The 125,438-nt window shown below is 37.2% G+C and overlaps 1 protein-coding gene across 3 annotated transcripts; it reads left to right on the top strand.

Moving 5' to 3' along the window:
- The first annotated feature begins 9,739 nt into the window (after positions 1–9,739).
- Positions 9,740–118,571, top strand: LOC150091543 (RWD domain-containing protein 4). Of its 3 annotated transcripts, none has more exons than XM_090384490.1 (7): positions 9,740–9,976; positions 31,140–31,190; positions 47,980–48,060; positions 56,983–57,101; positions 75,987–76,032; positions 90,630–90,785; positions 118,197–118,571. In XM_090384490.1, exons 2-7 carry the CDS (start codon positions 31,167–31,169, stop codon positions 118,389–118,391), a joined length of 621 nt encoding a protein of 206 aa, XP_090240616.1. In that variant the 5' UTR covers positions 9,740–9,976; positions 31,140–31,166; the 3' UTR covers positions 118,392–118,571. The 3 variants fall into 3 exon arrangements, with proteins under 3 accessions (XP_090240616.1, XP_090240622.1, XP_090240612.1); XM_090384496.1 differs by having other exon boundaries at positions 9,740–10,241; positions 56,983–57,092; XM_090384486.1 differs by having other exon boundaries at positions 9,740–10,241.
- Positions 118,572–125,438: the final 6,867 nt, after the last annotated feature.

Genomic DNA, 125,438 nt, shown 5'->3' with positions numbered 1-125,438 from the left:
AATCACCACAATTGTCTTTCAAATTAAAATAAATCAAAAGTTCACTTTTTATTAATTCCACTGAATATTTGTTTCTGTCATCTCGCCACTTTGCATTCATTACACTGAAAATTCTTTCACAATATTCTGATGTTCCAGGAATACAAAGCATAGGACACCACTTTGAAAATATTTCAATCATTTTAAAATTCTCCACTACTTCTATAAAAGCTTCATATTTTGGACATTCATTCATTCATTCTCTCTCTCTCGTGGTAACTCGAGAATTTTTTTTTTTTTTTTTTTTTTTGGCTGGTGCAGCATAAGCCTCAGGTCTCCTTTTACCATACGGCTAATATTAATAATAACTATAGCTTCCGCTTTCGTTCTGCCACGAGATAATTTAGTTGCCAATGTTGAATCATAAAAAAGTTTGGAGTTTAATTTCATACTAGAATCTAATGAATTATAAGAATGGTGATGCTCAACTGCATGATATATTTGAGGTATTTCTGCAGCAATTAAGTAAATCTTGTTCAGTGCTATTTTTTCTCGCTAGGAAATTACCAATTAAATTTGATGAGTTCGCTACTCTTTGAACCGATTTATGAGCTTCACAGTTTGTATGTTGCCTTAAAGCTAAAATGTCCATATAGCCAATCTTAAAGGGAGTTCTACATAATATACATTTTCTTTCATGTGGATCATTGTGCCAACCAATCATTATTTATTTCCTAACTGTTGTTATATGAGCAAATCCTCTTTATCTTTTTCTTTTGGGGTTTCATTTCTTGTGGGCTATAAATGAAAAAAAAAAAAAAAATCAATCATGTAAAGTTTGTATATATATATACAGTACATACTGTGCTCTCACTTTATTAGTAACACCCCCGCTGTGCACACAAATGGTTTGTCCCACAAAGTTGCAGGTCACATGAGCACAGTTGTGGATATAAATGCAGCAGAACAAACTTTCTAGTATCAGTTAAGCGTACAAACCGTAGCAAGAATGGGGAAAGGGAGTGATCTAACGGACTTCGAATGTGACATGGTAGTAGGTGCAAGACGTGCTGTACAGAGCACCTCTGAAACGGCAGTTCTCCTAAATTTCTCACGCACCACAGTTTCAAGGGTGTATCGAGAATGGTGCAACGAACAGAAAACATCCTCTCAACGACACTCCTGTGTATCTAGAAAAACATTCTGGCCATCCTCCTCTGACCTCTGTTGATGACAGAGGTCAAAGGAGGATGGCCAGAATTGTGCAAACAAACAGACGGGCCACAATGACGCACATCACGTCAGAATACAACCATGGTGCGCAGAACAAAATATCGCAACGGACCACTAGTCGCAGTTTGTCGCGAATGGGCTACAACAGCAGACGGCCACATTGCGTACTTTTGTTATCAATGAAGAACAAGAGACCACGCCTCCTGCGGGCACAGCAACACCAGCACTGGACTATCGAGGATTGGAAAACAGTTGTTTGGGCTGACGAGTTGAAGTTCCTGGTGCATCGTGTAGACGGATCGCTCAGAATTTGACGAAAACAACATGAATCCATGGACCCGTCATGTCTGACGAGGTGTGCAAGGTGGTGGGGCAGTGTTATGGTGTGGGGAATATTTTCTTAGGGTCCATTGATACCCATAGATTCATGTCTGAATGCCACATTGTACCTAAACATCGCTGCTGACCAAGTGCATCCATTCATGTTGACATTTTATCCTCAGTCAGATGGTTAATTCCAGCAGGATAATGCGCCAGTGCACAAAGCCCAAATCACTATGGAATAGTTCCAGGAACATGACAATGACTTTTCTTTGCTGCAGTGGCCCGCTCAGTTTCCCAGGTCTCAATCCTATTGAACATCTTTGGGATGTTCAATAGGAAAGGGCTGTTTGCTGCAGGCCTACACCTCCGTCGAATCTCTAGGAACTATAAGGTAAGGTATGTTCGTGTCAGACGGCACCTGGGATTTCGCCCATCTCCGCGTGTGTTTCACTGTATCGAGAACAGTACACAGTCCAGCCAGAGACTTGAAAGTGTGTGGGCCGTGTCTGTGCAGTGTGATATGTTGTGCCTTGTTTATCCAGCTTACTGGCCGCCAGGCCCCTACTGGGGCCCGACGTTGCCCATATCCTGCCACGTGGGGGCTAGCCGGGTGTATTCAGTATCACAACAAATTGCTCTGGCAGGTCCTGCCACCTAGTTTCCTAGGATTTCAGTGGCTAGGACCTATTTAAAAAAAATTGCGTTTGACATTAATACTTAATGGGATTGCTGTTAGGAAATCGCTGGTTGGGGTTGAACGCTAAAGAGATGTATTAAAGGCCAAAAAGGTCGGGTAAAATTTTGATGTTATTAAATTTAGACATGTGAGGCTATACGCTAGATAAAAGCTAATAGTGTTAGTTGTCTTAGAGATTTACAGGAAACCGGTAGAATTTAGACGTTGATTAGAATTTGGCGGCATTGTTAAGGGTGTACTCGGTCGATTTAGTGAGAGAGGGGAGGGAGACTGAAGACTAGGGGGAAAACAGATAGAAGAATAGGGTAGGCATCCCTAAAGAGGTCAGTGGAGACGAGCCCCGCCAGGCGAAGTATCGGGGGTAGGTAGGTAGGTAGGGAGGAGAGGAGACAGAGATCCGTCTCCTCCCTCCCCTGCCTGGGGGATAGGCTTTTAAAGGGAACCAGGTTAGAGTACCCAGTTCAGATCGCCAATGGCGCGTTGGCAGCAAAACCGCAGAATGTCTTCGTCGGTGTCATGTCCAAGGAGTGTCGAATCCGGTATGAAGGTTAAGCTGCCCATCCCGCTCCGGGGTTGGGATATGTTAACTGGCAGTGGGAAACCCATCAGGCGAGGGGGGGAGAGAGACACACATTTACTTCTTTCATAATCTGCATTCTCACTCTATTTGCATTCTTTTTTTTATTTTACTTTTATTTTTATTTATTTTTTTTTAAATACTTTTTTCTTATTTTATAATTTTTTACAAGTTTTTTATATATATATATATATATATATATATATATTTTTTTTTTTTTTTTTTTTTTTTCACTCAACTCATTCATCTTTTTCTCACACACCAGGAGGGGAGGCAATGATGTGTAGTGTAAATTTAAATACTAATTAAAACTAGGGTTAGTGTGTACTTAACTGTAGTATTTATGGTTTGTGTTCTTTTTCTCACACGCTTACACTTTTATTCATTCTTCTAGCTCTCATCTCATTTATTCGACTCTTACTGCACTGCACTCTCTGGCCACCTCAACTTACTGTTATTCTTCAGTTGTGGTGCAGGCCTAGCCGCAAGTTTTTTTTTTTTTTTTTTTTTGCAGGCCAGGGGAGAATGCAGTGATAGTGTTGATGTGGTTAGTAAATGTTTATTGGTACAGTACAAAGAGTAATGTAAGTTATTTTTAACTTTGTATTCTTTCGGCCAATTACATTTCCTCTTCCACTCATTCCCATTCACTCTCTCTTTCCGTCATGCTAGGTAACTCTTTCTTTCACCAAAACTGCCATTTATTTCCTTTTACCATAATTCCTAGTTCACTCGGTTCCCAGCCTATTCATTGTCTTACATTCTCATTCATTCATCTACATTGCATCCCTTTGCTACTAGCCTACGGATATTTTTCAGCTAATCTGCTCCCCTGGCTGCCTGTACATCTTCCTCCCCTACGTGGTTACTTATTTGGCATGGGGTCCCCAGGTTCCTACACATGGCAGGGTAGTCCTGGGAAGGTTTGTCATGTCAAGTTTCTGTCAGGGTGCAGAATACTGCTATCCTGACAGTTTTTAAGTCATCGTCTGGGCGTGGTGAGAAACTTGGGCAATTTTACTATTGATTATTGTTTAATTGCTGGGGGGGCTGAACTGCCATTCTTTGCATTGCTTATTTGGCATTACTTATTTACTCTGCGCATTGCGAATACTTTCTGTGTGAAAGATGTAATGATGCGAAAGATGAATTGGCTAAATTGCCATTCTTTGCATTGCTCTGCGCATTTCGAATACTTTCTGTGTGAAAGATGAAAGATGTGAAAGAATCTCTAGGAACTGCGTGACACACTCATGTCTGCATGGGACTCCATTCCTGCACAAGGTTTTCAGCATCTTGTTCAATCCATGCCTAGACGAATTCAGGCTGTTTTGAAGGCTCAAAATGCTACTTTATTAGGTAGGTGTACCTAATAAAGCGGCAGCACAGTGTATGTTTAAATGGTTTAATTATCCTAAAAATAAGCTCTCCTTCTAGGTAATTTTAAGGTAAACTATTATAGCTATAAATATTTTAAAATTGCAAAAAATTAATATGAAGGCAGTACTGGTATATATTTCTAATCAATGCAACTAGCCTTTATAGGTAATAGAGTAATGAAAACAATTTTAATTCTAGCAATTTTAATCTTAAGGAATAAAATGATAAAATTGAGCTACTATATCATTCTTGATACAAAAAAAAATAATAATAATAATAATCATCACTGAGATACTTATATTTAACTAATATTTATTTTGTTATATATTAACAGCCTATATATTTGTATAAAAGTTTCAAGTGAAAGATAGGTCCCATTATTTTAGGTGTAGCATATTCTGGTTTGCGCTGTATTAGTATTAGTATTACTAATGGCCGCATGGTGCAAGAAAGCCTATGGCTTATGCTGCACCAGCCAAGAAAAAAAAAAAAAAATCCGAACAAAACAATGATAAAAACAAAAAAATAAATAAATAAATAAATAATAATAATTAATAAAAAAAGGAATTAAATCTATCATCTTATGCGCTTCCCTTACCCGAAAGTACTATCCAGATGACCTTTGAATTTCCCCAAACTGTCGGGCTTCTACCACCCATGAAGGCAATTTATTCCAGTAATTTATAACTCGCTGGCTAAAATAAAACTTCCTGCAGTCCAATCTAAACATTTCACCCCGTAACTTGAATTTATGTCCCCTAGTTCTAGCATCATTTATAATCTTGAAAATTTCGTCCTCATTCATTTTACTGATGCCTCTCAGAGCCTTAAACACCTCAATCAAATCTCCTCTAAGGTGTCTAGTTTCCAAAGTCTGCAACCCACATATTCGAAGTCTTTCTTCATAAGGACGCCCTTTTGCCGATCTCACCAGGCGAGTTACCCGTCTTTGCACCCTTTCAAGAAACTCGGTGTCTTTCTTTAGGTGCGGTCTCTATACTTGAACACAGTATTCCACACTTGGAATACTTGAACACAGTATTCAAGTGTGGTCTAACATAAGCCTTATATAATGGGATTATCACGTCCCTATCTCTACTTGCAAAAGTTCGATAGATCATCGATAGGACACATGGGCCTTCCTTGCAACCTGTTTACAATGCTCAGACAATTTCATGTCTGATCGTATCGTAACACCCAAGTTCCTTTCCTCCAGTACTGGGTTTAGTAGAACTCCACAAAGTGAATAGTTATTTTGGGATTACTGTTTCCCAAGTGTAATACCTTACACTTTGTTGGATTAAAGCATAGCTGCCATTTTTCTGACCATTCCTGAAGTCCATCTGGGTCCTCTCTGAAGAAGCTCAGCTTGACAGTGATCATTAACTACTCTACCTATTTTAACATCATCTGCAAATTTAGACATCACGCTCTTTATCCTTCAACAATGTCGTTTATGAAAATTAAAAACAACAGTGGTCCTAATACTGATCCTTGGGGAATCCCACTTCTTACATCAACCCAATCTGAGGGATAGCCATTTATCACAACCCTCTGCCTCCTGCCCAGAAACCATCCTCCTATCCATCTAAGGATTTTCCCAGTGATTCCAACCTGTTCCAGCTTATAAAGCAACCGCTCATGTAGGACTGAGTCAAAAGCTTTGCTGAAATCTAAATAAACAATGTCGAAATTATTCCCTAAATCCCTAAATCCTTTACAAAACCATGCTGAGTATCTTTTAGAATTTCAATTCGATCCAAATGATCCTGAATTCCACCCTTGATCATTGCCTCCATGATTTTCCCTACTACTGAAGTCAGACTGACAGGTCGATAATTTCACACTTCACTTTTAGAGCCACACTTATGTATGGGAGATACATGTGCACTTTTCCAATCCAAGGGAATCTCCCCAGAGTCTAGTGATGCTCGCATAATTAGCCTCAATGGTTCAATGCACTCGCTTGCCGCCTCCCTTAAGATTATAGGGTATATTCCATCAGCTCCAGGAGCCTTACTGTTCTGTAGACTCGAAAGTTTTTCCATTAAATAATCTTGCGAAATTTCAATATCATGTATTACATATTTTTTAACTTCGCTCCCACAATTTCCCATTGCCACAAAAGGTTTTTCATTTGTAAATATCGATGCAAAATAACTGTTGAGTTCATCTGCAACTGCAGCTGGTGTATTTAATACTATCCCCTTTCCCTTACGTAAAGGTCCGATCTGGTTTGTCCTGCTCTTCTTGGCATTTATATATGTGAAGAATTCTTTATCCCCCCCTCTTTGCTCTGTTTGCTAGTGATATCTCATAAACTGCCTTTGCCTGTCGAACCTTTTCTGTAGCTCTATTACACATCACCTTGTAGCTGTTATAGGCTTCAGTACTTTTTATTGCTCTGTAACCTTTTCATGCCACCTTTTTCTGCTCAAGTAATGTGGCAACTTCACTATTCATCCAACTTGGAACCCTCCTGGTGGAGTATTTTTTTAGTGGTATATACGGATTCAAGGCATCTGTGATTAATGTTTTAAAGCGTACCACAGTTCAAATGTATTCATTTTCTGCACGATATCTAGACAGTTAATAGAGGCCATGTAGTACCTTAAGGCGTCGTAATTGCCTTTTCTGAAATTAAAACCGATTCCTTTGCCTTTTACTTCTGCTACATCTCTTGTCATCATCCACCGTAGAACTCCGTGATCACTTCCTGCTAATGGTTCCTGTACTCTCAGCCCTGTTATGTCATCTGATTCATGCGTGATGAATCAGAGAAAGTACTAGAGAAAAGAATATCTCTGACATGTTGATACAAATAACAGTCATCTAGTTGATTTCAAAATTTTGTTCCCCATGTCCAGTTTCCTTCCTATTTACTCCAATCAATTAGAGGCAAATTGAAATCACCCATAATAAGGTATTGACGCTTACTTGCCCATTTCATTTGCATGTAGAGGCTTTCGTCATAATCTTCACAATCACCTGGTCTGTAGATTACTGCTACTCGCATTATACCTTTGTTTCCAACTATCTCACACCATACAGACTCTTTACTAGCATGTGAAATGTCTGAATCCGGGAAAGCTATCGTCGCACTCAGGCTGCTTCTGATAAGAAGCAATACCCCACCACCTCTTCGATCTACCCTATCCTTCCTAAATACATCATACTAGCCGCACGTAAACTCATCATCCCCAATTTCCGGGTGGTTGGGGATACATTTGCACATCTCCAGTCCGTCGGAACCTCCCCTGAGTCCAAGGATGCTCTCATAATTATGGCTAATGGTTTGCTTACTTGCTTTGCCGCCTCCTTTAATATAACTAGATAGATCCCATCCACCCCAGGTGCCTATCTTATATTTAACTTCAACAATTTCTCCTCCACTTTGCTCTCAGTTATTACAAAATCATTAAGCACCATGCTACAATTTGATAACCTTCTGGCATTTTCAAACCTTAATAACTCCTCATGTGTGAATGTAGATGCAAAATACACATTCAGTTTGTTTGCTATCTGAGCAGGATAATCAATAATTGAACCATCGATATAAAGTCGACCAATCAGATTCATCCCCTTCCTTTTAGAGTTTATATAAGTAAAAAAATCCTTGCTGTTTTTCTTAGCATTCTTTTCCAAAGATTTCTCGTAATCTTCCTTCGCCTGCCGAACCTCCTTTGTGACTTGATTACAGATTTGCATATATCTGACATTGGCTTCTGTGTCGACTGATATGCATCCCATGTTATATGCATCCCATGCATTTTTCTTCTCTGTCCCGAGTCTCATTAGTTCATTTGCCTTTAGCCAGCGGGTGGTTAATTGCTGGAACAAACTTCCATCTTTCGTTGTGGAAGTTGATAGGTTTAATAAATTTAAGGAGGAACTGGACAGGCATTTGGAGGGAATGGTGTGATTTTTTTTTTTTGGCTGATGTTGCATAAGCTCATACATTTGCTTTCTTGCATCACATGCCAATACTACTACTACTACTACTACTACTACTATTTGATAACCATTTAGGCCTAAACCTTGAACAATATTTCTTAATAGGTATGAAAGTTTTAGTAGCTTCCATGATTAATTTCTTGACTGCTTCCCACTTAGAATTTGCTTTTGGTAACATCATCAGTTGATCCCACTGTACAGAATTTAAAAAGTGTTGAGACCACTGTGCTCACCTTTACGGAAGCAAAAACCCTTTCCTTTTCCTCTGATGGTAATTATATGTTTAAGTAAATCCCACTTCTGTACTGTGCGATCACTGCCACCTAGTGGTTCCTTTATCTTCAAATTCTTAATGCACGAATGATTATTGCTGATAGCCAGATCAAGAATATTACCCTCTCTGGTTGCCTCTCGAACATGCTGCGCAGAAAACAATCGTCCAATAAATCCACAAAATTCTTTCTAGTGTGCGAGTGACCAACCACAAGTTCCAGTCAATATCTGGGAAGTTAAAATCCCCCATTATAAGACATTCTGATTTACTAGCCCACTCTATTTCTCTGTACAATTGTTCATTGTACTCATTCGAGTCATTAGACCTATAACACACTCCTACTGTTATTTTTGCTTTTGCAATGCTTTGTCACAACAAACTGACTCAACAGTGCACTGTTCATCTGTATCAACTGCATGCACTTCCTTTGATTTTATGTTTTTCATAATTAACAGCATAACACCTCCTCCCTTTCTATCTTGCGTATCCGTTCTGTAGACATTGTACTCTCCAAATTCGAATTCTGCATTCCTAATATCTGTGTGACACCACGTCTCTGATATATCTACAATATCCGCCTTTGATGTTTTGACCAACACTTCAAATTCATCAAATTTATTTACTATACTTCTAGCATTGGTATACATGCACGTATTCTTATTCTTAGTTACTCTAACACATCCCATATAGCCACCTGTTTCACGATGACTGTCATCAGTCCCTGAAACCTCCAGAACCCCTCGCTCCATGCCGCTGCTTATTCTAAAGAAGTAGTGGAAGAATCATCTTCACCTCTGCCTGCAGCTACTTTTAACCTTTTAGTCTGTGAATCCCCCCAAGCTAGCAGTTTTCCGCTCCCTAACACTGCCTTGTTAGCATTAGCAAATATACTTGCACCCTTTCTATTTAAGTGTATTCCATCCCTGTAGAAGCAGTCTCTCCTGTTAACAAGCACAGACAACCTGAAAGAATTCTACCCCTCGAGCCTTGCACATTCCCTCCAGGGCCGATTTGATTGACAAGGCTCTCATCATGTATTCCCTCCTATCGTGTCTGGGCAGAATTGCAGACACTTTCAAATTTAACTTTCAAATGTGAGCCCCTGGGGTTTAAGAATTACATGAAAAAACATAAATAAAAAGTCAAAGTGTATGTGCGTTGTTGGAGGGGTGAAGTTATTTCTTAAAATTTGTACCACTGATCCCACATTTGTTTAATTGTTACTTGCCAATCGGTAGTAAAAAAAAACAAAAAAAAAAAAAAAAAAAACTGGCAGTTGTGGGAATCATCTGGGAAAAATAAACCGTAAAGTATACCTAGTTTGGGTAGAGGATAAAGGTTCTTCCATATGCTATTATTTAAAAATCAGAAAAGTGAATACGTATATCGTAAATGTGGAACGTATTTTTAAAGTCAGCCAATATTTCCACAGCATTTTTTTCCCCGAGATTTGTACTACAATTTTGTTGAAATTTAGTTGTTGGTCAATAAGTAAAGCTTATTGGTTTCGCGTATTAGCTTGCTAAAGGATGGTGAATATTGCGTTATGCACAGAGAAGTAAGATACTACTCTGTGGCGTTATGTGCTGTGTTGGATAAAAGTTCTTAGTACATGTATACGGTGTGTGTACATGCTTTCGTGATTGATAGAATAGTTGGAACTTAAGTGCGAAGTTCTCTTGTATCGGTAGAATACTGTTGCTATTTCAGAATCAGTAGTATATAGAATTATGGAAGCGTAGGCTTGAAGTATCTTTCGTTTTTAAAATGGCCATTTTCAAATATCAGAGAATCTGAAATACATCTTGTCATTTGATGAAACGGTAAGAAAGCTTGGCAGATATTTTATATTTGATTCCGTCAGTAGTTTATAATTGTTGGCTTGTAAAAGAGGTCCCGAAGTGTGGGTTCCCCCCTGGGGGCGCATTTGTTTTATTTTGCCACTAATGCAGGTATGAAATGATTTGATTTCAGTCTCTGAGGTTAAATACATTGAAAGAAAATAAATGAATTAATTATTAAATAAAAGCAAAATTTTATGTCAGATCTGTTTATTTGCACTTATTGTGGAAAGGGGGGCATACAATTTATGAAATTTTTTACCTGGGTCGAAAAATAAAAGTTTGGGAACCTCTGGTTATAAGTAGTGTTGCCAGATTTCTATGGCTGGATTAAACTAAAATTTGCAAATATTTATAGTCAATATGAAAACTAATTTTTAAACCAAAATCTAAAAAATATAAACAAATTGTTTAATTATTAACTAAAAAATCATTCAATTTTCCTTTTTTGTGGTGGGAGGGGGTGGAGTGAGAGTTAGAGTGGTAGCATTAATTATTTTTGAGTGTTCTTTAACTTAGAATTTAAAATATTTAATGGTAAACCATGGATTTCTATGGGGAAGGATATGGATGATATTTAAGGATAATGAATGATATGGATGATATAAAAAGCATGAATTGATCAAGTTTAGTGCATTAATTGACATCAAGCTAAAGTAATTTTAGGTAGGTGTGAAAAATAGCTAGAAATCATTCACATTGAACATATTTTGAGCAGCCTTAAGAACTATGTTATCATTTTTAATTTTCTCAGAAAAATCTAAACAATTATCTTTAAAATTGAAGTAGATCATTGGTTCGCTTTTTATGAGTGAAAACTGAACATCTATTTTGCTCATCCCTCCACTTCGAGTTCATTACACTAAAAATCCTTTCTGAATTTGCCAAAAACCCCGGCACTGAAAAAATATACGAAATGACCTTGAAAATATTTGAAAGCTTGAAATCAACACTTCAAAATTAAATGCCATTGACTCGAAGTACTCGAACAAATTTTAAATTTTTCAGAGGTTGACACAGTTTCATAATTTTTCAGTACTGAAACTTCATCAAATAAATCATTCATATCCAACTTTAATTTTTCTATTAATTTAAAATATTCTGCTATTTCAACAAATGAATCATAGTTAGGACAACCATTTTTAAAGCTTAATTTGCTGAGTTTCAAAAAAGGGGTATTTTTTGTTAGTGTGGGGTCCAAAGTACTCTTGTCTGGAAATCCGCCACTGCCATTACAAGGCACAGGAATTGAAAAATGAAAATGAAGGACAAATTGTGTCCTTTCTCGTTTCAATAAAGGACAAGGACAGTTTGGCTAAAATAAAGGACATCTGGCAACCCTAGTTATAAGTATCCAATATCTCACCTTTTCTTAAACTGTTGGGTGCAAGCTGTTGGAATTAAAAATAAAAACTCGTTTTTATTACAAACTTTTTTTTATGTGAAAACAGAATATTTTATATTTAAATACACAGTATTTACATTTAAGTATGCTACAATTAATTTTATTTTATGAAATTATTTTCATACTTCATATAGAAATAGTTTAATTTAGTCCCAAAAGACAAACATGTGGGAAATGATGCAGTAGCCCAGTATGGTCAAACTCATGACTGCATGCCTTGGATCAGCAGCAAACAAATCCAAGTATTTGCATGAGAAATAGTCTAATGCCAAATATAAATAAATTATGAGACTAAATGAATTATACTTAATATTTAGAATCAATAATAATTGCATGTTATTGAAAGCAGAATGGTCTGTGTTGAATTTGGCAGGGAAAATAAACTCAGAACAAGTATACTTTAGGTGCACTACAGCCCCAGCAGCTTATGTGCCATTAAACCTCCATAACACACACAAGTATACTTGACATAGCTCATATCAAAAACCATGTCAGAAAAAACTGCTTTCTCATCCTAACCCCCATTACTAAGGAAATTCTAGATTCAGTGCTGATTATGATAACAAAAAATAATTGTTATATTCATTTCCAAGTTGAGTTTAACCTTGAAAAATATCACATTAAGGCTATCAATTATGATGTGTTTGGAAAGTCATTATAGGTATTATATAAAACTTTGAAAGTGTAATATAGTAGCTGTATATAGCTGAGAAAAGAAGATATTCCTTGTATGCAGAGAAAGAGAGAGAGGGTGAAACTTTCTTCACTCGTAGTTATAATATCATGAATATGACTTCATTTTATGGCACTAAAAAAAAAAATAATAATAATAATAACTCGCTCAGACTGCCTTTTAGTGGTGAAACAAACAAAGATGCAATTATCAGAATTCCCTAAAATATAGATTACAAAAGTGATGAAGCAGAGATCTTAAAAAGATGTCGAAGGCAAAAAAAAAAACACTGCTTAATGTATATGTGAAGTTGATAGGTTTATTAGAAATAACTAGTACTCAATTTGAAGTTAAAACAAACACTGGATGACATATGAAAGGATTTACTGGCAGATAGTATTTGTAAAAAAGCCTTACCAAGTGTAAAGAATGACAGCTGATTTGTATTTATTCATATTAAACTTAGTTAGCTGTTTCTAAAAATGGCCCCATTCTTTGTCTGGCTAAAGAAACCTTGCAGAACAGAAGCAACACCAAACAGTGAGAAGACTAATGCTAGTACACTGAGAGATAATTGCTAGTTTGAAATTCCAACAATACGTGTAGAATTCTAGGGCTATGCAAATTTTAAAGTAATATACAAGTTAGTACATTAGCACCAGTTTTGTACATAACTAAAATTGTTTGAAGTAACCAAAATTTGCATAAAAGGCATCATTTCAATATAACTCATATTGTGAACTCCTCCACAGTTGCCTTACTGTTATGAATAAATAACACTTTTCAAATAGTGAAGTATTGTTATTTATGTATCTCCAGTTCATGCCCTAGATATAGCATTAGTAGAGGCATATGATGCAAGAAAGCAAGCTTATATGAGGGCCCCAACATCCGATGGTAATTCTTTCCATTAAATTGAAAATATTGTAAGTTGAAACCAATAATATCTTGAATTCCTGTAATTCGTTCCCCAACAACACAAAATAGATATTTCTTACATGTTATATATTATTTTTACATTACAAATTAGTGTTTTATAAAGAGTGTTGAATCAATAGTCATTAAACATCTTAAAATAAAAAACAAACAATAAATTAGCATTTACCTTATACTTGAAGTGCAGAGCTGATGAAATCAATGGTGGTGTAGTGGTGGTGGGACTGTATCAAGTGTCTTTTCAGTCTTTTGTTGCTACTGGCAAAGAAACTATCCAAAGTGGACTGTTTTTTACGACTTTTTTTTTTTTTTGTAGCTTCCTGACGTAAGAAATGACTTTGTCTTCCATTTTGCACATAATGAGTTCAGTGTTTTCAATATCAGGGTGTTTTTTTACCACTTCTCTTAAACGCTCCCAACAAGAAATGACAGTCTTCAGCTGACACTTTTTGGGTGTCTTTTACTTTCTCTCTAGTATCACTCTGTAATTTTCTCCAACTCTTGTAGCTCCTCTGCTGTTAGTTCATGCCCACGAGTGCCAATAAGGTCCTCCACATCCTCTTTGCCAACCTCTAGACCCATTGATTTACCAAGAGTAACAATATCATTTGTCAAAGCACCATCATCTTCAAATCCATCAACGTTAAAGGCCAGATATTTTTCAAGGCTGAATTTAAGCACCTGGTAGAAATATCATTGCAAGAACTTACAATCAGTCTCACACAATCCAGTATGTTGACCTTTGGCTTCCAAAAATCTTTGAAGGTGACAGCATTTTCACTAGAGGTCGCTGCAAAGAAACTTGTGAACATTTTCATTGTGTAGATTTTCTTGAAGTTTGCAATCACTTGCTGGTGATTGGTTGAAGAAGAGGAGTGGTGTTGCATGGCAAAAATTTGACTTGAAAAAAGTCAAATTGTGCCTCAAGAGATTGAAGGAGGTTAGGATCGGCATGGTGAATTATCCAGCAGGAACATTGCCTTCAGTAGAAGCTTATTTTTCTCAAGATAACTCTTCACTGAAGGACAGAAACTTCAAGCTCCTATTCATTGAAAACATATCCTGTAACCCAGGCCTTCTTGTTACTGCACCGAAACACTCCCAGCATGCCTTTATTGACCTTTTGTTGTTTAAATACTCTGGGGGTGCTAGAGTGATACACAAGCAAAGCCTTCAACTTAAAATCTCAAGAGGCACTGGCACCCAACAGGAGAGTGAGCCTATCTGTCATAAGTTTATGCCCAGGTAAACTAACCTCATCCTTAGTGATGTATGTTCTTCTGGGCATTTGCTTCCAGAAGAGGCCAGTTTCGTCAATGTTAAAAACCTGCTGAGGATGATAACCCTCCTGATCAACAAACTCTTGGAATTCAATTTTAAAGGTATCAGCTGCTTTTTTATCAGCACTGGATGCCTTCCCATGCCTTTCAACACTTTTGATATTCGCCCTTTTTTTTGAAGCGCTTGAACCAGCCCCTGCTGGCTTTAAGGTCTTCAAAGCGCACAGCAGTGCCACTGGTTGATGGAGCTTTAGGTTTCAGATCTATGATGGATCATCATAGATCTGAAACAATCGTATGAGTGATGATCCACGTGCCTTTCATTGAACAGTAAAAAAGACGCTAATTGGTTAAGAACAATGATACGATTGACATTCTGTGCATCACGTGTCTGAAAATTTTCACCCATGTATCGTTCCAGCTATGTTTGGAAAGCCATCAGTACCTCCAAATATCATCGGTCCTTAAAATAAACGATTGTATGGAAGGCATATCGGTTCCTGAGAACATCGGATATCAATGTCATCATAAGTCAAGACCCCACTGTACTGCATCAGCCAAAGGGGAAAAACCTTCCTATTTTGCCCATCTATTCGATACAAAGTTTGTCTAGTTCTGCCTTGAATTTATTTAAGCTGTCAACTTCCACAATGACAGGTGGAAGTTTGTTCCAGCAATCAACCAATAGCTGGCTAAAGGCAAATTTCCACATCTGTTCTACAACTGTCTTTCCTCAATTTGAATTTATGCTGCCTGAGGTGCATAATCAGAGCAAGAGGAAGAATGCCATCAGCATTGAGCTTGCTCAAACCATTCAAAGCCTTATACACCTCAAATAGCAGTGTCCTACATCTGATCACCTCGCACGTGCGAGGTGATCAGATGGAGGACACTGCTATTTGCAGAACTCGACCCATTCTTCGTGAGAGAAACCCTTTGTTTCCCTCACAAGTCTCGTTTCCCTTCTCTGTACTCGTTCCAGCAGCTACATATCCTTCCTAAAATTAGGCCTCCTGACTTGTACGCTGTACTCGAGGTGTTGCCTGATCTTTGCCTTATACAAGGGGATAATCACTACCTTATCCCTGCTAGCAAAATTCCTGTTTATCATTGATAAGACCCCACGACCTGCTCTCTCAGCCTGTCTGCACTGCTCAGAAAACTTCATATATGACTGCACAATTACTCCAGTTCCTTTTCATTCTCCACTACCCTGAGTGTAGTACCACACAGTTTGTAGGATACTTTGGGATTACTGCTACCCATATGCAGTACTTTGCATTTGTCAATGTTAAACTTCAGTTGCCATTTCCAAGCCCATCTGCCCAACTTCTCTAGATCTTGTTGCAATAGCATAATGTCAATAACAACCCTGCCAAAGTTCATATTATCTGCAAAGTTGAACGTTAAGCCTGATATACCTTCATCTATATCAGGAGTGGCCAACTTAATTTGTGGGAAGGAGCAGCAGTGCGTAGCACACGCTTCTTGATTAGACCGGGGTTCGAGCCTGTGATCCACCAAATACGGAGGAGGAAAGGTCAGGGAATGACCACTGCATATCCCTGGAGCAATATGGCCTTAGTTGCTAATGCTCCTAAAAACCAAATAACAACCAACTTAATTTGTGATGCGATCTACTTTTTTCATTCAAAATGTGCCGCGATCTGCCATCTCAAAAATTTCATTGTACAAGGTGCACAAATTGAGGAATGACTGTATATTTAAAATTTGTTGTGATCGACCGAAATTAAATCCGTGATCGACTGGTAGATTGCGATCGACTTGTTGGCCACCTCTGATCTATATCATTGATAAATATAGAAAACAACAATGGGCCTAACATCAAACCCTGAGGGACTCCACTAATAACATTAGTCCATGGAAAGCAGTGTCCCTTGATTACCACTCTTGTCTTTTCCCACTCAACCATCCCTTTATCCATAGCATCAAATTGCCCTTAATGCCATACTGCTCCAATTTGTACAATAGTATTCCATGTGCAAAAGTATCAAAGGTTTTTCTGAAATCCAAGTATATGATATCGAAATTATTTTTTTCATCCAGTTCCTTTGTGACCACATCATAGTACTCAATCAAATTGGTCAAACAGGAATTCCCCTTAACAAACCCATGCTGTGTCTGAACTATAACTGCAGTCTTGTCTAGATGATCCTGCAATGCTTCTTTAAACAGTGACAGTATTATTTTCCCTGGAACGGAAGTTAAACTAATAGGCCTGTAATTACTCATGTCCCTCTTTGATCCCCCTTTGTAAATTGGGGATACATTTGCACATCTCCAGTCCATGAGGACCTTCCCCGAATCCAAGGATGCGCTCAAAATTATGGCTAAGGGTTTGCTTACCTCTTTTGCTGTCCAAAACATAATATAGTCCGAAACATATGCCTCCTACGCCTGTGCGGAAATCTGCCACTACCACTAAGAGGCACAGGCATTAAAAAATGAAAATAAAGGACAAATTGCCTCCCTTCTCATTTCAGTAAAGGACAAGGACAGTTTGGCTGAAATAAAGGATTGTCTTGAAATAAAGGATGTCTGGCAACCCTACTTCCAGTTGTCTTTTTGCTGGCTAAAAGAAGACTTCCTGCAATCCAGTCTAAACTTCTCCTCTCCATAATTTGAATTTATGGCTCTAGTTTTGAAATCTTTATAACAGTGAAAATTTCACCCTCATTCATTTTACTGTCACCTCTTAGTTCCAATCTCTGCAGCCCACATGTTCAAAGGCTTTCCTCATATGGATGCCCTTTTGACAGTCTCACCAGGTGCAAAGCCATCTTTGAACTCTCTCAAGAAGCTTAATGTCTTCTTTTAGGTGCACTCTCTATACACAGAGTGTGGTCTTACAGTTGCCTTATACAGTATACATCCAGGTGCGGTCTTACAGTTGCCTTATACAGTATACATCCAGGTGCGGTCTTACAGTTGCCTTATACAGTGGTATAATGACCTCCCTATCTCTACAAACAAATGTTTGCTAAATCATTAATAGGATGCTATGAGAACTTCATATCCGAATGTATCATAACTCCAAAATCTTTTTTTCTTCCTCTACTGTTTTTAGTTCAACTCTACCAGTGTGGCAGTTATTTTGGGATTACTATTCCTTAAGTGTAAGACCTTGCATTTTTGCTGCATTAAAAGATAGCTGTCATTTTTCTGACCATCTCTGAGGTCTATCTAAAGAAGCTGTGCTTGGCACATCATTAACTACTCTATCTATCTTGATATTATCTACAGGTTTTGTCATCCTCTATCCCTTTGTTGATGTCATTTTAAAAAATCAAAAACAATGGTCCTAGTGCTGAATGAATGAGGAATTCCACTTCACTTATTATGTTAGCCCCGTCTGAAGCATAAGTGTTAATCACAACGTTCTACCTCCTGTCCTGCAGCCATTCTGCAGTCCATCTAAAGATTTTCCATTCAATTCCAACATGTTCCAGCTTATACAGTAATCTGTCGTGCCCTGCTGAAATCAAATTAAACAATGCTGAAATTATTTCCTATATCCCTCAAAATTACTGCTTTTGGTTATATAGGTAATGAGTTATCATCATCATCCATTTTCAATCCACTGCAGGATGAAGGCCTCTCCAACAACTTTCCAGTTCCTTCTGTTTTGTGCAATGGCCATCCATTTACTGCCCATGAACTTGTGAATTTCATCTCTCCATCTCCGCCTTTGTCTTCCAGGTTTTCTTCTAGCTCCTCTTGGGTACCATTCTGTTATTTTCTTAGTCCATCTGTCATCTTTTGATAAGAATGTCCTTTACTTGAGTTTGCTGCCTAATCCATGTGTTTCTCTTCTTATCTAACAGTCTGATTCCCAGTATAATTTGTTCCATTCTTTGCTGTGTAGTTCTCAGCTTCTCTTCCATTCTTTTGGTGAGTGCACAAGTTTCACTTCCATAAGTCATGGTGGGGAGTATACATTGGTTCATTATTTTACGTTTCAGACAAACTGGGATATTGCTCATCAGTATGTGACTATATTTCCTGAATGCTATCCATCCAAAATTTATTCTTCTCTTGACTTCCAGCCATTTATCATTATTACAGCTAATAACTTTTCCCAGATAAGTATATGACTCCACCTTTTCAATTACTGCTCCTTCAATCATTATTTCCCTTTCTTTGGCATACTTGTTCATCATTACTTTTGTTTTAGCCGTATTCATCTTTAGTCCTAAATCCTTACTAACTGTGCATAACTGATTAAGATTTTCCTCTAATTCTTTGGGATCGTGGCTTATGGCCACAATGTCATCTGCAAATCGTAAATGGTTTAGGTACTCTCCGTTCACATTGACTCCTTTCTGCGACCAGTCTAATCTTCTGAAAGCTTCCTCAAGGGCAGCAGTAAACAGCTTCGGAGATATTGTGTCTCCTTGTCGAACTCCTTTCTCAATTTTAAATTTCCTACTGTCTTTGTCTAGTCTAATAAAGGAGGTAGCACTCTCATATATTTTCTTCAAAATCATAATATATGGGGTATCTATGCCTTATCTTTCTAGTGCCTGAAACATTGCCTTATGCTGTATGGAGTCAAATGCCGTTTCATAATCCACAAATGCCAGGCATAATGGTGTTTTATATTCATTTGCTTTCTCCATTAGCTGTGATATTACGTGAAGGTGATCCATAGTTGAGAATCCTGTCCTAAAGCCAGCTTGCTCTTTTGGTTGATTCTCATCAAGTATTCTTTCTAATCTATTAGTAATGACCCTTGTGAACAACTTGTAGATGTGGGATAACAAGCTAATTGGTCTACAATTTCCAATTTCTGATTTATCTCCTTTCTTATGCAGCAAAACTATGATTGCATTATTCCACTGCTTAGGCGGCACACCTTTTCTAATGCACTTTGTGAAGAGCCTTGCCAGTTTTTGTGTTATGTCTCTTCCTCCCAATTTTAACAACTCTACAGTAACTTCATCTTCCCCCGGGGCTTTCTGATTCTTCATTTTCTTCAATGCATGTTCTACCTCATCAGGAAGAATATCGGGTATGTTGTATGTGTTGCTACTTTGCAATCCATCTTCCCCTGGCTGAAACAAGAAGAAGAAATGAATCACTTATAAGTTTATCAAGTGGAAATCTGCTGTACACAAATGGAAACAGTGAAAAGAGTGAAGGTGGAGTTGGCTTTCTGGTCCATAAAGATTTTAAAAACAACATTTTGGAATTCAAAAGTACATCACCAAGGGTGTCAAGACTAATACTCAAGATTTCTAAGTGGTACAAGCTAAAGATTATAATGATTTATGCACCAACATCGAGCCATGATGATGAAGAGGTTGAAGAAATGTACACCGAAATTGAGTCTTCTAGATGAGCAGAAAACCCACTACACTATTATTATGGGGGACTTCAATGCTAAGGTTGGAAAAAGGCAAAACAGCGCAGAAAGAGGAACTATAGGAAATTTTGGAATTGATGAAAGAAATAAGAGGTGAAAGACTTGTGGAATTTGCAGAATCTCAAGGACTGTCAGTAATGAACACTTTTTTCAAGAAAAGGGTGAACAGAAAGTGGACATGGAAGAGTCCAAATGGATTAACAACTAATGAAATCGACTTCATCCTCACTAACAGAAGATATATTGTGAATGATGTTACCATCCTGAATAAGGTAAATGTTGGAAGTGATCACAGAATGGTAAGATGTACACTTGATATAGATGTGGGAAAGGAAAGGAAAAAACTGACTCGAGTAAATAATACAAAGATCTTTGAGATAACAGAGGAGGAGAAAAAGCAGTATGTACTGGAACTTAAGAACAAGTTTGAGCTTCTGCAGACTGCTCAGGACCAAGATATCGATGAGGAATATTATAACTTTCTGAAAGTGATAAAGTCCAAGAAATCTTTAGGGAAAAAGAAATCCAAAGAAGAAAAAATTAGTCAAGAAACACTTGTCATGATGAACCGAAGACAACAAATGAAGAGCAAGAAAAACAGACAGGGAGAAAATTGAGTATACTGAGTTATGCAAAGCCATTAGAAAGAGACTCAGAGAGGACATAAGAAGACTTAACACAAGAAAAGTAGAACAAGCATTAAGGGAAAACAAAGGATTTAAATCAGCAACCATGAGCAGTAATACAGAAAGACAAATGATGAAACTGAAGAATAGCGATGGTGTACTTATAAACAGCAGAGAAGGCATAATTCAAATAGCAGAAGAGTACTATAGAGAATTATGCCAGCAGTGGGTACCATTCTGTTATTTTCTTAGTCCGTCTGTCATCATGTCTTCGAGCTATGTGTCCTGCCCAAAACCATTTTAGTTCTTTAGTTTTGATCAGAATGTCCTTTTCTTGAGTTTGCTGCCTAATCCATGTGTTTCTCTTCTTATCTAACAGTCTGATTCCTAATATAATTCACTCCATTCTTTGCTGTGCAGTTCTCAGCTTCCCTTCCATTCTTTTGGTGAGTGCCCAAGTTTCACTTCCATAAGTTATGGTGGGGAGGTCATGAGTGACTCTGTCAAAATACCTAACCAGGTTAAACATGATTTTCTCTTTACAAACCATGCTGTGTTTCTTTCAGAATTCCACTTCTGTCTAAATGATCCTATAATGCACTTTTTATTATTGCCTTCATGATTTTCCTCTTCGCTGAAGTCAGACTCACTAGTTAGTAGCAACCCACTTCTCTTAGAGTCACCATCTTTATATATTGGTGATATATTGACACCTTTCTAATCCAAGGGAATAACTCCCAAATCTAGTGATAACCTCATAATTAATCTGACTGATTCAGTGCATGAGAGTGCATTGAACCAGTCGGGAAACTTGAAACAGTTCAGTCAGGAAAATTGAACCACTGATTGAACCATGAGATTGTATTGAACCATCAACTCCCAGAGCTTTACTCACCTTTAGACTCAAAAGTTTTTCTAATAAATAATCTTCTGAAGTTTTATTATTACTAATTTCATGATTTCCAGCTTCATACAATTTCTCCTCGCCATGAAGGGTCTTTCTTCTGTAAATATCGATGCAAAATACCCATTCAGTTCATCTGCAACATCAGCAGCGTTGCTATATCTGTATAAATTTCCTGCATCCATTATGCCAGTGTCTGATCCGATTGCTCTTTTCTTCTTAGTATTTGCATATGAGAAAAAAAATCATCATCTCTGTTCTTTGCCCTCTTAGCAGTTCTTCATATTCTGCCTTTGCCAGTCTAACCTTTTCTGAGGTATTGATCAGTTTGTAGCTGTTATAGGTCTCTCCTCTCTCTCAGACAGACAGAGTGTGTTCTTGAATATTGAATTCTTTTGCCACATCTTTTAAAACTCTTTCTCACTCCCCATTCATATATTCCCTCCTAGCTTTGTTTGGATTATGCAGTGTCATTCATAATTTTCTGTTTGTTTTTCATTTGTAAAGCCAGTCGATTTTAGGCATAGGTAGATTTTAAAAATAATTTGTTGTTAAAACTATTTTGTTCAAAGCTTAAAGTACTAATGATAAGAGAAATCATCCAGAACCTAGAAATATTTTCATTATAGTGAAATTTTTGTATTCATTGTTTTTTTTTTTTTTTATGAAAACCCTAAACATGAAACGTATTAGAACCTATAGTACTTAGTACCATGCTTGGGTTGGAGGTTGAGAAGACGAAAGAAGATATTTGTTGACATTAGACTTGAACTTCTGTAGACTGTAATTTTCAGGAAATACGAAGGAAGGTTGTTCCAGAAAATGGCAATTGAATTAATAAACGAGGAAGATGAAAAGTTGGTTCTGTGAGTTTGAAGTTGGACAGTAAATGGATGTTGGCTGGTGGCGGCACGTGTTCGGACTGTTTTGAAAGAGAGAGCGGGACTTATAGAAGCCAATTCAGAAGAACAGTGCCCATGGAAGTATCTGTAGAAGAGGCATGCAGCAGAAACAGTACGTCTATGAGACAGTGAGTGGCGAGACTCTGTTAGAGATGAATCATTAATTAACCTAACTGCCCTCTTCTGAATGGAATCAAGAAGCCTGAGAGAGGTTTTGGGGGCACCACCCCAGATGTGGGAACAATATTCCACGGCAGTGTGGATTTGCGATTTAAACGGAGTGAGCAACTGTTTGGAAGAAAAGTAACACCGAGAGTGAAAGAGAAAACCATGTTTTTTAGATGCAGAGGAAGCAATATTTGTAATGTGCTTGTGCCAAGAGAGATTAGAAATTAAGGTAATCCCCAAAAGAGATATATCATCTTTACCTAGAAATCGGAGTGTCACGAAAGATAAGCATAGGAGCAGAAGAATCCTTTTTGCGAGATATAAGACAAGACTGAGTTTTAGAAGGGTTGAAATCAAACTGGAGTTTGATTTCAACTCCAGCTCCAACTTCAATCTGGTTGAAATCCAGTTTGCCCAACTGGAGGCATTTAAGGAATTGGTAGCAGATTTTCTAGAAGTTGAAACTGATTGAGCAGGTCAAGGTTTCTCAAAATGGAAAGTGGAATGCAATGTGCTATCATCAGCAAAACTATGGATAGGATTTGCAGTCAATGGAAGAAGGTCATTAATATACAAGAGGGAAAAAAATTAACCTTGGGGGACACCAGCATTAGTAAAGAAGTTAGAAGACAGGGAGCCGTCTACCATCACCCTCAGTGAGCGATCAGAGAGAAAACTGGATAACCAATTACAAAAATCAGATAGCAAACCATAAGATGGAAGCTTGTATAGAAGACCTTTATGCCAAACACGATCGAAAGCCTTTGAGATGTCAAGAGGAACTGCTTGTGTTTCACCAAACTTTTCCATTGAATTTGTCCATAAATGGGTAACATAAGCCAGAATATCACCCGTGGATCGACACTGACGGAATCCATACTGGCGATCGTTGATCAGATGGAAGGTTTCTAGGTAGTTTAAGAGTTGGCAGTTAATTGATTTCTCCATTACTTTAGAAAGAATAGAAGTAATTGCAATGGGATGATAATTGGATGGGAAGAATTTGTCACCCTTTTTAGGAACTGGCTGGATATGAGCAAATTTCCAACAGAAAAAAAAACACCTTTGGAATAAGAAAGTGAAAAAAAGCAGCAAAGAACAGGAGTAAGTTCCGGAGAACAGGTTTTGAGAACAAGTGGAGAAATACCATCAGGACCTGGAGCTTTCTTAGCATCAAGATTCGTCAAAATCCTTTTGACATCTTTTTGACGGAAGACCACAGGAGGCATTGAATGGAGAGTGCTAGGAATGGTGGGAGGTGTTTTACCAAGATCATTAATATGCGAGTTGGAAGAGAAATGGGAACTTAGTAGGTCGGTTTTATCCTTGGCTGAAGTAACAACAGAACCATCTGGTTTTGACAGAGGTGGAAGCAGAGATGGGCAAACGTTGCGGCCAAATCTATTGGCAAGCAGCCCCCAAGGCAGAATGCGCTGGTCCCAAAGGAACTAGTAGTTGTTGGTGACTCTATTGTCAGGGAAACGGGAAACATGCTTTGTAAAAGGGATAGGTGGAACAGGACCAGGGTATGTCTGCCAGGAGCAAAGGTTGATGACGTTGTAGAGCGGATATCATCTTTTAAGGGCACAAAAGGTGATAATTGTACACGTTGGCACTAATGATATTAAGAGTAGGAGACCGGCGGAATTACTCAACAATTACAGGTCACTGTTGAAAAAAAGCCGTGAATTAGGGTTGAATTTGCAAGTGTCTGCAATTCTGCCCAGACACGATAGGAGGGAGTATATGACGAGAGCCCTGTCGATCAATTCGGCCCTGGAAGGATTGTGCAAGGCTCAAGGGGTAGAATTTTTTTCAGCCTGGTCTGTACTTGTTAACAGGAGAGACTGCTTCTACAGGGATGGGATACACTTAAATAGAAAGGGTGCAAGAATGTTTGCTGATGCTATCGAGGCAGTGTTAGGTGGGTCGGAAAACTGCTAGATTGGGGGGGATACAAGGACTAATAGATTAACAGTAGCCACTCGCAGAGGTGAAAGTGATTCTTGCACTGCTTCTATTGGAATGAGCTGCAGCCTGGAAAATAAGCTGCAGGATATTTCAGAGACTGCTGGGAATCACTGGGGTACAAATAAACACATAGGTTGTGTTAGGGTAGCTAAGAAAAAGAACAGGTTCATGTATACTTGTGTGTACACCAATGCTAGGATTTTAGTAAATAAATTTGATGAATTTGAGGTATTGCTCAAAACATCAAAGGCAGATATTGTGGGGATTTCAGAGACGTGGTGTCACACAGATATAAGGAATGCAGAACTGGAATTTGGTGAGTACAATGTCTACAGAAAGGATAGACAGGGTAGGAAGGGAGGAGGGGTTATGCTATTAGTTAAGAAATACATAAAATCCAAGGAAGTGAAGCCAGTCGACATCGCTGGACAGTGCAGTGTCGAGTCAGTTTGGTGTGACATAAGCATTGGGAGATCAAAATTGAGAGTAGGAGTGTTCTATAGGCCTAATGATTCTGATGAGTATAATAAGAAACTGTACGGGGAAATAGAGTGGGCCAACAAATCAGAGAGTCTTATAATGGTGGATTTTAATTTCCCAGATATTGACTGGAATTTGGGGGCTTGTCACTCACACACTAGCAAGGCTTTTGTGGATTTATTGGATAATTGTTTTCTACATCAGCATGTTCGGGAGGCAACTAGAGGGAGTAATACTCTTGATTTGATTATCAGTAGTGATTCTTCATGCATTAAGAATCTGCAGGAAAATGAACCACTAGGTGGCAGTGATCACAGTCTGCTGAAGTGGGATTTACTCAAAGAGGTAGTAGTGGCATGTGATGCAAGAAAGCAAATGTATGAGCTTATGCAGCATCAGCCAAAAAAAAAAAAAAAAAAATCACACCATTCCCTCCAAATGCCTGTCCAGTTCCTCCTTAAATTTATTCAACCTATCAACTTCCACAACGACAGATGGAAGTTTGTTCCAGCAATTAACCACCCGCTGGCTAAAGGCAAATTTCCGCACATCTATTCTACGTCTGTCTTTTCTTAATTTGAATTTATGTCTCCTTAGATTCGTAATCTGAACAAGTGGAAGGATCCCATCAGAATTCAGCGTGCTCAACCCATTCAAGGCCTTATACACCTCAATTAGATCACCGCGCAGGTGCCTAGTCTCCAGCCACTGCAATTTGCAGAACTTAAGCCTTTCTTGGTAACCCTTCATTCCCCTCACCAATGCCCTTCTCCGTACAAGCTCAAGCAAAATCTACATCCTTCTGAAAATGAGACCTCTAGACCTGTACGCAGTACTCAAGCTGTGGCCTGACCATTGCCTTATTCAGAGGGATAATCACCTCCTTTTCCCTGCTAGCAAAATTCCTATATATCATTGACAAAACCCCATGACCTGCCCTGGCAGCCTGTCTGCATTGCTCAGAAAACTTCATATCTGACTGCACAATTACTCCCAGGTCTTTTCCATTTTCTACCACCTTAAGTGTTGTACCACACAGTTGGTACGTTTCTCTGGGGTTACTTCTGCCCATATGTAGTACTTTACATTTGTCAAGGTTAAACTTCAGTTGCCACTTCTTAGCCCATATGCCCAAATTATCTAGATCCTTTTGCAGTAGCACACTGCCATTACTGTCATTAACAACCCTGCCAACCTTTGTATCATCTGCAAACTTCGACATTAAGCCTGATATACCTTCATCAGTATCATTGATAAATATACAAAACAACAGTGGACCTAACACCGAACCCTGTGGGACTCCACTAATAACATTAGTCCAAGAAGAGCAGCACCCATTGATTACCACCCTCTGTCTTTTAGCACTTAACCATCCTTTGATCCGTTGTAGCAACTTACCCTTAATACCATTCTGCTCCAATTTGTACAATAGTCTTCCATGTGCAACAGTGTCAAAAGCTTTTCTGAAATCCAAATATATGATATCAAAATTATTTTTCGCATCCAGTTCCTTTGTAACCACATCATAATATCCTATCAAATTTGTCAGACAAGACTTTCCCTTAACAAACCCATGCTGTGTCTGAATTATTGCTGCAGTCTTGTCTAGATGATTCTGCAATGCATCTTTAACCAGCGACTATTATCTTACCCGGAACAGAAGTTAAACCATTAGGTAACTACCATTAGGGGTAAAGGGAAGGGTTATTGCTTTCGTAAAGGTGACTACGATGGACTGAGACAGTATTTAAATTCTATACAGTGGGACCAACTGATGATGTTACCAACAGCAAATTCAAAATGGGAAGCATTCAAAGAACTTATCTTGGAAGCTACTAGACTTTACATACCAACTAAGAAATATTGTTCAAGGTTTAGGCCTAAATGGATAGCTGAACTAATGAGACATATGGCAGAGAAGAAAAATGCATGGGATACATATAAATTAACACATGACACAGAAGCCTGTGACAGATACAAGTTGATCTGTAACCAAGTTACAAAGGAGGTTAGACAGGCGAAGGCAGATTACGAGATATCTTTGGCAAGGGATGCAAAGAAAAACAGCAAAGAGTTCTTTACTTATGTAAACTCTAGAAGGAAGGGGATGAATCAGATTGGTCCACTTGATATCGATAGGTCAACTGTTGATGATCCTGCTAAGGTAGCTAACAAACTAAATGAATATTTTGCATCGACATTCACACATGAGGAGTTATTCAGCGAGGGGAATGCCAGAGGTGTATTCAACTCTGGCAGTAAGCTAGAGAATCTTGTAATAACTGAGAGTAAAGTGGAAGAGAAATTGTTGAAGATAAACAGAAGAAAGGCACCTGGGGTGGATGGGATCTATCCAGTTATATTAAAGGAGGCAGCAAAGGAAGTAAGCAAACCCTTAGCCATAATTATGAGATCTTCCTTGGACTCAGGGGAAGTACCCATGGACTGGAGATGTGCAAATGTGACCGCAATTCACAAAGGAAGATCAAAGGGCGACACAAGTAATTATAGACCTGTTAGTTTAACTTCCGTTCCTGGAAAATTAATGGAGGCACTGGTTAAAGAAGCACTGCAGGATCATCTAGACAAGACTTCAGTTATAGCTCAGACACAGCATGGTTTTGTTAAGGGGAAGTCTTGCCTGACCAATTTGATTGGATACTATGATGCAGTCACAAAAGAACTGGATGCAGGGAATAACTTTGATATTATATACTTGGATCTTAGAAAGGCTTTTGATACTGTTGCACATGGAAGACTGCTGCACAAATTGGAGCAGTGTGGCATTGGAGGCAAATTGCTGCTATGGATAAAGGGGTGGTTGAGGGGGAGAAGACAGAGTAGTAATCAATGGACACTGCTCATTGTGGACTAATGTTATTAGTGGAGTCCCTCAGGGTTCAGTATTGGGTCCATTATTGTTTTCTGTATTTATAAATGATATTGATGATGGTATAGCAAGCTTAATGTCCAAGTTTGCAGATGATACAAAGTTAGCAGGGTTGTCAAGGACACTACTGACACTATGCTACTGCAACAGGATCTGGAAAGGTTGAGCAGATGGGTTGAGAGGTGGCAAATGAAGTTTAACATTGACAAATGTAAAGTACTACATATGGGAAACAGCAACCCCAGAGCAACATATCAACTCTGTGGTACTACACTGACAGTGGTAGAGAATGAAAGGGACCTGGGGGTGGTTGTGCAGGCAGATATGAAGTTTTCTGCTCAGTGCAGAAGGGCTGCAAGAGTAGCTCATTGTGTATTGTCGATGATATATAGGAATTTTTCTAGCAAAGATAGGGAGGTGATTATTCCATTGTACAAGGCAATGGTCAGACCACACCTAACTGTATACAGGTCTGGAGGCCTCATTTCAAGAAGGATGTAGAGATGCTGGAACTTGTACAGAGAAGGGCAACAAGATTAGTGAATGGAACAAAGGGGTGCTCTTACGAAGAATGGCCTAAGTTTTGCAAATTACAGTGTCTGGAGACTAGGCACCGGCGAGGTGATCTGATAGAGGTGTATAAAGCCTTGAATGGTTTGAGCATGCTCAATGCTGATGGGATTCTTCCTCTTGCTCAGAATAATCACCTGAGAGGCCATAAATTCAAATTGAGGAAAGACAGATGTAGGATAGACGTGAGGAAATTTGCCTTTAGCCAGCGGGTGGGTGGTTGGTGGAATAGACTTACATCCCTTGTCGTGGAAGTTGATAGCCTAAATAAGTTTAAGGCTCAGCTGGACAGGTATTTCGAACGAACAGAGGGGTGAAGTGGAAGTGGTTATTTTTTATTTATTTATTTTATTTTTTTATTTATTTATTTATTTTTTTTTTGGCTGATACTGCATAAGCTTGCTTTTTTGCATCAAATGCCTCTACTAATGCTAATGGTTGGCTACCATTAGGGCCAGAAGCAAGTTTTCTACTCGTAGACTGTTCAAAATCTAGTTGGACTGATCAATAACTGCTTTACAATTGTTGCGAGCTTTGGTGTAGGCAGAAAATGAAATTGAAGAATTGGAAACAAGCCAATTACGATATGCAACGTTCTTCTCTTGATGAACAGCCTTATCACATTTATTGAAAAACCAAGGTTTAGATAAAGGACAAGATTTTAGGGTGGAGTGTGGAATAAAGGATTCCATTCATATAAGAATAATTTCACCCACACGATCTGAGCAAACATTGGCATCAGAAATTTTGAAACAGTAGTCCGACCAGGTCATCCCATTTTGGGAGGTCATCCCATTTTGCATTCTTGTAATGCCAAACAATACAAGGTTGGGAATAGCAATGAGATAAAGACTCCATTGGAGAAGAGACAATCACCAAGTTGTGATCTGAGGTACCTAAAGGACCACTCACTTCGACCATGTACTTAGAAGGGTTGTTTGCATGAAAAAGATCAAGTGTGTTGGCTGTATGGTTAGGATTGTCCGGTATTCTTTGTAAGTAAATGAACAATCTGTGCAAGGTCATTAGAAATTGCAACAGCCTCAGCATCTCGACCAGCTGGGTCGGTGTGACTAGAAACGGAAGCCAGCTGGAGTTGTGAACATTAAAATCACCAAGGAAAATTACCTCACTGTTAGAAAGTTGGACTGGAGAAAGTCAAGTTGCAAAGAGAGGAAGTCAAAGAGCTACAAGTGATTAAAGTGATTAGTGGAGTTGGCAGAATGGTAGAGACAACAGATGAATTTGACACAGGGGTAGAGAGATTTTAAGCCAGAGAAGATCAAAGATAGGGGATTCCAAATTGCGAAGTCTCTGACAGGGAATATCAGAATGGACATATGCACAAATACCACCTTTGAGGTGAAAGTAATCATACAGTGAATAATTTGGGCATCTGAGACGAGCAGTAGTTGAGTTAACCGATAACTGAGATTCTGTCAGAAAAAGTATATGGTGGTTGGCAGACTGCGAGTGGAAATGGACTTCGTTGAGATTAGAATTGAAACCACGTATATTTTTGAAATGAACTAGGATGTGTTTGGGAGGTTTAGATCTTTTCGCAGATAAGCTTAGTCTATTAGTTTGACAATTCATGGTGTATTCAATAGTAAGAAAAAGAGGGGGGTGACATGCTGTATGAAGTAATGAAATTTTTGGATATGGCATGCACATGCTAAGAATATACCCAGATCCTTGACATAACGTGGCCTTGACAATGCCCCCCGCATACACACTACTCGGACTCCCTCCAGTCACTATCTGGCAGAGTATAGGTAGCAATATTATACACTAGCTGATCCAGAAGCATCCTAAAGAGTTACCAATATGTTTGGTCTGGTGTGCTAACTAGCAAGTCTTTGCGAACACAGTTTTAGCGCTGTACCCTCGAAATGTTAGGAAGATTGGATCTCGCCATGATATTTATCATAACCTCAAAAGTCTTCAGTCATACTGCATGATGAAAGAGATGGGGAAGGGTTGACCAGAACTTGGCTCTGGGGACTAAACACGGGTTCCACCACTTCAAGCCTTCAATAAGCAAAGTGGTGGTATTGCACCGGTTGATGAGAGTCATCTACCACCTAGTATTGCCTGGTAACACAGCGGGATGGCATTCCTCCATGTGGTGTGGGAACCACATCTCGACCTCTGCTTACGGTGGTTCATACCTGGATGGTCACCCACAGTGTGCTTGTGCATGGAAGTTATACCCAGTATTACTAACAGTCCCACCCTCGTGAAGGTGCAAGCAGAGGATTTGGCTGTCACAGACTGTCCGGACTTCGCCAAAATTGCAACATTCAAAACTTGAATGTTGCCTGAATATTAGTTCCATCAGCGTTTTAGACTCCGAGATAGCCAGTACAGTTTGTCTGGTATATTTGAGAGAATGTCTGTGACATCCTCAAGGACCATTGTAATAAAATTTTACTCTTTTAAAATGATTGCATGAATTTTGCCTAGTATTGGACGACTCAGAGATATGTTCTCGGGTGTGCATTTTTGGTACTTGGTATTTTCTTGGTATTTTCAATACCAAGAAAATTGTGATTTAAAAAAATTAATGAATGAATGAATGTAGGTGTGGTGAAGTGATGTTATTTAAATTCTTGGACTTAAATAATTAATTTGCTAATTATCAATGTATACATAAATATAGATTTTTTTTTTTTTTTTTTTTTTTAAGAGGCTAACTAAAATCCTATGAAGGAAAATGACTTGTAAAGAACTTCAATTGGTAAGTGTGTTTATGTGGATTTTTTGTAATTATTAAAACTTCAAATTAAAATGTTATTATGCACTGTTTTTTTTTTCTTCTCTTTTATGTCATGAACAAGTTTTTTTTTTTTTTTTTTTAATTTCTTTTTCCCTCATTAATAACTACAACAGTACACACTACTTCATGAATAGTTTATTATAAAAATAAAATATTAAATAAGTGTATGCATAAAATAATTTCAGAATTTACTGATTAAAATAGAACTAAAAGCATTAAGGATTTAAAAGCTTTTAAAGGTGACAACCTTCTTTGTCAACACTGAAGTTTAGTGTGATGGCAGGATCATGATTCACTGTCTAGCCAAAGAATCTGTAACTACTGTTGACAAATGGGGTGATCACCTCTGAAAGTCATATAAAACACTGAAAACATTTCAGTGTTTTATTTTGCAAGTTTAATGATGCTTTTAACTCTGTTTTTATCGTTTTAATAAGGTGTGTCTGAAAAGTTTTATGACTGATTTTTTAAAATGATATTACCTGCTCCCATGCAATGGTGACTATCGAAACTATTCACTATCAAGTCTGAATTGATTCTGTGAAGTTTTGCCAGAATTTTGCTGATTAAAAAACTTAAACACAACTTCTGGAAAGTTGTGTTTAAGTTTGCGTAGTAAAACCACATCGTCATGGATTCAAGGACCAAGAAAAGTGTGGCAATAAAATTTTGTTTTAAAGCCAGAGAATATATATCTGGTGAGTACAGCTTATGGACACGAAGCACTATCATGATCCAACATTTTTTGCTTGTATGGGTAGTTTCGTGAAGGGCGGGAAGATATTCAAAGTCGCCTATCCCAGTCCTGCCCAACAATTGAAAACAGCTGTTAATGTAGGATCATTGCTTGTCCCTCTGAATAAAAAAAGCAAAGTGTGCTTGCATTTTGTACTGCATGCATTGACAGTGAACAGAAGGAGGAATGAGGTACTGCATGTTGAGATGGCAGACAGTGATCCAAACTTTTATTAAAAAAAAAAAAAAAAAAAAAAAAAATCATAACTGGTAATGAATTCTGGTGCTTTGCTGTATGAACCCGAAACAAAAAGACAATCAGCGCATAGATTGGAGAAAATTCACTGAGGCTGAAAGAACTCTGAAAATCTAGAATCATAATGATGGTGGCGATTTTTTTTATTATTTTTTTTTTATTGGCAAGGAGTTGTGCACAAAGAATTTGTACTGGAAGGACAGGCAATCAACTCTGAATTTTACAGAAGAGTGATGGACAGACTGTTGAAAAGAATTTGGCATGTTAGGCCAGACATGGGCGAGTCAGGTGAGTGGTTCTTGCTTCACAACAGTGCACCTCCACACAATGTGACCATTGTCAAGCAGTTTCTCACATGGAAGTGCATTACAGTGCTTTGCTATTCCCTGTCTGCACTGGATTTGGCACTGCTGAATTATTTTCTGTTCCCCAAAGTGAAATCCCACCTGAAGGGGCATGATTTTGATAACGTTTGAGATCCAAACCAGTTCCACAGAGCCATCCAGAAGCCGTATGGCCGTGCAAAGAGGTGTATCGAATTACAAAGGATGGACTTTGAAGATTAAATAGTAATAAATTTTTTTTGCTTTGATTTCGATTTTTTATGAAGGTAGTCCTAAAACTTTTCAAACGCACCTGTAGTTTAGGATTTCACTTTGTAATGTTATTTTAAATATACATCTACAGAGTCATCAAAAAAGATGCAATGGTTTTGAGAGCGTATACTTTTTGTTTTATTCCACTGGCACTAAGTTTTAGGTCATTAAAAACATAAAACATGGGTTGAAGTTTAGCATAACTGCAGCCATTGTTTCTTTAATGTATATTTATACTTATGTATTTTTGTTGAGAACAGTTGTATATATGCATGAATCCATTAAAAATCCACAACAAACTAGAACATCCAGAACAAATAAAATGTTCTGAACATTTTTGGGGACAATTGTGTGCTGAGTGAAAACAAAATCTGTCCGTAGATTTTTACATGCACACAATTAGCTCTCAGCTGGCAGCCATACTCTCTGACATCTCTGTCTCACAGCATCATCTAAGGCAGGCAAGCCTATCATCTGCCTTGGACATGCGTTTCAGCAGCTGATTGGAATTCACTTTGGAAAACCCCAAATACAATAAAGTTCTTGTATTCTCTATTTTGCAAATTCCTCTGACCCAAAATTTGGACTTTCTTATTGGTCAGACTATAGTCTGTACAAGAAATAATAAATTTATTCCCACAAAAGGTGATAATCATTATACTGCATATTTCCTGGATCAAAATTAGCAATGTTCCACAACTGATTAGTTCTCTTCTTGAAATATGTGCAGGCATCCATAATTCAGTAATGCGGGCTAGATTTCCTCTGACAGGCACTACAGTAGCTGATGGGCTATTATTGTCACTGTAATTTGATCACAAAGGAGGTTAGGCAAGCGAAGGCTGACTACAAGAAATTCTTGGCAAAGGATGCAAAGAAAAACAACAGAGACTTCTTTACTTATATAAACCCTACAAGGAAGGGAATGAATCAGATTGATCCACTTAATGTTGGCGGTTTGACTGTTGATGATCCTGCTTAGATAGCTGACAAACTGAATGAGCATTTTGCATCTACATTCACACATGAGGAATTCTGTAAGGAAGAGGAGGACAGAACAGGGAGCTAAATGATTTTATAATAATGGAGAGCAAAGTGGAGGAGAAATTGTTGATGTTAAACATAAAAAAGGCCTCTGAAGTGGATGGAATCTGTCCAGTTATATTGAAGGAGGCAGCGAGGGAAGTTAGCTACCCTTAGCCATAATTATGAGAGCATCCTTAGATTCAGGGGAGGTCCCCATGGACTGGAGATGTGCAAATTTATCCCTAATTCACAAAATAGAGGTCAAAGGATGGCACAAATAATTATAGACCTCTTAGTTTAACTTCTGTTCTGGGGAAAATAATGGAGTCATGGTTAAAGAAGTGATGCAGGATCACCTAGACAAGACTGCAGTAATAGTTCAGACAGCATGGGTTTGTTAAGGGGAAGTTGTGTCTGACCAATTTGATTGGATACTATGATGTGGTCACAAAGGAACTGGATGCAAAGAATAATTTTTATATCATACACATGGATCATAGGAAGGCTTTTGATACTGTTGCACATGGAAGACTGCTGTACAAATTGGAGCAGTGTGACATTGGGGGCAAATTGCTGCTATGGATAAAGGGATGGTTGAGTTGGAGACAGCAGAGAGTGGTAATAAATGGACACTGTTCTACTTGGACTAATGTTATTAGTGGAGTCTGCCAGGGTTCAGTGCTGGGCCCATTGTTGTTTTGTGTATTTATCAATGATATTGATGAAGGTATATCAGCAGTGGCGTAGCTACCATGTAGACAGGCAAGGCAATTGCCTTTGGGCCGGTCTTTGGCTGTCTCCTCTTTTTGCAATTTTCATTAATTAAGTAGGGGCCTGAATATGTTCTTTGTCTCCGGGCCCGAAAAAGGGTAGCTACTCTACTGTATATCAGGCTTAATGTCCAAGTTTGTAGATGATACAAAGGTTGACAGGGTTGTTAATGACAGTAAAGACAGTATGCTACTGCAACAGGATCTAGAAAAGGTAGATGGGCTGGGAAGTGGCAACTAAAGTTTAACATTGACAAATGCAAAATACTGCATATGGGGTATCAGTAACCCAAGAGAAATGTACCAACTGTGTGGTACTACACTCAGGGAGTTGGAGAATGAAAAAAGACCTGGGAGTAATTGTGCAGTCAGACATGAAGTTCTCTGAGCAGTGCAGACAGGTTTCAATAGCAGGTCATGGAGTTTTGTCAGTGATATATATAGGAATTTTGCTAGCAGAATTTTGCTAGCAGAGACATGGGGGTGATTATCCCCTTCCCCTTGTATAAGGCAGTGGTCAGACCACACCTTGAGTACTGCATACAGATCTGGAGGCCTAATTTTAGGAAGGATGTAGAGTTGCTAAAACGAGTAGAGAGAAGGGCAACAAGATTGGTGAGAGGAACAAAGGGGGTGCTCTTACAAAGAAAGGCTTAAGTTCTGCAAGTTGCAGCATCTGGAGACTAGGCACCTGCGAGGTGATCTGATTGAGGTATATAAGGCCTTGAATGGTTTGAGCAGGCTTATTGCTGATGGGATACTTCCACTTGCTCAGATTAAGAATCTGAGGGGGGCATAGATTCAAATTGAGAAAAGACAGTTGTAGAATAGATGTGTGGAAGTTTGCCTTTAGCCAGAGGGTAGTTGATTGCTGGAACAGACTTCCATCAATTGTTGTGGAAGTTGATCACTTAAATAAAGTTAAGGCTGAACTAGACAAACATTTGGAGTGACTGGATGTGAAATGGGAAGGTTTTTTTTTTTTTTGGCTGATGCCATATAAGCTTGCTTTCTTGCATCATATGCCTCAACTAATGCTAAAAGTCCAAGAGTAAAAAACTAGTCACAATTTCTGTTCTCTTGCTGAGGCTTTTTTTAAGTCCAATTCTGAATAAGCCTGGCTTTCGTTTTTATCACTTGGACTTTATTAATACTAATACATGGAAATAAACAATAGAATAAGCAGTAAGGTAATGAAAGTAATTCATTTTGAAGAAAAGAGAAATTAGCCAAAAAATTAGCTATTAATAATTTTTCAAAGCCTGTTTTAAGTTACATAACTTCTCATTTTTTAATTAGTAATATGGTCCTGCCCTATCATTGTGGAAATAATAATAATAATAATAAAAAAAAAAAACTTAGGATAACATAATCCATTCAAAGGTAAGTGAGGCAAACTTTAGATAGCATGAGCATCATGGTGGTGCATGAAATGTTGACTTATTTATATCATTAGATTCCATCAACTTCAGGTTATTTTCTTTTAGCTTTAACCACTTCAATCAACCTCAACTTATTTTCTTTTAGCTTTAACAACTTCTCTTCCACTTTATTTTCAGTTGTCACAAAATCATTTAGCTCCTAACTGAGTATATTTCTGGTCTTCCCATCCCTAAAAACTTCTTTGCAAGTGAATATAAATGCAAAATATTTATTTAGTTTGTCAGCAACCTGAACAGGATCATTAAGAGTTATGCCATTCGTATCTAATGGGCCAATGTTATCCATTTTCCTTCTAGTTAACATTAGTAAAGAATTCTCTGCTACTTTTCTTTGTATTCTTAACCAAGGACTTCCATAATTTGTCTTAGTGACTTGATTGAAGACTAGTTTGTACTTACTAAAGAATTCAGTGTTCTCTGCTAATTTATAGTAATCCCATGCATTTTTTTTTTCTCTGCCCTCCATCTGACATCCAATATCTAACAGAGCTATTGCTCAAGGTCTAAATCTTGAGCAATAGCTCTGTTGGTAACGTCTGTGATTACTTTCCTTCCATTTAGAATTTGCAGTTGGTAATGTCATCAATTTGCCCATTGAAAATAATTTAAAAATTGCCTGGAATCACTGTAGTTGCATTTATGAAAGCAAAATCCCTTTACTTTAGCCTTGACAGTAGTTATATCTTTAAGTAAATTCCATATAAATATATTGTGATTATAATATAATCATAATATATTCATGTCATATTACTTCTTTATCCGGGTATTCTTAATGCATGAAGTGTCACGGCTATAATCAAATCAGGAGTACTGCATCTCTAACATGCTGCCATAGAAAACAGTCATTCAACAAATACAGAAACATTTGTGCCATGTATGTGACCAATTCGCAGGTTCCAGTCAGTATCTGGAAAGTCCCCCATTATCAGACATTATTTGGCCTATAATAGACTCTCTCATTTTAGTTTTTTGTGCTTATTTCACACCAGACTGACTCACAGGTGCTTGCTTTTGAGAATAATGTAACTGGGAGCTCCTCAGGGACTCAAGTTTGGCCTCTAGAACAGAATAACCAAGTGCATAGGGACTTGGTTATTCTTTGATTCATAGGGACTCCATTGTCAGGGAAATATTTTTTGTAATAAGGATAGGTGGACTAGAACCACGGTATGTCTGCCAGGAGCAACAATTAATATCAACAGATTGTTAGATTTTAAGGGGGGTAGAAAGAATATTATTATTCATGTGGGAATTAATGATATTAAGCACACACAATCTGATGATTTGTTAGACAAATATAGGGGCCATGCTGATGAAATTCCGCGAGTTAGGTCAGAATGTCTGTGTCTGCAATTCTGCCCAAGCAATGATAGGAGGAATTATATGCTTGAAAGCCTTGTGGATTAACTCAAGGTTTGAAGGACTCTGCAAGGCTTTTGGGGGAAATTTTTTATCAGCTTGGCCTGCACTTGTAGGTAGAAGGAATCTCTTTTGTAGAGACGGGATACGTTTAAACAAAGTTGGTGCACGGGTTTTTGCCAGTATCATTGAGGATACCTTAATGGTTCAGGGGTAACTGCTAGTTTGGGGGGAACAAGGATATTATTGATATGTGCTTATCTGATAATATTGGTCAAAGTGATGCTTTTACATACTTCAAGAGTTCTTGTTTGTTACTGCAGCAGATCATATTAGCAAGATGTTGTGAGGGCAGAAACGGTTTCAAATGAGCAGGTAGCTAATGCCAGGGAAGCAAGCTTAAATAACTTCAAGTATGTTGAGCTAGTTAACTATAGAAGAACACTAAGGCTTAATTGTTTATACAGTAATGTCAGAAGTATCGTCAATAAAATGAGCAAATTCAAACTGCTGTTTAGGACAAGCAATGCTGATGTAATAGGGCCTACGGAAACGTGCTGCCACCTGGAGATAGGGGATGATGAGTTTTAATACGGTATGTGCAATGTATTTAAGAAGGATAGGGCAAATAGAAGGGGTGGTGGGGTCATGCTTCTTATCAAAAGCACCTGAGTATGATGAAAGCTTTTCCAGATTCACCCGTTTCGTGTGTTAGTATAGAATCTGTATGGTGTGAGATAGTTTGAAGCAAAGGTACAATGAGAGTGGGAGTAATCTACAGGCCAGGTGATTGGGAAGATTATGATGAGAGCCTCTACATTCAAATGGAATGGGCAAGTAAGAGTGAATGTCTTATTATGGGTGATTTTAATTTGCCTCTAATTGATTGGAGCAAATGGGAAGGAAACTCAGCACGGGGGATAAAATTTTTATATCAACTAGATGATTAGGGAAAAGAATATTCTAGGCTTGATCATCACCCATGAACCAGATGACATAACAGTACAGGTAGGGCCTACAGTACCGGGATCCCAGTAATTTTTTTCAAGTATTGAAACAAAAAATACCGGTTTTTCAGTACTAATTTAAAAAAAAAATTGTTTATAATTTAATCACAAAGGTTATAAAATCACCTTTTATGTGATTATGACGTCGTTATCTCTACTAGCAAATTTTCGATAAATTATCGATAGGACACCGTGCAACATTGCCACCTGTCCACAATTCTTGGACAACTTCATGTCTGACCATATCCTAATCCCCAAGTCCCGTTCCTCCACTACTGACTTTAGTTCAACTCCACTAATTGTATAAGTTATTTTGGTGTTGCTGTTCCCCAGGTGTAAGACCTTGCATTTTGCTGAATTAAAGCTTAGCTGCCACTTTTCTGACCATCCCAGAAATCTATATAGGTCACTCTGAAGAAGCTCTGCTTGGCGGCGATCATTAACTACTCTACTGATCTTTACATCATCTGTAAGTTTAGACCTCACGTCCTCTATCCCTTCATAGATGTCATTTAAGATAATCAAAAACAATAGTGGTCCCAATACTGATCCTTGGTGAACCCCACTTCTTACATTAACCCAATCTGAGGAATAACCATTTATCACAACACTCTGTCTGGTGCCCTCAAGCCATTGTGCTATCCATCTAAGGATTTTCCCAATGATTCCAGCCTGCTCCAACTTATAAAGTTGGAGCAGGCTGGAATCATTCCCTAAATCCAGCTCACGAGTGACCTGTCAAAATGGCTAACCAGATTTGTTAAACATGATTTTCCTTTACAAAACCATGCTGTGTATCCTACAGAATTCCATTTCCATCTAAATGATCCTGAATTGGGGTTGCCGATCTTTGATCATTGCCTCCGTGATTTTCCCTACTACTGAAGTTAGACTAGCCGGTTGATAATTTCCCATTACACTCCTAGAACCGCCTTTATGTTCCAATTTACACCAATCCAATGGAATCTCTCTCTCTCTCTCTTGAGTCCAGTAATGCTCTCATAACCAGCCTTAATGGTTCAATGCACTCATAGCTAGCCTTAATGGTTCAATGCACTCACTTGCTGCCTCCTTTAAGATTATAGGGTATATGCTATCAACCACAGGAAGCCTTACTTGCCTGTAGATGCGAAAGTTCTCATTAAATAATCATTTGAAATTTCAACATCATTAATTACATTTTTTTCAACTTCACTTCCATAATATCTCATTGACACAAAGGGTTTTTTTAATGTAAATATCGATGCAAGGTAACTGTTGAGTTCATCTGCAACTTCAGCTATGCTATCTAATGCCCATTACATAAGGGTCAAATCTGATTTGTGCTTCTGTTCTTTGCATTTATATATGTGAAGATTCCTTAACTGCACTCTTTGCTCTCTTTATTCCTTATCCCCACTCTTTGCTGTCTCCCAGACTCAGTAAAGATACTCTAGTGAAAATTATACTTCGTTTAATAAAACGTCTTTCTCCTCCAGAAAATGATGAACATAATTCTTTGTTGGAAGACCAACGTGGAACAAACGTCAAGTGTTCCGCAAATTCTTTCTAAAATAAGAAATTGCCTGACTCCAATGAGATTTTAAAAGATGAACTTGAGTCGGAAATTAATGAAATACTTTTAACTATTTTTGCTAAAAAAGTTCAAAGCCTAGAAAATTTGGACTGAGATCGTCTACGATTATCTCAGTACAATAGCACCATCTAGCATAGAATCCGAAAGGGCATTTTCTCTAGCTAATCAAATATGTACCAAAATTATATCCATTTTAAACGATCATACTATTGATTGCTTATGTTTCTCAAGAGCTCACTTTATTCGGAGAGGTAGTGTGGATGCTTAAACATAACTAAACTTTGCAGTAAAAATATGTATTTTTTTGATTTTAGAATAACTATATTTTAATGTTTTTTTGCAGAATATTTATTATTGCAATAAAAGTTTATTTAAAATATGAATTCAAGTAATTACAGTACTTTTTTTTTTTTCCCTTACTTTATTGCGCCTAATTGACAAAAATTTATTGGGAAAAACTTGTTTTTGGAATACCGGTATCTCGGTTTCATAAATTAAAAATACCGAAATACCGGTATTAAGATTTTGACCGGTACTGTAAGTCCTAAGTACAGGAATCAGTAGCAGGAAGTGATGACTTCTACGGTGGACAATGAAGAAGGAGGTAACAGTAGTTAAAGGCAAAGAAATGGAATATAATTTCAGGAAAGGAATTTACGATGGCTTAAGGTGCTACATGGCCTCTATTAGCTGGGTAGATATTTTACAGAGAGTGAATACAGTTGATTTATGGTATACCTTTAAAACAATCACAGAAGCCTTGAATGCATATATACCATTAAAAAAATACTCCATGAGGAGGATTCCAAGTTGTATGAATAATGAAGTTGCCAGATTACTTGAGCATAAAAAGATGGCATGGAAAAGTTATAGAGCAATAAAAAGTACTGAAGCCTATAACAGCAACAAATTGATCTGTAATAGTGCCACAGAAAAGGTTAGGCTGGCAAAGGCAGAGAAATTGCTGGCAAAGAGAGAAAGGATTGGGGATAAGGAATTCTTCACATATATAAATGCAAAGAAGAGAAGGGCAAAACCAGATCGGACCCTTACATAATGGACATGGGATAGTATTAGATACCCCAGCTGATGTTACAGATGAACTCAATAGTTACTTTGCATCGATATTTACTAAAGAAAAACCCTTTATGTTAATGAGAAATTATGGGAGTGAAGTTGAAATATGTAATTAATGATATTGAAATTTCACATGATTATTTAATGAAAACGTTCGAGCCTACAGGCAAGTAAGGCTCCTGGGATTGATGGCATATAATTTTAAGAGAGGCAGCAAGTGAGTGCATTGAACCATTGAGGCTAATTATGAGAGCATCACCAGACTTGGGAGATATTCTGTTTAATTGGAAAAGTGCCAATGTTTCTCCAATATGTATGAGCCGTTCTAAGAGTGTAGTGTGAAATTACAGACCAGTCAGTCTTAACATCAGTAGTAGGGAAAATCATGGAAGCAATGATCAAGGGTGGAATTCAAAATCATTTAGATAGAAATGGAATTCTGAAGGATATGCAGCATGGTTTTATAAAGGGAAAATCACATTTAACAAATTTGGTTAGCTATTTTGACATGGTCACTCATGAGCTGGATTTAGGAAATAATTTCAACATTATTTATTTAGATTTCAGCAAAGCATTTGGCTCAGTCCCACATGAGAAGTTACTTTATAAGCTGGAACAGGTTGGAATCACAGGGAAAATCCTTAGGTGGATAGCAGGATGGCTTCAGGGCAGGAGGCACAGAGTTGTGATAAATGGTTATTTCTCAGATTAATCATTTTTATCTGAGGAATAACCATTCAGATTAACTATTCCTCAAGGATCAGAATTAGGACCACTGTTGTTTTTGATTTTCTTAAATGATATTGATGAAGGGATAGAGGGCATGATATCTAAATTTGAAGATGATGTAAAGATTGGTAGAGTTGATCAGCACCAAGCAGTACTTCTTTAGAGTGACCTAGATAGACTTGAGGGATGGTCAGATGGGCAGCTTTGCTTTAATCCAGCAAAGTGCAAGGTCTTACACCTGGGGAACAGTAACCCCAGTGAAACTTTGAGCTAAAGTCAGAAGTGAAAGAAAGGGACTTGGAGTTACGATATGGTCAGATATGAAGTTCTCCGAGCATTGTAGACAGCTTACAAGGAAGGCCCATGGTGTCCTATCGATGATTTATTGAACATTTGGTAGTAGAGATAAGGATTTTGTAATCCTGTTATACAGGGTGTCTCAAAAATACACGGCATAACTTCAGGAATGAATTCCTCATATGTAGACAAAAAAAATATTTTATATCAACATAGTCCCGGAAATGCTTGGTTCCCGAGTTATTAACCGGAATGTCTTATCTCCCGCAATGTCTTATCTCCCTTCATCACAAGGTACTGACAGAATCTGGTGGTTTTCCATATCAACCAAGTACTCAAATCAGGAGCAAGCAGATATGCACTTTATGTATGGTTTGGCAGACGGCAATGCTCTGGAGGCTTGTCGTTTGTACCATGAAAGGTTCCCAGAACGAAGATGTCTAGACAGGAAAACGTTTTAAGGTGTCCATCGGCGCCTTTGTGAACACGGGTCCTTTACACCTCGTGCTGCCGTCAGAGGATGACCAAGATCTATGACCCATGAAGTAGAGGAGATTTTGGATGTTATGCATGCCACTCCTGGAATCAGTACACGCAGAATAGCAGTGCAACTGGCTGTTCAACGTTCGATTATTTGGAGAGTGTTACAGAAACACCAACTGTATCCTTACCATCTGCAACGGGTATAGGCCTTGTCACCAGCAGATTACCCTGCACGAGTAATGTCCTGCCAGTGGTTCTTGCAGCAGTGTGGTACAACTCCTCACTTTCCTGCCTTAGTGATATTCACAGATGAAGCACAGTTCACATGAGATGGAATCCAAAACTTTCACAATCAGCATGTATGGGCTGAGGAAAACCCACATGAAATTCTTCCATTACATCACCAACAGCGGTTCAGCCTCAACATCTCAGCAGGTGTTTTTGGTGATAAGTTATTTGGGCTCCATATACTTCCAAACAAACTCACAGGGCAGGCATACAGAAACTTTCTCGAAAACAACATGCCTGATTTCTTGGACGACACGCCACTGATCATTCATCAACAAGCACACTTCATGCACGATGGCGCTCCCGCATATGTCAGCCACCTAGCCCGCAATTACCTGAATCGAAGGTTTCCTGGTCGGTGGATAGGTAGAGGTGGACCAAAACTGCCTGGCCTCCACGCTCACATGATTTAAACCCACTAGATTTCTTCTTTTGGGGCCATTTAAAGTCATTGGTGTATTTGACTCCGGTAGCTGACGTAGAAACTCTCAGCAATCGAATTGTGGCAGGTTGTGAGACAATATGAAACATGCCAGGAATTTGGCATCGTCTTCGCGAGTCCATGAGACGTCGATGTGAGGCCTGTATTCAGGCAGAAGGTGGACATTTTGAACAATTACTATAAGGTGATGTGAACAGTTAAGTGTCATAGACAGACCTTCAAAACTTGGAAACCAAGCATTTCCGGAACTGTGTTGATATAAAATATTTTTATTGTCTACGTATGAGGAACTCATTCCTGAAGTTATGCCATGTATTTTTGAGACACCCTGTATAAGGCTGCTGTTAGACCACACTTGGAATACTGTGTTCAAGTATGGAGATCGCACTTGAAAAAAGACATTGAGCTTCTTGAAAGGTTCCAAAGACTGGTAAATCACCTGGTTAGATCGGCAAAAGGGCGTCCTTCGAATATGTGAGTTGCACAGCTTGGAAACTAGGCACCTTAAAGGAGACTTGATTGAGATGTTTAAGTTAAATGATTCTAGAACAAGGGGCCATAAATTCAAATTACAGGGGAGATGTTTAGATTGGATTGCAGGAAGTTTTATTTTAACCAGTGAGTTATAAATTACTGGAATAAGTTACCTTTATGGGTGGTAGAGGCTGACAGTTTGGATAAATTCAAATGTCAGCTGGATAGTTAATGTATGGGAGGAGGGAAACACATAGGTTGTCTATTTCCTTTTCTTTTATTATTTATTAATTATTTATTTTATTTTATTTTTGTATTATTATTATTTTACCTTTTTATTATTTCTTTCTTTTCTTTTTTTTTTTTTTTTTTGGCTGGTGCAGCATAAGCCTTAGACTTCCTTGCACCATATGGCCATTACTAATCCTAACATTGCAATGGCCATCCACATCATCTTGGTGCACTACCTTAGATTCTGTGTGCTTCTTATCCAAGCATGTTATTCCTTCCTATCCCATCACCTGGTTTTGGCGCATTATAACCTTAGTTGCTAATGCGCCAATAAAACCCAACAACCAACCAATCTTCCCATCCCATCTGTCCTTCCTGTACACACGTACTTACCATATTCAAATTCTGCATTGTTTGTCTGAATGGCACCACGTTTCCTTAAAATTCATCAAATTTAATATGCTCCTAGCATTATTTATATATTTTGCTTCGTATGTGTATGTAAGTTTCAGGTTTTCAGGCATCCCTTGAATGTTGCTGCCCAGGTGCAGTGCACCCCTGGCTGGCACCCTTGGGACGTCTCACCCCTGACCATATACTTTTTGAACTTCCATTTCAGGAGGGACGTGCTGTAAAAGGTGAGAGAGAGGGAGTGGACAGTACTAACTCCATGTCTGTGCCTTTTCTAAATACTGATGTTTTCAGCTGATTTTTCTGTAATGTGGATGTTAATATCTTGGTATGAGAGGGTGTTATTATTTTTACATTCTGGAGAGAATTGCATTGTCATTGGTGGTGTTTAAATTAGAATGAAAGTAGTTGAAGACCCCTTCACTGTGGTTCCATATCACTGGTACCTTAGCATATTAAATCCACTATTTACAGTGGGTGCTTCCTGGGCCTGAACACTTCAGCCAGGAAATGAGGCAGAGTTAAAATAATTTACAAAACACATTCCAGTAACCCCACCATTTTATATGGCAGTTATGAATCCCATGTGAATATCATTGTCAAGTCTGGTAGTATATCAGTACATTTGCTTAGAGTGTAGTGTTTTTTAATTCTAATTAGAGACAAAGTTACATGTACTTAATATCCTCTTGTGGATGACTACCATATCAGTGGATGTGAAGTAAGCTGGTCTGCTGTTAATTCTTGTGTTTTCTGATGCAGTCTCATTAAGTACTTCAGAGAAGTGATGAAATAATGGAGAGTTTGAGAAATAATGCTAAATCACTGAATTTAGTTATGGTCCAGTTAACATCAAATAGTTACAATGATGAAGTTTTTACTAGTAATGGGTGCTTTATTGTTTAAAAAATCTTCATCCCAGTTCAGGCACTTATTCTATTTGCACTCCAGCTTTTTTATACCCAGTTCATAAAGTCTTATTATAGCTATTGGCATCATTATTTGTTGGCTTCCTTTGCTTCAATGCCCATGTGGAATCAGTGTCCTGCCAGTTATTTTTCAGTCTTCCAAGAACATGAAAATGATAAGGTGCCAAGTACGGGCTATAGAGAGGATGCTCAGTCACTTACCTTTGCAGTATCTGGATAATTCCCATAGTGTATTGAGCTGTGTGTGGTCATGCATTGTTGTATAACAAAATGACACCATCAGTCGCACATCTGGATCCATTGTTTTTGATGGTAAATTGCAGATCAGCTTTGAGGATTTGTTCATAATTTTGTGAGTTGACTGTTTTACCTCTAAACTTGAAATGCAGCAAGTCCCTCTGTGTCAGAAAAAAAAAAAAAATGTGCATGTAACTCTCCCGGTGGGTTTGAAATTCATGAATTTCTTTGGCTGTTGTGATGCTGGATGTTTCCACTGCATGTTGCATTGCTTTCTCTCTGGCCCAAGTACCTGTATTATGCCTCATCCAAAGTCACTATGCAATCCCATTTGCGGATGTTTTTGTTCATTGTTGAGACACTTGGGAACCTACATTGTGCAAACTTAACCCCAGAGGCTCACATCAGGTGAGTATGAGCTTGGCAAACCCAGGGTCGTGAGCTGGATATCATTCTCTTTCTTGGTGATTCCTCTCTCTCTCTCTCTCACTCTCAGGGTAATTTGGGAATTTTTTTTTTTGGCTGGTGCAGCATAAGCCTCAGGCTTCCTTGCACCATATGGCTAATAATAATAATAATAATTACGAGCAAGCAGGTATACTTTCACAATTTTTTTGCTTTTGATTATAACCTTAACACAATCCATTTATTTGCTTGTCCTGCAAAGACCCCCCAGCAGGTCTTGTAATCTCTAATACCTCACTTTTCAAGCTACTGTAAGTCTCAATAGAAGCAATGCAAGAATCACTTTCACATCTTCTTTGGGACTGCTGTTAATCTATTAGTCTGTGTCCCCCCCACCTCCCCAGGTAAGCAGTTTTCTAACCCATTTAACACTTCCTTGATAGCATCAGTAAATATTCTTGCATTCCTTCTATTTACTGTTAAATTAAATGTCTCTCCTGTTAATCAATGCAGACCACACTGAGGAAAATTTTACCCCCGAGTTTTGCAGTCTCTCCAGGGCCTGGCCAAGGAAAAGGTCCTTATCATTTGTTGGTGTTCTATTCAGCGATTGATTACAGTGCTGCATGAACTTTGCAAAAATGATAAGCAGAGAAGACTTAAATTCAGTGTATAGGCAAAGGGGAAAATTTCAGTGTTACACAATTTGTTTTCTGATGAAACTTGTTTTCATTAGGACAGGACTACTGTGGAACAATCAGAATATACAGTTTGGGCAGTAGACCCTCCCTGTAGGCATTATGAGAAAAGTAGCCACAGAGGATACTTGTGAAAGTGACCATCTGGGTAACCTTGTCGAGTTATGGTTTAATTGTGCCCTCTTCAATGAAACTGTTAAATAACAGTGGTATCTGCATATGCTTGAAGAATGACTTTCTACTGAAACTCAGCTTCCTGTGATCACTCAGTTTCTATGTAATAGTATTACACTGCCTATAATTAATATCATGTTGGATCTCTTTTGCACACTTGTTTTGTCCTCACACCTTATCATACTGTTATTCTGATCATCACAGCTGCAGGTATTTTTGGCCTCCTCTGAGTCCAGACATCAACTCATGTGACTTTTTTTTTTTTTTTTTGTAGGGTTCCTTGAAAGAGGGAACTTTTGTGGAATAAACTCGCTGTTTCTTGACTTAAGAGCCATTATTGCTCTCAAGATTGTTGCAGAATCGATGAAGACTTGCCATTGAAGCATTATGAATGTATATTGGTGCACACCTGTAGAAACTTGTTTGTCAAGGTGGAGGACATATTGAATGTGAGGTAAAAATAAGAATATTTTCCAAGAATCTGAGTAATAACCTTTATGACAATTAACAAATAATCAGATTTCTTAGGAAGCATTTAAACGTCAACATTTCACATGCTACTGTGGCTTTATAGCTGCATGCCTCTACAGCAGGAGGTATGATCTTTTAGAATTAGATCATGTAATAGAGACTGATGCAAATTTAGCTGAATTTTTTTACTTTTTAAGGAGGATTCAGTTATACAACTTATGACTACTACTTATTTGTCCACCTTCATTTAACAAAGGTGACAGGCACAATTCAACTATGGTTGCTCTCGTACTACCACTAAACTTCCACTCTAACAACAACATCCCTACCTCCAAAATGTTGCAGGAGAAAGAATAAGAATAGTAATAAAATGTAGCCTCAGTTAATATTTAACAAATTGTTAAAAATTTAACTGAGGCTACATTATTCCTTTATTTTGTTTATTATATATTAAGCTTATAGCAACTGTTTATAACAAATAACCATTTAGTTTCTCTTCTCTTATAATAAAATAATACATAAAATGTTATATGAAGAAAATATTTTTAAAACATGTAAATTTATTTGTTATTTAAATGAAAAAAGGTAATTATGCATGTTTTATTTTCTCTAACTGAAAGCTTTTATTTTCTGTAAGGAGGAGCTCGAAGTCTTGAGATCAATTTATGATAGAGATGAAGGCTTTAAGGAGACATCACCTACAACTTTTCAGTGTATGGTGAGTAATAAAAAATGTATTTATTTTCTTTGATTGTCACTTTAATTGCTTTACACTATGTAACAAATTTAAAAAAGGTTCTGTTTATTTGTATTTATTGTTTCTTTGTGAAATTGAGTGTGTTGATTCCAAATGTGACTTTAGTTTTTGCATAGTGCCAGAGGTATACCCAGAAATGAAAGAAAAGTAAATATTTAGTGTGACTATATGATATTCATTAACATTGTTTGACATCTATAAACAGTGTTAATGAATTACAAACTATTAATCTTTGTTACAAGTAAACAACAAAGTTAAAAAAAAAAAAAAAAAGTCGCACATTAAAAAGTAGAAATCCTCTAGTTAATGTCAAAAATTTCCTTAAAAATGTATATTTGGATGCCTTTGCCTTGGTCACTGTGATCATCCTGAATCAAGAACCAAGTATAGTCACTCATCGTAACTTTATCCCACCTTCTTTAGTACCTCTTCTCCATTGACTGTGTGGCCTAGTGAGATCTTTCTCACTCTCCCTGTACGTTTTGCTAATGTTGCTTAGATTTGGTCTGAAAAAGTCAATGTGAGAGTAAAGTAGCAGAGCTTGATTGACATTCTGCATCCCATTTTTCCATAATTTTTAGTGAACTTTTTTACAAAGAAAACCATTCACTACAAGGCAAAATAACTGCCAGACATTTTGCTGAGCTTATCATTTTTCCTTCAAGTTCTTGTGAAGCTAACATCTGCTTAATTGTGGACTAATAGATATGCTACCTTTCAATTTTGTATCAGCCAGTTTTGGAAACAAGATTCAAACATATGCTTGAAGGTATCATTTTGAGAATCCAATTCTTTAACAAATCGTTTGACCAGTCCTAGCTTAATATGGACTAGTGGACTCAAGGCTGTTTCTTGGAACAAGGGATTGTTTACTACAGAGTATGCACCAATCCACACCAATTCTGGTAGACCATTCTCTTCTCCTGTAGTGATGATGTACAGCTCTGATATCTCAGAAGTAAAGAACACAAGAGAACTTAGTGAACCACCTTGCAAACTCAAAGGAAATCTCGAATCTTGGAATCACCATAGACGTCCCACTTGTACTGGTCATACTTGATATTCTGTAACGCATGCTTCATTCCATAATCTTCTTTAATGTCAATGATGTGTGTAACAAGAATTGGCAGTCATATAATCCCATTGTGAAGAAACACAGCTTTCACACTTTTACTTAAACTGTCTATGAAAAGACGCTAGTCTTCTGGATTGTGACTAATATTAATTTCTTCATAAAGAGCCCAATCAAAACAATAGCATAGGGATTCTGCAACAGTATAAAAACATTAGCAGAAAGGCCTTGAGCATCGGGAATAAGTATATTGGAAATAAATATTGCTACAACCGACAAAACAGTAAAATAAAACTTTAATAAAAATATACAGTGAGAATTAAGAATATAATACAAGAATAAATTATGAGGAAACTATTAAAAGACCAAAAGTAAATATACTAAAAGTGATAAAAACTAAGAGCATTAATACAAATATACACCAAGGCTTTCAGAGAGATGTGCCCCTTTATCAACTTAGACAAGAAGGTATGCCACACATCATTAAATCCTGCTGAGGTGTAACATACATGCATGTTTAATTTTTCTTAATTTTCAAGATATTTTTAAAATAGGACTGACTTAATTATCAATTTTTATTAAACTATTTTCTATTATGTATAGAAATCAAGAAACTTAAATAATATATAAGAAATTTCTAGAATATTCCAGAAAGGTATAGAAGACCCTTGAATATGGTGGATTCCTGAATGTGATAGAACATTGTAGATGATTTTAAAATATTCTAGAAAGTGGGAGTATTGTTTCAATATTATAGAAGATTGTAGATGATTACAGAGTGTTTTTTGCAATAATATAAATTTAGGAGTAAGAGCTGTAATATATAAAATCCAACATCTATCATTCAGGAAGTGTTTGGTGTAAGTTTTGTATGTTTTGTATGTGCAAGAAATAGATACTAAGTGCTGAAAAAAGAAGTGCTATTATAACTCTGTATAAAGAAAGTTATTCCACGAGAAGTATTGGCAAAAACTAGGTGTTTAGTTTAAAGGAATACAAGCTACCATTCGATAGTTCCAGGAGTCCGGCAGTTTAAAGGACAAGTAACGATCAGGACGACCACACATAACAATGGAAGCACAAGATAAGGCCATAACGCTGATTTCCGAATGCAGTTGATGACTTACTGCAACTAAAATCCAAGCTGAGTTTAATAGGAATAGATTCCCATGTCTATATCCACTGTAAAACTGTCTTAAACAGTCAGGACTTCATGGTTGTATAGCAAATCTGAAAGTTTGAAAACCCTTATTAAAACTAGAAAATCGAAAGAAACAATTGGCTTGAGCTTGCAGATTATGGTGTGGCCATCCCAGTTGCCTGACTTAAACCCAATAGATCTTTTATGGGATCTAGAGATAGTTAAGTCCATGAAGTTTGCCCATCTTCACAAAATTTATGGGGAACCTTGAGATCACTTGGAATAATGTTAGTCAAGACACTATTATAAAATTAATTGCCAGAATGCCATATCTGTGTAGAGCAGAGATAAAACCTCTTGGAGGATATTTTGATGAAAAATCAATATGGTTATTAATATTAATTATCTGAATATGTTTTTTACTGTAAATTTTTCACTGCTTAATAAAAAATCTTGAAATGCTTTGTAGTGTGTTGTTTTTTTTCTATTAAACCTTACATTGTCATACCTAATTTCGAAAAAAATTAACAAGAACTGTCATACACTGCAATTCCCAACTTTTAGGTAAGAGCATATACACTGGTGTTCAAAGAAAGTGCATCACCTAGGAATTTCACATTTCTAACCCTTTTTTGCGATGGTATTTTACATTAATGACTATCATCACAAATAGAAGTATAAACAAAAGATATTTATTAATAGTTAAGGCAAAGCTAAGTAATATTTGACAGTTACTCTCAAAATATTCCAAAATGAGCATTTGCAACCTTTATACAACAGTTTTGGTAAACACTACAATTATGACTGAAATGTTATCAGAAGCCCTCAATTTGCTTAAGGTTATCATATTAAATGGGAAAACAAAATGAAAAGTTTACCAGGTGCAAACCAATATTTAGTTGAACCGCCTCTGGCCCTGACAGCAGCACACCATTGAGGTATTGACAAGATCAATTTCTGAAGATAATCAACTGATAGTTGGTGGTTTCAAACACGAATTATGGCTTCCTGAAGTTCACAAAGGGTCTTTGGTTTCTCTCTGGCAACTGCAGATTCCACACGATGCCAACGGTTCTCTATAGGATTCAGGTCCAGGCTGTTTCCTGGCCAGCTAACAGTTGTAATGGACCGTTCTTCCAACCATTTTTCACTTGTAACAAATGTAAACACATTACTGTCAAACCTCTAATGCAGAATAAAGCTAAAGTAACTACAGAAGTGCCTACTTACACTTTTTGCCCAATGACAAGTCCTGAAAGGTGCAGTTACTTGGCAGGTTGAAATGGTCTCTAATGGTTGGCAGCAATTTGCCTTCCAATATAGCCAGGTATCCATTGGCATTTACGGAACCTTTTATAAACTGCAGGTGATACAAAATGCACCCCCATATCATTTGGTTGGTAGGCAATTTCATTGTAAACACCATACAGTCTGGATGGTATTCTCCATCACATCTACAGCGAATTGTTTGTCTCCAATTTGATTCAGAGCCATGCAGGTTGAATTTATTCTTATCCGAGAAAATAACTGACTTTACAACTGATGAAGAAGCTTTATGGTTTTTAAGCCATAAGCATTTCAAAATGTGGTCCTGTTTTGGTGTAGAGACTTTTTCGCATCTGGTTCCTTTTTTCCTCTCAGCAGAACCAGTAGTCTATGAGTTTGGAAAGAAATCTACTCACTGTCGACTGATTACAAGACACTCTATAAGCAATATGAATGACGAGAAGAACATCCTTCCTCAAGTAAAGCAACAATAGCACTCTTTCTTCATGAAGTCAATTGTACGTAACTCGCCATCCTGACACAAGCAAGGAATGACTGCAACACTTGCAGAGCCTGCTTATATAGCTGAAAGTAACAGCTGATGCAATATTACATCATCACCTATGTGTGTCAATCTTATCTGATGAAATCTGTAAGAAATATTGCCATATACTTACGTTATTCAGATGACAATTACAATTTTAAGGGATGATGCACTTTCTTTGAACACCTGTGTGTGTGTGTGTGTGTGTGTGTGTGTGTGTGTGTGTGTGTGTGTGTGTGTGTGTGTGTGTGTGTGTGTGTGTACAGTATATATATATATATATATATATATATATATATATATATATATACTGTGTTTCAGACCTGTGTACATTTGGGAACATGAGGAAAAGGGATTTGTTAAGTAAATACTTGAATTAATATGTAATTTAAGGGAGAAGGCATTTGGAAGAACCTAATAAGTCATAACTGTTCCTTTCAAATGATTACTGCCCTCTTCCCATTTGATTTTGCAGTCTTAAAAATATACTGTTTATAACTCATTCATTATCTCTTTACCCTGTCTTCTCCAAATAAACCATTTTTCTCTCTCTATCCTGTCTTCCATAACTATTGTCTGAGTTTGGTGTTGGTGGGATTTTTTTTTATTTAGCTGGGTGTGTCTGTAGGGATCATTTTATTCCAGAAGAGTAATCCTAACTTAAATGATAATGACTATTTTAGGTACGAGTGTAGTTTGAATATTGTGTATTTTCTGAATTTTATTTGACACACTGCGTGACCACATAAGAAGTTCTTTACCTTAGGATATCTTGCTTTGTGACTAGTCTCGTTGCTGTGGGTGTTTTATTTTTAACCAGGTGTCTCTGAGTTTATTTCAAAAGTCTGTTTCATTTGATTGACCCTTATACTTTTACACCATATGAATGAAACAGATATTAAAATATAGTTTATTGCATTTCACAATGAAATTTGTATTAATAGTAGTAGTGGCAAATGATGCAAGAAAGCAAGCTTATACAGTATCAGTGAAAAAAAAAACCTTCCCATTTCACCTATCTGTCCCCTCCAACAGTTTGTGCAGTTCTTCCTTGAATTTGTAAAGCTATCCATTTCCACAACATCAGATGGAACTTTGTTTCAGAAATCAACCACCACTTGGCTAAAGGCAAACTTCTGCACATCTATTCTGCATCCATCGTTGCTCAATTTGAATTTATACTTGCTCATATCAGAGCAAGAATCTCGTCAGCATTGAGCTTGCTCAATGCATTTAAAGCCCTAAACACCTCATTCAGATCACATTGCAGGTGCCTTGTCATCATACAGTGCTGCAAATTGCAGCACTGTATGATGTTTATTACGTATACGTATTAATTACTACTTATTATTTTAATATGGAAGAAATGTGGAAGACTATTCAGAGCCCAAAGTCTTCTTTGGTATTTATTTTAAAGCATTTAAATTTTTTAATCTAAGGCTCATAAGAAACTTTTGTCATTATATTTTACTAATTGTGGTTTAAGTGACTATTATAAATAATACCTTTTCTGTATTGTAGTAATTAGTATATAGCAACTCTCATCTATACGTCATTTTTCCTTAGTAGTGGGAACTGAGTGGCTGTAGATCATTTTACCACACTTACAATAAACTGAGGAGTGCAAGGTTTCATTTTTAAAAAAAAATTTAGTTTTAATACTTGTTCACTGTCTCTTTATCTTTCTTTTCTTTCCTAAATTAATCATTTTTATGTCTTTTTATCCTGTCTTCCATAACTCTTGTCTGGGTTTGGTTGTTGTTGTTAATGGGGTTTTAAGTGCAGTGGCTACTTAGGCCATATGGGTTTGGTGTTGGTCATGTCAGTTGGTGGGATTTTTGTTTCTTTAGCTGGTTGTGACTGTAGAGACCATTTATTGGTCTTGAAGTTGATTTGGGATTTTCAGATGGCCTTTTTGTTACTTAAACAACCTGAATCCTAAGTTTATTGTGGACATAATGTGACATAGTATCTTCTCATTTCAGGATTCATCAAGATTTTTGATGGTTTGTGAAGTTATGTATAACAACTGTTGCTACCTGCTTTTGAGATTTACTGAACTTTTGGTACAGTGAATGGCTAATAAAGAAACAATAGAGGACTTATTATTTCATAATGGACACAGAGGCAAAGTGAGAGCGAGCTGTTTTGTGTTCAAAACTTGTTAATATTATAATCACAAACAAAGTAGGATCAAGTGAGGCGATCTTTAGCTTTATTTAACTTGTGCAAAAGAATGAATTGCAAAACAAGCAAATACATTGCAGCAGGAAATCGTGTTACTGGAAAGAAAATAATAAGATGTGGTCACTTTCTAAACTTGCAGTTTGCATACAAGGAAATAGTAATTGTCTTGAAAAAGAAAAGCAACTCAAGAAAGAAGCTGCTAAGAAAGTAATGGAATTGGAGAAATTTAAGGCAACTGAATTAGAAAATGCATAAAGGATAGTGAAAAATGGAAGAAATTGCAGTTCTTGAAACTGAGTGAAAGATGCAAAGAAAGAAGTCAGGCATGTGACTCCAACTTTTGGATGAGGCTAATAGTGCTAAAAAGCAGAACTGTGAAGAAGAAGGATTTTCGAAGGAGGTAAATTAGTGCAAGCTGTGATAGATGAAGTTCTGAAACCAAGCAAAGAAACCAATGAAAAGAAAATGGATGATGCATTACAAAAGCACCAAAGAAAAGGGAAGGAAGACAGTGTAATATACTATTTCCCTGAGGAACAAAATTTAGATCCATAAGAAATTAATTATTTGGTGTAATTATTTACATATGTAACTAAACAGCTTTGTATTATCTAATTAATGAAAAATTAAAAACCATGGCTGTATCCCATTCAGGCAAAATTCGATGTTTATGAAATTGTCAACTTTGATGTATGTGTTATGTTTTTAGCATGAAGTTAAGAGAACTGAATTCTGATCAGCCAACCTTTAGTAGGGGTTTTCTGTTTAAAAAAAAAAAAAAAAAAAAAAAAAAAAAAATCTATTTTTTTTCCATTCCTAAATTTTTATTCAGATATTTGGAAACCCTGCTTAAAAAATAAAAGTTTAACATTTTTTATAAATATACATTCTAACATACAGGAGTACCTCTCTGTGAAAATTGAGGTGAATAAAGGATTATAACTCATCTGTACACATGCCCATTGCTGCTGAATTAAAATTAAATGATATCTTGCTTCAAGCCATGGAATGCTACAGCATGTTCCTGAGTGGAATATCTTAATAGGCCTCTGGAAGTGTTTGTGGGCACTACTATAAAAAAAAAAAAAACTAAAAAACAGTTAAAATTTCAATTACAATTACTGTAGCATAGATACAAACAAATCAAAATTTGAAAGCCAGTTAGAAACAGTGTTGGTTTGCTTTTTTGTGATTGAATCTTGATTACTGCTCATCTTGAATGCCATTTGAAGAGTCCTCTATGAAGAATTGATTGAGGGAAAGTTCCTTCAGTGCTTCTTTTCTGTGTACAAGTCTACACTGTAGCTCATGCCGCAAGACTAGCAATGTTGTCTCCTAATGTCTGGGTATCTCTTGAATAATACCTGTCACCATATCGATATCTTTGAAAAACCTCCAAAAGCCTTTTGATTGACAAGGCCTTCTGGATTTCTTTCTGAGTCTTGAATTTTTGAGCTTTCTGCACATATAAAATTGATGAGGTTTTGGAATCATCCTCGTGGGTAGCATAGTTGGTAGGATTGCCATCCTTCCCACAATGGGTGGAAAAGACCTGAGTTTGAATCCTGTCGATGATGGGAGAGATTTTTATGGGTCATTTTCACAACGTGGCTGAGTGAGTTGGTTTCAGGCGAGGGTAGCATGTTTTTTTCCCCCGGAAACTCAGATATTTCATACAGCAAACAGAAAATTTACCTCGGAACACAACTTACAGACAATATACGTGGAGCAACATGGCCTTAGTCATCGATGCTCCTAAAAAAAATCCCAATAACAACAACAGTGTTTGATTCCCATGGGTTGTTGGAATCCATGGGATTCCAACAACTCTGCAGTCTTGTCTAGATGATCCTGCAGTACTTCTTTAACCAGTGCCTCCATTAATTTCCCTGGAACAGAAGTTAAACTAACAGGTCTGTAATTACTTGTGTCACCCATTGATTCTCCTTTGTGAATTGGGGTCACATTTGCACATCTCCAGTCCATGGGTACCTCCCCTGAGTCTAAGGAAGCTCTAATGATTATGGCTAAGGGTTTGCTTACTTCCTTTGCTGCCTCCTTTAATTTAACTGGATAGATCCCATCCACCCCAGGTGTCTTTAAAGAACTAGCACTTTGAACATACTTCAGATTTTTGTGCAGCTCATTTTCATGGTCAGTGGAGCTAAGAAAAGAATACAATCCTGTTGCAGGCTGGCCTTCTCCACTCTGAAAGCATTTAAATATGTCATATAATTTAACTTGAAAGGAAATGCTTTGTTTCACTTTCAAGTTAAATTAGCTTGGGCTTCCATATTTTAATATGAAAGTACAACAAAGTATTGTAAATTCAAAGTTGTTGTCCCTTTGGCAGGCAATCTGTAACTGGTTGCATTTTTTGAATATGGCAGAATATAGTCATGACAGGCATTGTCATCACCTTGTGCATCTATAGGAATACCGAGCTGCAGGCTCGGTATTCCTATAGATGCATAAGGCGATGTTTTTGTGTATCTGCCTGATTTATTTATTTAATCTAGGCAATTTAATGTCAAAAAAATACTGTTTACTTAATTTATATAATTTATAAATGTAAATTATATACAAAACTTGGTCTTAATATATTTTAGTTTCTTGCTAATTGTGTTCAGAAATATTTATGAAAAAATGTTGATTTTATCCTTTCTGTTTCAGATTGGTGAAAAAGGAGATCCAAACTCATTTCTAGTGGAAATTTGTTGGGGTGAAAATTATCCAAATGATGAACCACAGTTTAGTTTAAATACTTTCTACAACAAACACTTGTATGTTAGGTGATTTCTTATAATTTTTACTGTAAATATATGAAATTTAAATTTCTGAAGTACTACAAATGGTTTTAATAAATTTCTTGAATAATGAGAAAAATTATGAATAAATAAAAGAAGACAAAAAATCATAAATAAATAAATTCATTGATGAAAATAAATAAATGTATTGAGACATACTTCACACCATGTTTATTTATATATACAGTAATCCCTTGCTTTTCGCAGTCTCTCACTTTGCAGTTTGAATTATTTGCTGAAGCCCCACCACCCATGCGGGTCTGCTTGGATTCTGTCTTGCACGAGTCATGCGTCTAGTCTGTTTCCTGTGTATACACTATGCTAGCTGTGTATGTGTCATCGTCGGTAAGGCACCGGCACACACTGGTCTTGTCAAATTTTTTCATCAATTGCGAGATTGTCACTGTGATGTTCGCGTTCACGTGTTGTCTTCTACCCTTATCTACTAAAAATGGGACTTAAACGTGACAATTATTTTGTGAAACCAAGAGAAGAAAAAAGTTCTCACACTGGCAGAAAAAGTGGAACTTTTAGATGAGATTAAAGATCTGAAATCTTTTGTGGCCATAGGGAAGATATATGGCATTAACGAGTCTACAGTGCAGTAAATTTATAAAAAGGAGAAGTAAATCTGCAGTTGTTTTGCGGCTAGTGTGCCGAAGAGTGTGAAGATTGTTTCTTGTGTACATGAAAAAGCGTTAAGTAAAATGGAAAGAGCGCTGAGTGTGTGGATGTAAAACAATATAAAAAAGAGATTGTCAATCATTCGAAAATTTTAAGGGAAAAAGCGAAATCTCTTTAACCATTATCACGAAGAACAAGTTGGAGAAGGATCATCTTCTGAAAGTTCTATAAAAACCTTCACTGAAGGATTTTTTGAAGGAAGGTTGCTTTGAAGGATTTAAATGAAGAATTTCTTTAAGAAATTTAAAGGTGATTGATGCAGCTTCTGCTGACCAAGAAGCAGCAGGCAGCAGTTTTCCCTGAAGAATTTTACAAAATAGTAATTGAGGAGAAAGGGTACGTGCCGGAACAAGTCTTTAATGCAGATGAATCTGGGCTTTACTGGAAGAGAATGCTTAACAGGTCCTATGTTACCCAAGAGGAAAAATGGATGTCAGGATTTAAAGCAAGTTAAGATAGGGTGACACTTTTATTTGTGCAAATGCAGCAGGCGATATGATCAAACCTGCTGTGCTTTACCATTCCTGAAACCCGAGAGCTTTAAAGGGAAAAAACAAAAATTAACTCCCTATCTACTGGCAAAATAACAAAAAAGTGCGGGTAACACGAGAATTGTGCTTGGATTGATTGAGAATTGTGCTTTGTACCTGAAGTAAAGAAGTATCTGTGGCTGAAAAATCTTTCGTTCAAAGTTATGCTTATCCTGGACAATGCACCAGGACATCCACAGGAATTGAATCATCTAAATAAAAATATAGAAGTCGTCTTTCTGCCACTTTGAGGTCCTTGAGGTTGTCACAGACATTCTCTCAAATATGCCAGACAAGCTGTACTTGCTACCAGTCTGAAACGCTGATGGAACTGATATTCGGGTGATATTCAAGTCAAGTAGACCCAATTTTGGCGAAGTCCGGATGGTCTTTGACAGCCAAATCCTCTGTTTGCGCCTTTGCGATGGTGGGACTGTTAGTAATACTGGGTATAACCTCCATGCATAAGCACACTATGGGTGACCATCCAGGTATGAAACAATGTAAGCAGGGGTCGAGGTGTAGTGCCCATACCACATGGAGGAATGCCATCCCGCTGTGTTACCAGGCAATACTAGGTGGTAGATGACTCTCATCAACCGGTGCAAAACCACCACTTTGCTTATTGGAGGCTTGAAGTGGTGGAACCCATGTTTAGTCTCCAGAGCCAAGTTCTGGTCAACCATTCCCCATCTCTTCCATCATGCAGTATGACCAAAGACTTTTGAGGTTATGATGAACATCATGACGAGATCCAATCTTCCTTACATTTCGAGGGTACTGCACTAAAATGATGTTTGCAGGCTGGCCACTAGTTAGTACACCAAACCGAACCTATTGGTAATTCATTAGGAGGCTTCTGGATCAGCTAGTGTATAATCTTGCTACCTCTACTCTGCCAGTTAGTGACTGGAGGGACTGTAGTGTGTATGCGGGTGGACATTGTCGATGATACATTATGTCAAGGATCTAGGTATATTCTTACCGTGTGTACGCCATATCCAAAAATTTCATTACTTCATACCGCATGCTCCCCCCCCCCACTTTTTCTTACTATTGAATACACACCATGAATTGTCAAATTAATAGAGTAAGCTTATCTGCGAAAAGATCTAAACCTCCTAAACACTTCCTAGTTCATTTCACAAATATATGTGGTCTCAATTCTAATCTCAATGATGTCCATTTCCACTTGCAGTCTGCCAAACCCCAAGTACTTTTTTTGACAGAATCTCAGTTATCGGTTGATTCAACTACTGCTCATCTCAGTTGCCCAAACTATTTGCTGTATGATTCCTTTCACCTCAAAGGTGGTATTTGTGCATATGTCCATTCCGATATTCCCTGTCAGAGACTTGGTAATATGGAATCTTCTCTTTTCGATCTTCTCTGGCTTAAAATCTCTCTACCTCATTGTGTCAAATTCATCTGTTGTCTCTACCGTTCTCCCAACTCCACTAATCACTTGGAGCTCTTTGACTTCCTCTCTTTGCAACTTGACTTTCTCCAGTCCAACTTTCCTAACAGCGAGGTACTTTTCCTTGGTGATTTTAATGTTCACAACTCCAGCTGGCTTCCGTTTTCTAGTCACACCGACCCAGCTGGTCAAGATGTTGAGGCTTTTGCAATTTCTAATAACCTTGCATAGATTGTTCATTTACCTACAAGAATACCAGATAATCCTAACCATACAGCCAACACGTTTGATATTTTTCTCACAAACAACCCGTCCAGGTACACGGTCGAAGTGAGTGGTCCTTTAGGTACCTCAGATCACAACTTGGCGATTGTCTCTTCTCCAATGGAGCCTTTATCTCATGGCTATTCCCAATGTCGTATTGTTTGGCATTACAAAAATGCAAAATGGGATGACCTGCAAGATTTCTTTGCTTCTTTTCCTAGGTCAGATTACTGTTTCAAAACTTCCGATGTCAACGTTTGCTCAAATCATGTCAGTGAAATTATTCTTGTAGGCATGGAATCCTTTATTCCACACTCCACTTTAAAATCTCATCTTTTATTTAAACCTTGGTTTTCCAATAAATGTGCTAAGGCTTTTCAAGAGAACGCTGCATATTATAATTGGCTTGTTTCCAATTCTTTAGTTTTATTTTTCTGCCTACACCAAAGCTTGCAACAATTGTAAAGCAGTCATCAATCAGTCCAAACTAGATTTTGAACAGGCTAAGAGTAGAAAACTTGCTTCTTGCTCTAATGTTAGCCGAGCATTCTGGTCTCTTGCCAAATCTTTTGGCCGCAACTTTTGCCCATCTATGCTCCCACTTCTGTCAAAACCAGGTGGTTCTGTTGTCACTTCAACCAAGGATAAAGCTGACCTGCTAGCATCCCATTTTTCTTCCAACTCATATATTAATGATCTTGGTAAAACATCTCCCACCATTCCCAACACGCTCCATTCAATGCCTCCTGTGGTCTTCCATCAAAAGGTGTCAGAAAGATTTTGATGAATCTCGATGCTAAGAAAGCTCCAGGTCCCGATGGTATTTCTCCACTTGTTCTCAAAACCTGTACTCCTGAACTTACTCCTGTTCTTTGCTACCTTTTTTTCACTCTCTTATTCCAAAGGTGTTTTCCTTTTGTTTGGAAATTTCCTCATATCCAGCTAGTCCCTAAAAAGAGTGACAAGTCCCTCCAATCCAATTATCGTCCCATTTCAATTACTTCTACTCTTTCTAAAGTAATGGAGAAATCAATTAACTGCCAACTCTTAAACTACCTAGAAACCTTCCGTCTGATCAGTGATCGCCAGTATGGATTCCGTCAGTGTTGATCCACTGGTGATATTCTGGCTTATGTTACCCATTTATGGACAAATTCAATGGAAAAGTTTGGTGAAACACAAACAGTTGCTCTTGACATCTCAAAGGCTTTCGATCGTGTTTGGCATAAAGGTCTTCTAAACAAGCTTCCATCTTATGGTTTGCCAACTGATTTTTGTAATTGGTTATCCAGTTTTCTCTCTGATCGCTCACTGAGGGTGATGGTAGACGGCTCCCTGTCTTCTAACTTCTCTACTAATGCTGGTGTCCCCCGAGGTTAATTTTTTTTCCTCTTGTATATTAATGACCTTCTTCCATTGACTGCAAATCCTATCCTTAGTTTTGCCGATGATAGCACATTGCATTCCACTTTCCAATTTGAGAAACCTTGCCCTGCTCAATCAGCTTCAACTTCTCAAATATCCATTACCAATTCCTTAAATACCGATCTCCAGGTAATTCTCCAGTGGGGCAAAGACAACTTAATTGATTTAAATCTTTCTAAAACTCAGTCTTGTCTTATATCTAGCAAAAAGGATTTTTCTGCTCCTATGCTTATCTTTGGTGACACTCCGGTTTCTAGAAAAAATGATATATCTCTTTTGGGGATTACCCTGACTTCTAATCTCTCTTGGCATAAGCATATTACATATATTGCTTCCTCTGCATCTAAAAAGCCTGATTTTCTCTTTTGCTCTAGGAGTTACTTTTCTTCCAAACAGCTGTTCACTCTGTACAAATCGCAAATCCACCCTACCATGGAATATTGTTCCCACATCTGGGGTGGTGCCCCCAAAACCTCTCTCAGGCTTCTAGATTCCATTCAGTAGAGGGCAGTTAGGTTAATTAATGACTCCTCTCTAACAGAGTCTCTCCACTCTCTGTCTCATAGATGTACTGTTTCTGCTGCATGCCTTTTCTACAGATACTTCCATGGGCACTGTTCTTCTGAATTGGCTTCTATAATTCCTGCTCTCTCTCTTTCAAAACAGTCCAAACACGTGCCACCAACATCCATTTACTGTCCAACTTCAAACTCACAGAACCAACTTTTCATCTTCCTCGTTTATTCATTCAACTGCCATTTTCTGGAACAACTTTCCTTCATATGTATTTCCTGAAAATTTCAGTCTAAGGAAGTTCAAGTCTAATGTCAACAAATATCTTCTTTCGCTTTCTCAACCTCCAACCCAAGCACGGTACTAAGTACTATAGATTCTAATTCCTCTAATGTTTGGGGTTTTCATAAAAAAAAAAAAAAAAAACCTAACAAAACTTCTCTCATTCAACCATTAGATCAAGGTATAATTCAGATGTTCAAAGCTCATTACACAAAATTGTGTTTTTGTCAAATTTTCAATGCAATGGAAGAAAATTCAAATGGAGTTATGCAGAGCTGAAAAAAATTCAATATTGAAGATTGCATTGTCACAGTTAAAAGAAGCACTGAAGGAACTAAAACAGGACTTGGTCAATGCATGCTGGAAAAAGTTATGGCCGGAAGCTGTGAAAAATTCCACGAAAATTCCTTCTGCTGACCAAGAAATACAAAAAATTGTTAACATGCTACATTGCATTGAAGTGGATTCTTCTACGTAGGGAGGTAGAAGAACTCTTACAAGAGCATAATTATGAGTTAGCACAAGAGGATCTTGACGAACTTATACAAAGTTCAACTGATGTAGAAGAAAAAGAAGAGGAAACGAATGTGAACCAATGGACGCTAGAATCTTTTGCAGATCTATTTAAAGACTAGAAATTTAAAGCACAGAGTCTGTGAATTAGATCCTTCAATAGAAGAGTACGAAAATTACTCAAGAATTGGAACAGGCATTCGCGCTGTACACCATGCTGTACAAAGAAATGAAGCGAAAAAAGAAGCAGCTCCCTATAATACTGTTTTTTCGTAAAAAAGATTAATATTTTTCCTTTGTTAACTAATAAGATATGTGTGTTCATATACATAGGATAATTAAAAATTATTTTTCTTTAGTTTTGATTTAAATGCGTTGACAAATTTAATAATAAATCATTTTATTAATTTCTCTTATTTTTATTTTATTAGCATTTACAAGAAGGAAAATATCCCCTAAAAAAGGTGTGGAAGAAATAAGCCACTGAACTTCTATTCAACACTGAACACTGTTCGGTGTACATTCACTTTAAAAATAAAAATGTTTTTATGAGAAGGGGTAACCAGGGAGGGGGCATCAGTTATTTGTGGATTTTTGCTATTTGCAGCAAGTCTTTTTGTTTGTATGTGATGCAGTAAACTCCTGTTATATCATTTGAGCTTATCGAGCTAAAGTCATCATCATCCAAATCTCTTCTATCAATAGAAGTACAGATCACTTCGATATATACAAATCAATTTTTCTGGACTAATAGCCTTTTGTTCATTATTTTCCTCCATACTAGCCTATTTTCTATTAGATCTTTATCAATAACCAGACCTCTCATTCCTCTAATGCTTGCTTCACCATTGATTCACCTTCCTCTTGGCCTACCTTCTGGACTGCCGACTGGGTTAGCCGGGTGGGTAAAGTGCCTGTCTGGCAACCCAAAGGTCACGGGTTTGAATCCCACCTTGGACTTGGATCAGAGTAAATGCAAAAACTTTGGGAGGTGCATTATGGCCACAGAAGCTGATGTGCCAACAACTAACAAAAAAAAAAAAAAAACCTTCTGTACTTCAGCCATTAATTTTTGCTTCAAATATCTGTTCAGCCAATCTTTCCCCTCCCATCCTTTCTGTATGCCCATATTATATGAGAAGTCGTTCGGTAAGCATGCCTACAAATATGCTTGGTATATATAAAAACTATATATATGGTTTTTATCACACTGTTATAATTGTCTAGTTTATTTGCACAGGTCCAACTCAATACAGCATAGTATGAAATAATAGAAGAGGTTTAAGGTAGCCAACCCAAAACATGGATGTTGGAATTGGAGCATTGAGCCATCATGAAATTTTTGACAAAAGAAGGGAATGGAGCAAATATTATTCACAAATGAATGAAAGCTGTATATGATGATGCTTCCCCTTCTGAATACCAGATAAAATTTTGATTTAAGTAGTTTAAACAGGGTCAAGAATCTACAGAAAATGACCTCTGCTTGGGATGACAAATGGAAGTGATCTTGGTCACTTCCATTTGTCATCCCAAGGTCACCAAATTAACCTTTCCTCTTCCTTATTTATCACTTCTACTGTTCTTCTTTCTTCCAATGTAATAAGCAAAAGGAAATTTAGAGACAAAAGTAGATATTCCTCAAATTTCTTTCTTAAAAAATAGAACATGGAATCAGAAGATTGACATTGGCAAGCATTATTTTTATATGTATTTTTAAAACTTTTATTCCCACTCAACATAGAATAAAGATATCAGAATTATTCTTGTCACGGCATATTTTCATATAAATGTAAAAGAGAATTACAAGACAGATGTTCTGTTGTTTCAAATTTTTATTGATGCTATTTAAGGAGAATGAATAAGATATTTAAAAGTTATAGATCCTTCCTTGAAAATCCTTATGGCAGAAGACAGGCAAACATAACCTGAATGATATTTAAAAAAGTTTTGAGTAGATTTGCAATTCCACACTGCTAGTACTCTGTGTGATGCTAACACTACTGTTGATGCTAGAATCTAATTAATGGTTAAAGCTGAAGTAAGCAAAATTCCCTGTACTATAATCAGATTTCTTTCAACCAAACTAGGTTTTCTCCCAGCTACGCAAGAAAAACAAGCAACCAAAAAAAAAAAAAAAAAAAAAAAACACGTGCACACAAGTCCAAAATGTTTATACCATATATTCTGAACATAAAGATGTCCATCTACTGGTGAGTAAACTGTAAACAGATAATTCTGATTCTTCAAACAAAAAAAAGTATTAAAGAAACACAGTCAAAAGGTAAGACTGTATTGGGACAACATGCTACTAAAGGTATATGAGTGGAAGAAAAATCCATTTTCTGACATAATTTAAAAAAAAAAAAAAATTGATCAGAAGGTATGGAAAAACAAAAAGCAAAAAATGGGTAAGTACATTAAATTAATGTTTTTTTTTATTATTTTTTTTTTTATATCTCATCATAAATGAATAAAGAGAACACACATTTTTTTACAAATTTTATAACTCATGCATTTACAATCTAGACAAATGGACTCCATAATTGCAACAAAAGGCTTAAAGTGAATCACTTTTATTTATATATCTAACAATATATAATTGTCAGTTTGTCGTTATTTGTATCATTGGCAATGATATAAATTGGCAGTTTCTCACACTTGTTGGCATAATGGAATTAAGTTTAACCTGAGAATCCCTGGCTTAGTGCTGCCTGAAGGTTTTTGTAAAGTCAGGGTACCTGCATGTACCTTTGCACCTTACAATAAACATCATATTTATCTCATTATACAGTATGTATGGAGTGTATATTTATTTTTTATTTTTCTTTATATATTTATTTTATTTTATATATGGTTATATAAGACATAAAAGAGTGACATTTTCTGTTACACTAGTAAATTGAGGACTGCCTTGTTCTGTGTATTTTATGGCCAGCAAGTTTTCATGTGCCATGAGCAAATGCTATGGGTTTAATACTCACGATAGGAGAAACATGCTTAATCAAGAGTTGTCTTTAACTAGTATTTTTAAATAAATAACATCATCAGAAGATTGAGAGCTTGTTTCTAGATTTCTGATCTTGATTAGCAAAACTGTGAAAATTTGTGAAGAAGCATTGCTATATAGAAGTTACTTTGTATTTTGATAGCTATATAGCCTATAGCAAAAGCTATAGACTGTATAGCAAAAATAAATTGAAATAATAAATGAAAGAAATAAGAATATATTATACAGTCTAAGGTCTTTATAGTGATCCTCTTTTTTTTTAACATCTCAGCATGTTGTAGGTCCTGGCCAATTTCCCATAAACCTAATGCTATTTTATATTTGTCATAATGACCATGAAAGACAAATGAATTCTCTAAGCTCAAAAATTTCCATCACTTTAACTTGCTTTTTATTTATTTATTTTTTTTATCACAATATCCACATTTATAAATGATAGAACACTAATTTATTGAAGCTAATGATGAGCTTCAATTGCCAATTGAAGCAATGAATCATGAATTGCCAATATATATATTTGATATGGAAATTTTATATCAATAAATATCAGATATATGATATTTATTGATGTTGCCCCTATGAAGTAGCTTTGCCAGTTGCTGTTGTTTGTTTGTTATTTGGTTTTTAGGAGCATTAGCAACTAAGGCCATATTGCTCCGGGGATATGCGGTGGTCATTCCCTGACCTTTCCGCATCCTCCGTATTTGGTGGTCACCGGCTCGAACCCCTGTCTAATCAAGAAGCGTGTGCTACGCATTGCTGCTCCTGCCCACCTGGCTATGGAGGCGCCTTGCCAGTTGAGACAAAATTAAGATTTTACAAGCTGTAGATAATGGCATGTCAGTCTTTACATGCAGTGTACGCTTAGGATTGCCAAACTGGCAATCCTGAAAGTATACTTCCCACCTTTCTGAAAGATCAAAAACAGATTGAAATCTTAAAAAAATCTGTTGTGCTGGGTAGGATCTGGATCTTGAAAAGGTAATCTTGGAACAGCTAATGGTGCATGCAAAAAAAAGTTCCTGTAAACAAAAACTTTTTAAAAACTAAGGCTGAATAGTTTGCACATCATATGAGTATTGAAGATTAATCTTGTCATGTCATTCAAAAAAGTGCACAGTGAAGATGCTGCAATCAGCACTAAAACTAAAAAGGAACGAGGGTCATTTAAAAAATGTTTTTTACTGGTCATTCTGTTCATATACCAGAATGACATCTTCAGTGCTGACGATACTTGTTGGTTTTTGTTTTGACATACCAGATTAAATGCATTTAATGATGAAAAATATAGTGTCAGGGAAAAGACAAAACAATGGATTACCATTCTCCTAGCAGCAAACATGTCTGGTATAGAGAAGCTTCTCTTCTAATCATTGGACAGCTTTAACAGATTGAAAGTTTGTCAACTATGTATGGAACAAACCAAAGGCTTGGATATCATCAAAAATCTACAAAGAATGCATCAGAGTTTTAGATCAGAAAAGGAGTGGAGAGAAAAGAAAAAATTAGATTTTTATATATAACTGCACCCCTCATTGCCTGCATGACTTCAGTTATTCAGCCACATGATCAAGGCAGACTCCAGTGCTTAAGAAAGATTATCAAAGAATGCTGTTCAGAACAAAATTATGCTGTCTCTTGAAAGCAAAGTACAGTGCAAAATTGACAGGCTGCAGGCAATATATTTATGTGTTTCAGCATGGGATGAAGTTGAAAAAAAGTGATTGCAAACTGTTTCAAACATGCTGGATTTGTTGCTTTGAATGATGCAACAAATAAAGCTTCACACATGCTTCCTCTGTTAATCACAAAGAAGAGTGATAATAGTTAATAAAATTTTGATGGTGTGCATCATTGCCTAAACTTAGAGGGAAAACATGTTTCCTAGATCTTGTTATAGTAGCTAATGACTGTCATTAACCACCCTGCCAACTTTTGCATCATCTGCAAACTGAGACATTAATCCTGATATATCTTCATCAGTATCGTTGATAAATATTGAAAACAATGGCACACTGAATTCTGATGGGATCCTTCCACTTGTTCAGATTACGAACCTAAGGGGGCATAAATTCAAATTAAGAAAAGACAGATGTAGAATAGATGTGCAGAAATTTGCCTTTAGCCAGCGGGCGGTTAATTGCTGGAACAAACTTCCATCTGTCGTGGAAGTTGATAGGTTGAATAAATTTAGGGAGGAACTGGACAGGCATTTGGAGGGAATGGTGTGATTTTTTTTTTTTTTTTTTTTTTTTTTGGCTGATGCTGCATAAGCTCATACACATGCTTTCTTTCATCACATGCCACTACTACTACTACAACAATGGGCCTAGCACTGAACCCTGGGAAACACCATTAATAATATTAGTCCACAAAGAGCAGTGCCCATTGATAAATTACTCTGTCTTCTTTTAAGGAATTAATCATGGAAACTACTAGGCTTTTCATACCAACTAAGAAATATAGTTAAAGGTTTAGGCCTAAATGGATGTCAGATGAACTAATGAGGCTTGTGACAGATAAGAAAAATGCATGGGATGTATATAAATTAGCTGGTGACACAGAAGCCTATGGCAGATATAAGCTAGTCTGTAATCACGTCACAAAGGAAGTTAAGCAAGCGAAGGCTGATTACGAGAAATCCTTGGCAAAGGATGCAAAGAAAAACGGCGAAGACTTCTTTACTTATGTAAACTCTGAAAGGAAGGGGATGAATCAGATTGGTCCACTTGACATTGGTGGTTCGACTGTTATGATCCTGCTCAGATAGCTGACAAACTGAATGAGTATTTTGCATCTACATTCACACATGAGGAGTTATTAAGGATTGAAAATGCCAGAAGGTTATAAAATTGTAGCAGGGTGCTTAATGATTTTGTAATAACTGAGAGCAAAGTGAAGGAGAAATTGTTGAAGTTAAACATAAGAAAGGCACCTGGGGTGGATGGAATCTATCCAGTTATATTAAAAGAGGTAGCAAAGGAACTGAGCAAACCCTTTTCCATAATTATGAGATCATCCTTGGACTCTGGGGAGGCCCCCCCACAGACTGGAGATGTGCAAATGTATCCACAATTCACAAAGGGATATCGAAGGGTGACACGAGTAATTACAGACCAGTTAGCTTAACTTCTGTTCCGGGTAAAATAATGGAGTCACTGGTTAAAGATGCATTGCAGGATCATCTAGACAAGACTGCAGCAATAATTCAGACACAGCATGGGTTTGTTAAGGGAAAGTCTTGTCTGACAAATTTGATTGGTTATTATGATGTGGTTACAAAGGAACTGGATGCAAAAAATAATTTTGATATCATATACTTGGATTTCAGGAAAGCTTTTGCACTGTTGCGCATGGAAGACTACTGTACAAATTGGAGCAGAATGGTATTAAAGGTAAGTTGCTACAATGGATAAAAGGATGGTTGAGTGGGAGAAGACAGAGGGTGGTAATCAGTGGGCGCTGCTCTTCGTGGACTAATGTTATTAGCAGAGTCCCACTGGGTTCGGTGTTGGGTCCACTGTTGTTTTGTATATTTATCAATGATATTTATGAAAGTATATCAGGCTTAGTGTCAAAGTTTGCAGATGATACAAAGGTTGGCAGGGTTGTTGATGACAGTAATGGCAGTGTGCTACTGCAACAGGATCTAGAAAATTTGGGAAGATGGGCTGAGAAGTGGCAACTGAAGTTTTTTTTTTTTTTTTTTATGAAAATCCCAAACACGAAAGGTATCAAAACCTATAGTACTTAGTACCGTGCATGGGTTGAAGGAGAAGTATGGGGGGAGGGGGATGCCGGAAACTTTGCTCTAGAGACTAAACATGGGTTTCACCACTTCAAGCCTCCAATAAGCAAAGTGGTGGTGTTTCACCGGTTGATGAAAGTCATCTACCACCTACATAACATTGACAAATGCAAAGTACTGCATATGGGTAGAAGTAACCCCAGAGTAAAGTACTAACTGTGTGGTACCACACTATTACCCCACTTAGGGTGGTAGAAAATGAAAAAGACCTGGGAGAAATTGTGCAGTCAGATATGAAGTTTTCTGAACAATGCAGACAGGCTGCAAGAGCAGTTTATGGGGTTTTGTCAATGATATACAGGAATTTTGCTAGCAGGGAAAAGGAGGTGATTGTCCTGTATAAGACAATGGTCGGGCCATTCCTTGAGTACTGCATACAGGTCTGGAGGCCTCATTTTAGGAAGGATGTAGATTTGCTTCAGCGTGTACAGAGAAGGGCAACAAGATTGGTGAAAGAATGAAGGGATCCTCTTACCAAGAGAGGCTTTAGTTCTGCAAATTGCAGCGGCTGGAGACTAGGCACCTGCGGGGTGATCTGATTGAGGTGTATAAGGCCTTGAATGGGTTAAGCACACTGAATTCTGATGGGATTCTTCCACTTATTTAGATTACGAACCTAAGGGGGCATAAATTCAAATTGAGGAAAGACAGAGCTGTAGAATAGATGTGCAGAAATTTGCCTTTAGCCAGCAGGTGGTTAATTGCTGGAACAAAACTTCCGTCTGTCGTTGTGGAAGTTGATATGTTAAATAAATTTAAGGAAGAATTGAACAGACATTTAGAGTAAATGGTTGTGATTTTTTTTTTTTTTTTTTTTTTTTTGGCTGATGCTACATAAGCTCATACGCTTGCTTTCTTGCATCACATGCCGCGATTACTATTACTTAACCATTCCTTTATCCATAGCAGTAACTTGCCCTTAATGCCACATTGCTCCAGTTTGTACAACAGTTTTTTATGTGCAACAGTATCGAAAGCCTTTCTCAAATCCAAGTACAGTAAGATCCCTTGTATCTGCAGGGGATATGTTCCAAGACCTACCGTGGATGGCTGAAACTGCTGATATAAGCGAACACCTGCTGACCCCATATATAACGTGATTTTCTTGTATATACATACGTATAATAAAGTTTAATTGATAAATTAAACACACAGTAAGACATTACCAACATTAAATACGGTAATAATAAAGTGCAGTAGACTCTAGATTTACTGGGATTGGATTAACTGGGACACTTCAAGACTCCAAATTAGAAAAAAAAAAAAAAATCAGCCAGAAATCATAAAATTCAAGTAATAACTGGAATAGGTATAAACAGATATTTTGCAAGTCTTAAATAAGTGACAAGAACCGGCATTATAAGTTGTCATTGGGAGATTAGTGTACCTATTATCTTACCACTCCCACTGTCTTCACACCTACCGCTCAAAAAAAAAAAAAAAAAGGACCAAATGTTTAGTTTGATTTAATGCGTCGCATCAACTGTTGTGTTCTGTCGCACTGCAAAAGGACAAATTTTGTTTATTTATTTAGGCGATGTAAAAAATAAAGGGAAGCTATTCGATTTAAAACCAACATCATAAAAAATAAAGGGAAGGATCCCGTTGGACACGCAAGTAGTACATGTTAAGATTTTTTTCAGTTTTTTTCCTGCAGTTAACTGTGGGTAACTGAATCAGCAGATACAGGGGCACAACTGTATTATGATGTCCGAATTATTTTCTGCATCCAGATGCTTGGTCACTGCATTATAGTAACCTATTAGAGATGTCAGAATTTTTTTTTTTTTTTTTAATAGTAACTTTTTTTTTTGTTTAGAAATTGCAAAAATGAAGGGCAAATGCAAGAGTTGTGCTTTCAAATTAAACAAAAACTTGAAATTATTCAAAAGTTTGAAAACTGTGCATCTGTTAAATTTCTAACGAACCATTATAATGTTGGTGACCAAACCATATGCGACATTCCAAAAAATAAAGGGAAGCTATTCGATTTAAAATCAACATCGTAAAAAATAAAAGGAAGCATCCCATTGGACACGCAAGTAGTACATGTTAAGTTTTTTTTTTTCTTCCCCACAGGTAACTGAATCAGCAGATACAGGGGCACAACTGTATTATGATGTCAATTATTTTCTGCATCCAGCTCCTTGGTCACTGCATTATAGTAACCTATTAGATTGGTTAGACAAGACTGCCCCTTAACAAATCAGTGCTGATTGCAGTATAATTGTATGCTTGTCCAGATTGTTCTGCATTACATCTTTAACCATTATTTTCCCTGGAAGAAACGTTAAGCTAACAGGTCTGTAATTACTCACATCACCTTTTGATCCATCCCCCTTTATGAATTGGGGATACATTCACACATCTCCAGTCCATAGGAACCTCCCCTGAATCCAAGGATGCTCTCATAATTATGGCTGAGAGTTTGATTACCTCTGTTGCTGTCTCCCTTAAAATAATTGGATAGATTCCATCCATCCCCAGGTGCCTTTTTAATGACAATAATGACTATGCTGCTGCAACAGGCTCTAGAAAATTTGGGCAGATGGGCTGAGAAGTGGCAAATGAAGTTTAACATTGATAATTGCAAAATACTGCAAATGGGTAGCAGTAACCCCAGAGTAAGGTACTAACTGTGTGGTACCACACTCAGGTTAGGGTAGAATGAAAAAGACCTGGGGGTAATTGTGCAGTCAGATATGAAGTTTTCTGAGCAGTGCAGACAGGCTGCCAGAACAGCTCATGGGGTTTTGTTAATGATATACAGGAATTTTGCTAGCAGTGATAAGGAGGTAATTTTCCCTTTGTATACAGGTCTGGAGGCCTCATTTTAGAAAGGATGTAGAGCTGATGGAACGAGTACAAAGAATGGCAGTAAGATTGGTGAGGGGAACAAAGGGGTGCTCTTGCTGATAAAGGCTTAAGTTGAGCAAATTGCAGCATCTGGAGACTAGGCACCTGCAAAGGGATCTGATTGAGGTAAGGCTTTGATTGGTTTGAGCAAGCTCAGTGCTGATGGGGTTTCTTCCTCTTGCTCAGACTATGCACATGAGGGGGGCATAAATTCAAATTGAGGAAAGACAGTTGCCAAATATGTGTGTGCAAATTTACCTTTAGCTGGCGAGTGGTTGATTGATGGAACAAACCTCCATCTGTTGTTGTGGAAATTGATAGCTTAAATAAATTCAAGGAAGAACTGGAGTGAATGGATAAGTGAAATGGGAAGTGTGTTGTTTTTTTTTTTTTTTTTTTTTTGGCTGATGCTGTGTAAGCTTCCTTTCTTGCATCATATGCTACTACTAATGCTAATGTATGAGTGACACAATGTTTCTTCTATTCTTACAATGTTTGCATTTGATAACTTAATCAGCTTCAAATTTATTTACAATGCATCTAGCATTAATGTACATGCATATATATATATATGAACATGTTCTTACTTTTAGTACCCTAACACAGCCAATGTATTTATTTGTTCCATGATGACCCATAGCAGGGCCTGAAGTCCTAGCCACCTTGCTTTCCAGGCTGGTGCATGTACCAATAGTAGCAATGCAAGACTCACTTTCACCTTTGCCTGTGGCTCTAGTTAATCTATTAGTCTGTGTATCCCCCCAAGGCCGACCGGGCTAGCCGAGTGGGTAAAGTACCTGCCCGGCAACCCAAAGGTCGCGGGTTCGATTCCCGCCTCGGGCTTGTATCAAAGTACTGCAAAAACCTTGAGAGGTGCAATATGGCCACAGAAGCCGATGCGCCAACAACTACGAAATCAAATCAAATCAAAATCCCCCCAAGCTAGCAGTTTTCCAACCCACCTACCACTGCTTCGATAGCATCAGCAAATATTCTTGCACCCCTTATAATTCAAGCGTATCCCTGTAAAAACAGTCTCTCCTGTTAACAAGCACAGACCATGCTGAGAAAAAATTCTACCCCAGGAGTCTTGCACATTCTCTCCAGAGCCGAATTGATTGACAAGCCTCTCAACATATACTCCCTCTTATCATCTCTGGGCAGAATTGCAGACACTTTCAAATTTAGTTCTAACTTGCAACTTTTTCCCAACCTTGTCCTGTACTTGTTAAGTAAGTCTTCAGATCACTTCTCCTTAATATCATTGGTGCCAATGTGTACAACAATATCACCTTTTGTGTCCTTAAAAGATATCTGCTCTACAATATCATCTACTTTTGCCCCTGGCAAACATACCCTGTTTCTATTCCACCTATCCTTTTTGCATAACATATTTCCTGTTACCCTGACAATAGAGTCACCAACAATAACCACCTCCTCTGGGACCTGTACATTCTATCTTGGAAATTGCTGCTGTGTTGTCTGACGCACAAGTGTGAGCTCTAGTGTTGATCTGGGAAGCTGAGTGGTTGATGCCCCCCATCATTTTAATTCCTTCGAGGGCATCTACCATATTCTTCAAACTCTCAAACGCCTATCAGAACACATTAATGAATGAAGAGGAACTCATTGCAGACATAGTAGAATTTCTAGTGATAAGATGAAACCTACTGTGTTTGAGCAAGTTTTGTTGAAGAATGCCCATCAGGAATTAAACTTGTACATAATTTTTTTTTAATTGCTGTTGTTGTTATTTGGTTTTTAGGAGCATTAGCAACTATGGCCATATTGCTCCCGGGATATGCGGTGGTCATTCCCTGACCTTTCCGTATTTGGTGGTCACGGGCTCGAACCCCCGGTCTAATCAAGAAGCGTGTGCTACGCACTGCCGCTCCTGCCCACGGAGGTGCCTTGCAAATTTTTTTATTTTTTTAATTGCAGACTAGTAAATTAACTGCTATCACATTCCATCATAATTCTCTTTTAAAACATGCTCTGCCGCTGAAACAATACATTTTTACAGGTTATTTTGAACTTTTCTAATTTTTTATGAAGTATCGATATATTGTTCTTTCAACATAACTGTTTTTCTTGTTCCCCTGGGTCGCTATAAAGAGCTTTAACTGTATACATCGATGAGCCAAAACATTATGACCACCTACCTAATATGATGTTGGTCCTCCATGTTCAGCCAAAATAGCTCGTACCCGGCAAGGCATGGATGCTACAAGATTTCTAAATGTGTCTTGTGGTACTTCTAAATCTGGTACCAACACGTAACCAGCAGATCCTTTAACTCCTGCAAGGTCTTTGGTTGAGATGCTGCAGATCAGAGTTGCTGTTCCAACACAAACCACAGATGCTCAATGGGATTGATGTGTGGGGAATTTGGAGGCCAGGGTAATACCTGGAAGTGTTACTCATGTTCCATGAGCCAGTTTTGAACAATCCGGGTGGTGTGGCATAGCGCATTATCCTGCTGAAAGACAGCACTGCCAGAGGGGAAGACCGTTGCCATGAAAGGGTGTACCCGGTCAGCAATAATGTTTAGGTAGGTGGTAGACGTCAGAGTGCCCAGCACATGGATGACTGGACCCAGGGTATTCCAGCAGAACATCGCCCAAAGCATGACACCCCCGCCACCGGCTTGTTTTCGTCCCATGGTGCATCCAGGCACTATCACTTCCTCAGGTAAATGATGCACACTTACCTGGCCGTCCACATGGTGCAACAGGAAATGTGGTTCATCGGACCAGACAACCTTCTTCCAATCACTCAAGGTCTAGTTTCAATGCTCGCGTGCCCATGGTAGGCACTGTCGCCGGTGAGCTGTGGTTAGCATAGGCACTTTGAGCAGCGTGCAGCTACACAGCCCCATTTTCAGCAGGGTGTTGTGACACATTACTCCTGTCACCAGCATTCCAATTACCAGTGAGTCGCCCTTCTGTTGCCACGTATCATCCGGGAGAGCCTTTGCTCACCTTGAGCATTGATGAGCCTTGGTCATCCAATGCCTTGCTGGCAGTTCGTGGGTTTCCCCTCCTCGGACCACTTTTGGTAGGTACTAACCATGGCTGAATGTGAGCATCCCACCAGCCGTGCTGTTTCGGATATGCTCTGACCCAGTCGTGTGGTCATTACAGTTTGCCCTTTGTCAAACTTGCTGAAGTTCGCTGCTTTTCGCATCTGAAGAACAAGAGTAACACTGATTAATGGAGCTCTGTATCAGGTGTTTTTTTATACCGTGTCCCTGCAGTTGCTTTGATTTGCATAACGACTCACTGATCATAATGTTTTGGCTCATCGGTGTATTTTTAAAGGGGAGGGGTATCCAGTGTATTACCTGCTGTTATCATAATGTTGTAATACTGGCCTAGTATCATGTGAGATTTACTTGACAGAATATGATATTTTAATAGACAAAATAACAGTGTGTGTCCACATAAGATATTGGTTAAAGATTTGGTAGTAAAAAAAGTCATAGGGACAAATAAAATACATGAGAATACTCTTTTTAAATGCCTTTCATGTTTTAAAATCTCATGTAAATTATTCTGAATTTTTTCAGAGTACCAGAAGTTAAAAATGTAATTTTATCTGGATTGCATGAAGAGGTGAGTCCACAAATTACTCATCTAACTGCATAAATGTACATTAAAAATGTAATTAATGCAAAAAAAAAAAAAGCCTCCTTATTTATTCAGAAAATAATGAAATCTTAATTAGAGGAAGTTTATTTTTATTTTGCTACTCTGGAATTTATCAAATGATCTTTTCTATCTTTGTGTATGTGTTGTTCTTAATTATGATTGGCATATGTTTAGCCATTGTGAATCTCTACCTTTCTGAAATATACTTGGTGTATATATATATATATATATGTGCATTGTCATTTCAACACACACAATTATATATACACCAAATATATATATATTTGGTGTGTGTGTGTGTATATATATATATATATATATGTGCATTGTCATTTCAACACACAATTTTATCATGCAAAATGTATTGAATTATATGTTATTTATAAAATTTAAAGAAAAAAAATCTATAAATGTTGAACAAACATTCTTCTAAAAGTTGGTTAAAATTTTTGTTTTTATTACTTTTAATTTGGTGTATGCTGTAACTCTGGGATACATTTGTTTCAGTAGAACAGAACGATTGCCCTCTGTACAAAAGAAGTTAAGGTAAAACAGTTAACTTATTAAGACGATTTCTTCCTTAAATGTGGGACATTGTAAAACCTGAAGCTGTTTTCTTTTGACAGTCAGTGCGAACGATAGGCTTAACCGATCAGGCTGGAAGTGATCTCGAATTGAAGATATTTCTTCCTAGGTGCGCACGAAGTTGTTAAAATTTAAAAATTCCAAATAGTTTTATTTGGAATTTTGAACAAGAATAGTTCAACATTCACTTCATAAATGGAGCCACAGGAAGATGTTAACTGTTAAGTTGTGTAAGTTGATAAGGCATTTTTTTCTGATCAACTATTTAACTGATTAACAATTTGCACAGTCGCATAATCGTGTCCTTTGTTCCAAAAAAAAAAAAATAATAATAATAAAACTCTTCTACCAATTGTGAAATTTTTGTAACGGTTACAGCTAGCTGTAGCCATTGCATATGATAGATCTAACTGTGATTTGGTCTCAAATTGAAGATATTTCTTCCTGCGTGTGCAGAAACATGAGAAAACATAAAAATTCTGAATAGTTTTATTTTACAGAACAGGCCAATTTTCTTTACTAGCACTGCCTACCTTAAAAGAAAGAATAGTTTTATTTTACAGAAATAAATGAGAAAGGATTCAACACATACTGGCTTACCTGCTCACGACCAAACACGGAATACATTTCTTTAGGACAGTTAGAGAAAAAAAACTCTGCTACTAATTGTGAAATTTTCACAAGGGGTACTGCTAGTATATATATATATATATATATATATATATATATATATATAAGTTCTTGCAATTGCCAACCAACATGATGAAATTTATTACAACAAAATATATGGCGCCTCCGTAGCCAGGTGGGAAGGAGCAACAGTGCGTAGCACACGCTTCTTGATTAGACCGGGGTTCGAGCCCGTCACCACCAAATACGGAGGATGCGGAAAGGTCAGGGAATGACCACCGTATATTCCCGGAGCAATATGGCCTTAGTTGCTAATGCTCCTAAAAACCAAACAAACAAACAAACAAAATATACAGATTAAAAAAGTGTAGATAAAAATAGTTAAGATTATGATATATCTAAAATAAAATAAACTGGTTAAAAGTGCTAAAAAGATAATAAAATAAAACTTATGAAAACAATTTACACACTAGCTTTCAGCTTTGATTTAGAGCATTTCTCAATTTATAAAAAAATATTGCTAAAGGTGATCAATATACATATTAGTGGCCAGGAGATGAGCAAACACTGTACCACCATAGCATGTGGCATTGATAGGACAGGTTATCTATGTCTTGTGGGGGGGAGATTCTTACCTATGGACTAGTAAAGAAGGGGGAGAGGAATTGCCTGTCAATGAAGGCGGAGGTAGAATTATCTGTGTATTGGTGAAGAGGGACTGGTGAGAAAGGTATATATGCTAAAGAAACAGGAAAGAAGGAACAGTGTAGGGGTATTTATTCTATGTCTTGGTGTGGGATAGAAAGGGGATACAGTAGGCATTCAGAATAACGGCACCTTCGGAGATTCAAGATGCCGTTATTTTGATTTTTCCATTATCTAGAAAGTTTTATTTTTAATATATTTAATGCAGAAATAATGAGGCTAAATAAGAAATAGAGATTAAAAATGGAATTTTATTAACTGCACATAAAAAAACATAAACATGTTGACAATACAATGTTATATTCTGCCATTAATACACTCCTACTTATGCCCATTCTATTTTCTATTATTATATCAAGTTTGTCACTAAGCTTTAATGTTTTTCTTTTTTTCTTCTCTGTATGAGGTTTATTAACTTTAGGAGCCATAGTGAGGGAGTTTTTAATTTAAAATAAACGTAAAACAGCAGTATAATTCAGTACTGATATCAGTGCAGAATTCCCTTTCAAAATGGCAAATTTAAACAAATAAAGTAATTATGTGACTTGCTGTTTCTTTTTATCAGCACTGCAAGACATCTGCTCTGTATGTAAACATCCGATCTCAATGTGCTGTTATTTGGAGTGCCATTATTTCAACAGTCTACTGTATATGATATAAGTGGTGCAACATAACAAGAACACATAATATCATTAGTAAAGCAGTCTTCCTGTCCAAAAAAATTACTTCTCTAACATTCAGCATTGCTGGGCAAGAGAAATAAACGGTAAAAGGACTAAAATCTGAAGGAAAATTGTGTATAAGTGGTGAACTTATTTGATGCCTGTAAAATTTTTTGCCATAGGTAGCTAGCACAGACCCTTTGTGATTGCTCGGTATTTCTTGAGGATATTGTGACAGATAGTGCATTTTGTATCATTTACAGATTCTTTTATGGATTTTTTTGTACATCTGTACTTTTTGCCGACCGGGCTAGCCGGGTGGGTAAAGTGCCTGCCTGGCAACCCAAAGGTCGCGGGTTCGAATCCCGCCTCGGGCTTGGATCAAAGTACTGCAAAAACCTTGGTAGGTGCATTATGGCCACAGAAGCTGATGCGCCAACAACTACAAAAAAAAAATCTGTACTTTTCCAAATAAAAAAAAAACCAATGAATAAAGATTGTACTAGTCTCCATTAAAATTCACATTGGTAAAGCTAATTGATGTTTTACTTCAAGTATGTAAATATAAGTAAGTGTAATGTACTGTATTCCCAAATTTAAATATTTATAAACAAAATTACTTAAAAATATGTATTTTTATGATAAGTACTCATGCAGGCAAATTTTTTACTCTCCTCCCCTATCCATGTATTAAAAACAATCAGCTTTTTATAGCCAGGTAAATAATGCGATAACATATGGTTCAAAAGTGTCACATTTGCAAATAGAACCTTGATATTTGACAAGTTTTTATTATATTTAATCAAGTATTTTCTCAGTAGACCCTCAATAATTGCTTATGGTCTAAATTATTTCATAGATAATGCTATCATAGAAGTTCATAATAGGCTGCAGAAGGTTTCTTTTCCTATATTCTTCTCATTAACTTCTAAACAAATGTTGCAGATTATTGTCCTGTATCATGGTTATTCTGTCTGGGCATTTTAATAGGTATTTTTCAGAGGGGTTAATAATGTTTTTTGTATAACAAATTTGGTTTCTTGTTTAATAGCCATGAGTTAGGACTGAATTTGAAAGTGTCTGCAATTCTGCCCAGACATGATAGGAGGGAGTATATGATGAGAGCCTTGTCGATCAATTCGGCCCTAGAGAGATTGTGCAAGACTCAAGGGGTAGAATTTTTCTCAGCCTGGTCTGTGCTTGTTAACAGGAGAGACTGCTTATACAGGGATGGGATACACTTAAATAGAAAGGGTGCAAGAATATTTGCTGATACTATCAAGGCACAGTTAGGTGGGTCGGAAAACTGCTAGCTTGGGGGGGATACACGGACTAATAGATTAACAGTAGAGGCTGGCAGAGGTAAAAGTGATTCTTGCACTACTTCTATTGAAATGCAAGTGAGCAGCAGCCTGGAAAGCAAGGCAATGGGAATTTCCAGGACTGCTGGGAGTCATAGTGGAACAAATAAATACATGGGCTGTGTTAGGGTAACTAAGAGTAGAAACAGGTGCATGTATACTTGCATGTACACCAATGCTAGGAGTATAGTTAATAAATTCGATGAGCTTGAAGTGCTAGTCAAGACATCAAAGGCAGATATTGTTGGGATATCAGAGACATGGTGTCACACAGACATAAGCAGTGCAGAACTGGAATTTGGGGAGTACAATGTGTACAGAAAGGATAGACAGGACAGAAAGGAAGGAGGGGTTATGCTGTTAGTTAAGAAACACATAAAATCTAAGGAAGTGCATTCAATTGATGTTGGTGGACAATGGAATGTTGAGTCTGTTTGGTGTGACATAAGCACTGGGAAAGGAAAAATGAGAGTAGGTGTGTGTTATAGGCCTAATGAATCTGATGACTATAATGAGAATTGTGCAGAGAAATAGAGTGGGCCAGTAAATTAGTGTCTTATTATGGGGGATTTTAATTTCCCGGATATTGACTGGAATTTGTGGGTTGGTCACTCACACACTAGCAAGGCTTTTGTGGATTTATTGGATGATTGTTTTCTATAGCAGCATGTTCAAGAGGCAACTAGAGGGAGTAATACTCTTGATCTGATTATCAGTAATGATTCTTCATGCATCAAGAATCTGCAGATAAAGGAACCACTAGGTGGCAGTGATCACAGTGTGCTGAAGTGGGATTTACTCAAGAGGTAACTACTATCAAGGGTAAAGAGAAGGGTTTTTGCTTTCGTAAAGGTGACTACGGTGGTCTGAGACAGTATTTAAATTCTATGCAGTGGAACCAACTGATGATGTTACCAACAGCAAATTCAAAATGGGAAGCATTCAAACAATTAATCTTGGAAGCTACTAGGCTTTTCTACCAACAAAGAAATATTGTTCAAGATTTAGGCCTAAATGGATGTCAGATGAACTAATTACACATGTGACAGAGAAGAAAAATGCATGGGATACATATAAATTAACATGTGACACAAAGTCTGTGATAGATATAAGCTGGTCTGTAACCAAGTTACAAAGGAGGTTAGGCAGGTGAAGGCAGATTACAATAAATCTTTTGCAAAGGATGCAAAGAAAAACATCAAAAAGTTCTTTTACTTATGTAAACTCTAGAAGGAAGGGGATGAACCAGATTGGTCCACTTGATATCGATGGTTCAACTGTTGATTATCCTGCTCAGGTAGCTAACAAACTAAATGAATATTTTGCATCGACATTCACACATGAGTAATTATTCAGGGAGGGGAATGCCAGAGGTGTATTCAACTCTGGCAGTAAGCTAGATAATCTTGTAATAACTGAGAGTAAAGTGGAGGAGAAATTGTTGAAGATAAACACAAGAAAGACACCTGGGGTGGATGGAATCTATCTAGTTATATTAAAGGAGATGGCAAAGGAAGTAAGCAAACCCTTAGCCATAATTATGAGAGCTTCCCTGGACTCGGGGGAGGTACCCATGGACTGGAGATGTGCAAATGTGACCCCAATTCACAAAGGAGGATCAAAGGCTGACACAAGTAATTATAGACCTGTGAGTTTAACTTCTGTTCCAGGAAAATTAATGGAGGTACTGGTTAAAGAAGCACTGCAGAATCATCTAGACAAGATTTCAGTTATAGCTCGGACACAGCATGGGTTTGTTAAGGGGAAGTTTTGTCTGACTAATTTGATTGGATACTATGATGTAGTCACAAAGGAACTGGATGCAAAGAATAACTTTGATATCATATATTTGGATCTTAGAAAAGCCTTTGATACTGTTGCACATTGAAGACTGCTGCACAAATTGGAGCAGTGTGGCATTGGAGGCAAATTGCTGCTATGGATAAAAGGATGGTTGAGTGGGAGAAGACAGAGTGGTAATCAATGGACACTTCTCTTCGTGGACTAATATTATTAGTGGAGTCCCTCGGGGTTCAGTGCTGGGTCTAACACTTTATAAATACAGAAAACAACCATTGTTGTTTTCTGTATTTATAAATGATATTGATGATGGTATATCAGGCTTAATGTCCAAGTTTGCAGACGATACGAAGGTTTGCAGGGTTGTTAATGACAATAATGACAGTATCTAGAAAAGCTGAGCAGATGGGCTGATAGGTGGCAAATGAAGTTTAACATTGACAAATGTAAAGTACTACATATGGGAAGCAGTAATCCCAGAGTAATGTATCAACTCTGTGGTACCACACTGACAATGGTAGAGAATGAAAAGGACCTGGGTGTAATTGTGCAGGCAGATATGAAGTTTTCTGAGCAGTGCAGATGGTCTGCAAGAGTAGCTCATGGTGTCTTGTCAATGATATACAGGAATTTTTCTAGCAGGGATAAGGAGGTGATTATCCTCTTGTAAAGGGAAAGGTCAGACCACACCTTGAGTACTGTGTATAGGTCTGGAGGCCTCATTTTAAGAAGGATGTAGAGCTGTTGGAACAAGCACACAGAAGAGCAACAAGATTATTGAATGGAACAAAGGGTTGCTCTTACAAAGAAAGGCTTAAGTTTTGCAAATTAGTGTCTGGAGACTAAGCATCTGCGAGGTTATCTGATTGAGGTGTATAAATCCTTCAATGGTTTGAGCATGCTCAATGCTGATGGGATTCTTCCTCTTGCTCAGAATAATCGCCTGAGCGGGCATAAATTCAAATTGAGGAAAGACGGTTGTAGGATAGATTTGCAGAAGTTTGCCTTTAGCCAGCGGGTGGTTGATTGCTGGAACAAACTTCCATCTGTCGTAGTAGTTGATAGCCTAAATAGATTCAAGGCAGAACTTGACAAACATTTGAAGCGAGTAGATGGGTGAAAAAGGGTTTTTTTTTTTTTTTTTTTTTTTTGGCTGATGCTATATAAGCTTGTTTCTTGCATCATGTACCTATGCTAATAATTTTAAAAGAAACACAATTTAAATGTACAGGACTACAGTAAATTTTATGATGTTATTAGTGTCTTGTATTGGATGTGGGAGGTGAATTCATGAATACAAATCACAACAAATTATGAATTCGTGTTATAATTTTTTTTTTTTTTTAATGAAGCTGTAGTGTATCACCTTGCAATATTGATAATGTCTTACATTATATTTTCTTAACAAGAAGAAATATAATTTATTTGAAAAGCCAATGTGAAGTGTTATTTTTTTTCTGTCAGAACATATACTCAGTGATCACTGAATTATTGACTACCTATCTACCTAATACCATGTTGGGCCAATGTTTTCATGGATAACAGCAGCTATTTGCCTAGGCATCGACTCCACTAGACATATGAAGTGTCTGTAGAGATCTGCGGCCATGCTGCCTGCAAGGCTTTCCACATTGTTGGAACAGATGATGGTTGTGTGCCCATGCACCTCACTTTCTCTTCCAAAACATCTGTGTTCGGTTGGATTGAGGTCAGGTGAATCCGGAGGACAATCAAGATGGATGATATCTTCACTATGTTCCTTGAACCACTCATGCACAGTGTGCATTATCATCTTGGAAGATCCTGTTTTTGTTTGGGAAAAAAATGCAACATGACAGGGTGCACAAGGTCTCTTAAGAGCTGCCGGTATACCTTGCCAATGAAACATTGGTCCATGTACACACCACGTATCCTAGTTCTTGCCAGCAAAACATGCTCCATTTAAGCAACCACTGCCACCTGGCTGGATAGTGGGCACCATCACGATGGGTCTGTGGACTCGTGTTGCTTGCTCCAGCCATTTGGACTCATCTGAATAGCATGCTTGTTTTCAGCCCTCGTGTCCAACCAGCATATTGTTGATATTACAGCATTTGCCGCCGACTATGATCAGTGGTGAGGAGAAGGTGGCTCTTGGGTTGTCTGCTGTGGAATCTCATATGTCTGAGTGTGAGGCATGTTATCATTTCAGATATCTTTCTTGAATTCTCCACATTGTATTGGGATCAGTTGTCACATAGTAACCTGCTGTTGAACCTGTACTAAGTGCTGTATCTTTTGCACACCACCAACATCCAGCCTGCATAATCCTTTACAGTTCTATTGGCGGGAGGAGGTTTGACCTATTCAACACCACATTATTTGTACACCTTAACCACATTGGGCCGTGAACAACTGACAAGGCATGTCATTTCCGATAATGCACAAGCTCCCACAATCATGCTCTTTTGAAACTCCATGATATCTTTATTATGTCACATAACTGCTACTTTTTCACTTTGATTTGCACAACCAGATGCAAATTACTACTGCTCTTCCATACAAAGCTGTTCAGCTTTTTATACTGTGAGCTATGCAGAAAAGTTCATTACAGATGGGGTAGTTATAATTCAGTGATCACTGAGTGTACAAATAACATTTGGTCCTCCATTATAATACTGAATATTGAATAAGATCTTCAAGTTCATGAATGGTGTAGGGATGATTGGGCAGTAGGCAGATAGCGACAAGTGTCAAAGTAATACCAATCACTATACATGTCACAACAGCTTCGATGGAGGTTTGTAACGGAATGTATCTGCCAGGTACTTGTGAATCTAGGAGTATGGCTACCCCTCCGTGAGCATACAGTTCTGTCTGTCCTAAAAAGCATATAATATTTAACTAAGAGAGTACATGCGGTATTAAATTTGCCTCTTTTGAGCAGATGCCTACAGGATGGTAACAATTGATTAGCTCATGAATATCATTAATGTTACTGCAAATTCCTCTACAGTTCCATTATATGATATGATGCATTATTTGGCTTTGTTACATGAGGATGATTCTGATTCTTTTTTATTCCCGAACTGTTTATGATGATCAAGCTTCACTTTCTCTCTTCTTGGAAAGATTGGGCATCCATTGTCCATGTAATCTTCTGCGTGAAGGTCTAAGATAGGTTCATATGGGTCGGCATTATTATTGGTATCATGTTTACTAATGTAATATTGTTTGTATTCCTATTTGGAGCTGGGTCAGTATTAAATTTTGTAACATCTCATGGTTTATGTGTTGTAGGTGGTGGAACTGTGACTGGGGTGTTGTTGGCTCTGTCTATTACCTTTTCCTCCTTACAAGTCTTTCATTGATGATGACAGCATAGATCAGGCCCAATCTGCAATGGATATGGTTGGGGGAACTAAGAGTTCAGTTTGTGTTGCCATTGATTGATATTTTTGCATTGCTGCTGCTGCATATGTGTCCTTGAGTTCATTGAGCATAATTTGCTTTTTTGCCTCTTGGTAAGTAACTTTTCGTTCTACCCTATACTTCTCGATTTTTTTCCCTGTTTTCCAGAGATCTCATGATTTGGAGTAGGCTGGATGTGCACCTTTGCAATTTGGACAGTGCGGGTCAAAAGAATATATGCAAACAGACCCACCATCTTATGGGATTCAGAATAAAAGGTCGTACTCGGCAGTTGAGATAGCTTTGACACTAAATGGTAAGATAGGTGTTCCAAATGTCAGAATGATGTTGCGGGTGGGAATAAGCTCTCCATCTTTTCTGATTGTGATGCTTTTGGCTGTATCACTTTTTGATGTTTGAGTTCGGCTTCTTTTTCGTTGATCAGATCCCACTCTGCACTACTCCTTGGGAGGTATATAATGTTGCATGTGAAGTGACTTTGGTAGTCTTCCAAATGTTGTTAGTGTGAGCAGTCTCAGAATGTGTACTACTCGCTGTTTCAACCAAGAGGTCTCCAGATCTGAGTCTTTTCACCATTTTGGGTGAACCAGCCACATTTTCTAAGCATTTCTGTATATAGACTGCTCATAGAATTGTCTGAGAGAGAATGTAACATAAGGAATGATGGGCATTCCTGCTGTTCTGTGTCTTTGCAGTCTTTTTGACTTTGTTGCACCATAAGTAATTTCATGGTCAGCATCACTGACAGTACTGGATGAGCTCCTAGGCTGCTCAAGTTTAGGATAATCATCAAAGTCCATGGTTAGCTACTTTTTGCCCTGGGCGGTTAACTTTCCCTCCCAGGTTTCTGGTCCCACCATGGGGAGGTAGGAGCAAGTGCCTGCCACAAGGAGGCCAAGCAGTTAGAAAACCCCTGGCTTTTAGCCGTGAAGGGTATTGTGTACGGCATGTGCGTTTGTATGCAATAAAGAGTTCTTCTTCTAAAAGTTAGTTGGTTAGTAAATAAAGTAATATATGTAATAAATAGAAAGGTGAATTTCCTTTCTCTGTTCTTACTTGCAACTTTTGAAGTGTTGAAATAGTATATAAATGAACTGCTGATAGAGTACGATATAACTTAAAAGGAACTTTTATCCCTGAAAAAGATTGCTATATAAATTGCACTTTGAATGCTTGACCTCGAATTTGCTTGTCACCCAGGGCCCATTTCCGTTGGTGTAGTAAGTGAAGAGCTCACGTTGCTCCTGGCAAAGAAAGAAGACAACCTTCAGAATTTTTTAAAATTCTTTTTCTAGTGCTTCTGCAGACTCTCTTTTCCTCTTCCTTTTAGCATAGCTGCTTGGTGTGTTTGTATTCTTTTTACTATTCTAAAAAGAAATAAGGCAAAAGACGAACTAGTAAAAATTTTTTTACATCTTTTGTTTTCAACTTACTTGTTATAGAATAACAAACTTTATAAAATAACTGCACTTTATATTTTATCACTGATCAAATGAGGAACTCCATCATCCATTAAACTATAAAACTTCTTATATTTAGCCTGTCGAACAGATGAGTGGGAGAACAATAACAAAATCTAAGTTTTGTGGCAGACACTCATCGATAGTATGAAACACTGCTAGTTGGAGTGAATGACATGCACACTTGATAAGAAGCAGACAGGGAATCTCAGCCTTTAATTTCTTATACACATCATTGTTAATACCATTAAGGATGCATTGTCAGTACAAGTGCAATAAGTCTGTGCAACTCTCCGTTATTTCTTAGCGATGTTTTCAAAGGTTCACATATTTCTTCTACAGTGCATTCATTGAGTTCAATTATGTCAAGAAAAGCTACCACAAACTGATTCTTGAAATTCAAATATTACTGTATTACAACGCCCAACATTTTTGTAATGCTAATGTTATTACTTTCATCGATAATTAAATGATAATTAATTTCATCGAAAATTAAATCTTTCTCTGATCTGTAAATGATCCAACAACAAATTTTCAATAAAAGAAATTATTGAATCAGAGTAAGAAAATTACAAATAGTTCTGTCAAATTGTAACAAAATGCAAAGAATAGTAAAAAAAAAAAAAAGTAAATAAAATAAATCTACAGCAATGAGTAACATATATTAGTATCACAAACTAGACAACATTTGACGATTGCCGACTTCATGGACCATTCATAATTTGTGAATGGTCCATCATGTAAACTTATGAAAACTGGAATAATAAATTCACTTACATGGAATAACAAAATTATTTATTACAGAATCACTCCAAAGTTGTCATTACACTGTGCACATAAAGCAAATCAATGCATACTTCTATTCAGAGGTGCACATACATTGTTCACTGAGCATGAAAGGGAAAAAAAGTGCAGACAAGAAAAATAACTTTTTGAAATTCATATTATAATATCTTTCTCTATCTGTAAATGATCCAGCAACAAATTTTCAATAAAAAATATTACTGACATCAGAATAATAAAATTACAAATAGTTCTGTCAAATTGTAACAAAATGCAAAGAACAGTAAAAAAATAAATAAAAAATTTACAGTGACAAGACCAAAACTGGATGATGTTTGACGATCGTCGACATCATGGATTATTCATAATTTGTGAATGGTCCATCATGTAAACTAATGAAAACTGGAATAACAAATTTACTTACATCTTCAGCCTTTCTATCACAAGTTAGAAAAGAATGGTTGTAATGGTTGACAGTGTTTTTCTTGCTCTAAGAAACTTGAAAATATAGAATAATAGTACATGATGCTTGATAACAGCTGCAGAACTTTCTTTCTCTGCCAATAAAGCAAATGAAAATATCTGTGATTGGCTAAATTTTTTTGTTTCATTTCCCAAGTTACTCCTTCAAGTAACTTTGCAACGAATTTTCCCACCACAAATGAAAACAGAACAGACACACATAAAAGGGTTATAAAATGTATTATTCATGGCCAGCAACAAAATCCGGATTTGGCTGTATAGAAACAAAGCAGTAGACAAGGGTAAAATGTTGTTGTGAAAATGGCAAAGGAACTATACATTTAACAAAACTGCATGCTTTGGAGTGACAAGTAGATGCTTTTCTCTCCTGTTCATTGTTTAATCTGCTCTCTGAACACCATGGGATAAACGCCAATTACAAGAAGGGCCTCCCAGTGCACTGGTCAGTTTTTCAGAATGTCATACACGAGGATCAAAGGATCTGCAATTTAGATGTGTCTCTAGTTAGCATAGTAATAACTCATTCATAGTCCTTGTAGTTTTTGTTTCAGATGAACAACAAAAAAAAAAAGCCAAATCTAGCATGAAAGGTGCTAAAATCACAAAACTGGCTATAGCTAGACTGTTACATGACAAATTTGTCTATTGTAAAATGTCCTCCAACGACAATCAGAGTACGCATGCATTCACCAACATTAGAATAAAATCAGACTGTGATCCATATTTATATTTGACACTGGTTTTGCTGAATATTTCATGACTATCTTTTATTTACTAATATTTCTGGAAGCATGGCACGGTCTAATCAATACTCGGGCAGCCAGTTCCTAGGTTGATAAGAATGTGTTACATTTAATTTTAAAAAAATGCTTGTTTATTAATGAAATTCATTAATTGTCTTGAGAAATGAATTAATCTTCCAAATTTCATGCCCCCCCCCCCTTCAAGCTTGGGGCCCAAATGCATCTGCAATGGCATAGTTATGCCACTGGGTTGGAATAGAGATGGGCAAAATTTGTGGCCAGTAGCTTTGAATGCTCAACTACCATTTGGACAAGAAGCAAGTTTTCTACTTTTAGCCTGTTCAAAATCTAAGTAATAACTGCTTTACAATTGTGAGCTGTGGTGTGGGCAGAAAATTAACCTGGAGATTTTGATATAAGCCAATTGCAAAATGAAATATTCTTATCTTGAACAGCTTTAGCACATTTATTGTAAAACCACAGTTTAGATAAAGGACAAGATTTTAAAGTGGAGTGCAGAATAAAGGATTTCATCCCTATAAGAATAATTTCACTGACACAATCTGAGAAAATGTTGACATCTGAAGATTGAAACAGTAATCCAACAGGAAAAGAAGAAAAGAAATTTTGCAGATCATCCCATTTTGCATTCTTGTAATGCCAAACAACATGAGGTTGAAAATGGCCACGAGAGAAAGGCTCCATTGGAGAAGAAACCATCACCAAGTTGTGATCTGAGATACCTAGAGGACCACTCACCTCAACTGTGTACTTAGAATGATTGTTTGTGAGAAAAAGATCAAGCGTGTTGACTGTGTGGTTTAGGATTGTCTGGTATTCTGGTAGGTAAATGAACAATCTATGCGAGGTCATTAGTAATTGCAAAAGCTTCAGCATCTTGACCAGCTGAGTCTGTGTAATTAGAAAATGGAAGCTAGCTAGAGTTGTGAACACTGATGAATTTCATCAGAAAACCATATAAAGTTTAAAATAGGGACTCCTCAAGAATGTTGGAAACCCATTAAGTTGCTTAATGTGTTGCAGAGAGAGAGATATTTAATTTAAAGATTTAGTTTTTTCTCAATATGCTACAGTTGATTTATGTTTTTGAGCAATGTTGAAAGCTTTTCTTAAGATGCCTCAAAGTATGCCTGGCTTCATTTGTGCATATGGTTGGGCATCTAGTACATCCTTTCTGCCGATCAAGAATGTAACCCATTGCATTTTTTTACTGTCTCAAACAGTACTTTTTGTTGGTGCTTTACATACACTAAACTGTATAGAATTTTCTTTGTGCTTTGGCCACAGAATTTAATTTTTATAATAATTCTTGCACAGTGCCTTCTACTGCATACTGTAGGCAGTATATTGTGATAGTTTGGGCTAAAATGACATAGTTTCAAAACTGTAGAGATTAAAATTTTTTTAAGCTTGATTTCTTTGAGCTCAGTGAGCTGTATCCTGTATTTACCAAAAGTAGAAAACTTCTAATTTGCTCTGATATTTTGCAGCATGACTATTTCCTTTCTTCATAAGTAAAAAGAGCTGAAACCACTGAAATCTAGTACAAATATACACAACTAAAATGATTCTGTGAATAAAAAATTATCCTATATAATGGACTGCATACCAAACTTTTTTATAGTTTAATTAAAGTGGACATTGTAATAAGCTCATATCTTAGTGCTAAGTTAAGTTGGTATAGCTTACTTGGTGTCATAAATTAATTGGTAATATAGTAGCAGTCTTTAACTCTGATATAAATTATATTTGTGTGTTTACAATTACATTTTATTTTTTAAATACCTGCCTTATTTTAAGGATGGTCATTTGAAATTATCACTGAAATTTAAGCACCAAAAATAAATATATAAAATCAGTTAAAAAAATTCATAAAGCATAATAAACACAATACATTACCTCAGTATATTTTCACAGGCACTGCAGTGGCTTGGAACACCAATGACATTCACATTGCTGAACTGGGCAAAGGAAAAAGCTGAAGAATTAATGGCTGGCCAGCCAGAAAGATTAGACTCGGCAGAAGATAGTATAAAAACTGAAGAAGAAGAAAAGGTTATTACATGTAACCAGGTATGCAGATAAACTTACTCTTAATTGGTTGCGCTAAACTTGCAGGTTTTACTTTATTTCATTTATTTTTCTGTCCAAACACTTGCAACTAATACCAGTCCAAACCACTCATGTAGTACTTATGATCCTTTTCTTGCTGATAACCCATCTACTTGCACAATTAACGTTAGCTTTCCTCTGGTTACCTAAGGCTCATCTTGGTAATCAACTCTTATCCCATAAACACCCACTCAAGTGGCCATTGGAGAATTACCTAGAGATCAGCATTTAAGGAACTGCTGATAGCAAAACTATGGATTCCAGGATTCCAGTTAGTGGAAAAAGATTGTTTATATACAGGAAGAAAAATATGGGTGAAAGAATAGAACCTTGGGGAAGTCCAGTATCAATTAAGAAATAAGAATACAGAGTGCCATCCACGATAACATGAAGTTGCATGATCATAGAAAACTGGCCACTCAATAGCAAAAAAATGAGAAGGCAGATCTATAAGGTGGAAGCTTGTTTAAGTACTTTATGCCAAGATATGATCAAAAGCCTTAGAAATGTGGAGAGTGCTTGAGTTTCTCTAAACTTTTCTATAGAATTTTTCCAAGTTAAGTAACATAAGCAAAGATATTGAACATCTAAAACATTGACTATCATTTGAACTTTTGTCAGAAGTTGAACATCTAATTATGATCAGTTTAGACATTGAAAAGGCATGCAGTACCATGTTGAAATTTAGTGTTCACTGAGATCTTATTCCAGTGGACTGTGGGATTATTTCATTCAATTTATTCAGAATTTTCTCTAATAATAGACCCTTTACATCCATATTAAAATGTTCTGTCCCAGTTATTTGTATAAGAAGAAGGTGTTTTGTATAGGTATACTTATTGTTTTACTGTTTGCAATGAGCAGCATTACATGAGACGTTCCAAATACTATAGAAACATATACATATGCTGATAATCTTAACATTTCTTGGTATTCACAAAATATACATTTCATTGAGATAGAGCTTTTAGTCTTAAAAAAAAAAAAATGTGGATTTACATAACGATTACTTCTCTGAACAGAATCCATCCATATTCATTATTTTCAGGCCATAATATATGATGAGCCTGCAAGTGAAATATCTGCTTTAGGAAATAACCTATCACCTTTCTACCCAGCAGTGAAGCAAATCTGATATTGGCCGTGCCATTTTCAGAACACTAAGAAGACAGTCACCAGTTGAATTCCAAGACACATTGAGATTACTGGGAATGAGTGCACAGATCTCAGTGCCAAAAAATCCTTATGCCTCTGATCTTGCAAACTTTCAAGTACCATATACAGATTATAAATACATCTATAGAAAGTATGCAGAGAACAGTGGACATAAAGTTGTCAGTTACAAATTATACATTGATAGAAACTACACATGAACCACAATCATAGGAAAGTTTCCTTAAAAGAAATATCAGGAGGAAGCAGTAACTTGCTCAAATGTGTATTGGCCATATACATATGATGGATTTTTTATACTTATACTTATGATGGATTTTTTATACTTGGCAATGTATAATGTATACATTGCCAAGTGCAACTAAAAGTCGAGCACATTATTACTGACTGTCCATTATTCAAGTATTTGAGCATCCACATTAGTGTTTATCAAACCAGTAAGAACCACTGGCACACCTTTTAGGAAATAAATCCAAATATACACAACAATGAAAAAATTTTTTTCAATAGATATGTGATGAACTTGATATATTTTTTAATACTGATTTTGAATGTGCAACACACGTTCGTAACACCCTCAGTTCACAAAATATTTCATATTTTACTTTTTGCATACTTAGAGTTGAGAAGTTCTGGGGGTCAGTTGTTTTATTTTCTATATCTTGCTGCAGTGGTCAGTTTCTGGCAGTTTATGTACTGTTTTGCTCTCACTTGATCCCTGTATGTCAGGGAGTAGTCAAGGTGTGTGTTATGTGTGCAGTGATTACATAGTTAAATCTCAGACAGTCTGTAACATCCCTATTAAAGAAAGCATATGAACTTTATTTGACTGTAAATTAGGTGATTGCAACAAGAAGCAGGCTCCTCATAAATGCTGTACTAATTGTGCAGATTATATAAGGAACTGGAAGCTTGGAAATTCTTCAAGAAAGTTTGTGAATATATTTTGGGAATTGATGGAGCAGAAAATTATAAAATCTTTATTTAGAATTTATTATCAACTTAGTTATGTCTCAGTTGTAACATGTCCCTAAAAAAAACCCACTTCCTCTATTCCCACTTAGACTTTTCCCAGGTAATCTTGGATAGTTTAATGATGACATGGTGAACATTTTTATCAAGATAAAAATGTAGTAGTAGTGGCATGCAATGCAAGAAAGCAAGTGTATGAGCTTGTGCAGCATCAGCCAAAAAAAAAAAAAAAATCACACCATTCCCTCCAAATGCCTGTCCAGTTCCTCCTTAAATTTATTCAATCTATCAACTTCCACAACGACAGATGGAAGTTTGTTCCAGCAATTAACCACCCGGTGGCTAAAGGCAAATTTCCGCACATCTATTCTACATCTGTCCTTTCTTAATTCGAATTTATGCCCCCCTTAGGTTCGTAATCTGAACAAGTGGAAGGATCCCATCAGAATTCAGCTTGCTCAATCCATTCAAGGCCTTATACACCTCAATCAGATCACTGCGCATGTGCCTAGTATCCAGCCACTGCAATTTGCAGAACTCAAGCCACTCTTGGTAAGAGGATCCCTTCATTCCCCTCGCCAATCTTGTTGCCCTTCTCTGTACACGCTCAAGTAAATCTACATCCTTCCAAAAATGAGGCCTCCAGACCAGTATGCAGTACTCAAGGTGTGGCCTGACCATTGCCTTATACAGAGGGACAATCACCTCCTTTTCCCTGCTAGCAAAATTCCTATATATCATTGACAAAACCCCATGACCTGCCCTGGCAGCCTGTCTGCATTGCTCAGAAAACTTCATATCTGACTGCACAATTACTCCCAGGTCTTTTTTCATTTTCTACCACCTTAAGTGTAGTACCACACAGTTGATACGTTTGTCTGGGGTTACTTCTACCCATATGCAGTACTTTGCATTTGTCAAGGTTAATTTCAGTTGCCACTTCTTAGCCTATCTGCCCAAATTATCTAGATCCTGTTGCAGTAGCACACTGCCATTACTGTCATTAACAACCCTGCCAACCTTTGTATCATCTACAAACTTCGACATTAAACCTGATATACCTTCATCAATATCATTGATAAATATACAAAACAACAGTGGACCCAACACCGAACTCTGTGGGACTCCACTAATAACATTAGTCCACGAAGAGCACCCATTGATTACCACCCTCTACCTTCTCCCACTTAACCATCCATTTATCCATTGTAGCAACTTAGCCTTAATACCATTCTGCTCCAATTTGTACAATAGTGTTTCATTTACCCCGGGGGGCTCACATCTGGTGAGTATGGGCTTGGCAAACCCAGGGTCCTGAGCTGAATATCATCATTCTCCTCTTTGTTGGTGATTCCTTTCTACTTCTCTCTCTCTCTCTCTCTCTCTCTCTCTCTCTCTCTCTCAGGGAGTAATTTGGGAATTTTTTTTTTTTTTTTTGCTGGTGCAGCATAAGCCTCAGGCTTCCTTGTACCATATGGCTAATAATAATAATAATAATAATGTGCAACAGTGTCAAAAGCTTTCCTGAAATCCAAATATATGATATCAAAATTATTTTTTGCATCCAGTTCCTTTGTAACCACATCATAATATCCTATCAATTTGTCAGACAAGACTTTGCCTTAACAAACCCATGCTGTGTCTGAATTATTGTTGCAGTCTTGTCTAGATGATCCCGCAATGCATCTTTAACCAGTGACTCCATTATTTTACCCGTAACAGAAGTTAAACTAACTGGTCTGTAATTACTCGTGTCACCCTTCGATCCCCCTTTGTGAATTGGGGATACATTTGCACATCTCCAGTCCGTGGGAACCTCCCCTGAGTCCAAGGATGCTCTCATAATTATGGCTAAGGGTTTGTTTAGTTGCTTTACCGCCTCCTTTAATATAACTGGATAGATCCCATCCACCCCAGGTGCTTTTCTCTTATGTTTAACTTCAACAATTTCTCCTCCACTTTGCTCTCCGTTATTACAAAATCATCAAGCACCCTGCTACAATTTGATAACCTTCTGCCATTTTCAAACCTTAATAATTCTTCATGTGTGAATGTAGATGCAAAATACTCATTCAGTTTGTTTGCTATCTGAGCAGGATCATCAACAGTCGAACCATCGATGTCAAGTGGACCAATCAGATTAATCCCCATCCTTTTAGAGTTTATATAAGTAAAGAAATCCTTGCTGTTTTTCTTAGCGTCCTTTGCCAAAGATTTCTCGTAATCTGCCTTCGCCTGCCTAACCTCCTTTTGTGACTTGATTACAGACTAGCTTATATATATCATAGGCTTCTGTGTCGCCTGATAATGTATATGCATCTCATGCAATTTTCTTCTCTGTCACGAGTCTCATTAGTTCATTTGATAACCATTTTGGCCTAAACCTTGAACAATATTTCTTAATAGGTATGAAACTTTTAATAGCATCCACGATTAATTCCTTGAATGCTTCCCACTTAGAATTTACTGTTGGTAACATCGTTAGTTGATCCCACTGTACAGAATTTAAAAACTGTCTGAGACCACTGTACTCACCTTTACGGAAGCAAAAACCCTTTCTTTTATCCCTGATGGTAATTAAATCTTTAAGTAAATCCCACATCAGTACACTGTGATCACTGCCACCTAGTGGTTCCTTTATCTGCAAATTCTTAATAAGGTTGTAGAAAATGAAAAAGACCTGGGAGTAATTGTGCAGTCATTTTTGAAGTTTTCTGAACAATGCAGACAGGCTGCCAGGGCAAGTCATGGGGTTTTGTCAATGATATATAGGAATTTTGCTAGCAGGGAGAAGGAGGTGATTGTCCCTCTGTATAAGGCAATGGTCAGGCCATGCCTTGAGTACTGCGTACAGGTCTGGAGTCCTCATTTTAGGAAGGATGTAGATTTACTTGAGCGTGTACAGAGAAGAGCGACAAGATTGGTGAGGGGAATGAAGGGATCCTCTTACCAAGAGAGGCTTAAGTTCTGCAAATTGCAGTGGCTGAAGACTGCTTGCGCGGTGATCTGATTGAGGTATATAAGGCCTTGAATGGGTTGAGCACGCTGAATTCTGATGGGATCCTTCCACGTGTTCAGATTACGAACCTAAGGGGGCATAAATTCAAAATAAGAAAAGACAGATGTAGAATAGATGTGCAGAAATTTGCCTTTAGCCAGCGGGTGGTAAATTGCTGGAACAAACTTCCATCTGTCGTGGAAGTTGACAGGTTAAATAAATTTAAGGAGGAACTGGACAGGCATTTGGAGGGAATGGTGTGATTTTTTTTTTTTGGCCGATGCTGTATAAGCTCATATACACTTGCTTTCTTGCATCACATGCCACTACTATATCTGGGAAGTTAAAATCCCCCATTATAAGACATTCTGATTTACTGGCCCACTCTATTTCTCTGTATAATTGTTCATTGTACTCATTAGGCCTATAACACACTCCTACTCTTATTTTTGCTTTCGCAGTGCTTATGTCACACCAGACTGACTTAACAGTGCACTGTTCATCTATATCAACTGGGTGCACTTCTTTTGATTTTTATGTTTTTCTTAATTAACAGCATAACACTTCCTCCATTTCTATCCTTTCTGTACACATTGTACTCCCCAAATTCCAGTTCTGCATTCCTTATATCTGTGTGACACCACGTCTCTGCTATCCCAACAATATCAGCCTTTGATGTCTTGACCAACACTTCAAATTCATCAAATTTATTTCCTATACTTCTAGCATTGATATACATGCTCCTATTCCTAGTTACCCTAACACATCCCATATACTCACCTATTTCACAATGACTGCCATCCATCCCTGAAACCCCCAACACCCCTCGCTCCAGGTCGCTACTTATTCTAATAGAAGTTGTGCAAGAATCACCTTCACCTCTGCCTGCGGCTACTGTTAAACTATTAGTCCTTGTATCCCTCCCAAGCCATCAGTTTTCCGACCCACCTAACACTGCCTCAATAGCATCAGCAAATATTCTTGCACCCTTTCTATTTAAGTGTATCCCATCCCTGTAGAAGTAGTCTCTCCTGTTAACAAGTACAGACCAGGCTGAAAAAAATTCTATCCCTTGAGCCTTGCACAATCTTTCCAGGGCCGAATTGATCGACAAAGCTCTCATCATACACTCCCTTCTATCGTGTCCGGGCAGAATTGCAGACACTTTCAAATTCAACCCTAATTCCCAGCCTTTTTTCAACAGTGACCTGTACTTGTTAAGTAATTCTGCTGGTCTCGTACTCTTAATATCATTAGTGCCAATGTGTACAACTATATCACCTTTTATGCCCTTAAAAGATGATATCCGCTCTACAACTTCATCAACCTTTGTCCCTGGCAGACATACCCTGGTCCTGTTCCACCTATCCTTTTTACAAAGCATGTTTCCCGTTTCCCTGACAATAGAGTCACCAACAACTACTAGTTCCTGTGGGACCAGCGCATTCTGCCTTGGGGGTTGCTGCTGTGTTGCGTGATGACCAAGTGCAAGCTCTGGCGTTGATGTGGGCAGCTGAGAGCTCGATGGGCCCCTCAATTTAGATCCTTCGAGGGCATCCACCCTGTCCTTCAAGCTCTCATATAGGCTCATAACAACGCTGAGTTGTCGCCTGATTTCCTTACACTCCTTACATCGTGCACACACAAAGACATCCCCCATGGCAAAATCATGTTCCATTCCAGAGAGTTCGGCAAACATTTCGCAAGTTGCACATTTTTTTTAGGCTGTGATGCGTTGGAGAATCGCCCCCCCTCAGTTCTCCCCGAGTCACAGCACTCCTGCCACTTTGTGCCAGTTGCTTTGCTGCTCTGGTTTGGGGCATCCTATCTTAAATTAATAAGATCAATAAATTAAATTAGTTAAATGTCAATAATACGCTATCTAATAGAAACTATGAAGCGTATTAATGTCTCTATAATTATACGTTAATTATCTCAATTAAAAATTTGAATTCCCTACCACTATATACAAAAACAATGGCTGCAAGATTCGAACGAAATAACGGTTTTACGTATATTAAGTAGTAATCCACAAAAACTCTTTATCTAAATTAAATAATGTTCACTATGTTCACTGCTGCTGTGGTGAAATGTTACTAAGGAAAGCGGTGAAGCCCAGAATGCTGTTGCTGGACATTGATTAGAGATGCCCCTGATCATTACAAAACAAAAAGCAAATTAAAAAAAAAAATTGACTATATTTTTATGCTGTTTATTGTAATACTTGTTAAAATTTCAGTAAGCATAACCTGCATTCTTCTCCTAATCTGCAGGTTCTTGTCAAAATTCATTATATGTACCATATTTTGGGAGGAAAAAAATCAAAAGATTAAAATTTGTTGCCCAGTGATATTGGTGAATTATTAACATTCTTAAAATATATTCAGTTTTATGACTATATTTAATATGCTTCAATGTAATTTAACTGTACAGCTCTCTACAGAACTCTACTACTAATAATAATAGAGTCCACGAGGCTCCAGTTCTTGGCACCTCTGTGGCCAGGCGGGCAGGAGTGCATAGCACACGCTTCTTGATTAGACTGGGGTTCGAGCCCGTGACCACCAAATACGGAGGATGCGGAAAGGTCAGGGAATGACCACCGCATATCCCCGGAGCAATATGGCCTTAGTTGCTAATGCTCCTAAAAACCAAATAACAACAATGTTTGTTAGAGGCTCCAGTTCTTCTCTAGAAGAACTGGAGCCTCTGACAAACATTAACTGACACATTTTAGCCTTAGTAACTCTTGTACCCATAAAGCTTCACACTAACAGCAACAGATGGGCTCACAGGCTGAACAAGAATGTACACATAAGGTGCATTTCCTCATTTGCAAATGTTATGAAGATTCAAATAATTTATGGATTTTTATTAAACTGTTATGAATTTTAATATATCACTTTTTTGTACTGTGATTCACTGCTGTTTCCATTATAAACTTGTAAAAGTTCACATCTTTGAAAAATTTCCACATTTGGCATCTCTTTCTCTCCTTTTCCTGCCCCAGTTTATAAAATGTTATAACTTTCACAATATTAAATTACTGGGAAGTGGTAAGGATGGCGTTTCTGTTTCCTATGAGGGGTGGGGAAAGTACAAATTTGTATTTTCTTATCTACTTTTTTTTTTTTCTTTTTTTGGCCTCAAAAACCTATGGCTTCCTTGCACTATATGGCTAATACAGTAGACTGTCGAAATAATGCCACTCCGAATAACGGCACATTGAGATTGGATGTTTCAAAGAGCACATGCTACAGCACAGATGTCTTTCAGTCCTGAAAAAAGAAAACGGCAAGTCACATGATTACTGTATTTGTTTACTTTTGCAATTTTGAAAGTGAATTCTGTACTGATATCACGGATTATACCACTGTTTTACATTTATTTTAAATTAAGAACCCCTCACTATCACTTCTAAAGTTAATAAACTTCATACAGAGAAGAAAAGGACAACATTAATGCTTAGTGACAAATATAATCCAAACTATTACATTAAAAAAAAAAAAAAAGAATGTTATTGTTTATATTCTGGCACAACCACCAGATCAGAGGAGTTTACAATAAATTATCAATACAAACATTAATCATATTTAGCAGTCATGGGCTTGAACCCCAGTCCACTCAAAGAGCACATGCTACTGCACTCTCGCTCCTGGCCACTCGGCTACATCAGGCCTTTAGGGTCACTGAGAAAATTAATTCATATACCCATGTGTATTGTGTCTCTAAATTACATATGTTCTCTGGTCGATTTGCCTGTTTTGTTGGATGAAAAACCCCAGTTTCTGGAGAAAAAACCTTGCTATCTATGTCTGAGACCTACTAACTCAGCTACGGAGTGAAAAAAGCCCATTAGTTCCTAGTGTCATTGACGGGATCTGAATCTGAGCCATTTCCACCCGGTGTAGGGGGAATGACGATACCACTGTACTACCCGCACAGACTAAACTTGATAAAGAAAATAGAACAGGGCAGAAGTAAGAGTGTATTAATGGCAGAATATAATATTGGATCGTCAACATGTTTATGTTTTTTGTGTACAGTTAATAAAATTGCATTCTTAATCTCTGTTTCTTATTTAGCCTCATTATTTCTGCATTAAATATATTAAAAATAAAACTTTCTAAATAACGGACAAATCAAAATAACAGTACCTTGAATCCCCGAAGGTGCCATTATTCTGAGAATCTGCTGTACTAATAAATTCCATGTGTTCTTTGATCCAGCGGTTCTCAACCTTTTTTTAATACTTGTACCGCCAAAACCAAAATTGAAAAATTTCGGTACCACTCATTAAAATATGTATGCGTATTAAGAGAAAAAGTCAAGGATATTCGCGTAATAAGGCTATGTTATAAATTATACATATTTTTATTTAACTTTTAATACAAAAATCGAACAAACTAAATAACAAATATTAAACAAAACAATAAAAAATAAACTATAAAATACTTGATTAACATGATGATTTAATTGTAATAAATAACAATTAAATGCAATTAATCAAGAAAACTTACAAATATTTAACAAAAATAATTGACTTAAGTTGGCACTTGAGCTTGTTTGACAGTAATTAATTTCTTTATATCTGGTTTTAATTTACTTAATTTCAAATGTAAATTGGGCTCCAAAGTGATTCTTGTTCTACATTTGTTTTTTAAATACAGCATAAAAGAAAATCATGTATCACATAAATATATTGAACAAAATGGCATTAAAAATTTTATTGCTCTTTCTGAAATTTCTTTAAAACTTTCTTATGCTTAATCCAAAAGATGATTAAAGTGTTGTTTTTGAAGTCATCCATTAAATTTCTGTCACAAGAAATTTCTAAAAGTTGCTCTTTTTCTTCAGAGGAAGAAAAAGATTTTCTGGTACATAATCTGAAAAAAATGGATTCCTGATCCAGTTTTCCTTTTCATAATCTTCTGGGAAATATAATTTGAATTTATATGTATTAACTGAAAACAATGACTTTTTATATTTGATACTAATTCATGTCTCAATATTATATTATTTTCTCCAAGAAAATTTTCTAAAGTTTGTCGGAAACTTGACCTTTTTATCCAAGTCTTTAATGATTAACTCAAGTATTTTTATTGTTGCATTTACTTTGTCACTAACAAGGTCAAGGTGTGTTTGTTTCAATTGCGGTCTCCAGGGTTTCCCCTATATGCCGCTATAGCATCTGAAAAGGTGAAGGCCGGCAAGTGTATGTATGTAGGTGTGTAAGTATGTGTCTTGTTATGTTGAGCGTTGAGTGCCGGCACTGGTGACTTTGCAGCCAGGGGACATCTGGTCCCCTGTCCCCTGACTCCCAACCTTGGCCACGAGGAGGCGTGCCAGGGTCCACTTTCTAGCTGAGACTTACTGGGGCTATCAGGCAAGCCTGGGATCCCCAAGGGAAAGGAAGTGGGGATAAGAATTGAAGTATGGGGATTGGAAGGGATGGAGAGGTTGGATAGAAGATAAGGGGAAGAGATAGACCTCCCATGAAATAGAAGAGAAAAGTTTACAATAGTGTATAGAGTGAAATAAAATAAAAAAAAATAATAAAAAAAAAAAAAAAAAAATATATATATATATATATATATATTTAATAAAAAAAAATACAAAAAAAAAAAATAACTAAAAAAATATAAAAAAAAATAAATTTAAAAAATAAAATAAAAAATAAAAATAATAAAAAAAACCTATATACAATGTTTACTATTAGCTAAGTGAGTACGATCACCACTCCTGGGGGACTTAATCAGAAAACCAAAACTATAAATAACACTTCATTACATTAATTAACACCATTTCAAAAGTACAGTAAACCCCCACTATTCGCGGTATCTGTATTCGCGGTTTCGTGTATTTGCGGTAGCTGATTTAATATAAAATGAAACCTAAAAAAATGTGAATTTTAAAGCACCGTGAACATATTCCACCATAAAAAAACATGGGTGTGGCTAAAATTATCTTTCCTGGCCAAAACAGCACTCAGTGGGTTGGGGGAGAGGGGTGACAAAATCGCGAGCGTGGATGTTTCTCGCTAATCCTTGTTCAGTATGTGTTATGCACTTGTCATGGGAGGTTTCTCATTTGCTTTTAATTTATATGCTTATAAATTGAATAAATTTAGCAATTTATTGATATGCTTACAAAAGTGATAAATCTACCGTTTTGCAGTGTAAAACAGACTTTTTCGAATGTGTTAATGGAAGAAAGTGACTTTATTGTGGACAAGTTCTTTCTAACCCGTACAAAAATATGGCTATGAATAACAAGGGAAATGTGAAAAGATCAAAGAAGGTGATGACATCAGCGAATAAAATTGAGTTGTTAGATAAAATTTCTAATGGTGAAAGTGTCTCTTCAGTGGCAAAACATTATAAAATCAATGAGTTAACGGTATAATTAATCAAGAAATCGGAAGAAAAAATCTGCCGTAGTGTCTGTGAAAATGCGCTAATTGCTTCAAAAATTTTCTCTGTAACTCGTGATGTTAAATTAGAAAAAATGGAAAAAAGCTTTAAATCTGTGGATTGAACTCAAGACCGAACTCAAAATAAAATTCCGTTAAGTTCACTCATCATTCGTGAAAAGGCAAAACTCCTTTATCAAAACTGGTGATAGCACTGGTGGGATAAGTTTTTTAGCTAGCAAAGGCACTGGTTTAAAAGATTTGTTTGAAATTTCTAATAAATATATTTAATTTAATATTAAATTGTTTCTTATTTTCATTTCGATGCCATATGCTTGCACTTCACTATGTACATAGGCATATTATGAAGGTACATGTAATACATACATAGACAAAATTTTAGACTAGTTTTTCTTATATATTTCATACTTTGGAACAGAACCCCTTATTATTATGGGAGCCATAACTCAGTATTCGCGTTTTCAGTATTCGCAGCATTTCTCAGGAACGTAACCCCCGCAAATAGCAGGGGTTTACTGTATTACTATTAGGCCACAGCAACCAGACACACTTGTCCAGTCATTGTACAGGACTCAACCACTTTGCCTCAACTTTTTTTTTTTTCCTTCTCTTTCTCTCTCCTTTTTTTTTTTTTTTTTTGCTGATGCTATGCTTATCTGATCCGACACTACCAGATTTCAGCATTAAACTCAGAAGGCAAATGGCAAGGCGCTATCCATGTACAAACATAGGTAGCACCCTGTCAGCATTTTACAATTCAGTATCATATTTACAACATGCATAGCCAACTTTTCCTCTGTACACAAAATCGCTATTAATATCGTGATAGTCTTTACAAGTCACATTTTGACAGAAACCACACTCTGCTCAAGAACCACTAACACAACCAACAGACAACCTCTCTGTTAATTCTACTAAATCCAATTTTATATTTATAGCAAATAATCTACAAAACACATCATTGCCATCGTGGAACCAACATATTTACTTAAAAAAAGAAAACTAAGAACTTATTTACAGAAAACATATTTAATGGACAAAGAAGCATAATAGTTCTTGTCCTTGAACACAAACTCTGGATTACTTGGAATCACTCTTTACAGATCAACTCCAATTAGTCTCTTCCTATGTGCAAACAATTTATCTGCAAAATTACAAAAAGCTAGGAAATTTTCTTTATCATTGAAAAAACATGGTAGGTCATCTTCATTGTACACGTCTGTAAGAAGCTGTAGATTATTTCTTAAGTCTGTATAGAGATAGTAGTTAAATATTAAATGTTTCATGGTCTCAGGAGCACCACACTTGCATATTGGAGAGGCAGCCAATCCCAGAGTGAACAATTTGCAGTTCAAGCTGCCATGCCCTGTTAGAAGAAAAGATACATTCAGACCTGGGCAAAACCAGGCCAACTGTTGCTTGGTAAATTCTAATATGTTAGGAAGGTAACTAAAAGTAACTCTACCAACTTCTGCATTGGACCAAGTTAACTGCCAACTATTAACAAACTCTCTTCTAATTCTACAATTATCATCCTTAGTTGGTATGTCTAAATTAATTGAATAGTTGCTCACCCTTGCAGGCAGAACTTTCCGACGATAATATTGTAAGTAGTGGTACATAACTTCATATTGAATAGGAAGTTTTCCTCTCAATACTTGGAGTGCCATTGTCGCCACTGTTCTGCAATTTCTTGTGATTGCAAGAAGAATCGTGCTTGAGTCAAATACTTCAAGACTAAACAGTTATTAACACGATAACCCCATGCACCTGCAGCATAACAAATTATTGGTATACAAATACACTCGTAGTATAACTTTAAAGTTGCGGGTTTAATTCCCCAGACATTTTTAGTTATTTTAATGATTTTACCAGTTAAGACTTTTATTTTGTTCAGCACATTTTTTGCGTGGGCTACAAAACCAAATCTATCATCCACCGTTATTCCAAGATATTTATACGTTCTTACAATTTTAATGAATTGATTATTAATTTTTACATTGGGGGGTCTATTCAGGTTCAAATAACCTTTCAAAAGCATTTGTTTAGTTTTGTCAATAGAAATCTGTAGTTTGTGCACACTACACCAACCATCAAGGTCTCTCAAGATTTCGTTCGCACGTTCTTCAAGTTCCCTACGAGACTCTCCAAAAACCAATACGGTCAAGTCATCTGCATATGCCGCCTTCAAAATTTTGTCGTGCTGTACCCCGAGCCACCCATCAAGAACCACATTCCAGCAGACCAGTCCTAGGACTGATCCCTGAGGGCAACCCCAAGTAACAGCACGAGTAAGCGAACAGAGACCAGAATACACCACTAGGCTACGACCATGGAAATAATCAGAAACTAGACGATAAAGGGGAGCAGACACCTCGCCCTCCCAGAACCTCACCAGGACACTTTGCCACTATAAGGTGTCAAAGGCCCCTTTGAAGTCCACAAAGAGGCCGAGTACATACTTGGAATCCGCATTTGCGACCGAATCCATTACAAACTTATAGCATCAACAGTTGCACAGCCTTTTGTAAAGCCAAATTGAGTGTTTACTTGTAAATTTTTAGCCTTATAATATTTCATAAATCTAGTTACAATAACCTTTTCTAAAACCTTGCCTAGCACTGGTAGTAATGCAATAGGACAATAGGTGGAAGGAACATTTAAGGGGTTTGTTAGGATTTTTAACCAGAATTTTAAGATTGGCTTGCTTCCAGGGAGTTGGAAAACGCCCATCAGCCAAACAGGAATTAAGAAGATTAACAATTAGTTGTGGTTTGATTGCCCAGATTCTTTTTAATATTGCAACTTCAAGTAAATCTAAGCCTGGACATTTGTTATCCTTCAAAGAATCAATAGCTGTGCCAATTTCAAGATTAGTAAATGGGTCCTCATCAGTTAATTCAGAATACATCAAGTGCTCCATCCTTAAATTTGTTTGTTCCGTACTCTCTGGTACACAAATGTCTTGGCAAATAATGCCATCCAATATTACATTCATCGACTCTGTCCAAGAAAGAGTCTCTTGCCCATAAGCCAAGATAGACGAAACGATCTCACCAGAGTGCAATTTCTCCGCTGCAATTTTGTAAGCAAGTCCCCACGGTTCATCCTTTAGTGTAGATTTAACTAGTTGTTCCCAAGCATTCTTCTTTTCTCTATAAATTTGATTAAAGTAGGTCCGCCTGGCCAGCTTGTAAAGGTCACCCAGACGGCCCACCTCAACTCTTGCCCTATTATTTCTCTTGGCACGCTGGTAGTTATGCCAAGCAGTTTTCAATTCATTTCTCAGATTTGTGAGATCCTGAGCCCACCAGGACACATGATTCTGTTTTCTCTTTTCCTTTGTGAGAGAGGCATCACAAACCAACCTTATTGGGTCATTTACGGCTTCCACCTGCTCCATTGTCGGCAGTTGCCCAATTCTCTCGATGTTATCAGCCGTGGCTCCTACGCACAGCCTGTTCTCAAAAGTTTCCCAGTTTGCACCCTGAGTCCTGTACCTTGGAAAATCGTATGAGTTCCTTCTTGCCGTTCAGCCTGAATCCATAACTTCAAATGTTATAGGGTTATGGTCACTTGCCAGTTTCTTATGTTTTGTCCAAATGTAGAGTTGGACACAGTGATATCTATGAAGGATTGACCAGAGCTGAAACAAAATTAGGGGGGGGGGGGCCCTACAATGTTCCAGAGATGTAAGTTCTTAGTTAGGATTAACTCCCCTAATAACTCGCCTTTTTGATCTGTAAAGTGACTGTTCCATAATGTAGATGCAGCATTTGCATCCATACACATAATAACTCTTCTACCCATCAATCTGTGGAGAATATCAAATATCCTCTACGTAATTTAGGTAAGGCTCGATCTGTTGATATTGTTGAGAGCATTGAAAATACAATGAAACAAAATACACCTGCCCAAACGTACCCTCCAGACAGGCACAGGCAGAATGTGTGGAGCACAAGCTTGTTATCTTTGTGACAATTATGCCTGGATCAACTATAACCAGGGCTGCCCAAACCCTGGCCACAGCGTTCCTGCCACTTCCAGTAGTTTCAATATTAGATTGTACAATTTTTGATTATAATGGTAATCCCTTTACAACTCCTTTATATGAATACACTTCCTGAAGGGCTAAGATTTGGATATCGTGGTCAGAGATTATTCTAGTTAAGTCATTAGAGACCGCAATCGACCTTTGACAGTTCAGTTGCAAAACTTTAATTGGTTCACTAGTGTTATGATTTATATTGCGATTAAATGTAATTAGTACGAGACTTAGTCACCTCTTGCGCGCGAATATACTCAGGACAGCTGTTGTCACGGTAGGAATGATCTGCTTTCTTCTTGCACATTTTACAGTTGGGACAAGCTGCAGGAGAAGGCTTGTCAGGACAAGACTCAATCTGGTGCCCCTGATTGCCACAGTGCCCACAAGTATATTCAGGTTGATGGCAATTACGTGCAGAGTGCCCCTAACCGAGGCATTTAAAGCATCGCGATGCTATAATAAAATCCTTTACTCTATGTGATGCCCATCCACTATATACACGATTACCAGTATTTAATAGAATTTTCCTAATGTTGGCAGGGGTTTCAATGACCCAGTGAAAGTTATTCTTAATTTTAAATCTAACCTTGACACATTTTTTGAATTCATCACCAGTTATACTGTAATCGGCAAGGTTCTTATCGTATAAATCCTCAAGAAGATCATTATCAGTGATCTCTTTATTAACATCATATATTATAAGAGTGGGATTCAATTTCTTAGGAAGTCACTAACAGTGAAAAGAGTCACATTTGGTCCTTATAAAGTTAAATTCAGATCATGAAGTCTTCCAAAAATATCAGCTAAATTTGCTAATCTAGCCAACCATAATTCATCCAAGAAATAGTCTTTTAATTCACATTTTGAATTGCAAAGGAAAACTCACACTTCTGATCGAAGTTCAAAAATACAATTTAAAACTTTACCTCTGGACAATCATCTAACTTCACTATTATGCAGTAGTATTTTTCGTGGTCACTCCCCATCTCTTGGCATAAAATTTGAACATTCGCAAATTTAGTGCACAGGATTTAATAAAATTAACAATCTTAACCGTCTGGTCTAAAACAGTTTTCAGTTCTTCGGGTATTGCTTTTGCAACCAAGGCTTCACAGTAAATACTGCCGTGAGTAAACTTAGCTTAGGTCTTTATTGTAGCTACAACACCACTATGCTTTCCTGTTAAAGCCCGAGCTCCATCAGTACACACGCCACTGCAATTCTGCCAAAGAATATTGTGTTCCATCATAAAACTGTCCAATTTTTTAAATATTTCATTTGAAGTTGTTTTACTAAATCTTTAGACAGACCTTTACTAAATTCTCAATGCTGCACAGTAACTTACTAAAGCAACAATGTGTACTGACAGCAATGCTGCCATGTAAGAGAGTTTTTCAAGAAGGAATAGAAAACAATGCAAGATAAGACTCAGTTATGATTTTAATCTTTTCAAGAAATATATAACTATCAGCTTGGAGGTTGAAGAAACAAAATATTTGAAAATCAACACATGATTTGTGAACTCTTATTAGATTGAAAAAAGATAGGTAAAATACGTAATTATTTACCTTTAGAGGGGGAAATTTTTAATGTTTTATTTTTCATAATTTCTTAAATTTAAAAAATTCAATCGTCCATACAACCAAATATTTTTCTACATACCACCAGTGGTATGCATACCACCGGTTGAGAAACACTGCTCTGATCAATTGCCCGAAAATCCAAAGTTTTTGGGGGGTGGGGAGAACCTTGCCAACCATGCCTGAGACCGATTAACTCAACCACGGAGTGAAAAAAGCCCATAAAAGTTCCTTGCAGGATTTGAACCCTGGTCTTTTTCACCTGGTCTGGGAAGGACTGTGATTATAACCACTGATATCTGTGCACACAAGTGCGTAGCACACACACTTCTTGATTAGACCGGGGTTCGAGCCCGTCACCACCAAATACGGAGGATGCGGAAAGATCAGGGAATGACCACCGCATATCCCGGAGCAATATGGCCTTAGTTGCTAATGCTCCTAAAAACCAAACAATTAACTAACTAACTGTGCACATAATGTGAATGGACATTCCATTTAAGATTGCAATTAGCCCATGCCATTCCCTGGACTGTAGTCCATCCATGGCCTAGTGCTGAATGTAAATTTATTTCTTGGTCTAGAGGTGAATTTTGTTAATCAAAAATAAGTAAACATACATAAATTTGAAATTCAATTAAACAAAATTTTTTGAGCCACTTACCTCATCTAAGGAAGATTCTGACTTTTAATAATTCCACTGATCTTAATTAAGCAAATTCTCATCCCTGCCATGAGGAGATGGGCTTCTACTATCTGAGCATAGTCTTCTGCATCTATTAAAGACAGCATTCACAAATTTATTAAAATAAGCAAACATACGTCTGTCAATGAACATTATCCATAGCCTTTCCTTTTCCAGAATACCAGTCAGTCTTTCTAATTCCATTCTCAAGTCCACGTAATTTTAACAGTCAAGCATTATATGCTTGGATGTTTCAGGTTGCCCACATTCACACAACCCAAGTTCTCTTAAATCAAGCTGCTGCAGTTTTTAAGCAATCTCATGCCCAGTTAGTAAAAATGTAGCCCTCAATCTAAACTGCAGCCAAGACTTTTGTTTAACATTGACAATATTTACTTCAGGAAAGATAAGTAGTAGTAGTAGTAGTGGCACATGATGCAAGAAAGCAAGTGTAGTAGGAGCTTATGCAGCATCAGCCAAAAAAAAAAAAAAAAAAAAAAAAAAATCATCACACCATTCCCTCCAAATGCCTGTCCAGTTCCTCCTTAAATTTATTTAACCTATCAACTTCCACAACGACAGATGGAAGTTTGTTCCAGCAATTAACCACCCGCTGGCTAAAGGCAAATTTCCACACATCTATTCTACATCTATCCTTTCTTAATTTGAACTTATGTCCCCGTAGGTTCGTAATCTGAACAAGTGGAAGGATCCCATCAGAATTCAGCGTGCTCAACCCATGTCTGTCTACCTTTTTCAGAATTAGTCCAACGTATTTGCCCTGTCCATAATCTGTTGGCTTATTCTTTTCCTCTCATCCTTTAGATCTTCTTTATAGTATGCCTTATATTTGTCAGGGCAAGATCTTATGCCAAAAACAGTTCTCCTTGTATTTTTCTTGGTATAGTAGAATAACCCCATTAACACAATCATATAATTCACCAGCACTTTACTTGAAATCACCTGCAAGGCCTCAGAGGAGACCGTTCAGCACGCTCGGGTCAAACTTAACAAACAAAATCTGTGCTTGTGTCAAGTATTTTTGAATAACTACATTTTAGACTCTATGTATCCAAGCTCCAGAGGCATAGGTCATGATTGGGATAAACAGGCATTTGTACAGCATATTTAATAAACGTCCTTTTATAGCCCAGTCGACTCTAACGACCCTTTGGAGCATGGCATATAAAGTTCTAATTTTAGTGTTTAGATACTTTACATGTTCAGTAAAGAAAAGCCATTCCTCAAGATATAGTCTTAAATACTTAGTTGTCCTCATGTGCCAAACAGAGTCCCCATGAAGCCTTACAGATGAGGCCCTGTTCACACTCAACCTTCCTTTAAGTAGCATTTGTACTGTCTTTTTCTTTGATAGTCGTAGTTTATGGATACCAAACCAATTTTTCCAATGCAATAGGCACTTTGCTAGCCTTGCTCTCAATTTGAGATCTCGAATTAACTTGTATCACAAGCACCAAATCATCTGCATAGGCTGTATACTTGACGTCTAGAACCTGGTTGTTAAGAAACTAATCCAGTACTACGTTCCAGGCACAGGGGCCAATCACCAAACCCTGTGGACATCCTCTTTCAACTTTTTTACTTACTAAATTATCCAAAATAATTGCCGAAAGCCGAATACAATTTTTGGGAATACTTTACTTTCCTGATTCAAGCCAGGATGCCCTCCCACCACAATTGGCCAAAGGCTCCTTGAAAATCAACAAATATTGCCAGAATGTATCTAATATCACTCTTCTTCACTATCTACACCAATCTATATATTGCATCCTCTGTTGACATACCTTTTTTAAAACTGTACTGGTTCTTAGAGGATGGTCCTTTGGCATCATATTTAATCATAAGTCGATTCACAAGCAATCAGCTGGCCGGGCTAGCCGGGTGGGTAAAGTACCTGCCTGGCAACCCAAAGGTCGCGGGTTCAAATTCCGCCTTGGGCTTGGATCAGAGTAGTGCAAAAACTTTGGGAGGTGCATTATGGCCACAGAAGCCGATGCGCCAACAACTAACAAAAAAAAAAAGAAAAAAAAAAAAAGCAATCTTTTGTAAACTTTTTCAAGTACAGAGAGCAGAGCAATGGATTGGTATGAACCAATCTCACTTAAAAGTCAGTCTGTACCTTTTATTATCCATTTAATTTGAATCCTCTTCCAACTGTGCAGAAAACTCTCCTCTGTACATCTATTAAACAAATCTACATATATTTTAGGTTTTATTTTGAAAGATTTCTTCAAAACTAACGACGTGGTCCCCTGACCCCCGTCCCTTGTCACAAGGAAGTGTGCCAGGGACTGTACACAAGATTCTTATTGGAGCTTTCAAGGATTACCTAAAAACCCTGGGGGTACTTTTGAGAACTGAAACAGGAATAAGTGGGAGAAGCAGGGGAGAAAGGGAGGGGAAGGAAAAAAAAGGATAGAAAGTTGAGGAGAAGGAAGAGACTTCCCCAGAAAATGAAAGTTAGGTGTTTAAGAAAGGTAACAGAAAAAAGAACGACTAGCAAACTAACCCAGTTAAACAAATGTTATTCTAACCTAGTATTCATAACAAACTTATGTTATGGATAAAAAAGTATGTTAAATCATGAATAACATACAATAGAAAATTCTTTTCTATGTCAAAGAATTTAAAATACTAGCTAAACAGTTAAGAATCTTATATAAAAGCACCATAATGACTATAGTCAAAAGTGAAAGTATATACAATTTAATCAGTAACAAGAAGAGACGACTGGAGGAAACCAACACAACTGTCATTGACCATTATGACAAAATATATACATTAGGTAGTTAAATAACTAAGACAAGTTAGGTTATGAACATGCATCTTGCTATTGCAGTGGCAGAGATGTGTCTTATAATGGTCTTAATAAAACATTAAAATAGCTATAGTAACACTCACTGCAAATGCAGCGGCAAACTTGACATCTTTAAAAAGGTCTTAGTTAAAATTATCTAAATATTAAAATGTGAATGGACAGACAAAGAATAATAATAATTCCCTGATTTTTATTGGTTAGGTTTTAATTGAATTTTGGATGGCTTGAAATATCTTTCTAAAAGAGCTAAATATAAAGTTTCATGAAATTCTGTCCACTGGGCACCAAGTTATTACATGCAGACGGACATGGTGAAGACAGACAATAGGCACTTTATGCATATATGTTAATACACCTAAAAAACAAAAAGTCTGGGAATGCCATTTGGAAAGGGTCAGAATATAGTTTTAAAAAGTTCTGGTGCACTCTCTGAACTTGTCTTGCTAAAGTTAGATCTCTTTTAAAAGTCATCTATTTTTTGGTTTCTAAAAGTTAGCTGGTATGCATAATTTTCCAGTTGTGAAAATGAAGTGCATACATTTTTATTAATTTGGAAGGAACATCCTGGAATGCTATTACATTGCATTCCTGTAGAAAAGCAGATCTCTATTAAAAGTTATATGAATTATGATAGCTGAAAGTTGGCAGGCATGCTGCTCCTTCTATCTGAGATCATCTGATTATAGCCCTGATTGAGAAGACATTAAGAGTTCCCATAATCTCCAATTTTTGCTAGAAGAGTTTTTATGACCAGATGTGGAGAATGGCTTTTATGAGATATGAGAACTTTTATGTGGTTCCTAAGGTTTGTCATGAACATTCTCACAGATGACAGCTAGGGCTTGCTACGTGGGAGTATAAAAGACTGGTGGAACTGAAATTCAGGTTTCACTTGTGGGTAAGGTGGGCTGAATTTCGGTTGTTCTGTGACAACTAAACCCTCTTCTTGCATCTTCACCTTTTCTTGGTGCAATATAACCGCAATCGTTTTTGCACCAGTAAAATCAAAACCAACCAGCATCTTCTCCACTGGGTATATCCCTCACCCCATGTGTATGGTCAGAAACACTGCATCTAGTATATGGGGTGACAAACCAGGGGGATGACAACCCAGGTGTAAACCAAAATAAGTAGGGAGTCAAAGCATGGCATCCACATCACATAGCAGAATCTGGTGCAGTACCACTACTTTGATTGTAGCATAAACTGGCAAACCCCATGTTTAGTCTCCAGAGTAAAGCTCTGGCAATATGTACCTATTCTATCATGCAATATGACTGATCTTTTGAGTATATAATGCCCATTTTGGCAGCCTAGTCAGCACAATACATCACTGTCTGCTGATCGTTTTGAGAGTTCTAGTTCAATTCTCATTAACAATTGGAAGAATTTCTAGAGTCCTCTTCATTTGAGGCTGTAAATAGCTGATCTCAGGTGGAGGACGTTGGGTTTTTCCAGGTTTTTTAAACTGCACAACATACAATTGATCCATGAACATGCACACACTTTTGCAGACATTAATACCAATATTCAATTTTTTTGAGGTTATGGGCATCATTGGCAAGATCCAGTATTCCTTACATTTTGAGGATACAGCTCTAAAATGATTTTTGCAGGTGGTCCACTGGTAATTCTCTGGAAGCATTTGAATTAGCTAGTGTATAATTAATCTCACTGCCTCTACTCTGCCAGCTACTGTCTAAAGAGTGTACAAGTAGTGTATTTGTTAGAGGTATTGTTGAGGCCATGTTATGTCGAGGAGCTGGGTATATGCTTACAGTGTGTACTCTATATCTAAAAGTTTCATTAATTCATACATTGTTCCTCCGCCCTACTTTTACGTTATCTACTGAATGCATCACAATTATTCAAAACTAATAGAACAAACTCATCTGCAAAAAGATCTGAACCTCCCAAAAACTCCCCATTCATTTTACAAATATACATGGTTTCACTTCTAATCTCATTTAAGTCCATTTCCACCTCTGAACTGTCTAGCCTCACTTCCTTTCAATTTTCACTTGACTCATCTGCCAATCATCTTAGTTGCCCTAATTATTTGATCTGTGATTCTTTTCATTTCAAAGGTGTTACTTATGCAAAAATCCACTCTGCTATTCCTTGCCAGAGACTTCCTAATTTGGTATCTCCTCTGGCTTGAAATCTCTGTACTCCATTCTATCAAACTGCATCTCTTGGAAGAAGGGAAGACAAAGATAAAACTTGACACCTTCAGGAAAGCTTTTGACACTGTTGCGCATGGAAGACTACTGTACAAATTGGAGCAGAATGGTATTAAGGGTAAGTTGCTACAATGGATAAAAGGATGGTTAAGTGGGAGAAGACAGAGGGTGGTAATCAATGGGTGCTGCTCTTCATGGACTAATGTTATTAGTGGAGTCCCACAGGGTTCGGTGTTGGGTCCACTGTTGTTTTGTGTATTTATCAATGATATTGATGAAGGTATATCAGGCTTAATGTCGAAGTTTGAAGATGACACAAAGGTTGGCAGGGTTGTTAATGACAGTAATGGCAGTGTGCTACTGCAACAGGATCTAGATAATTTGGGCAGATGGGCTAAGAAGTGGCAACTGAAGTTCAACCTTGACAAATGCAAAGTACTGCATATGGGTAGAAGTAACCCCAGAGAAACGTACCAACTGTGTGGTACTACACTTAAGGTGGTAGAAAATGAAAAAGACCTGGGAGTAATTGTGCAGTCAGATATGAAGTTTTCTGAGCAATGCAGACAGGCTGCTAGGGCAGGTCATGGGGTTTTGTCAATGATATATAGGAATTTTGCTAGCAGGGAAAAGGAGGTGATTGTCCCTCTGTATAAGGCAATGGTCAGGCCACGCCTTGAGTACTGCGTACAGGTCTGGAGGCCTCATTTTAGGAAGGATGTAGATTTGCTTGAGCGTGTACAGAGAAGAGCAACACGATTGGTGAGGGGAATGAAAGGATTCTCTTACCAAGAGAGGCTTAAGTTCTGCAAATTGCAGTGGCTGGAGACTAGGCACCTGCGCGGTGATCTGATTGAGGTCTATAAGGCCTTGAATGGGTTGAGCACGCTGAATTCTGATGGGATCCTTCCACTTGTTCAGATTACGAACCTACGGGGACATAAGTTCAAATTAAGAAAGGACAGATGTAGAATAGATGTGCGGAAATTTGCCTTTAGCCAGCGGGTGGTTAATTGCTGGAACAAACTTCCATCTGTCGTTGTGGAAGTTGATAGGTTAAATAAATTTAAGGGGGAACTGGACAGGCATTTGGAGGGAATGGTGTGATGATTTTTTTTTTTTTTTTTTGGCTGATGCTGCATAAGCTCCTACACTTGCTTTCTTGCATCATGTGCCACTACTACTACTACTACTACCTTTCTCAGAAATTCACTTTCTCCAGTTTAACTTTCCCAACAGTGTGGTAATTTTAATGGTGATTTTAATATTTATGACTCCAGCAGGTCAAGATGCTGAGACTTTTGTGATTACTAATGACCTTAACAACTTGTTCATTTACCCATCAGAATACCAGACAGTTCTAGGCACACATCCAGCACTTCTTATCTTTTCCTCATCAAAATCCCTTCGAGGTACACAGTCACTGTAAGCAGTACTCTAGGCACGTCAGGTCAAAACTTGGTGATTATCTCTTCTCCAGTGGAGTCTCTCTGTCTCGTGGAATTCTGTCTCATTGTTGTCACTAAAAGAATACACTTACTGCTCTAAATCTTCCGATCTCAGTTTTTGCTCAGATCATGTCAGTTAAATTATTGCTGTAGGGATGAAATCCTTTATTTTATTCCACCCAAAATCATTCCCTTTATCTAAAATGTGCTAACGCTGTTTAAGATATGCACATTACAATTGCCTTGTATGCACACCTACAGCTTCATTTTCTACCTACACTACAGCTCACAACAGTTGTAAAACACAATCCAAACTTGATTTTGAACAGGCTGAGTATAAAATTGCTTTTATATACAACTGGTAGTCAAGCATTCTGGTCTCTTGCCAAAGCTGTTGGCCACAACTTCTGTCTGCTTATAATCCCACCTTTATTACACCCTGATGGTCCTGTTGTATTCTTAACTAAAGATAAAGCTGAAGAGTTCTACTATGGTACGTATAATGTATTTAGGAAAGATAGAAGGTGGAGGGGTTGTGCTTTTTATCGAAAGCAGCCTTAACAAAAAAAGAGCTTTTACTGAGTCTGAAGTCATGTCTTCTAGCTTAGAATCTGTGGAGTGAGTTAGTTGGAAGCAAAGGTATAATGAGAGTGGGAATAATCTACAGACTGGAAGATTGTGTGGAGTATGACAAGAGTTTCTACATGCAGATGGAATGGGCAAGAAAGCACGAATGTCTTATTATGGGTGACTTTAATTTGCCTCAGATTGATTGGAAATAAGTAGGAGGGAAACTCACCATGGGAAGTTTTTTTTTTTTTTTTAAATAAACTAGATGATTATTATTTTTTTGCTAACATGTTGGTACATTATTTGTACCAGCATTTTAGAGAAAGTACTGGGGGTGAGAATATTCTTGACCTCATTATTACTAATGGATCAGATATCACAGAGCTTAAAGTACAAGAACCATTGTCAGGAAGTGATCACACAATCAACAGTTAAAAGGCGAAGAAAGATGTTGCAGTAGTTAAAGGTAAAGGCACAGGTTTTAACTTCAGAAGAGGGAACTTTAACAGTTTAAAGTGCTATGTGTCATACATTAATTGGGCATACTGCCAAGTGAGGGTGAATACATTTGAATTATGGCATACTTTTAAAGCAAAAATCACAGAAGCCATGAATGCATACATATTATTAAGAAAATAATGCAGGAGGAAGATGCTGAAATGGATGACTGCAGAGCTGGCTGGTCAAATAGAGCAGAAGATAGCATGGGATAGTTACAGAGCAATGAAAAGTACTAAAGCCTACAACAGGTACGAGTTGATACCTGTTGTTAACGTTGATACTTGTCTGTCTTTCTTATGGCTTGGTAGATTGGTGTTGTTTTCCTGAAAGTAATTCTGCAGGTTTTCAGTCACCTCTTATTATTATTATTATTATTATTATTATTATTAATTATTATTATTAGTCATATTGGTGCAAGGAAGCCTGAGACTTATGCTGCACCAGCCAAAAAAAAATTTCTGAGTTACACTCTGAGAGAGAGAGAGAGAGAGAGAGAGAGAGAGAGAGAGAGAGAGAGAGAGAGAGATAGTTAAAAGTAGAAGGGAATCACCAAGAAAGAAAAGAATGATGATATCCAGCTCAGGACTCTGGGGTTAATAATGTCAGTCAGTCCCCTCCTTCTTGCCAGGCTACGGTCAGTCTCTCAATGACCAACTTTAGGTGGTGTTGGCAACTCTTCGTCATCAGTATCGTGGTTGATCTAATCTTTTCCTGCTCTGTGTTGATCCAATTATGATCCTAAAGGAGTACACTAGTACTGGGATTGCGTAAGTGTTTATGGCTGTGATATGTTCCTGCCATTCAGCTTTGATTTTAGCAGGCTTCTTGGTCTCTGATGGTATTTCTCAATCAGATTGGCCTTGATCTCCTTGTGTCCTAGACGTTGAGCCTGCATCATTCCCAGATATTTGTAGGTCTGTCCTTTTTGTCATAGTTTCAATCTCTTCACTGGTCTTCAGCTGGTAGTTTTGTCCGACTAAGATGTCTTTGATGCAGTCCATGGGTCTTGGATTTGTCTAGGCCAAATTGCAACCTGACATCAGTGCTGAACTCTTCAGTGATCCAGAGTAGCTGTTGGAGTTGATTCTTGGTTGCAGCATAGTTTGATGTACATCAGGTGAGAGCGGGTGCACAGGTTCTTCCTCCCTTCTTTTAGAGTATATCTGTACATGCTATTATTGAGCATGATGGACAGTTCTGGTCATGAGTTCTTGACCTTGATGGTGGCCCTCCATTTTGCTGTGGTTGCTTATAGGAAGTGTGTCAGTGTTGGGTTGACCTTGTAGATCTTCGGTGTCTCTATCAGCCAACTATGGAGCATAGCGTCAAAGGCCTTGTGGTAATTGATGTAGGCCATATACAGTTTGCAGTGCTTTTTGTAGGATTGCTCCATAACTTTAGCATCAGTGGTCAATTGTTCATTGCATCCTTTATTCATCTGCTTACATCCCTTCTGCTGCTCAGCTATGATGTACTTGCTCTTGAAGTGGTCTGATATCTTCTTGGTTATGCAGCTGGTCAGGATGATACATTGTTGGGAGGCAGGTGATTGGTCTGTACTTTGCCAGGTTTGTAGTATCTTTGGCCTTAGCCTTCAGGTAGGTGATTCCTTGTGTCAGGGTTCCTTATTATCTAGGTGAACTGCTCCACTATGTGCCTGTGTGCAACTGAACTTCTTTCTTCTTATTATTATTTTTTTATGATACTGTAATAACGTAAAATGGTTTTCAAAAATTAAGACCTTAAGGATCCAACTCCTTCTTTCCATAGACAATATTTCTTAAGAAATTACATTTTTGAAGAATGTAGCTACCATGCTAGATTGTGGTTTATTGTACCATGAAAGTTTTGTTGCAATATTTAGTGCCCCATTTGTAATTATGTAAAATTATTTTTTCCACAGTTCATATACTTAAATATATACAAATTACTTTTATTTTAGGCAACAGGAGCTGTTAAAAAAGAAAAGAAGGAACACCTTACCAAACAGCAAAAGAGAAGGCTGGCTAACAGGATAGACTGCAAGGGGGAACGCCCTCGAGGTTGGAACTGGGTAGATGTTGTTAAACATTTGAGTCAAACTGGCTCAAAAGACTCTAATTGTGAATCTGGACACAGTAGTACTTCTAATTCTTAGTTATTGCTGGAAATTGCTGGATATATTGAGCATATTTTCTTATAATAAATTGCTGCTCCTCTGCTGGTTTTGCTGTTGCAGAGTAGTATGTGAATTGTTGAGAAGTGTTTTCAACTATTAATTTAATTGTTGACACTATTAGTTCATGGAGTGAATAGAATATCATAATGAGAGAGAGAGGGAGAGAGATCAAAAGTACATTAAAACATTGATGATTATTTCCAATAATATTTTTACTCACTGACAGTACTTTAAACACTAAAAGTGAAATATAGCTATTGATAATTATTTCTGATTTTTATTTGTTTATAGTACTTAAACACTATAAAAGTTAAATACAGTAGAATCTCATTAATACAAAGTTAAAGGGACATAAATATTCTTGTATTCTAAAAACAATGTTTTTGTACTAATGAGGTCTACCACAAGTGTTAAAACTTTACCATTTTTTGATACTTATATCTAAAAATACAAAAATAATAATAAAAATAATTAAAATAATAAATATAAATGAAAACAATAAAAGCCTTGCCTAACAATAAGAATAATTGTTTGTTTAGATTTTTACTTAATTTTATGATAAATTAGCATTAGCATTAGTAGAGGTATATGATGCAAAGAAGCAAGCTTATGCAGCATCAGCCAAAAAAAAAAAAAAAAAAAAAACACGCTCCCATTTCACCCCTCCATTCGTTCCAAGTACCTGTCCAGCTCAGCCTTAAATTTATTTAGGCTATCAACTTTCACAACAAAGGATGGAAGTCTGTTCCACCAAACAACCACCCGCTGGCTAAAGGCAAACTTCTGCACATCTCTCGTACATCTGTCTTTTCTCAATTTGAATTTATGCTCTTTCAAATGATTATTCTGAGCAAGAGGAAGAATTCCATCAGCATTGAGCATGCTCAAACCATTCAAGGCTTTATACATCTCAATCAGATCACCTCGCAGGTGCCTAGTCTCCAGACACTGTAATTTGCAAAATTTAAGCCTCTCTTCGTAAGAGCAACTCTTCGTTCCATTCACTAATCTTGTTGCCCTTCTCTGTACTTGTTCCAACAGCTCTACATCCTTCTTAAAATGAGACCTCCAGACCTGTATACAGTACTCAAGGTGTGGCCTGACCATTGCCTTATATAAGGGGATAATCACCTCCTTATCCCCGGCGCTTCCGTAGCCAGGTGGGAAGGAGCAGCAGTGCGTAGCACACACTTCTTGATTAGACCGGGGTTCGAGCCCATCACCACCAAATACGGAGGATGCGGAAAGGTCAGGGAATGACCACCCCATATCCCGGAGCAATATGGCCTTAGTTGCTAATGCTCCTAAAAACCAAATAACTAACTAACTAACCTCCTTATCCCTGCTAGAAAAATTCCTGTATATCATTGACAAGACACCATGAGCTACTCTTGTAGACCATCTGCACTGCTCAGAAAACTTCATATCTGCCTGCACGATTAACCCCAGGTCCTTTTCGTTCTCTTCCACTCTCAGTGTAGTACCACAGAGTTGATACGTCACTCTGGGGTTGCTGCTTCCCATATGTAGTACTTTACATATGTCAATGTTAAACTTCATTTGCCACCTCTCAGCCCATCTGCTCAACTTTTCTAGATCCTGTTGCAGCAGCGTACTGTCATTATGTCCTTAACAACCCTGCCAACCTTTGTATCATCTGCAAACTTGGACATTCAGCTTGATATAATATCATTTATAAATACAGAAAACAACAATGGACCAAATACTGAACCCTGAGGGACTCCACTAATAACATTAGTCCACGATGAGCAGTGTCCATTGATTACCACTCTGTCTTCTCCCACTCAACCATCCCTTTATTCATAGCAGCAATTTGCCTCCAATGCCACACTGCTCCAATCTGTAAAGCAGTCTTCCAATTGCAACAGTATCAAAAGCATTTCTAAGATCCAGATATATGATATCAAAGTTATTCCCTGCATCCAGTTCCTTTGTGACCACATCATAGTATCCAATCAAATTGGTCAAGCAAGACTTCCCCGTAACAAAACCATGCTGTGTCCGAGCTATAACTGAAGTCTCGTCTAGATGATCCTGCAGTGCTTCTTTAACCAGTGCCTCCATTAATTTTCCTGGAACAGAAGTTAAACTAAAAGGTCTATAATTACTTGTGTTGCCCTTTGATCCTCCTTTGTGAATTGGGGTCACATTTGCACATCTCCAGTCCATGGATACCTCCCCTGAGTCCAAAGAAGCTCTCATAATTATGGCTAAGGATTTGCTTACTTCCTTTGCTGCCTCCTTTAATATAACTGGATAGATCCCATCCACCCCGGGTGCCTTTTTTATGTTATCTTCAACAATTTCTCCTCCACTTTCCTCTCTCAGTTATTACAAAATCATCCAGCTCACTGCCAAAGTTTAACTCTCCTCTGGCATTTCCCTCCCTGAATAACTCCTCATGTGTGAATGTAGATGCAAAATCCTCATTTAGTTTGTTAGCCACCTGAGCAGGTGGCTAACAAACTAAACCTTGAACAATATTTCTTAGTTGGTATGTAAAGCCTAGTAGCTTCCAAGATAAATTCTTTGAATGCTTCTCATTTTGAATTTTCTGTTGGTAACATCATCATCAGTTGGTCCCACCATATAGAATTTAAATACTGTCTCAGACCACCGTAGTCACCTTTATGAAAGCAAAAACCGTTCCCTTTACCCCTGATGGTAGTTTCCTCTTTGAGTAAATCCCAATTAAGAGAACAGAAACAACATAATGAAAATAGTATATATGTAATTAGTATTAGAAAGCAGTAAAAGAAGAATTACTGCCTTAGTGTAAAGGAAACATACAAACCAGTTAACTCCTTAATCTAATATAAAGAAAGAATGTATTTTTGCATACACAGTTTTTGTCTTTTATTTATTCAGTTTATTGCTTTTTTACAATCACCCCTGAACAGCATGTGAGCTAGAAGGGTGCAAAAGAGTACTTATAAAATATAATTACAATAATATATACAATGATAGTATTTATCTACAGAAATATTTACAATTGTTATTTGTTATTTACATACATACAAAGAATTGGGTAAACTGGACTTCAGATAGGAGAGTTCACTGGTTTCTCAGATCAAGTGAAAATACACAATTGGTTCTTTCTTACTAGCCATCCCCAAAAGGATTTAGGCATGGTTTACTCAAGGCTGGGATAAAGGTTCTCCCTGATTGCTTTTGTATGGCTTATTTTCAGCTACTTTGAATGGGTCAATTTCAAGTTCAGTAAAATATTTTAAGGTGTTTGCTGTAAACATATTGTTCAGGCAGGTAAGGTTGTAGACTATGTTTTCTTAACTAAAGCACAGACATTATAAAATGCAACAGTTCTTCCTTTATCAACACTGTTGGAGGCCAGTATGTGCTTCTTCATTTTCACTTAATCACTAGTAATAAAAATTACTAGTGATTAAGTAAAAAATAATAGTATTGGCACTGCTGTGGTAGCAACTTCATCATCCACCTTAGCAAGTTCCTAAAATTCACCAACAAAATCCATATGCTCCTTCAAAGTCCTCCATTCCTCAACGTTGCTATCACATTTGATTTCTAGACCATGTTTTTCAATGATATTCTCTCCAAAGCCACTCTTTCTTAAATGGTTGATTATTGTTGACACTTGATACAATTGTCACTTGGATATTATCTGAAATATTGGGACACTTCTGTCCCAATATTTCAGATAATATCCAAGATGTTCCACTTTGGCTGAAAATTGCTCCCTCCTATGTTGTGAATCACTTTTTTTTTATCAGGCAGGTTGCGTATGCTCTCTTGATATTATAAATAATGCATGATCCACTGGCTGCATAAAGATGGTGGTATTCAAAAGTAAAAACAAAGGCCATATATTTGTTAACCCAAGTTCCTCAGCAGAATGTGCTTTGCAGCAATTAGAATCATCAAAATGTTCCTTTTTTTTTTTCTGATGCCATTCTTCTGTCCACTCTCAATACCAAAACTGAAAAATTTTGATTGGTCTCAATCACATGGAAGTTGGTTAGCTTCTTAAAACATCTTCACTTGGAAACTTAACTAATCACAAATGATTTCAGTTTTATACTTCTGTTTGCATTACATCATAATATACTAGTGATTCTTTGTTTACTTAATTTTCCACCTTGCTGTTTGAGGACAAGACTCTCCTCAAACAGCAAGTTTTTTTGGCAACAAATTATAAAATATACTTGACTCATCATGACACATGTAGGCAACAATGGATGTAGGGAATTTCAACATAGTTTATATAGATTTTAGCAAAAGCATTTGACTCAGTCCCTCATGAGAGGTTACTCTATAAGCTGAAACATGTTGGGATTACTGGAAAGATTTTAAGCTGCATTGTTGGGTGGCTGCAGGGCAGAAGGCAGAGGATTGTGATTAATGGATATTCTTCAGATTGGTGTAATGTCAGAAGTGGTGTCCCCCAAGGATCAATTATTGGACCACTGTTGTTTCTGATTTTTATAAACGACATTGGTGAAGGGATAGAAGGTGTGATGTCAAAGTTTGCAGATAACATAAAGATTGGTAGTCATTAATGATAAGTGCCAAGCAGCACCCCTTCAGGATGACTTAAACAGACTTCAAATGGTCAGAAAAGTGGGCTGTGTTTTAATGCAAGGCCTTACACTTTTGGAGAATAGTAACCCCAAAATAAATTATACACTTTGTTGAATTGAAAACAATAGAGAAAGAATGGGATCTGGGAGTTATGATACAGGCAGATATGAAGTTTTCTGAGCAGTGCAGACAGGCAGCCAGGAAAGCCCATGGTGTCCTATTGATAACTTATCAAACAGTTCTGTAGAAATAGGGATATCATAATACTACTGTATAAAGCAGTTGTAAGACCACATTTGGAATCTGAAAAAGAAATTGAGCTTCTTGAAAGGGTCCAAAAGCAGGCAACTCACATGTCGAGATCAGCAAAAGGGCAACTGCACAAGGGAAAAATTCCAATTATGTAGGCTACAGAGCTTGGCAACCAGGCACTTCAGAGTGACTTGATTGAGATTTATAAGGCTCTGAGAGGCGTTATAAAATGGATGAAGGTGGAATTTTCACTGTTATAAAGAATTTCAGAGGTATAAATTTAAGTTACAAGGTATGAGGGTAGACTAGATTGTAGGAAGTTTTCTCTTAGCCAGAGAGTCGTTGATTGTTGGAACAGGCTGCCTTTGCAGATAGTTGAGGCTGACAGTTTGATGAATAACTTCAAAGACCTACTCCAACCTCACATAGTGACCTATGTGAGGTTGGAAAAGCACATAATTTGTATTTTCTTATTATTTTTTTTTTTTTTACCAGTGCAGCAAAAGCCCGTGGCTGCCTTGCACTATATGGCAAATACTATTACTATTTTATAATTTGCTGCCATCTCTTTGCCTCATATTTTCGAAGAATAGACTATACAGAATAGAACTAGTCTGTGGTCTGTTTTTTTGTCAACTGATCCAGACTCCCTGCAAACATTTCATGAAACTAATTTATTCCTATCCTTAAATCTTTGGAGCCAGCCACTGCTACATTTGAAGTCACCAATTCCACGTTGTTAGGCTATTTACTCAGCCTTTTCTTGCAAATTAGATGGACGTATTTGTTGGTAATACTCAAAGTTTTGGTTCAGACTTCTCATGTTTTGCAACCATGTGCAAAACATGAGGTTTCTACCCCAGTGTCATGCACTTCAAGTTCTTTTCAATATTGTAGTCAAAATATAAAGGAATGTCACATTCTTTTTGCAATGTCTGTTTTACTTCATTCCATCGTATCACTCTCTTGTATAATTTTCAATTTAATTTCCAGGCTTAACTGCTAGGTGAGGTTTAATATAAACAGACTTTGAATTAATTTAGCGATACAGATTCCAAAAAAAAAAAAAAAGATATCAGCTCAAATCCTTTTAAATATGGTACAAAAAAAGGTAATAAAAGATTGTTCAGATGTGGTACAATAATTCCAGCTGATCTGCAATTGATGTTTTCCAGAGTTTATATATTTTGTGTAAATTGACATTTGTTTGCATAATTAAAATTAACAGGTCAGTGCTATCTTTCGGGAAACAGAGAACTAGTGATTACATGCATGTCGGTAGTTGGATAGTAATGGGATAACTTTGAATTAATCACACAAAATGGCATTATTTATTTCTCAAGGAGTAAAAACATACTTTTTAATACATATTAACTGAATTTTGTAATAAACAAATATGTTTACATAAAAAAGCCTATCCTTTTTGCATGATATATGCTTTGTACAAATGAGAATTTTGTATAAATGAATTTGTATTTTTGAGATTTGACTGTATATCTGTAATCTATTAATTATTATTATTTTTTTTTTAATTGAGTAGTTTTACATATTGCAACCTCTGTTGGAAGCCTATAATGTAATGTAATGGTGCATGAATACTCAGATTTTTTTTCCAAGTCTGATAGATGGAAATGGTTATGGAAAAAAAAAATACATTTTGTAACTTGATTGGGGTGATTTTTAAATTTCATCCATTACTTTTAGAAGCTTATGTGTTTGAATACTTCTCATTAATTTCATTCTCCAAATCAATAATATTGTAAGTAATGTAAAATGAAATATCATATTTATAATTACAGTAGTTTAAGTAACTTAAATGATATAAAAATAACTAAATGCACAAGGCATAATACATTAAAAGTAAGAGTTTAATATCTATATAATATCAGTGTAGATACATCATTTATCCTCAGGGGGCTCACATCTGGTGAGTATGGGCTTGGCACACCTAGGGCCCTGAGCTGGATAACATCATTCTTCTCTTTCTTGGTGATTTCCTTCTACTTCTCTCTCTCTCAGGGTAACTCGGAAATTTTTTTTAGTGGTGCAGCATAATCCTCAGGCTTCCTTGCACTATATGGCTAGTAATAATAATCTAACCAAAGATAACTCTTAAGAAACTAAGATGGTAGTGTGGGAGGCATCATTTGCTCTGTATTTCATATTGTGCTCTTCCTTCACGAGTTGCCATGGTAT

Source organism: Mastigoproctus giganteus, chromosome 1 (genome assembly GCF_048544385.1).
Source record: "Mastigoproctus giganteus isolate SK-2022 chromosome 1, ASM4854438v1, whole genome shotgun sequence".
NCBI lineage: Eukaryota > Metazoa > Arthropoda > Arachnida > Uropygi > Thelyphonidae > Mastigoproctus > Mastigoproctus giganteus.
Note: the sequence above shows the minus strand (reverse complement) of the source record. Positions and strands in the feature narration are given on the sequence as shown.

Coding starts and splice junctions, on each gene's coding strand:
- LOC150091543 (XM_090384490.1), top strand. CDS start 31,167: ATGACTTGTAAAGAACTTCAATTG. Junction 31,191..47,979: donor CTTGTAAAGAACTTCAATTG/GTAAGTGTGTTT, acceptor ATTTTCTGTAAG/GAGGAGCTCGAAGTCTTGAG. Junction 57,102..75,986: donor AACAAACACTTGTATGTTAG/GTGATTTCTTAT, acceptor GAATTTTTTCAG/AGTACCAGAAGTTAAAAATG.